At 42.1% G+C, this 144,179-nt stretch overlaps 1 protein-coding gene across 1 annotated transcript; it reads right to left on the bottom strand.

The window, feature by feature from the left end:
• Positions 1-49,428: 49,428 nt before the first annotated feature.
• Positions 49,429-143,013, bottom strand: LOC106609087 (lysine-specific demethylase 5A). The gene is made up of 29 exons (XM_045722508.1): positions 142,990-143,013; positions 140,415-140,492; positions 136,074-136,196; positions 135,678-135,848; positions 125,557-125,736; positions 117,786-117,864; positions 98,255-98,349; positions 97,840-98,007; positions 93,872-93,991; positions 90,651-90,809; positions 90,216-90,397; positions 89,319-89,481; positions 88,461-88,580; positions 85,844-86,038; positions 85,369-85,550; positions 78,781-78,905; positions 78,516-78,666; positions 78,094-78,214; positions 76,283-76,459; positions 75,986-76,164; positions 71,196-71,352; positions 65,356-65,535; positions 61,325-61,882; positions 55,472-55,630; positions 55,026-55,154; positions 54,354-54,498; positions 53,879-54,099; positions 51,992-52,450; positions 49,429-50,854 (listed from the first exon to the last, which is right to left on the bottom strand). The coding sequence occupies exons 1-29, from the start codon at positions 143,011-143,013 to the stop codon at positions 50,498-50,500; spliced, it is 5,157 nt and encodes a 1,718-aa protein (XP_045578464.1). The 3' UTR covers positions 49,429-50,497.
• Positions 143,014-144,179: the final 1,166 nt, after the last annotated feature.

Below are 144,179 nucleotides of genomic sequence, written 5' to 3'. Positions count from 1 at the left end.
CTTTACTTTGTTCAACTTTTATATTTGTTTTAATGCGTAAATGGCGCATAACCTGTAAAAGTTTAAGTTCAGCGGAGTCACTGACAAAAGAGAAAACACTAGGCCCAAGACGAGGAGCTCGAGTTCTTCAACAAGTGGGTGTAGCGGCTCCGCCCCACAGCTCGGCAAAAAAATGAACACCGAGGATTTGAAGGCCGAGATTCTTGCTGCCCTCAGAGCAAACATTTCATCTAAGAACTCAATGAGGCGCTCATTGAGGATTTTAATTTTAAGTCGGAGTTACAAGAAGTCAAGAACTCACTCACAAAGCATACTGCAATGGTTCGTACTAAACTGGACAGAAAACTCCAACATGGAACAAGGCTTGTCAACATGCTCAGACGACACGACTATGCTTCAAACCACGGTTAAGAAGCTCTAAACTTATGGGGCTAGCCTTGAGGAATGCATACATTTACAAGGTTATATGCAAGATCCAATATCAGGATCAAGGGTGTAGCTGAGGACCCGGGCTCAAGTTCTACTTCATCGGTCTCAAAAGTTATTGAAGGAAACTATCAAATAGGATAAAGAGGTCCTTGTAGACCACTCACAACGGGGCTCTCAAGCAAGAAAGCCTGGTGGAAAACATTGTGTCACTGTGGCTAAATTACACTACTGTCAGGATTGTATTGATGTTCTTCGGCGTGCCAGAGAATTTGGCCCACTTCGATGCAACGGAGCACGCATCTCTATCTTCCCAGACTACGCCCCCAGCGTTGCTCGTAAACGTGCCACTTTCAATGGTGTGGCTTTTACTGCCCGGCTCAGTATAACATACAACCGCGCCGGGAAAAAGTTCCAAGACCCCGAAAAGGCGATGGCCTTCGTAAAGGCAAATATTCTAGAGGTCAGACGAAGCAAATGGCTGAATGTTCACCTATTTGGCAATTAGGGTAATGGGCGAATGTGTGTACCACTGCAGACTTTCTTTTGTAGATACTGTATAGCATTGCCAGTGGTATCAGTTAATATTGCTATTATTAGGTGATGTTAGTGCCTTAGTTCTGGTGAGTCAATTCTACTTTTGTTTTAACGTTTTATTTTATTACCATGAAGCTGCTCATTTCTATTTATTTATGGTACCCGTATCCAGGGTAGATAAAGCACAGTTCTATTATTAGGTTACGTCATTTCTTTAAAGATGTTGCAGGTAACTTAGTGGTAATTGCTGTAAGATGTGTTTTAAAATGTTTTATACTTTCTTTTAAAAACAGCTTAGTTTTGGGTTGCAAATAAGTATTGCTTATTTATTATGCGCAACTTGTTTTAAATCCTTCACCATTTCAGCAGGGCTCTCTACTCGATGGGTTTAGTATTCCCCACTACAAGCACATTATGTGTGGCTATCTTTGCATGGGGATTAGCGGTTACCTTGTTCTATTAGGTGACCAGGGTGGGTTTTCTTTTTCAAACCAGACTTCAGAGAATTGTTTATCTGTTTTATTCTTCTTCAATGTTTTATTTGCTATATATATATATATATATATATTTTTTTTTTAAATGGATCAGTTTTGTAATCTGGCATTATCCTTTACATTGCTAGGCCTAAAATCATGAGGGACAGCTGGTTACTCAAACACTTTTGCTAGCTGGAATGTTAAATCTTTAAATCAATCAGTGAAATATAAAAAGGTTCTTTTGCATTTAAATCACCTAAAAAGTAGATATCGCCTTTCTTCAGGAGACATCGCCGCACTTTCGACCACTCTCGTTTAAAAGGAGGGTGGATCGGTCAATTATATCATTCCAATTTTCATTCTAAAACTAGAGGAGCAACCATTTTAATTAGTAAAAACAAACCGTTTGCAATGTCAAGTATAGAGGCAGACTCAGCAGGCCGTTTCATTATTGTAGTAGGAAGACTGAAAAATACACTAAATTGGGATAACAGTTCATTCTTCACAAATTTTCTCGATTACCAAATATGGACACACCACCTAATACTAGGTGGTGATATGAATTGTGCACTGTCGCCCAATCTGGATCGTAGCTCTCCTAAGGTATCATTTTCATCAAAGACAGTATCCACAATTCATCTATTTATTAAGACATATGTCATATTGGATGTGTGGCATTTCCACAATCCCACAGCTAGGGAATATTGTTTTTTCTCACTAGTTCATAGGATATTCTCACGTATAGACTACTTTTTCCTCGACAATAGATTTGTGCCACCTATCACAGTGTGTGATAATCAAGCTACAGTGGCAAGAAAAGTATGTGAACCCTTTGGAATTACCTGGATTTCTGCATAAATCCGTCATAAAATTTGATCTCATCTTCATCTAAGTCACAGCAATAGACAAACACAGTCTGCTTAAACTAATAACAAACAATTATACATTTTCATGTCTTTATTGAACACACTGTGTGAACATTTCACAGTGCAGGGTGCAAAAAGTATATGTGAACCCTTGGATTTATTAACAGGTTGACCCTCCTTTGGCAGCAATAACCTCAACCAAACGTTTTCTGTAGTTGCGGATCAGACTAGCACAGCGGTCAGGAGGAATTTTGGACCATTCCTCTTTACAAAACTGTTTCAGTTCCGCAAAATTCTTGGGATGTCTGGTGTGAACTGCTCGAGGTCATGCCACAGCATCTCAATCAGGTTGAGGTCAGGACTATGACTGGGCCTCTCCAGAAGGTGTATTTTCTTCTATTGAAGACATTGTGTTGTTGATTTACTTCTGTGTTTTGTGTCGTTGTCCTGTTGCGTCACCCAACCCAGCCTAACATTCTCCTGCAAAATGTTTGATGAACTTTTGAATTCATTTTTTCCGTCAATGATGGCAAGCTGTCCAGGCCCTGAGGCAGCAACGCAGTCCCAAACCATGATGCTCCCTCCACCATACTTTACAGATGGGATTAGGTTTTAATGTTGGTGTGCTGTGCCTTTTTTTCTCCACACAGTGTTGTGTGTTCCTACAAAACAACTCAACTTTGGTTTAATCTGTCCACAGAATATTTTGCCAGTAGTGCTATGGAACATCCAGATGCTCTTTTGCAAACTTTAGACGTGCAGCAATGTTTTTTTGGACACCAGTGGCAGCTTCTGTGGTGTCCTCCCATGAATACCATTCTTGTTTAGTGTTTTATGTATCGTAGACTCGTCAACAGAGATGTTCCAGAGATTTCTGTAAGTCTTTAGCTGACACACTAGGATTCTTCTTAACCTCATTGAGCATTCTGCGCTGTGCTCTTGCAGTCATCTTTGCAGGACAGCCACTCCTAGGGAGAGTAGCAACAGTGCTGAAATTTCTCCATTTATGGAAAATTTGTCTTACCGTGGACTGCTGAACATCAAGGCTTTTAGAGATACTTTTGTAACCCTTTCCAGCTTCATGCAAGTCAACAATTCTTAATCTTGGGTCTTCTGAGATCTCTTTTGTTTGAGGCATGGTTCACATCAGACAATGCTTCTTGTGAATAGCAAACTCTAATTTTGTGAGTGTTTTTTATAGGGCAAGGCAGCTCTAACCAACATCTCCAATCTTGTCTCATTGATTGGACTCCTGGTTAGCTGACTCCTGACTCCAAATAGCTTTTGGAGAAGTCATTAGCCTAGGGGTTCACATACTTTTTTCAACCTACACTGTGAATGTTTAAATGATGTATTCAATATAGACAAGAAAAATAAACTAATAACACACAAATTATTGTAAGTACACTGTGTTTTTCTATTGTTGTGACCTAGAAGAAGATCCAGATCAAATTTTATGACCAATTTATGCAGAAATCCAGGTAATTCCAAAGGGTTCGCATACTTTTTCTTGCCACTGCATAGTCATTTCGGATCATTCTCCTCTTACTATGAAACTATTTACACCAAATACACAGCCTAGTTATCTTACTACTGTTATCAGAAGAAACCTTTGTTGCTTTTATATCATCTCAAATTAAGCTATTTCGAGCTTAATCAAAACCCCTACAACAGTATGGGAATCTATGAAGGCTTATCTAAGGGGCCAAATTATTTCGTAAAGCGCAAGAGTAAGGAAGTGAAATATTCAACGGCTAGGGGAATTTACAAATAAAATCTTGGATTTGGATATGGCATATTCACCCTCTTCATCTGCAGATTTACTAAAAAACAACGTTTGACACTTCAGACAGAGTTTGATCTTCTTCCAACTCGACAAACTGAAAATCGAATTAGTAAATCTCTATACAATAATTATGAACATGGAGAGAAATCAGGGAAAATGCTAGCACACTAGCTGCGTCAGAGAACGGCAAATCAAACCATGCTTATGATAACTGACGAGCTGGATAACAAATGTATTGATTGAGGTCAATTCATGCTTTCCTAACTTTTACTCACAATTATACACGTCGGAATCCGCTGGTAATGTTTCCTTACTCGACACCTTCTTTGAGAACTTAGATAGCTGCTGAATTAGAAGAACAGTTCTCTGTAGAAGAGATTGTGTTGGAAATTAAATCTATGCAGTGTGGTAAATCCCCTGGACCTGCTGGATTTCCGAGCAAATACTTTAAAAAAATGATCACATCAACTCTCTCCTCTCTTGCTTTCCGTATTTGAGGAATCATTCTCCTCAAACTCTTTACCCTCAACAATGAGACAAGCATGTATTTCACATATTCTGAATTGCAATGTAAATATACTTTCGAAGATGATTGCCTGCCGTTTTGAGTCAGTCCTTTCCTCCATTATCTCTACAGATCCAACTGGTTATATTAAAAAAAGTAATACTTTTTTCAACATCAGACATCTTTATAATATACTTTATAATCCCTCTTCATCTGACACTCCAGAGATTTTGTTATCACTTAATGCTGAGAAAGCGTTTAAAATCGGGTGGAGTGGGATTATCTATTTTATACTCTCAAACATTTTGGATTCGGTCCCAATTTTATGTCCTGGATCAAAGTCCTTTACTCCTCCCCTATGGCTGCAGTGTGCACAAATAACAACCTTTCATCCTATTTCCAACTTCAATGTGGGACAAGACAGGGTTGTCCTCTATCCCCTCAGCTGTTTGCCATCGCAATACGTAATGACACCACTATCAAATGTATTCTAGGAGGGGGCTTAGAGCATAACGTTTCAATCTATGCGGATGACATGCTACTATATATGTCTGACCCTTTAACTGGTCTTCCAGAGATCCAGGTTCTACTAAAGACATTTGGTAAAATATATTGGTATAAAGTTAATCTACAAAAAGTGAATTGATGCCTATTAATCCTTCTGCTATGCAAACTTATTTTAGTCATGTGCCCTTCAGAGTGACGACACAGATATTGACATTTTTGGGAATTTGGGTCAAACGCAAATTGAAAGATCTTTAAAGCCCTTTTTCCCTCCCTTGATACGGGATCTTGAACGCTGGGATTTACTTTCTCTGTTTTGGCAGAAGAATGAACTATGTTAAAATGAATGTATTACCTAAGTTATACTTATTTCAATGTATTCCTATCTTTCTGACAATCTTTTTTTTTATTTCCATAGATACTGATATCTGCTTTTATCTGGAACAAATTGCAGAGATCTCGTCCCCAGGGTGGACCTTTCAATATTATTACTGGGCAGCTAATATAAGAATCCTATGTTGGATAACATAAATCCCTGATGGTACAGGCCCGAAATGGTTGACCTTGGAGATCTCTTATTGTGGCCCCACCTCCTTAGCTGCCTTACTCTGCTCAAAACTTGCATTAGCTGAGCCTGTTTCCAAATACACTAAAAACCCTATTGTGAAACATTCTCTGAAAATCTGTAAACAGTTCAGGCGATCATTTGGTCTCTGTGAATGTTCAACTTCTGCCCCATTATTAAAGAACCATACACTCTCTCCATTATTATTAGACCAGGTGTTCCATATCTGCTCTGGAAAAGAGATGGCATCACTGAACGACTTGTACAATGATATGGATTTAGCATGTTTTTATCAGTTGAACAAAAGTTCAATTTCCCTTGATCCCATTTCTTTAGATACAAAACTAAGCAATAGCAGGTTTTGTCATACTCTGGTCACTTACCATCACGCCCACCTACCTCCCTTCTAGATTTTATTTTTTTAAAGTGAACCCTTATATTATAAGGGGACATATCAAATCAAAAATCTAATTGTATTGGTCACATACACATGGTAAGCAGATATTAATGAGAGTGTAGCGAAATGCTTGTGCTTCTAGTTCCGACCGTGCAGTAATATCTAACAAGTAATCGAACAATTTCACAACAACTACCTTATACACCCAAGTGTAAAGGAATTAATAAGAATATGTACATATAAATATATGGATGAGCGATGGCCGAATGGCATAGGCAAGATGCAGTAGATGGTATAGAGTACAGTATATACATATGAGATGAGTAATGTAGGTTATGTAAACATTAAAGTGGCATTGTTTAAAGTGACTAGTGATACATTTATTACATCCAATTTTTTATTATTAAAGTGGCAAGAGATTTGAAACAGTATGTTGGCAGCAGCCACTCAATGTTAGTGATGGCTGCTTAACCTGTCGGGGCTAGGGGGCAGTATTTTCACAGCCGGATGAAAAACGTACCCAATTTAAACAGGTTACTACTCTGGCCCAGAAACTAGAATATGCATATTATTAGTAGATTTGGATAGAACACACTCTGAAGTTTCTTAAACAGTTTGAATGGTGTCTGTGAGTATAACAGAACTCATATGGCAGGCAAAAACCTGAGAAAAAGTCAACCAGGAAGTGGAGGATCTGAGAATTGTAGTTCTTTCTAGTCCCTTTCGAAACTACAATATCTGTGGGGTTACGTTGCACTTCCTAAGGCTTCCATTGGCTGTCAAAAGCCTTCAGAAAGTTGTTTCAGCCTTCTCCTGTTACTGGGCAGATAATTACTGAGTGGACTGCCTGTGGACAAAGGGATTGGATATGCGTGGTCACTCGAGCACGCCGTTCCTTCTTTTTCTCCTTGAATGAATACGCTATTGTCCGGTTGGAATATTATCGCAATTTTACGTACAAAATACCATAAAGATTGATTTTAAACTGCGTTTGACATGCTTCTAAGTACGGTAATGGAACATTTTGACTGTTCGTCTCTGGTACCGCGCTCGTGCGTTATGCCTTTGGCTAGTGCTCTGAACGCACAAACAAAACGGAGGTATTTGGACATAAATATGTATTATTTTGAACAAAAACAACATTTCTTGTGGAAGTAGCAGTCCTGGGAGTGCATTCTGATGAAGATCAGCAAAGGTAAGAGAATATTTCTAATTCTAATTCTGAGTTTAGGTTGCCCCGAACTTGGCGGGTGTCTGTATAGCTCTCTGTGATGGCTGAGCTATGTACTCAGAATATTGAAAAATGTGCTTTCTCCATAAAGCTATTTTAAAATCTGACAAAGCGGTTGCATCCAGGAGTAGTCTATCTATAATTCTTTAAATAATTGTTATATATTTTGTCAACGTTTATGATGAGTATTTTTGTAAATTGATGTGCATATTCACCGGGAGTTTTGGTGGGAATACATTTTCTGAACATCACGCGCCAATGTAAAATGCTGTTTTTGGATATAAATATGAACTTTATCGAACAAAACATACATGTATTGTGTAACATAATGTCCTAGGAGTGTCATCTGATGAAGATCGTCAAAGGTTAGTGCTTTATTTAGCTGTGTTTTGCGTTTTATTGACACATGTCCTTGCTTGGAAAATGACTGTGTGATTATTTTTGGCTATGTACTCTCGTAACATAATCTAATGTTTTGCTTTCGCTGTAAAGCCTTTTTGAAATCGGACAACGTGATTACATCAAGAAGAAGTGTATCTTTAAAATGGTGTAAAATAGTTGTATATTTGAGAAAGTTTTATGACATTTTGTTGTTTTTGAATTTGCCACCCTGATATTTCACTGGCTGTGTCCCGCAGGTGGGACGCTAGCGTCCCACGTAGCCCATAGAAGTTAACACTCTGATGGCCTTGAGACAGAGCTGTTTTTCAGTCTCTCGGCCCCAACTTTGATGCACCTGTAACTGACCTCACCTTCTGGATTATAGCAGGGTGAACAGGCAGTGGCTTGGGTGGTTGTTGTCCTTAGTGATCTTTTTGGACCTGTGACATCGGGGGGTGTAGGTGTCCTGGAGGGCAGGTAGTTTGCCTTCGGTGATGCGTTGTGCAGACCTCACTACCCTCTGGAGAGCCTTACGACAAGATGCTCTAGATTGTGCATCTGTAAAAGTTTGAGTGTTTTCAGTGACAAGCCCAATTTCTTCAGCCTCCTGAGGTTGAAGAGGGGCTGATGAACAGCATTCTTACATACAGTTGAAGTCGGACGTTTACATACACTTAGGTTGGAGTCATTTAAACTCATTTTTCAACTACTCCACAAATTTCTTGCTAACAAACTATAGTTTTGGCAAGTCAGTTAAGACATCTACTTTGTGCATGACACAAGTAATTTTTACGACAATTGTTTACAGACAGATTAATTCACTGTATCACAATTCCAGTGGGTCAGAAGTTTACATACACTAAGATGACTGTGCCTTTAACCTCTATGGGACCGGCGGGACGAATTCGTCCCACCTACGTAACATCCACTGCCAGCCTGTGGCGCGATTTTCAAAATCTTCAAAATCCTATTACTTCAATTTCTCAAACATATGACTATTTTACAGCCATTTAAAGATAAGACTCTCGTTAATCTAACCACACTGTCCGATTTCAAAAAGGCTTTACAACGAAAGCAAAACATTAGATTATGTCAGCAGAGTACCAAGCCAGAAATAATCAGACACCCATTTTTCAAGCCAGCATATAATGTCACCAAAACCCAGAAGACAGCTAAATGCAGCACTCACCTTTGATGATCTTCATCAGATGACAACCCTAGGACATTATGTTATACAATACATGCATGTTTTGTTCAATCAAGTTCATATTTATATCAAAAACCAGCTTTTTACATTAGCATGTGACGTTCAGAACTAGCATACCCCCGCAAACTTACGGGGAATTCGCTAACATTTTACTAAATTACTCACGATAAACGTTCACAAAAAGCATAACAATTATTTTAAGAATTATAGATACAGACCTCCTCTATGCACTCGATATGTCCGATTTTAAAATAGCTTTTTGGTGAAAGCACATTTTGCAATATTCTAAGTATATAGCCCAGGCATCACGGGCTCGCTATTTAGACACCCGGCAAGTTTAGCACTCACCATAATCATATTTACTATTATAAAAATGTCATTACCTTTTGTTGTCTTCGTCAGAATGCACACCCAGGACGTCTACTTCAATAACAAATGTTGGTTTGGTCCAAAATAATCCATCGTTATATCCGAATAGCGGCGTTTTGTTCGTGCGTTCCAGACACTATCCGAAATAGTAAAGAAGTGTCGCGCTTGGCGCAATTCCCGACAATAAAATTCAAAGTATTCAATTGCCGTACGTCGAAGCATGTCAACCGCTGTTTAAAATCAATTTTTACGTCATTTTTCTCGTAGAAAAGCGGTAAAATTCCGACAGGGAATCTCCTTTTCGGCAAACAGAGGAAAAAAATCCCAAAGGCGGGGGCGGTCGGGGTCACGCGCATAAGCTAGTGTCTCTTGATGGGCCACTTGAGAAAGGCGATAATGTGTTTCAGCCTGGGGCTGGAATGACGACATTCTCTTTTTCCCGGGCTATGAGAGCCTATGGACGACGTGGGAAGTGTCACGTTAGAGCAGAGATCCTTAGTAAATGATAGAGATGGCAAAGAAGTTCCAGAAATGGTCAGACAGGCCACTTCCTGTAAAGGAATCTCTCAGGTTTTGACCTGCCATTTGAGTTCTGTTATACTCACAGACACCATTCAAACAGTTTTAGAAAATTTAGGGTGTTTTCTATCCATATGTAATAAGTATATGCATATTCTAGTTACTGAGTAGGAGTGGTAACCAGATTAAATCGGGTATGTTTTTTATCCAGCCGTGTCAATGCTGCCCCCTAGCCCTAACAGGTTAAACAGCTTGGAAAATTCCAGAAAATGATGTCATGGCTTTAGAAGCTTCTGATAGGCTAATTGACATCATTTGAGTCAATTGGAGGTGTACCTGTGGATGTATTTCAAGGCCTACCTTCAAACTCAGTGCCTCTTTGCTTGACATCATGGGAAAATCAAAAGAAATCAGCCAAGACCAAAAATTGTAGACCTCCACAAATCTGGAACACCATTTGGAGCAATTTCCAAACGCCTGAAGGTACCACGTTCATCTGTACAAACAATAGTATGCAAGTATAAACACCATTGGGCCACACAGCTGTCGTACCGCTCAGGAAGAAGACGTGTTCTGTCTCCTAGAGATAAAAGTACTTTGGTGCGAAAAGTGCAAATCAATCCCAGAACAGCAGCAAAGGACCTTGTGAAGATGCTGGAGGAAACAGGTACAAAAGTATCTATATCCACAGTAAAACGAGTCCTATGTTGACATAACCTGAAAGACCGCTCAGCAAGGAAGAAGCCACTGCGCCAAAACTGACCCACTGGGAATGTGATGAAAGAAATAAAAGCTGAAATAAATCATTCTCTGTACTATTATTCTGACATTTCACATTCTTAAAATAAAGTGGTGATCCTAACTGACCTAAGAGAGGGAATGTTTTCTACGTTTAAATGTCAGGAATTGTTAAAAACTGAGTTTAAATGTATTTGGCTAAGGTGTATGTAAACTTCCGACTTCAACTGTAGGTATTCATGTGTTCCGGAACTCCAATTTGAGCAGCAGCAGCTGAAAAATGAGCTCCTACAAATATTGAAATTTACATGGTTTTTAGAGTGAAGTACATCGGAAAAAAGCAAAAGAAAACTGCAAGACTGAATAGGAGAAAAAACAAGCAACAAACAAAGAAGATAGGCTTTTGAAAAATAACTATTTTTCATAAAATTGTAGTTATCTTAGCTAGCTGAATTGTTTACCAGTTGCTAAGCAGTTGCTAGGGACTCTTTTGGAAGAAGCTAGCTAGCTAACGAAGAACAACAAAGAATATCTAGTTAACAGAAGAAAAGAAAGAGAAAATCAGGACAGAAGAAAAAGGATATCAAAGTGAAACAGTTCTCTAAAGACACAGGGGACAATAATACAAGAAACAACACTTCTGTAGCTTGTCAACTATGTGTCTGTCTATCCCTGTTCTCTCCTCTCTGCACAGGCCATACAAACGCTTCACACCGCGTGGCCGCTGCCACTCCAACCTGGTGGTCCCAGCGCGCACGACCCACGTGGAGTTCCAGGTCTCCGGCAGCCTCTGGAACTGCCGGTCTGCAGCCAACAAGGCTGAGTTCATCTCAGCCTATGCTACCCTCCAGTCCCTAGACTTCCTGGCGCTGACGGAAACATGGATTACCACAGATAACACTGCTACTCCTACTGCTCTCTCTTCGTCTGCCCACGTGTTCTCGCATACCCCTAGAGCATCGAGCCAGCGGGGTGGTGGCACTGGAATCCTCATCTCTCCCAAGTGGACATTCTCTCTTTCTCCCCTGACCCATCTGTCTATCTCCTCATTTGAATTCCATGCTGTCACAGTTAAGCTTAACATCCTTATCATTTATCGCCCTCCAGGTTCCCTTGGAGAGTTCATCAATGAGCTTGACGCCTTGATAAGTTCCTTTCCTGAGGATGGCTCACCTCTCACAGTTCTGGGTGACTTTAACCTCCCCACGTCTACCTTTGACTCATTCCTCTCTGCCTCCTTCTTTCCACTCCTCTCCTCTTTTGACCTCACCCTCTCACCTTCCCCCCCTACTCACAAGGCAGGCAATACGCTTGACCTCATCTTTACTAGATGCTGTTCTTCCACTAATCTCATTGCAACTCCCCTCCAAATCTCCGACCACTACCTTTTATCCTTTTCCCTCTTGCTCTCATCCAACACTTCTCACTCTGCCCCTACTCGGATGGTATTGCGCCGTCCCAACCTTCGCTCTCTCTCTCCCGCTACTCTCTCCTCTTCCATCCTATCATCTCTTCCCTCTGCTCAAACCTTCTCCAACCTATCTCCTGATTCTGCCTCCTCAACCCTCCTCTCCTCCCTTTCTGCATCCTTTGATTTTCTCTGTCCCCTATCCTCCAGGCCGGATCGGTCCTCCCCTCCTGCTCCGTGGCTCGACGACTCACTACGAGCTCACAGAACAGGGCTCCGGGCAGCTGAGCGGAAATGGAGGAAAACTCGCCTCCCTGCGGACCTGGCATCCTTTCACTCACTCCTCTCTACATTCTCCTCTTCTGTCTCTGCTGCTAAAGCCACTTTCTACCACTCTAAATTCCAAGCATCTGCCTCTAACCCTAGGAAGCTCTTTGCTACCTTCTCCTCCCTCCTGAATCCTCCTCCCCCTCCCCCCTCCTCCCTCTCTGCGGATGACTTCGTCAACCATTTTGAAAAGAAGGTTGACGATATCCGATCCTCGTTTGCTAAGTCAAACGACACCGCTGGTCCTGCTCACACTGCCCTACCCTGTGCTTTGACCTCTTTCTCCCCTCTCTCTCCAGATGAAATCTCGCGTCTTGTGACAGCCGGCCGCCCAACAACCTGCCCACTTGACCCTATCCCCTCCTCTCTTCTCCAGACCATTTCCGGAGACCTTCTCCCCTTCCTCACCTCGCTCATCAACTCATCCTTGACCGCTGGCTACGTCCCTTCCGTCTTCAAGAGAGCGAGAGTTGCACCCCTTCTGAAAAAACCTACACTCGATCCCTCCGATGTCAACAACTACAGACCAGTATCCCTTCTTTCTTTTCTCTCAAACTCTTGAACATGCCGTCCTTGGCCAGCTCTCCTGCTATCTCTCTCAGAATGACCTTCTTGATCCTAATCAGTCAGGTTTCAAGACTGGGCATTCAACTGAGACTGCTCTTCTCTGTGTCACGGAGGCTCTCCGCACTGCTAAAGCTAACTCTCTCTCCTCTGCTCTCATACTTCTAGACCTATCTGCTGCCTTTGATACTGTGAACCATCAGATCCTCCTCTCCACCCTCTCCGAGTTGGGCATCTCCGGCGCGGCCCACGCTTGGATTGCGTCCTACCTGACAGGTCGCTCCTACCAGGTGGCGTGGCGAGAATCTGTCTCCGCACCATGCGCTCTCACCACTGGTGTCCCCCAGGGCTCTGTTCTAGGCCCTCTCCTATTCTCGCTATACACCAAGTCACTTGGCTCTGTCATATCCTCACATGGTCTCTCCTATCATTGCTATGCAGACGACACACAATTAATCTTCTCCTTTCCCCCTTCTGATAACCAGGCGGCGAATCGCATCTCTGCATGTCTGTCAGACATATCAGTGTGGATGACGGATCACCAGCTCAAGCTGAACCTCGGCAAGACGGAGCTGCTCTTCCTCCTGGGGAAGGACTGCCCGTTCCATGATCTCGCCATCACGGTTGACAACTCCCTTGTGTCCTCCTCCCAGAGTGCTAAGAACCTTGGCGTGATCCTGGACAACACCCTGTCGTTCTCCACTAACATCAAGGCGGTGACCTGATCCTGTAGGTTCATGCTCTACAACATTTGCAGAGTACGACCCTGCCTCACACAGGAAGCGGCGCAGGTCCTAATCCAGGCACTTGTCATCTCCCGTCTGGATTACTGCAACTCGCTGTTGGCTGGGCTCCCTGCCTGTGCCATTAACCTGTTAGGGCTAGGGGGCAGCATTTGCACGTCTTGATAAAAAAAAATTACCCGATTTAATCTGGTTACTAATCCTACCCAGTAACTAGAATATGCATATACTTATTATATATGGATAGAAAACACTAAAGTTTCTAAAACTGTTTGAATTGTGTCTGTGAGTATAACAGAACTCATTTGGCAGGCAAAACCCTGAGACATTTTCTGACAGGAAGTGGATACCTGATGTGTTGTATTGACTTTAAACCTATCCCATTGAAAAACACAGGGGCTGAGGAATATTTTGGCACTTCCTATTGCTTCCACTAGATGTCACCAGCCTTTACAAAGTGTTTTGAGTCTTCTGGAGGGAGATCTGACCGAACAAGAGCCATGGAACGATGATGTCCCATTAGACACCTGGCGCGCGAGTTCATGTTGGGTACCCTCGTTCCAATACGTTATAAAAGAGTATGCATTCGTCCACCTTGAATATTATTCATGTTCTGGTTAAAAAGGCCCTAATGATTTATGCTATACAACGTTTGACATGTTTGAACGAACGTAAATATATTTTTTTCCCCTCGTTCATGACGAGAAGTCCGGCTGGCTTAGATCATGTGCTAACAAGACGGAGATTTTTGGACATAAATGATGAGCTTTTTTGAACAAAACTACATTCGTTATGGACCTGTGATACCTGGAAGTGACATCTGATGAAGAGAATCAAAGGTAATGGATTATTTACATAGTATTTTCGATTTTAGATCTCCCCAACATGACGTCTAGTCTGTATCGCAATGCGTATTTTTCTGGGCGCAGTGCTCAGATTATTGCAAAGTGTGATTTCCCAGTAAGGTTATTTTTAAATCTGGCAAGTTGATTGCGTTCAAGAGATGTAAATCTATAATTCTTTAAATGACAATATAATATTTTACCAATGTTTTCTAATTTTAATTATTTAATTTGTGACGCTGACTTGACTGCCGGTTATTGGAGGGAAACGATTTCCTCAACATCAATGCCATAGTAAAACGCTGTTTTTGGATATAAATATGAACTTGATAGAACTAAAAATGCATGCATTGTCTAACATAATGTCCTAGGAGTGTCATCTGATGGAGATTGTAAAAGGTTAGTGCATCATTTTAGCTGGTTTTATGGTTTTGGTGACCCTGTCTTTGACTTGACAAAACATTACACACAACTCTTGTAAATGTACTGTCCTAACATACTCTAAATTTATGCTTTCGCCGTAAAACCTTTTTGAAATCGTAAAACGTGGTTAGATTAAGGAGATGTTTATCTTTCAAAGGGTGTAAAATAGTTGTATGTTTGAAAAATTTGAATTTTGACATTTATTTGGATTCAAATTTGCCGCTCTTGAAATGCACCTGCTGTTGATGGAGTGCACCACGGGTGGCACGCTAGCGTCCCACCTAGCCCATAGAGGTTAAACCCCTACAACTCATCCAGAACGCCGCAGCCCGTCTGGTGTTCAACCTTCCCAAGTTCTCTCACGTCACCCCGCTCCTCCGCTCTCTCCACTGGCTTCCCCCTTAAAATATTTAGATGCACTATTGTAAAGTGGTTGTTCCACTGGATATCATAAGGTGAATGCACCATTTTGTAAGTCGCTCTGGATAAGAGCGTCTGCTAAATGACTTAAATGTAATGTATTCCTCTTGTCCAGATGGGTTAGGGCAGTGTGCAGTGTGATTGCGTCGTCTGTGGACCTATTGGGGTGGTAAGCAAATTAGAGTGGGTCGAGGGTGTCAGGTAGGATGGAGGTGATAGGATCCTTGACTAGTCTCTCAAAACACTTCATGACGGAAGTGAGTGCTACGGGGCTGTAGTCGTTTAGCTCAGTTACCTTAGCTTTCTTGGGAACAGGAACAATGGTGGCCCTCTTGAAGCATGTGGGAACAGCAGACTGGGATAGGGATTGATTGAATATGTCCGTAAACACACCAGCCAGCTGGTCTGCGCATGCTCTGAGGACACGACTAGGGATACCGTCTGGGCCGGCAGCCTTGTGAGGGTTAACACGTTTAAATGTTTTACTCACGTTGGCTGCGGTGAAGGAGAAGCCGCAGGTTTTGGTAGCGGGCCGTGTCAGTGGCACTGTATTGTCCTCAAAGCGAGCAAAGAAGTTGTTTAGTCTGGCTGGGAGCAAGACATCGTGGTCCGTGACGGGGCTGGTTTTCTTTTTGTAATCCGTGATTGACTGTAGACCCTGCCACATACGTCTCGTGTCTGAGCCGTTGAATTGCGACTCTACTTTGTCTCTATACTGACGCTTAGCTTGTTTGATTGCTTTGTGGAGGGAGTAGCTACACTGTTTGTATTCGGTCATGTTTCCGGTCGCTATGCCATAATTGAAAGCAGTGGTTCGCACTTTCAGTTTTGCGCGAATGCTGCCATCAATACACGGTTTCTGGTTGAGGAAGGTTGTAATAATCACTGTGGGTACAACATCATTGATGCACTTGCTAATGAACTCGCTCAACGAATCAGCGTCTACATCAATGTTGTCTGATGCTATCCGGAACATATCCCAGTCCACGTGATCGAAGCAATCTTGAAGCGTGGAATCAGATTGGTTGGATCAGCGTTGAACAGACCTGAGCACGGGCGTTTCCTGTTTTACTTTCTGTCTATAGGCTGGGAGCAACAAAATGGAGTCGTGGTCAGATTTGCAAAAGGAGGGAGAGGGAAGGCTTTGTATGCGTTGCGGAAATTAGAGTAGCAATGATCCAGAATTTTGCCAGCCCGGGTTGCGCAATCGATATGCTGATAAAATTTAGGGAGCCTTGTTTTCAGATTAGCCTTGTTAAAATCCCCAGCTACAATAAATGCAGCCTCAGGATATGTGGTTTCCAGTTTACATATTTATTTATTTAACCAGGTAGGCCAGTTGAGAACAAGTTCTCATTTACAACTGCGACCTGGCCAAGATAAAGCAAAGCAGTGCAACACAAACAACAACACAGAGTTACACATGGAATAGACAAATGTACAGTCAATAACACAATAGGAAAAAAATCTATATGCAGTGTTTGCAAATGAGGTAAGATTAGGGCGAGACAATAAATAGGCTGTAGTGGCAAAGTAATTACAATTTAGCAATTAAACACCGGAGTGATAGATGTGCAGAAAATGAATGTGCAAGTAGAGATAATGGGGTGCAAAGGAGCAAAAAAAATAACAATATGGGGATGGGCTATTTACAGATTATGGTTATGTACAGGTGCAGTGATCTGTGAGCTGCTCTGACAGCTGATACTTAAAGTTAGTGAAGGAGAAACGAGTCTCCAGCTTCAGTGATTTTTGCAATTCGTTCCGGTCATTGGCAGCAGAGAAATGGAAGGAAAGGCAGCCAAAGGAGGAATAGGCTTTGGGGGTGACCAGTGAAATATACATGCTGGAGCGCGTGCTACGGGTGGGTGCTGCTATGGTGACCAGTGAGCTGAAATAAGGTGGGGCTTTACCTAACAAAGACTTATAGATGACCTGGAGCCAGTGGGTTTGGCGACGAATATGAAGCGAGGGCCAGCCAACGAGAGGATAGAGGTCACAGTAGGGGGTAGTATATGGGGCTTTGGTGATAAAACGGATGGCACTGTGGTAGAGTGTTGAAGGCAATTTTGTAAATGACATCACCGAAGTCAAGGATCGGTAGGATAGTCAGTTTTATGAGTGTATATTTGGCAGCATGAGTGAAGGATGCTTTGTTGCAAAATAGGAAGCCGATACTAGATTTCATTTTGGATTGGAGATGCTTAATGCGAGTCTGGGAGGAGAGTTTACAGTCTAACCAGACACCTAGGTATTTGTAATTGTCCACATATTCTAAGTCAGAACCGTCCAGAGTAGTGATGCTGGACGGGTGGGCAGCGATCGGGTGAAGAGCATGCATTTAGTTTTACTTGCAGTTGGAGGCCACGGAAGGAGAGTTGTATGGCATTGAAGCTCGCCTGGATGTTAGTTAACACAGTGTCCAAAGAAGGGCCAGAAGTTTACAGAATGGTGTTGTCTGTGTAGAGCTGGATCAGAGAATCACCAGCAGCAAGAGCGACATCATTGATGTATACAGAGAAAAGAGTCGGCCCAAAAATGTAACCCTGTGGCACCCCCATTGAGACTGCCAGAGGTCCGGACAACAGGCCCTCCGATATGACTCACTGAACTCTGTCTGAGAAGTTGGTGAACAAGGCGAGGTAGTCATTTGAGAAACCAAGGCTGTTGAGTCTGCCGATAAGAATGTGGTGATTGACAGAGTCGAAAGCCTTGGCCAGGTCGATGAATACGGCTGCATAGTATTGTCTTTTATCGATGGCGGTTATGATATTGTTCAGGACCTTGAGCGTGGCTGAGGTGCACCCGTGACCAGCTTGGAAACCAGATTGCATAGCGGACAAGGTACGGTGGGATTCTAAATGGTTGGTGAGCTGTTTGTTAACTTGGCTTTCGAAGACTTTAGAAAGGCAGGGTAGGATAGATATAGGTCTGTAACTGTGTGGGTCTAGAGTGTCTCCCCCTTTGAAGAGGGGGATGACCGTGGCAGCTTTCAAATCTTTGGGGATTTCAGACAATACGAGAGGTTGAACAGGCTAGTAATAGGGGTTGCAACAATTGCGGCAGATAATTTTAGAAAGAGAGGGTCCAGATTGTCTAGCCCAGCTGATTTGTTGGGGTCCAGATTTTGCAACTCTTTCAGAACATCAGCTATCTGGATTTGGGTGAAGGAGAAATGGGGGAGGTTTGGGCAAGTTTCTGTGGGGGGTGCAGGGCTGTTGACCGGGGTAGGGGTAGCTAGGTGGAAAGCATGGCCAACCAATGAAAAATGCTTATTGAAATTCTCGATTATTGTGGATTTATCAGTGACAGTGTTTTCTAGCCTCAGTGCAGTGGGCAGCTGGGAGGAGGTGCTCTTATTCTCCATGGACTTTACAGTGTCCCAGAACATTTTGGAGTTTGTGCTACAGGATGCAAATTTCTGTTTGAAAAAGCTAGGCTTTTCTTTCCTAACTGCCTGTTTATATTGGTTCCGAACTTCCCTGAAAATGTGCATATTGCGGGGGCTATTCGATGCTAATGCAGTACGCCACAGGATGTTTTTGTGCTGGTCAAGGGCGGTCAGGTCTGAAGTGATCCAAGGGCTGTATCTGTTCCTGGTTCTACATTTTTTGAATGTGGTATGCTTATTTAAGATGGTGAGGAAAGCACTTTTAAAGAATAACCAGGCATCCTCTACTGACTGAATGAGGTCAATATCCTTCCAGGATACCCGGGCCAGGTAGATTAGAAAGGCCTGCTCGCTGAAGTGTTTTAGGGAGCGTTTGACAGTGATGAGGGGTGGTCGTTTGACAGCAGACCCATTACGGATGCAGGCAATGAGGCAGTGATCACTGAGCTCCTGGTTGAAGACAGCAGAGGTGTATTTAGATGGCAGGTTGGTCAGGATGATATCTATGAGGGTGCCCATGTTTACAGATTTGGGGTTGTACCTGGTAGGTTCATTGATAATTTGTGTGAGATTGAGGGCATCTATCTTAGATTGTAGGACGGCCGGGGTGTTAAGCATGTCCCAGTTTAGGGCACCTAACAGTACGAGTTCTGAAGATAGATGGGGTGCGATCTATTCACGTATGGTGTCCAGGGCACAGCTGGGGGCTGAAGCTGGTCTATAACAAGCGGCAACGGTGAGAGACTTGTTTCTGGAAAAGTGGATTTTTAGAAGTAGAAGCTTGAATTGTTTGGGCACAGTCCTGGATAGTATGACAGAACTCTGCAGGCCATCTCTGCAGTAGATTGCAACACCGCCCCCTTTGGCAGTTCTATCTTGTCGGAAGATGTTGTAGTTAGGGATGGAAATTTCAGGATTTTTGGTGGCCTTCCTAAGCCAAGATTCAGACACAGCTAGGACATCTGGGTTGGCAGAGTGTACTAAAGCAGTGAGTAAAACCAACTTAGGGACGAGACCTCTAATGTTAACATGCATGAAACCAAGGCTTTTACAGTTACAGAAATCAACAAATGAGAGCGCCTGGGGAATGGGAGTGGGGCTAGGCGCTGCAGGGCCTGTATTAACCTCTACATCACCAGAGGAACAGAGGAGGAGTAGGATAAGGGTACGGCTTAACCTCTATGGGCTAGGTGGGACGCTAGCGTGCCACCCGTGGTGCACTCCATCAACAGCAGGTGCATTTCAAGAGCGGCAAATTTGAATCCAAATAAATGTCAAAATTCAAATTTTTCAAACATACAACTATTTTACACCCTTTGAAAGATGAACATCTCCCTAATCTAACCACGTTTTACGATTTCAAAAAGTTTTTACGGCGAAAGCATAAATTTAGAGTATGTTAGGACAGTACATTTACAAGAGTTGTGTGTAATGTTTTGTCAAGTCAAAGACAGGGTCACCAAAACCATAAAACCAGCTAAAATGATGCACTAACCTTTTACAATCTCCATCAGATGACACTCCTAGGACATTATGTTAGACAATGCATGCATTTTTAGTTCTATCAAGTTCATATTTATATCCAAAAACAGCGTTTTACTATGGCATTGATGTTGAGGAAATCGTTTCCCTCCAATAACCGGCAGTCAAGTCAGCGTCACAAATTAAATAATTAAAATTAGAAAACATTGGTAAAATATTATATTGTCATTTAAAGAATTATAGATTTACATCTCTTGAACGCAATCAACTTGCCAGATTTAACCTCTTGGGGCTAGGTGGGACGCTAGCGTGCCACCTGTGGTGCACTCCATCAACAGCAGGTGCATTTCAAGAGCGGCAAATTTGAATCCAAATAAATGTCAAAATTCAAATTTTTCAAAAATACAACTATGTTACACCATTTGAAAGATAAACATCTCCTTAATCTAACCACGTTTTACGATTTCAAAAAGGTTTTACGGCGAAAGCATAAATTTAGAGTATGTTAGGACAGTACATTTACAAGAGTTGTGTGTAATGTTTTGTCAAGTCAAAGACAGGGTCACCAAAACCATAAAACCAGCTAAAATGATACACTAACCTTTTACAATCTCCATCAGATGACACTCCTAGGACATTATGTTAGACAATGCATGCATTTTTAGTTCTATCAAGTTCATATTTATATCCAAAAACAGCGTTTTACTATGGCATTGATGTTGAGGAAATCGTTTCCCTCCAATAACCGGCAGTCAAGTCAGCGTCACAAATTAAATAATTAAAATTAGAAAACATTGGTAAAATATTATATTGTCATTTAAAGAATTATAGATTTACATCTCTTTGAACGCAATCAACTTGCCAGATTTAAAAATAACCTTACTGGGAAATCACACTTTGCAATAATCTGAGCACTGCGCCCAGAAAAATACGCGTTGCGATACAGACTAGACGTCATGTTGGGGAGATCTAAAATCGAAAATACTATGTAAATAATCCATTACCTTTGATTCTCTTCATCAGATGTCACTTCCAGGTATCACAGGTCCATAACGAATGTAGTTTTGTTCAAAAAAGCTCATCATTTATGTCCAAAAATCTCCGTCTTGTTAGCACATGATGTAAGCCAGCCGGACTTCTCGTCATGAACGAGGGGAAAAAAATATATTTACGTTCGTTCAAACATGTCAAACGTTGTATAGCATAAATCATTAGGGCCTTTTTTAACCAGAACATGAATAATATTCAAGGTGGACGAATGCATAGTCTTTTATAACGTATTGGAACGAGGGTACCCAACATGAAGTCGCGCGCCAGGTGTCTAATGGGACATCATCGTTCCATGGCTCTTGTTCGGTCAGATCTCCCTCCAGAAGACTCAAAACACTTTGTAAAGGCTGGTGACATCTAGTGGAAGCAATAGGAAGTGCCAAAATATTCCTAAGCCCCTGTGTTTTTCAATGGGATAGGTTTAAAGTCAATACAACACATCAGGTATCCACTTCCTGTCAGAAAATGTCTCAGGGTTTTGCCTGCCAAATGAGTTCTGTTATACTCACAGACACCATTCAAACAGTTTTAGAAACTTTAGAGTGTTTTCTATCCATATATAATAAGTATATGCATATTCTAGTTACTGGGTAGGATTAGTAACCAGATTAAATCGGGTAAATTTTTTTTATCCAGACGTGCAAATGCTGCCCCCTAGCCCTAACAGGTTTTAAGGCTATAAGAACTGGTCATCTAGTGCGTTCAGAACAGAGAGTAAAAGGAACAGGTTTCTGGGCGTGGAAGAATAGATTCAAGGCATAATGTACAGACAAAGGTATGGTAAGATGTGAATACAGTGGAGGTAAACCTAGGCATTGAGTGACAATGAGAGAGGTTTTGTCTCTAGAGATGAGGCGAGGTCACCACATGTGTGGGAGGTGAAACAAAAGGGCTAGCTAAGGCATATTGAGCAGGGCTGGAGTCTCTACAGTGAAATAAGACAATAATCACTAACCAAAACAGCAATGGACAAGACATATTGACATTAGGGAGAGGCATGCGTTGCCGAGTGATCATAGGGACCAGTGGGAGGCTAGGTGAGCTGGAGACACAGCGATTCAGACAGCTAGCGGGCTGGGGCTAGCAGAAGGGCCTTAGGGAGGACGTCGCAACGGAAGAAGTCTGTTGTAGCCCCCTCGGACGGTTACATCGGCAGACCAGTCGTGTTGGATTGGCAGGGCTCCGTGTAGGCAGTAAAAGGGTCCAGGACAATTTGCAAAATAGGTATTGTAGCCCAAGAAATTGGCTGATGGTCCTCTTCAGCTAGCCGGGGGATGGGCCTAGCGTGAGGCTAGTTCCCAGGCTCACTGGTGCTTGCTTCGGGACAGAGACGTTAGCCAGGGGGTAGCCATTCGGCTAGCAGCTAGCTAGCTGCGATGATCCAGGTGAAAAGGTTCAGAGCTTGCGGTTGGAAACCGGAGATGTGGAGAAAGAGCAGTCCGGTAAGCTCTGGGTTGAAACGCGCTGTGCAGACTGGCAGGAGTTGACCAGGCTAAGGTTAGCTGATGACCGCTAGCCGTGGCTAACTGAATATTAGCTAGTTAGCTGGCTAGCTTCTGTTGGGGGTTCCGGTTCTAAAATATAGAAAATAGCATATCCATACCACATTGGGTGAGGTGGGTTCCAGGAGAGTATGTTGAAACTGAGGTTAACCTCTTGACGGTCGCCTAGGATAGGGGGCGCTACAGCGATTTTTGAAAATAATTCGTGCCCATTTTAAACGGCCTCCTACTCAAACTCAGATGCTAGGATATGCATATAATTAATACTTGTAGATAGAAAACACCCTAAAGTTTCTAAAACTGTTTGAATGGTGTCTGTGAGTATAACAGAACTCATATGGCAGTCAAAACCCCGAGACCGATCGTAACAGGATGTGGAATTCTGAATTGCGGACTCAACTTCATCACTTTGCCTATAAATCACACCGTGAGCAATGGTTCATTGAGCACTTCCTATTGCTTCCACTAGATGTCCCCAGTCTTTACAAAGTGGTTTAAGTCTCCTACTGTGAAAACTGACAGAATGAGAGGCTGCGGAAAGTGGTCACATGAGGAGGGCCATCACCATTATGACGCCGGCGCCCCTGCCTACCCTCCCCTTTCGAAACGTTTAGAAAGACAATGCAATCGTCCCCCTTGAATCTTATTGGAGCTCTGGTTGAAAAAGGCCCTAAAGATTTATATTATACAACGTTTGACATGTTTGAACGAAACTAAATTTTAAAAAAAGCATTTTATTGAAAGAGGAGTCCCGCGGCCGACGGAGCTTTTGGAGCAGTCTTCAGAACGCGCTAACAAGAACAAGCTATTGGGACGTAAAGGATTAACTTTTTCGAACGAAAATACATTTGTTGTGGACCTGGGATTCCTGGAAGTGCTTTCTGATGAAGATAATCAAAGGTAAGGGATTATTGACAATAGTATACAAGAGTAGATTTGATATGCGATTGTTCCAAGATGGCGCTGATCTGTAACGGTAGCCTATTTTTCTGAGTATCGCATCCCCTTTTATAGCAAAGTGTGATTACCCAGTAAAGTTATTTTTAAATCTGGCATTACAGGTGCTTTCAAGAGATATTCATCTATAAATCTTAGAATGACAATATTACATTTTAAAAATGTTTTCGAATAGTAATTTAGTAAATTGTAGCGCTGTTTCACCGGATGCATTTGAGGGAAAATAGTTAGTCAACGTCACGCGCCGATGTAAAATGCTGTTTTTATATATAAATATGAACTTCATGGAACAAAAGAATGCATGTATTGTGTAACACGATGTCCTATGACGATTGTCAAAGGTTAGTGCTGCATTTAGCTGTTTTTTGGTTATTTGTGATGCATGTGGTTGGTCGGAAAATGGCTATGTGGCTACTTTTACAATATACTCCTTTAACATAATCTAATGTTTTGCTTTTGCTGTAAAGCCTTTTTGAAATCGGACAACGTGGTTCGATTCAGGAGAGGTGTATCTATAAAACGATATAACATAGTCCTATATTTGAAAAAAATTTAAATAAATTGCTAATGGGGATAGGATTTTTCACTGGATGTCCGAGCCCGACCAGGGGTTAAATATTTTAAAAAAATATACGAAATATATACGAAGGAAAAAATATATATACACGGGACACGACAAGATGAAGACAAAGACGTCTGAACTGCTACGCCATCTTGGATTTTTTATATTTTTTGGGATAATCTTGGATCCAATGAAGTACTTTCAGGGCGTCTGCTTGGGGGGATATACACAGCTGTGATTATAATCGAAGAGAATTCTGTTGGTAGATAATGCGGTCGGCATTTGATTGTAAGGAATTCTAGGTCAGGTGAACAAAAGGACTTGAGTTCCTGTATGTTGTTATTTTCACACCACGACTCGTTAATCATAAGGCACACACCCCCGCCCTTCTTCTTACCAGAGAGATGTTTGTTTCGTCGGCGTGATGCGTGAAGAAATCGGGTGGCTGTACCGACTCTGATAACATATGTCGATTGAGCCATGTTTCCGTGAAACAGTGAATGTTACAATCTCTGATGTCTTTCTGGAAGGCAACCCTGGCTCGAATTTCGTCTACCTTGTTGTCAAGAGACTGGACATTGGCGAGTAGTATACTCGGGAGCGGTGAGCGATGTGTCCGTCTACGGAGCCTGACCAGAAGACCGCTCCGTCTGCCCCTTCTACGGTGCCGTTGTTTTGGGCCGCCTACTGGGATCCGATCCATTGCCCTAGGTGGTGGTCCAAACAGAGGATCCGCTTTGGGAAAGTCGTATTCCTGGTCGTAATGTTGGTAAGTTGACATTGCTCTTATATCCAATAGTTCCTCCTAGCTGTATGTAATAAGACTTAAGATTTCCTGGGGTAACAATGTAAGAAATAATACATAAAAAAACAAAATACTGCATAGTTTCCTAAGAATGCGAAGCAAGGCGACCATCTCTGTCGGCGCCATCAGTGGGGCACATCTGCAGCAGGCTACTGTGTCATGAGCATGATCTACACGTTATTAAACTCGCACAATCTGGATTCCTTGAACTCTCCTAACCAATGGGAAGAGGATTTAGGTGAACAACTTTCAGACATAACTTGGCAGCGTATGCTTTAGAGAATACCTTTTTCATCTATATTTCTAAGACATGCTGTAATTCAATTTAAAATATTTCATCAGCTGCATTAGTCAAAGAAAAAATGATCCAAGATCAGACCAGAAATATATCCCACTTGTGACCGATGTAAGCAGGCACCTGCTACTTTATTACACGTTTTGTAGTCCTATACTATTTCAAATCAAAGTTTATTTGTCATGTGCGCCGAATACAACAGGTGTAGACCTTACAGTGAAATGCTTACTTACAGGCTCTGACCAATAGTGCAAAAAAAGTATTAGATGAACAATAGGTAGGTAAAGAAATAAAACAACAGTAAAAAGACAGGCTATATACAGTAGTGAGGCTATATAAGTAGCAAGGCTACATACAGACACCGGTTAGTCAGGCTGATTGAGGTAGTATGTACATATGGTTAAAGTGACTGTGCATATATGATGAACTGAGTGTAGTAGTAGCGTAAAAGAGGGGTTGGCGGGTGGTGGGTGGGACACAATGCAGATAGCCCGGTTAGCCAATGTGCGGGAGCACTGGTTGGTCGGCCCAATTGAGGTATTACGTACATGAATGTATAGTTAAAGTGACTATGCATATATGATAAACAGAGAGTAGCAGCAGCGTAAAAAGAGGGGTTGGGGGGCACACAATGCAAATAGTCCGGGTAGCCATTTGATTACCTGTTCAGGAGTCTTATGGCTTGGGGGTAAAAACTGTTGAGAAGCCTTTTTTGTCCTAGACTTGGCACTCCGGTACCGCTTGCCATGCGGTAGTAGAGAGAACAGTCTATGACTGGGGTGGCTGGGGTCTTTGACAATTTTTAGGGCCTTCCTCTGACACCGCCTGGTGTAGAGGTCCTGGATGACAGGCAGCTTAACCCCAGTAATGTACTGGGCCGTACGCACTACACTCTGTAGTGCCTTGCGGTCAGAGGCCGAGCAATTGCCGTACCAGGCAGTGATGCAACCAGCAGGATGCTCTCGATGTTGCAGCTGTAGAACCTTTTGAGGATCTCAGGACCCATGTCAATTTTTTTTTTCGTTTCCTGAGGGGGAATAGGCTTTGCCGTGCCCTCTTCACGACTGTCTTGGTGTGTTTGGACCATTCTAGTTTGTTATTGATGTGGACACCAAGGAACTTGAAGCTCTCAACCTGCTCCACTACAGCCCTGTCGATGAGAATGGGGACGTGCTCGGTCCTCCTTTTCATGTAGTCCACAATCATCTCCTTAGTCTTGGTTACGTTGAGGGATAGGTTGTTATTCTGGCACCACCTGGCCAGGTCTCTAACCTCCTCCCTATAGGCTGTCTCGTCGTTGTCGGTGATCAGGCCTACCACTGTTGTGTCGTCTGCAAACTTAATGATGGTGTTGGAGTCGTGCCTGGCCATTCAGTCGTGGGTGAACAGGGAGTACAGGAGGGGAGACTGAGCACGCACCCCTGGGGAGCTCCAGTGTTGAGGATCTGCGTGGCAGATGTGTTGCTACCTACCCTCACCACCTGGGGGCGGCCCATCAGGAAGTCCAGGATCCAGTTGCAGAGGGAGGTGTTTAGTCCCTGGATCCTTAGCTTAGTGATGAGCTTTGAGGGTACTATGGTGTTGAACGCTGAGCTGTAGTCAATGAATAGCATTCTCACACAAGTGTTCCTTTTGTCTAGGTGGGAAAGGGCAGTGTGGAGTGCAATAGAGATTGCATCATCTGTGGATCTTTTTGGCGTATGCAAATTGGAGTTGGGTCTAGGGTTTCTGGGATAATGGTGTTGATGTGGGCCATTACCAACCTTTCAAAGCATTTTAAGTGGAAGGATCGGTTTCCTCCTACTTTTAACCATTGGATAATAGGAAGTTAAGCAACATCTCAAGCTAGAGAAAATACGCTACTCCGTTAGGGGATCTGCAATTATAAAATGTAATGTCTGACAACCTTTACCTATCCTTTGTAGAAGACAGGAACACAGGTAATTTCACAACTCCACAAACCAACATTAGAATGTATCATTATTTTATAATATCTTTGTATTTTTTTAACTATTTGATTATATTACTGATTGTATATCAAGCCTGCTTTCAGTCTGGTTTTGGGGTGGGGCTCTGTTTGAGCATGGGGGGGTTGGGGTGGGTTTGATTTGTCGAGATCGGTGTGGAAGAACTTGACTGGCCTGCACAGAGCCCTGACCTCAACCCCATCGAACACCTTTGGGATGAATTGGATCGCCAACTGCGAGCCAGGCCTAATCGCCAACATCAGTGCCCGACCTCACCAATGCTCTTGTCGCTGAACGGAAGCAAGTCCCCGCAGCCCGGCCCGCCACAAGGAGCTAGAGCTCGATGAGCCAATGAAAGTCCCACGGCCAAACCCGCCCCTAAACCGGACGACGCTGGGACAACTGTGCGCCGCCCTATGTGACACAGCCTGGGATCAAACACTCAGACAGTTGTGACAACTCAACACCGCGATGCAGTGCCTTAGACAGCTGCGCCACTCGGGAAGCTCCTGGTGTCCACATACTTTTGGTCATGCAGCGAACAACAATGTGTTATGCTGTCCTGAATCACAGTGACGAGGCTGTTAACAACTCGGAAGTCGTTTCTGTCCGCAAAATGAAAATGTCCTAGCTAATAAAACAAATCATAATCTATATTTGTTTTGTTTGAACGCAATCTTGACCAGCCACCTGGTAAGTTAGACTTCATGTCTGTCTGCATATTACAGCTAAAGAACACAATAAATAGCCCTTGAGGGTTTATCCCCAACCCAGTCCCCAGGCAGGTGTCCCCCCCTAACTAACCCATGAGGGTTAATTCCAAATTCCAGATGTGATGCCTACTGTACCTCCATCAGCATGATCAGGCCCATGAGGAAGGAGATGAAGGCCACGAAAGCCAGAAAGAGCTCTCTGCGGTTCTTACGACAGAACACCTCGGGATACATGTTCACCATGGCTGTTGTTAAGCTCATGTCAGGAGTTCACCTAGGGGTCATGATAGGGGCTGTACCAAATGTTTGATGTATTATAATAATTGATTATGCTTATGTTGTATTAATTGAAAGGGAGGGGTTATAAGACCCGCCCTCCTTACATTTATAGGGTCCTATACTACAGATTAACAACATATATATTCATTATAGAGCTTTAGTGTTGTTCCAGTTGTTTTCCAGTCTCTCTGTCACTTATAAAGAGACCCCTCTGAGAAATGTGTGACTGAGACTGTGTAGGAGATATGAGACAAGCCAGACATTCCACAATAAATCAACTTTGGGGAGTGGACATTTATTGCCTAGAATTTAGAAAACACTAGCACTATTGTATCTCTCTTGCAAGTTTATATAGCTGTGTATGCATGGGCTTGGTCTGATAAGTAGAAGGTAATGACGTATACAGTGACATCACAAGGGCTGGACTTCGGGTTTTAGAAAATAACTCGGGACCTTTTATATTTTGCGGAATTTACTCGGAAACATGAGTTATGTTCCTGTTGTCAACTTCTGTCTGCAATTGCATTAATACAGGTTTTTGAATGATTTAATTAAAGATATTGTGATAACGCTTATTTCACCAATGAGCCAATGATTGACAAGGAACAAGGAAATGTACCCCAACACTCTCTACACACACACACAAACTGGAGAGAAAGAGAGAGGTATTTTAACAAATCTCAGCTCTAGGCATGTTTGGTAACAAATAGTGAGAATTGCTGATATCATGTTAGGCTAGGTATGTTTGGTTACATAGATCGTGGTGCTCTTGGATCTCCTCTCAGTTCTCATTGTACAGAAGGGGTCCATTCTATCCTTAACCGCGACCATTTGCTTGACAGTACGTTCATAAACATTGTAAATAACTTAAGATGCCTTACTTGACTGTCGAACCCTAGTAGGATGATCATGATAAAGAAGACGGCCCATAGTGAAATGTCAGAATAATAGTAGAGAGAATGATTTATTTCAGCTTTTATTTCTTTCATCACATTCCCAGTGGATCAGAAGTTTACATACACTCAATTAGTATTTGGTATCATTGCCTTTAAATTGTTTAACTTGGGTCAAACGTTTTGGGTAGCCTTCCACAAGCTTCCCACAATAAGTTGGGTGAATTATGGCCCATTCCTCCTGACAGAGCTGGTGTAAATGAGTCAGCTTTGTAGGCCTCCTTGCTCGCACACGCTTTTTCAGTTCTGCCCACACATTTTCTTAAGGACTGAGGTGATGGCCACTCCAATACCTTGACTTTGTTGTCCTTAAGCCATTTTGCCACAACTTTGGAAGTATGCTTGGGGTCATTATCCATTTGGAAGACCCATTTGCGACCAAGCTTTAACTTCCTGACTGATGTCTTGAGATGTTGCTTCAATATATCCACATAATTTGTCTCCCTCATGGTGCCATCTATTTTGTGAAGTGCCCCAGTCCCTCCTGCAGCAGAGCACCCCACAACATGATGCTGCCACCCCCGTGCTTCACGGTTGGGGCGGTGTTCTTCGGCTTGCAAGCCTCCCCCTTTTTCCTCCAAACATAACGATTGTTATTATGGCCAAACAGTTCTATTTTTGTTTCATCAGACCAGAGGACATTTTTCCAAAAACTATGATATCTGTCCCCATGTGCAGTTGCAAACCGTAGTCTGGCTTTTAAATGGCGGTTTTGAAGCAGTGGCTTCTTCCTTGCTGAGCGGCCTTTCAGGTTATGGCTATATAGGACTCGTTTTACTGTGGATATAGATACTTTTGTACCCGTTTCCTCCAGCATCTTCACAAGGTCCTTTGCTGTTGTTCTGGGACTGATTTGCACTTTTCGCACCAAAGTATGTTCATCTCTAGGAGACAGAACGCGTCTTCTTCCTGAGCGGTATGACGGCTGCATGGTCCCATGGTGTTTATACTTTCATACTATTGTTTGTACAGATGAATGTGGTACCTTCAGATGTTTGGAAATTGCTCCCAAGGATGAACCAGACTTGTGGAGGTCTATAATTTTTTTTCTGAGGTCTTGGCTGATTTCTTTTGATTTTCCCATGATGTCAAGCAAAGAGGCACTGAGTTTGAAGGCAGGCCTTGAAATACATCCACATGTACACCTCCAATTAACTCAAATTAGCCTATCGGAAGCTTCTAAAGCATGACATCATTTTCTGGAGTTTTCCAAGCCGTTTGAAGGCACAGTGAAATTAGTGTATGTAAACTTCTGACCCACTGGAATTGTGATACAGTGAATTATAAGTTAAATAATCTTTCTGTAAACAATTGTTGGAAATATTACTTAGGACATCTACTTTGTGCATGACACAACTGACTTGCCAAAACTATAGTTTGTTGACAAGAAATGTGTGGATTGGTTGAAAAACGAGTTTTAACGACTCCAACCTAAGTGTATGTAAACTTCTGACTTCAACTGTATAATAGCGAAATAACATACTTACATTTGAACAAATTATTGAAGTTCTTAAAACCTGTTGGGGATAGGGGGCAGTATTGAGAATTTTGAAAAGAATATGTGCCCATTTTTAACTGCCTCCTACACCAACTCAGAAGCTAGGATATGCATATTATTAACAGATTTGGATAGAAAACACTCTGAATTTTCTAAAACTGTTTGAATGGTGTCTGTAAGTATAACAGAACTCATATGGCAGTCAAAACACCGAGACAATTTCTAACAGGAAGTGTGTATCTGATGTGTTGAATTACTTTTAAGCCTATGCCATTGAAACACACAGGGACATATTAATCATTGAGCACTTCCTTTGGCTTCCACTAGATGTCACCAGTCTTTACAAAGTGGTTTGAGTCTTCTACTGTGAAAACTGACCGAACAAGAGACTTGGAACGTTGGTCATAAGCGGATGGCCGATACGACTCTGGCGCGCGAGTGCATGTTTGGGTACTCTCATTCCAATACGTTTTAAAAGAGAATGCAATCGTCCGCCTTGAACATTATTGAAGTTCTGATTGAAAAAGGCCCTAATGATTTATGCTATACAACGTTTGACATGTTTGAACGAACGTAAATATTTTTTTCCCTCTTTGATGAAGACAAGTCCAGCGGGCGTCGTTCATGTTTTTGAGTAGCCTACAGGACGCGCTAACAACACGGAGCTTTTTGGACATAAATTATGAGCTTTTTCGAACAAAACTACATTTGTTATGGACCTGGGATTCCTGGAAGTGCCTTCTGATGAAGATAATCAAAGGTAAGGGATTATTTACATAGTAATTTTGATTTTAGATCTCTCCAACATGGCGCTTAGTCTGTATCGCAAAGCCTATTTTTCTGTGCGCAGTGCTCAGATTATTGCAAAGTGTGATTTCCCAGTAAAGTTATTTTTAAATCTGGCAATGCGGTTGCGTTCAAGAGATGTTAATTCTTTGAATGTCAATATAATATTTTACCAATGTTTTCGAATGGTAATTATTTAATTTGTTGTGCTGATTGACTGGCGGTATTGGAGGGAAAATATTTCCTCAACATCAACGCCATAGTAAAACGCTGTTTTTGGATATAAATATGAACTTGATAGAACAAAAAATGCATGTATTGTCTAACATAATGTCCTAGGAGTGTCATCTGATGAAGATTGTCAAAGGTTAGTGCATAATTTTAGCTGGTTTTCTGCTTTTGGTGACGCCTGTCTTTGCATTGACAAAACATTACACACAGCTATTTTCAATGTACTGTCCTAACATAATCTAACTTTATGCTTTCGCCGTAAAGCCTTTTTGAAATCGGACAACGTGGTTAGATTAAGGAGATGTTTATCTTTCAAAGGGTGTAAGATAGTTGTATATTTGAGAAATTTGAATTATGACATTTAATTGTTTTCAAATTTGGCACCCTTGATATTTCCCCTGCTGTTGATAGGGTGTACCAGGGGTGGGACGCTTGCGTCCCACGTTCCCAGACAGGTTAACAAGTAGGTCACATTAACCTGTTAGGGCTAGGGGGCAGTATTGACACGGCTGGATAAAAAACGTACCCGATTTAATCTGGTTACTACTCCTGCCCAGTAACTAGAATATGCATATAATTATTGGCTTTGGATAGAAAACACCCTAACGTTTCTAAAACTGTTTGAATGGTGTCTGTGAGTATAACAGAACTCATATGGCAGGCAAAAACCTGAGAAGATTTCATGCAGGAAGTGGCCTGTCTGACAAGGTGTCGTTCTTCTTGTCTCTGTTTATTGAAGAGTGAGGATCTTAGCTGTAACGTGACACTTCCTACGGCTGCCATAGGCTCTCAGAAGGCGGCAAAATGCTGAATCGTGGCTTTGCAGGCTCTGGCTGAAAAAATGTAGCGCGTTTGGGTAGTGGTTGGTTACAGTACTGTGAGACTCAGGCTCGTGCCCGCGTCGACCGAAAGCTTTCTTTTCCTTTGTCTGTTTAGCTAAATGGAGATTCCCGGTCGGAATATTATTGCGTTTTTTGGGGAAAAATGGCATAAAAATGGATTTTAAACAGCGGTTGACATGCTTCGAAGTACGGTAATGAAATATTTAGATTTTTTTGTCACGAATTGCGCCATGCGCACGACCCTGATTTACCATTTCGGTTAGTTTCTGGAACGCACGAACAAAACGCCGCTATTCGGATATAACGATGGATTATTTTGGACCAAACCAACATTTGTTATTGAAGTAGCAGTCCTGGGAGTGCATTCTGAGGAAGACAACAAAAGGTAATCAAACTTTTGTAATAGTAAATCTGATTTTGGTGAAGGCTAAACTTGCCGGGTGTCTAAATAGCTAGCCCGTGATGGCTGGGCTATGTACTTAGAATATTGCAAAATGTGCTTTCACCAAAAAGCTATTTTAAAATCGGACATATCGAGTGCATAGAGGAGTTCTGTATCTATAATTCTTAAAATAATTGTTATGCTTTTTGTGAACGTTTATCGTGAGTAATTTAGTAAATTGTTAGTAAATTCCCCGGAAGTATGCTAGTTCTGAACGTCACATGCTAATGTAAAAAGCTGTTTTTTGATATAAATGTGAACTTGATTGAACAAAACATGCATGTATTGTATAACATAATGTCCTAGGTGTGTCATCTGATGAAGATCATCAAAGGTTAGTGCTGCATTTAGCTGTCTTCTGGGTTTTTGTGACATTATATGCTAGCTTGAAAAATGGGTGTCTGATTATTTCTGGCTTGGTACTCTGCTGACATAATCTAATGTTTTGCTTTCGCTGTAAAGCCTTTTTGAAATCGGACAGTGTGGTTAGATAAAGGAGAGTCTTGTCTTTAAAATGCTGTGAAATAGTCATATGTTTGAGAAATTGAAGTAATAGCATTTCAAAGGTTTTGAAAATCGCGCCACAGGATTCAACTGGCTGTTACGTAGGTGGGACGAATTCGTCCCGCCGGTCCCATAGAGGTTAACATTAGAAGCCTCCTCCCTAAGTTTGTTTTATTCACTGCTTTAGCAAACTCTGCCAACCCGGATGTCCTAGCCATGTCTGAATCCTGGCTTAGGATGTCCACCAAAAACTCTGAAATCTTCATCCTTAACTACAACGTTTTCAGACAAGATAGAACGACCAAAGGGGGCGGTGTTGCAATCTACTGCAGAGATAGCCGCAGAGTTCTGTCCTAATATCCAGGTCTGTACCCAAACAATTTGAACTTCTACTTTTAAAAATCCATCTCTCTAAAAACAAGTCTCTCACCATTGCCGCCTGCTATAGACCACCCTCGGCCCCCAGCTGTGCTCTGGACACCATATGTGAACTGATTGCCCCCCATCTATCTTCAGAGCTCGTGCTACTAGGTGACCTAAACTGGGACATGCTTAACACCTGTCGTGTCTTTGGGGTACCATTAAACGGAAGATATGTTTATCAATTAGCTCCCTGTAATTATTATCACGCGATTAAACTGATTAACCTCTTGGGGCTAGGTGGGACGCTAGCGTGCCACCCGTGGTGCACTCCATCAACAGCAGGTGCATTTCAAGAGCGGCAAATTTGAATCCAAATAAATGTCAAAATTCAAATTTTTCAAAAATACAACTATTTTACACCATTTGAAAGATAAACATCTCCTTAATCTAACCACGTTTTACGATTTCAAAAAGGTTTTACGGCGAAAGCATAAATTTAGAGTATGTTAGGACAGTACATTTACAAGAGTTGTGTGTAATGTTTTGTCAAGTCAAAGACAGGGTCACCAAAACCATAAAACCAGCTAAAATGATGCACTAACCTTTTACAATCTCCATCAGATGACACTCCTAGGACATTATGTTAGACAATGCATGCATTTTTAGTTCTATCAAGTTCATATTTATATCCAAAAATAGCGTTTTACTATGGCATTGATGTTGAGGAAATCGTTTCCCTCCAATAACCGGCAGTCAAGTCAGCGTCACAAATTAAATAATTAAAATTAGAAAACATTGGTAAAATATTATATTGTCATTTAAAGAATTATAGATTTACATCTCTTGAACTCAATCAACTTGCCAGATTTAAAAATAACCTTACTGGGAAATCACACTTTGCAATAATCTGAGCACTGCGCCCAGAAAAATACGCGTTGCTATACAGACTAGACGTCATGTTGGGGAGATCTAAAATCGAAAATACTATGTAAATAATCCATTACCTTTGATTCTCTTCATCAGATGTCACTTCCAGGTATCACAGGTCCATAACGAATGTAGTTTTGTTCAAAAAAGCTCATCATTTATGTCCAAAAATCTCCGTCTCGTTAGCACATGATGTAAGCCAGCCGGACTTCTCGTCATGAACGAGGGGAAAAAATATATTTCCGTTCGTTCAAACATGTCAAACGTTGTATAGCATAAATCATTAGGGCCCTTTTTAACCAGAACATGAATAATATTCAAGGTGGACGAATGCATACTCTTTTATAACGTATTGGAACGAGGGTACCCAACATGAACTCGCGCGCCAGGTGTCTAATGGGACATCATCGTTCCATGGCTCTTGTTCGGTCAGATCTCCCTCCAGAAGACTCAAAACACTTTGTAAAGGCTGGTGACATCTAGTGGAAGCAATAGGAAGTGCCAAAATATTCCTAAGCCCCTGTGTTTTTCAATGGGATAGGTTTAAAGTCAATACAACACATCAGGTATCCACTTCCTGTCAGAAAATGTCTCAGGGTTTTGCCTGCCAAATGAGTTCTGTTATACTCACAGACACCATTCAAACAGTTTTAGAAACTTTAGAGTGTTTTCTATCCATATATAATAAGTATATGCATATTCTAGTTACTGGGTAGGATTAGTAACCAGATTAAATCGGGTACATTTTTTTTATCCAGACGTGCAAATGCTGCCCCCTAGACCCAACAGGTTAATCGTTTAATTGTAATTAACTAGGAGATCGGGGCACCAAGGAGAATATTCAGATTACAAAGCTATAATTTTCCTAATATAACTTTCCTGTACTATAATATTATATTCTATTATAGTATAGGCAGATTATCTTCTAGTTTGATTGGTGTATTTTACCTCGTCCAGTCTCATACCAAACGTCGTAAATTGTTGTATCTGCACGAACCCAGTCTTTACTAAAATCATCCATACATCAATTGTCTTAAAATCATTTATTTACTACACTAAGTAATTAACAGAAAACATACAAACAGTCATTATCGTCACAAAGGATTGGTATCGGAATGTGCCCTACTGGCTAAACAGGCAGGTCGGCCTTTTGAACAATGGATCATAAAAGGTCGGCTGAGAAGTTACACAGGGTTCATTAATATTAACAATTGAAGGCTCACTCATTCGGGAACAATTGCAATCAATATATATTTACGCTCAGTGTGTCGTTCTGATTCTTGTTGGAGAGTAGTTCTGTTGGGGAGTTTTGTACGCGTTCTCTCTCTCTCTCTCTCGGTTAGAATGGATCTTTCAGAGCGACATTCATTAATGTCGTCATCGAATGGTTGGTTCGTTGGTCTTCGCGTTCAATGATATAATTTACTTAGCTGCAGACTAATAATTAATATCAAAGACTTGTTCTTATTCTGTCAGTATCGATAGTCTAAAAGTTAACCACGTGGTATGGTTCACTTTCAGTAGAGGAATTGGAAAGTAAAACCTATTAGCCAACGGAGTGTAGGCCTGGTCTCTAGAAATGTAAATCCGGGGGTGTTTTATAGTGCCCATAGAACAGCTTGTCAAATGACGCCTGGTCCTGTATGGGTCCCTGGGGGCGTGCCTATGACTGAGTTAGATTTGGTTACAGAAATACAATTCTATCACATTACATCAGTACATAGCATCTCAATGTCTTACAAAAGCTTTATCCTTATTAATACATTCCATACACCCATATGATGCTTAAACTGAGTCTATTATATAAACAGTTTTATGGTAATATGGCTATATTGTCTCTTCTGAGTATCACAAAATGGTACCAAGCGGATCAGTTCGTAGCTGGATTCTTCACCAATCTTCCATACCTTCTCCAGAACACAAAATGTCGCTTGGCTCTCCAATTCTATGAGTTGGAAGAATTTCCTGTGTCTCTCTATGGGCCATGTGGCCAGAGACTCTCCTGGAATTTTAGAGTTTTTACGACCCTTTACACACAGGGTGGATTGTGTGCAAAAGGGAGGGGTAAACTGTCCTCCCTGTACCAAAAGAGGCCAACGTCATGACACACCCCAGCCATCCTACAATCCAAGCTTGATGCCCTCAATCTCACACAAATTATTAATGAACCCACCAGGTACCACCCCAAAGCCGTAAACACTGGCACCCTCATAGATATCATCCTAACCAATTTGCCCTCTAAATACACCTCTGCTGTTTTCAACCAAGATCTCAGCGATCACTGTCTCATTGCCTGCATCCGTAATGGGTCTACGGTCAAACGACCTCCACTCATCACTGTCAAACGCTCCCTGAAACATTTCAGTGAGCAGGCCTTTCTAATCGACCTGGCCCTGGTATCCTGGAATGATATTGACCTCATCCCGTCAGTTGAGGATGCCTGGTTATTTTTTTTAAATGCCTTCCTCACCATCTTAAATAAGCATGCCCCATTCAAGAAATTTTGAACCAGGAACAGATATAGCCCTTGGTTCTCCCCAGACCTGACTGCCCTTAACCAACACAAAAACATCCTATGGCGTTCTGCATTAGCATCAAACAGCCCCCGTGATATGCAACTTTTCAGGGAAGTTAGAAACCAATATACACAGGCAGTTAGAAAAGCTAAGGCTAGCTTTTTCAAGCAGAAATTTGCTTCCTGCAACACAAATTCAAAAAAGTTCTGGGACATTGTAAAGTCCATGGAGAATAAGAACACCTCCTCCCAACTGCCCACTGCACTGAGGATAGGAAACTCTGTCACCACCGATAAACCCACTATAATTGAGAATTTCAATAAGCATTTTTCTACGGCTGGCCATGCTTTCCACCTGGCTACCCCTACTGCAGTCAACAGCACTGCACCCCCCACAGCTACTCGCCCAAGCCTTCCCCATTTCTCCTTCTCCCAAATCCATTCAGCTGATGTTCTGAAAGAGCTGCAAAATCTGGACCCCTACAAATCAGCCGGGCTAGACAATCTGGACCCTTTCTTTCTAAAATGATCTGCCGAAATTATTTTAACCCCTATTACTAGCCTGTTCAACCTCTCTTTCATGTCGTCTGAGATTCCCATAGATTGAAAAGCAGCTGCTGTCATCCCCCTCTTCAAAGGAGGGGACACTCTTGACCCAAATTGCTATAGACCTATATCCATCCTACCCTGCCTTTCTAAGGTCTTCGAAAGCCAAGTCACCAAACAGATTACCGACCATTTTGAATCCCACTGCACCTTCTCTGCTATGCAATCTGGTTTCAGAGCTGGTCATGGGTGCACCTCAGCCACGCTCAAGGTCCTAAACGATATCGTAACCGCCATCGATAAGAAACAATACTGTGCTGCCATTTTCATTGACCTGGCCAAAGCTTTCGACTCTGTCAATCATCACATCCTCATCGGCAGACTCAATAGCCTTGGTTTCTCTAATGATTGCATCGCCTGGTTCACCAACTACTTCTCTGATAGAGTTCAGTGTGTCAAATCGGAGGGCCTGTTGTCCGGACCTCTGGCAGTCTCTATGGGGGTGCCACAGGGTTCAATTCTTGGGCCAACTCTTTTCTCTGTATACATCAATGATGTCGCTCTTGCTGCTGGTGAGTCTCTGATCCACCTCTACGCAGATGACACCATTCTGTATACTTCTGGCCCTTCTTTGGACACTGTGTTAAACCTCTCTAGGCTAGGCGGGACGAATTCCTCCCACCTACGTAACAGCCACTGCTATCCTGTGGCGCGATTTTCAAAACCTTAAAAATCCTATTACTTCAATTTTTCAAACATATGACTATTTTACAGCCATTTAAAGACAAGACTCTCGTTAATCTAACCACACTGTCCGATTTCAAAAAGGCTTTACAACGAAAGCAAAACATTAGATTATGTCAGCAGAGTACCAAGCCAGAAATAATCAGACACCCATTTTTCAAGCCAGCATATAATGTCACCAAAACCCAGAAGACAGCTAAATGCAGCACTCACCTTTGATGATCTTCATCAGATGACAACCCTAGGACATTATGTTATACAATACATGCATGTTTTGTTCAATCAAGTTCATATTTATATCAAAAACCAGCTTTTTACATTAGCATGTGACGTTCAGAACTAGCAAACTTCCGGGGAATTCGCTAACATTTTACTAAATTACTCACGATAAACGTTCACAAAAAGCATAACAATTATTTTAAGAATTATAGATACAGACCTCCTCTATGCACTCGATATGTCCGATTTTAAAATAGCTTTTTGGTGAAAGCACATTTTGCAATATTCTAAGTACATAGCCCAGGCATCACGGGCTCGCTATTTAGACACCCAGCAAGTTTAGCACTCACCATAATCATATTTACTATTATAAAAGTTTCATTACCTTATGTTGTCTTCGTCAGAATACACACCCAGGACTGCTACTTCAATAACAAATGTTGGTTTGGTCCAAAATAATCCATCGTTATATCCGAATAGCGGCGTTTTGTTCGTGCGTTCCAGACACTATCCGAAATGGTAAAGAAGGGTCGTGCGCATGGCGCAATTCGTGACAAAAAAAATTCTAAATATTCCATTACCGTACTTCGAAGCATGTCAACCGCTGTTTAAAATCAATTTTTATGCCATTTTTCTCGTAGAAAAGCGATAATATTCCGACCGGGAATCTCCTTTTCGGCAAACAGAGGAAAAAATCCCAAAGGCGGGGGCGGTCGGGGTCACCCGACCGTGTCTCTTGATCGGCCACTTGAGAAAGGCGATAATGTGTTTCAGCCTGGGGCTGGAATGACGACATTCTGTTTTTTCCCGGGCTCTGAGCGCCTATGGACGACGTGGGAAGTGTCACGTTAGAGCAGAGATCCTTAGTAAATGATAGAGATGGAAAAGAAGTTCAACAAATGGTCAGACAGGCCACTTCCTGTAAAGGAATCTCTCAGGTTTTGACCTGCCATTTGAGTTCTGTTATACTCACAGACACCATTCAAACAGTTTTAGAAAATTTAGGGTGTTTTCTATCCATATGTAATAAGTATATGCATATTCTAGTTACTGGGTAGGAGTGGTAACCAGATTAAATCGGGTATGTTTTTTATCCAGCCGTGTCAATGCTGCCCCCTAGCCCTAACAGGTTAACAACCCTCCAGACGAGCTTCAATGCCATACAACTCTACTTCCGTGGCCTCCAACTGCTCCTAAATACAAGTAAAACTAAATGCATGCTCTTCAACTGATCGCTGCCTGCACCTGCCCGCCTGTCCTGCATCACTACTCTGGACGGTTCTGACTTAGAATATGTAGACAACTACAAATACCTAGGTGTCTGGTTAGACTGTAAACTCTCCTTCCAGACTCACATCAAACATCTCCAATCCAAAGTTAAATCAAGAATTGGCTTCCTATTTCGCAACAAAGCATGCTGCCAAACATACCCCCGTAAAACTGACCATCCTACCGATCCTCGACTTCGGCGATGTCATTTACAAAATAGCCTCCAATACCCTACTCAATAAACTGGATGCAGTCTATCACAGTGCCATCCGTTTTGTCACCAAAGCCCCATATACTACCCACCACTGCGAGCTGTACGCTCTCGTTGGCTGGCCTTCGCTTCATAGTCGTCGCCAAACCCACTGGCTCCAGGTCATCTACAAGACGCTGCCTTTACCTCCCTTGTCTCACCTCATTTGCTCACATTGTACATAGACTTATTTTTGTACTGTATTATTGACTGTATATTTGTGTTACTCCACGTGTTGTTGTATGTTGTCGAACTGCTTTGCTTTATCTTGGCCAGGTCGCAATTGTAAATGAGAACTTGTTCTCAACTTGCCTACCTGGTTAAATAAAGGTGAAATAAAAAATAAAAAATAAAAAAAATATTACAGTGATATATGGAAAAAGTGTTAAAAGCTCAGACAAACCCTTATTGTCTGATTCTCTACCTCTAACCCTATTACAGGGGCTGAGTCACTGGCTTATTGGTGTTCTTCCATGCCGTCCCTAGGAGGGGTGCATCACTTGAGTGGGTTGAGTCACTGACGTGGTCTTCCTGTCTGGGTTGGCGACCCCCCCCCTTGGGTTCTGCCGTGGTGGAGATCTTTGTGGGCTATACTCGGCCTTCTCTCAGGATGGTAAGTTGGTGGTAGAAGGTATCCCTCCAGTGGTGTGGGGGCTGTGCTTTGGCAAAGTGGGTGGGGTTATATCCTTCCTGTTTGGCCCTGTCCGGGGGTATCTTCGGCCACAGTGTCTCCTGACCCCTCCTGTCTCAGCCTCCAGTGTTTATGTGTCGGGGGGCTAGGGTCAGTCTGTTATATCTGGAGTATTTCTCCTGTCTTATCCGGTGTCCTGTGTGAATTTAAGTATGCTCACTCTAATTCTCTCTCTCTGAGGACCTAAGCCCTAGGACCATGCCTCAGGACTACCTGGCATGATGACTCCTTGCTGTCCCCAGTCCACCTGGCCGTGCTGCTGCTCCAGTTTCAACTGTTCTGCCTGTGGTTATGGAACCCTGACCTGTTCACAGGACATGCTACCTGTCCCAGACCTGCTGTTTTCAACTCTCTAGAGACAGCAGGAGCGGTAGAGATACTCTCAATGATCGGCTATGAAAAGCCAACTGACATTTACTCGAGGTGCTGACTTGTTGCACCCTCGACAACTACTGTGATTATTATTATTTGACCATGCTGGTCATTTATGAACATCTTGGCCATGTTCTGTTATAATCTCCACCTGGCATAGCCAGAAGAGGACTGGCCACCTCTCATAGCCTGGTTCTGCTCTAGGTTTCTTCCTAGGTTTTGGCCTTTCTAGGGAGTTTTTCCTAGCCACTGTGCTTCTACACCGGCACTGCTTGCTGTTTGGGGTTTTAGGCTGGGTTCCTGTACAGCACTTTGAGATATCAGCTGATGTAAGAAGGGCTATATAAATAAATTTGATTTGATATTGTATAGCATAAAACTTTCCTTACAGTATAATGCCTAAAAAAGAAGATATACTTCCTTAAGAAAGAGCAGGTTACCTTCAAACAGTGGACTGATTTTTCTCCATCAGGTGATGCCTCCCTCACTGGTGTACTGGCCCATTCAGTCTCCAGGAAGAACACAGGTATGCCACAAGTGAACAGGAAGGTAATGAGAAACGCACCTGGGGGACAGGAAATGGAATCATACAAAAAAATACACTGAGTGTACAAAATATTGCTCTTTCCATGAAAGCCTGACCAGGTGAATCCAAGTAAAAGCTATGATCCCCTATTGATGTCACCTGTTAAATCAATTTCAAATCAGTGTAGATGAAGGAGAGGAGACCAGTTAAACAAGTATTTTTAAGCCTCGAGACAATTGAGACATGGATTGTGTGTGTGTGCCATTCAGAGAGTGAATGTGCAAGACAAAAGATTCAAGTGCCTTTGAACGGGTTATGGTAGTAAGTGCCAGGAGCACCAGTTTGAGTGTGTCAGGAAGTGCAACGCTGCTGGGCTTTTTACACTCAACAGTTTCCTGTGTGTATCAAGAATGGTCCACCACCCAAAAGGACATCCAGCCAATGGAAAGAGGACAAAGGAGGTTGACATGAATTGTGCAGTATAACAGACAGGCTATAGTTAGTCAACTAACAGTCCAGTACAACATCGGTGCCCAAAGACCCATAAAATAATGCACAAGTTGTCGTACGTTGACACGAATGGGGTATGGCAGCCGACGACTTTACATAGTTCCACTTCTTTCAGCAAAAAGCAAGAAACTGCGGTTGCAGTGGGCTAAGGAACGAAAACACTAGATACTGGAGAATTGTAAAAACATAGCCTGGTCTGATGAATCCCAGTTCTTGCCGTTTCACGCTGATGGAAGGACTAGGGTATGGAGAAAACTATGAGTACATGGCACACTTTTGGCCACTTGCGCCATAAAATGGCGCAATGTTTAAATGCCACAGGATATCTAAACATCATTGCCAAATTAGGTGCATCCCTTCATGGCAGCAGTGTATCCATCTGCAAATATATTTTTCAGCAGGATAATGCCCCATGCCACAAGGCTAGGATTGTCCAGTTATGGTTCCACGAACATGACAGTGAATTCAGTTTACTGCAGTGGCCTGCCCAGTCACCAGATCTCAATTAAATTGAGCATCTGTGGGATCAAAACAAATCTAAGGCTATATTTCATTTATTTAACTAGGCAAGTCAGTTAAATTCTTATTTACAATGACGGCCTAGCTTGGCCAAACCCTCCCTTAACCCAGACGACGCTGGGCCAATTGTGCGCCGCCCTATGGGACTCCCGATCACGGCCAGTTGTGATATAGCCCGGTATCAAACCAGGGTCTGTATTGATGCCTCTAGCACTGCGATGCTGTGCCTTAAACCGCTGCGCCACTCGGGAGCCCTATAACAGGGGCTACATGTACTGAGTCAATGCGCGCGGGCACTATTTATTTTAGGTCATATGTACATGTAGGTAGGGGTAAAGTGACTATGCATAGATAATAAACAGAGAGTAGCAGCAGTGTATAAACAAATAGTCCAGGTTGCCATTTGATTAATTGTTCAGCAGTCTTATGGCTTTGGGGTAGAAGCTGTTAAAACCTCTTTAAGCTTGGTGTGCCGCTAGCGACCCACCTCGACAACATCCGGTGAAATTGCAGAGCGCGAAATTCTAAATACAAAAATCGTAATATTAAACATTCATGAAAATACAAGTGTCTTTCATGGTTTAAAAGCTAAACTTCTTGTTAATCCAACCGCTTTGTCATTTTTCAAAAAGGCTCTACGGCAAAAGCATACCATGCGATTATCTGAGGACAGCGCCCCGCATACACCAGCATTAAAAACATTTTCCAAACCAGCAGAGGCATCACAAAAATCAGAAATAGCAATAGAATAAATCACTTACCTTTGAAGATCTTCCTCTGTTTGCAATCCCAAGGGTCCCAGTTACACAACAAATGGTCATTTTGTTCGATAAAGTCCTTCTTTATATCCCAAAAAAGTCAATTAATTGGCGCGTTTGATTCATTTATCCACCCGTTCCACATGCAGACAAAGGAATCTGAAAAGTTACCAATAAACTTCATCCAAACAAGTCAAACAACGTTTCTAATCAATCCTCAGGTGCCCTAATATATAAATAAACGATAACATTTAAGACAGAATGTAGTATGTTCAATACCGTAGATAAATAATGAAGTGCGCGCCCTCATCCACGCGCGCCACAAAACTACAGTCAAAATGAGAGCCACCTTGAAAAACTACAACTACTAACTCATTTTTCAAATAACAAGCCTGAAACCCTTTCTAAAGACTTGACATCTAGTGGAAGCCATAGGAACTGCAATCTGGGAAGAATCCCTTTGAATATCCCATAGACAAGCATTTGAATGGACTTTGACCCCCAAAAAATAACACTTTCGCCTGCCATATAAGTTCTGTTATACTCACAGACATTTTAACAGTTTTAGAAACTTCAGAGTGTTTTCTATCCAATGCTACCAAATTATATGCATATGCAGGCTTCTGGGCCTGAGTAACAGGCAGTTTACGTTGGGCACGTCAGTCATCCGAACTTCCGAATACTGCCCCCTAGCCTTAAGGAGACTTTTGGACCTAGACTCCGGTAACGCTTGCCGTGCAAAGCAGAGACAACAGTCTTCGGTGATTGGAGTCTCACAATTTTTTGGGCCTTCCTCTGACACCGCCTAGTATATAGGTCCTGGAGTATTTGACCCCCTCTCAATCAGAAAGATTTCTGTCTCCCAGGTGTCTTTTATACAGGTAACAAGCTGAGATTAGGAGCACACTCTTAAAGGGAGTGCTCCTAACCGCAGCTTGTTACCTGTAAAAAAGACACCTGTCCACAGAAGCAATCAATCAGATTCCAAACTCTCCACCATGGCCAAGACCAAAGAGCTCTCCAAGGATGTCAGGGACAAGATTGTAGACCTACACAAGGCTGGAATGGGCTACAAGAACATCGCCAAGCAGCTTGGTGAGAAGGTGACAACATTTGGTGCGATTATTCGCAAATGGAAGAAACACAAAAGAACTGTCAATATCCCTCGGCCTTGGGCTCCATGCAAGATCTCACCTCGTGGGTTTGCAATGATCATGAGAACGGTGAGGAATCAGCCCAGAACTACACGGGAGGATCTTGTCAATGATCTCAAGGCAGCTGGGACCATAGTCACCAAGAAAACAATTAGTAACACACTACGCCATGAAGGACTGAAATCCTGCAGCGCCCGCAAGGTCCCCCTGCTCAAGAATACATATACATGCCCGTCTAGAGTTTGCCAATGAACATCTGAATGATTCAGAGGACAACTGGTGAAAGTGTTGTGGTCAGATGAGACCAAAATGGAGCTCTTTGACATCAACTCAACTCGCCGTGTTTGGAGGAGGAGGAGAAATGCTGCCTATGACCCCAAGAACACCATCTCCACCGTCAAACATGGAGGTGGAAACTTTATGCTTTGGGGGTGTTTTTCTGCTAAGGGGACAGGACAACTTCACCGCATCAAATGGACGATGGACGGGGCCATGTACCGTCAAATCTTGGGTGAGAACCTCCTTCCCTCAGCCAGGGCATTGAAAATGGGTCATGGATGGGTATTCCAGCATGACAATGACCCAAAACACACGTCCAAGGCAACAAAGGAGTGGCTCAAGAAGAAGCACATTAAGGTCCTGGAGTGGCCTAGCCAGTCTCCAGACCTTAATCCAATAGAAAATCTGTGGAGGGAGCTGAAGGTTCGAGTTGCCAAACGTCAGCCTCGAAACCTTAATGACTTGGAGAAGATCTGCAAAGAGGAGTGGGACAAAATCCCTCCTGAGATGTGTGCAAACCTGGTGGCCAACTACAAGAAACATCTGACCTCTGTGATTGCCAACAAGGGTTTTGTCACCAAGTACTAAGTCATGTTTTGCAGAGGGGTCAAATACTTATTTCCCTCATTAAAATGCAAATCATTTTATAACATTTTTGACATGTGTTTTTCTGGATTTTGTTGTTGTTATTCTGTCTCTCACTGTTCAAATAAACCTACTATTAAAATTATAGACTGATCATTTCTTTGTAAGTGGGCAAACGTACAAAATCAGCAGGGGATCATATACTTTTTTCTCCCACTGTAAGTACCCACCCCTGAGAGGCCACCGTGTTGAGGATCAGCGTGGCAGATGTGTTGTTGCCTACCCTTACCACCTGGGGGCGGCCCATCAGGAAGTCCAGGATCCAGTTGCAGAGGGAGGTGTTAAGTCCCAGGGTACGTAGTTCAGTGATGAGCTGAGGGCACTATGGTGTTGAACAATAAGCTGATGTCAATGAACAACATTCTCACATACAGTTGAAGTTGGAAGTTTATATACACCTTAGCCAAATACATTTAAAGTCAGTTTTTTCACAATTCCTGACATTTAATCCAAGTAAAAATTCCCTGTTTTATGTCAGTTAGGATCATCACTTTATTTTAAGAATGTGACATGTCTGAATAATAGTAGAGAGAATGATTTTTCAGCTTTTATTTCTTTCATCACATTCCCAGTGGGTCAGAAGTTTACATACTAAATGAGTGTATTTGGTAGCATTGCCTTTAAATTGTTTAACTTGGGTCAAACTTTTCAGGTAGCCTTCCACAAGCTTCCCACAATAAGTTGGGTGAATTATGGCCCATTCCTCCTGACAGAGCTGGTGTAAATGAGTCAGGTTTGTAGGCCTCCTTGCTCGCACACGCTTTTTCAGTTCTGCCCACACATTTTCTTAAGGACTGAGGTCAGGGCTTTGTGATGGCCACTCCAATACCTTGACTTTGTTGTCCTTAAGCCATTTTGCCACAACTTTGGAAGTATGCTTGGGGTCATTGTCCATTTGGAAAACCCATTTGCGACCAAGCTTCAACTTCCTGACTGATGTCTTGAGATGTTGCTTCAATATATCCACATCATTTTCCTACCTCATGATGCCATCTGTTTTGTGAAGTGCACCAGTCCCTCCTGCAGCAAAGCACCCCCACAACATGATGCTGCCACCCCGTGCTTCACGGTTGGGATGGTGTTCTTCGGCTTGCAAGCTTCCCCCTTTTTCCTCCAAACATTACGATGGTCATTATGGCCAAACAGTTCTATTTTTGTTTCATCAGACCAGAGGACATTTCTCCAAAAAGTACAATCTTTGTCCCCATGTGCAGTTGCAAACCGTAGTGTGGCTTTTTTATGGCGGTTTTGGAGCAGTGGCTTCTTCCTTGCTGAGCGGCCTTTCAGGTTATGTTGATATAGGTATTTGACAGCAACCTTTTTCAACTATACACAAACTAATTCAGAGCAGAACATTACATTTCCAGAGTACGGCTGACCATTTTTACAAATATTTGATCAATCTTTGTGTGAAATGGAACAGTATGTATGTACATATTTAATAATGAATTTAGTGTATTTTAAAGATTTGCCTGTTTTTACATGTAGATTGGCTGTCCAATGCATGTTCTGTCACTGAACTAGCCGGAACTTCTCACTGCTAAATTAACTCTTATTTTAGAAGCAGAGACAATTAAAACGTCTGCGACCTACTCTGGTCCCATCCTTACAACTCACCTCCTCCGTTCTTGTAGCAGAGGTAAGGAAAGCGCCACGTTACCCAGGCCGATGATGGGTCCCATCACAGACGGGATGAACTCTAGTTTGTTGCCGCATTGGCCCCTCTCTTGCATCTTCTCCTCTGACTGGAGCTGAGGGACAGGGACCAGGTCCTTCAACATGCTGCTGTTCCTGCCATTTGAGAGTGCCGCTTTAACTATTTCAAGCAATAAAAACATTTTGGCTATTTTCAAGACAAGTAGCTACATGTAGTGATCCAAGTACGTTATGCATATATACATGTATTTATTTTAAAATGTATAGTAACATATAAGTAGTCTGGGTACCTGTCCGTTTGAGTTATTATTCCACTCCATGTCATGCCACGTTTGCCAAGGAGTGGAAAGTTAGCAAAACAGGTTCTTGAGTTGTAAGTAAGTATATGCCAAGTACATTGATACTGCACCATATTATCTTTTGCCTAATGACTCCTCAAAAAAAAAAAGTTGTGGCTCTCTCAAACTGCCATCTGAAGAACTTAAATGTACTCGAAAACAGGCAGAGCTTTACACAATCAAGTTCAGGCCTACCTAAAATTGATTAACATATTGCATTAATCATGTCCCATTATGTCATGTACATACTGTACTGACATTGACCATGAATAGGTGGGAAAGGCAACAGCCCTGAGACAGCATGCTTTCAGAATTGATTAGTTCTTAACAAATGGTTTACATTGAAAATCTCAATCTGGGGAAACAGCCCAGGATGATTCCACACTAAACCTTAGATCTCACGTCATTAAAATATGCCCAGAGGTGAAGTCATCTTACAATTTATTTGATACAAAATCAAGAAGCCTTAGAAAGACATGATGTACCATGTTCTAACCTTAGAATTCAAATATTAGTTAAGTACGCACCATTCATTTCTTGGGGTGTCTCAAGTTTGGCTCTCTGTCAGTGAATATTGATCTGTAGATGTTCACATTTCAGTATTTAACATGAGTGAATAGGGGGTGGGAGGTTGTAATCCTAAATTTAGGCTCAGCCTCCAATCCACTCTGCCCATATGACCCCTCCTCTCCCAATTTAGATACTCACACTTATTGAGTCAGTTGATTATAATTATTTAAATAGTCATATACTCTAGGCATATGGGACCATGAAGTGAATATTGACATGCCAACAAATTAATCAAAGATTAATTATACAATTTGTTTTGGTTAATGATCCAGTGTCCAACTGCGATCACCTATGTCCTGTCTCGTGCTTTCCGTTTGTCTCTCTGGTTAGCTTTTGTCTCTTTAAGAGGTGAGTGGGTCAAATGGACCTGAGGAAGCAGCGAAGGTCAGGACTAGATTTTACTTGGCTTTGCTTCCATTGGTTGGTGGTTTCCCCTACATACAGTAGCTGAAGCAAAGGTGTTCAGAATCACATTACATGCAATTAATGCACCTTTACTGCATTCCCCTTCACAAGTACAAATAGAATACTAATATGAATTTAAATCCTGTGATTAGATATTTGCATGATTAAACACATCACCAAGCCAAAACAATGAATGAGAGGGCAAACACAGAAAATGTAACAAGTTGTTGCATTGTTTCAAGAAAATAGTCAACTGATTGCCAATATTACATTTTTAAACTCTTAATGAACCTTTCATTCTCCTTTGACAACTCCTACAGACTAAGACATACATAGGGGGTACAGTATGAGCTACACGTTGATCTGGGATTGGGAGTGAGACGAAAATATGTCAAAAACATGGGAACCCACGTGTGGCCAGGGAGATCCTGGGTTTAATGACTACCAGAAGTTTAGACAGGCCTGAATCCATAGATCCCACATTCAAAACCCATGGCTCCTAAAACAGTCAGGCCTTCTGATGACTCACCCCAAACTCAAATCTATCTAAGAGGTAGTTGGGAGTTTAGACATCTGATGCCAGACATTGGTTTTGACATTAAATGACATATCAAATCATCTCAAACAGGAAATTGTATATAATGATATTGAACATAAAACAAAAAATGCTGCTCCTTACTCATTTGACTAGGAATTGTTTATTAAAGGTGAGAAAACAAAAACAGACACATTCAATCACTTTATTGCTTAAAACCTATTTACACATTATAAATATGTATCACTACATACAACCATTGTTCCTTGTCCTACATGGAGCTGGCATTTATTGTTTGGATAAAGGCAGAGAGAAGATGACACTGAATGTGCATCCCAAATCTTCACATTTACATTTTTGTCATTATCCAGATCGACTTACAGGAGCAATTAGGGTTAAGTACCTTAACCAAGAGCACATCGATACATTTTTCACCTAGTCAGCCCAGGGGGTTTCGAACCAGAGACTTTTCGGTTACTGGCCCAACACTTAAAAAAGTTAGGCTACCTGCCGACTCAGTACAGTTATCATGAATATGTGGAGGTGTAACACCGCATCCCAAATGGTACCCTATTCCCTTTATAGTGCACTACTTTTTACCAGATCCCATGTAGTGCACTACATATAGAATAGGGTGCCATTTGGGACACATAATTAACCCTCCACAGATTCATAATGACTGTACTGAAGTTTCTGACTGTGGCACCAAATAATTTTCAGACGGGGGTACAGGATGTTGCAGACCCAAAACTCAAGAAACAGACGAAACGGCCCATGGTCATTCCAAGTCGTGCAGTAAAAACCGCTCTGTGCACAGTGTTCTCTGGATTATAAGGCCTTCTTTAACAGTTCTGAATTAGAGAGAAACAAATCCTCATCAACAATTGGTTCCCATGAGGAGAGAGAAGAGGAAGGAGAGCGGGAAAAAAGGTAATCTGGAGTTTGTCTGTGATGCAGAAAATACATCTCTTTCCTCCTCAAAGGAGCTGATGGTCTCATTTCTTTGTAGTATTATTCTCAAGGGAGTATCATCATCCAGTCTTGAGGACAACCCTTAATTTGAAGCTCCTCTACCATTAAGTCAAGAGGGAAATATGTCAGTCAGAACAAGTCGGGGTCTTCCAGACTCAAATGGTCTGATGCGAGCTTACCGGCTGGATGGATTTGTGTGTGGTGGCCGACTGTGCATGTGCGTCTCTGTCCTGGGTCTGCGCTAGCTGCTCTCTAGAGTGTCCGGCTGCTGCTGTTGCTGCTGCTGGGGGAGGGAGGTAGAGGGGGGCATCATTTGGGTCTGGGAGGGGGGCATAATGATCTGGCTCAGCCCGCTGTAGACTGGCGCTTCCAGCACCACTGGCTCCTCACAAACACACTCCAACTTCACCACTGCTGTCACCCCTCCTCCTCCTATGCTTCTGCCCAAACTTCCAACTACGCCCCCACTCAAGATAGATGACTTGCGGGTGCAGTCGATGCAGATGTAGTCCTCGTTCTCGGCCATCTCGCAGGTCACACCCACACACACCTGGTGGAACCACTTGTCACACCCGCCGTCGCACTGAACCCAGTCCACCTGACAGAGGGAAGAGAGACATATACATACAGGCGATCACACCTTCTGCTTAAATAAGGATATAATATCATCAGCTAGTGCTCAGAAAAGGTCATTGCCCTTCAGATTCACAAGAGTCATACTTGTAGATAGTTTGTGTTTTTAAAAGGAATATACCATTACGTACTTGATGTATAATAAGCATGATATTTATGTTGCATTTTATTATAGTGCATTTAAGCCTAATCCAATCCAGTCCCCCTTCAAGTTCTGTAAAGCTGGAGGATATCCCCATGTCTCTGTTGTGCTCTGAGAGCACATGGCTGGGAAGGACTGGGTGGGTGGTTAGGCTACTCATTGACTTAGTTAGTGTCTGTCTAATTTACAGTCACTTCAACAGCACATAGTTTGTCCTGTTAATAGTTGTGTAACTCTAAGGTGTTCCAGTGCTGTTATCAGCTGTTGATATTCAATTGTTCCATGATGCTCACTTCCAAAGATGTTTGCTTCACAGTGTTCAATATTAACTCGGCATACTTAGCTCTGCATCATAGTCAGCAAACAAAAATACAAAGTGAGACATTCAGTTTTTGCTCCGAAGAGCTAATATCATTAAACCTCCTAAAAGGAAAGTATTCAAACACCACAAAATTGAAATTTTGCCTACACATCTCTACTTGTACTTGGGTCAAATCCTGACTTGTGTTTTTGATAGGGCTCGCCCTCTCAGGCCACACACTGAACCCATCTCAGCCCCTCACTGACCTCTGTTGCACCGTTAACCAATAAACCCTCACACCTATCAATCATCTATGGAAATCGTCTGTCAGAATGATTCTGAGTCGCTACATCCTCTCTCAAATGAGCCCCTCTCCCCTGATCCAAAAATGCTCCTTTTTATTCAAGGTCTGATGACCTCTGCTGGCAAATTAATGGTCTCAATCAGTCAGTCTGGAATACCAGGGCAGAAGTCAATCCCTAGGCTGAGGTCGTATCCATAGACACAATAATAGCCCCACCTAGGTTTTCTGACCATATTCCTTACACCCCTCCAGTAATTTTGAAATGTGCATCAAGTAGTGTATACTGGAGAGAGGGTTGATTTTGGACTAAATACACACACACTATAACTGTACATGCTTCTCGTGTCGCTCTCACCTTCTCCTTGCAGGGTCTCATACAGTTCTTGGATGCACAGACAGCGTTCTCATCATTGGAGTCCTCAGCTCCAGACCAGTCGTATTTCGACGGTATATCCAGAATCTTCTTCTCTTTCCTCTTGTCCAGACCCTCCCTGACAGCCTCAGCCTTGACCACAGCCTTATCCTTCCTCTTCCTCTCCTTATCCTCTTTAGCCAGGCGCTTGGCCAGCTGTTTCAGTTCACGGTTCTTATCTGGGTTCAGCTTCAGCTTCTTCTTCTTCTTGGGTTTCCCCAGCGGGTCTAAGAGGCTCCGTTTCGGATCCTTTGAGGACTTGGGGGACCTCATCATGTCTCCGACCCCGGAGACAGCTGCCATGAGAAGCTGGTGCTCCGCCCTCTCCAGCTTCCTCTTCCTCTTCTTCTCAGAGTCCTTCATCTTGATCTTCATCGGCTTCTCAAACTGAGAATCCTCATGCTGGGAAGGGAAGACAGTAAAGAGGGATGGACACACAATTACTCAATTAATAATCCCTACTGAAAGTGCTTTTAAGTTCATTAAGTAGACTTAATCAGGATGCAGGAAACCAGCCTTAGTATCACCCATGTTCAGTTCAGATCATATGTGTGTTTTCAGCCAGTGACTGTGTATTTTTTACTGGAGCTGCCCTCTTGTCTACCTTGACCTCAATGGGTCAACCTGGTTAAATAAAATAAAATGCGATGAACAAAAATATAAAATGCTACATGCAAAAATGTCAAATATTTTACTGAGTTAATTCATTCAAGGAAATCAGTCAATTGAAATAAATTAATTAGGCCTTAATCTACAGATTTCACATGACTGAGAATACAGATATGCAAAGGGTTGTGATTCAGAAAACCAGTCAGTATCTGGTGTGACCACCATTTGCCTCATGGTTGCAGCGTGACATCGCCTTCACATAGTGTGGATCAGGCTGTTGATTGTGACCTGTGGAATGTTGTCCCACTCATCTTCAATGGCTGTGCAAAGTCGCTGGATATTGGTGGGAACTGGAACACGCAATCATATACGTCAATCCAGAGCATTCCAAACATGCTCAATGGGAGACATGTCAGGTGAGTATGCAGGCCATGGAAGATCTGGGACGTTTTCAGCTTCTAGGATGTGGACAGATCCTTGCAACATGGGGCCGTGCATTATCATGCTGAAGCATGAGGTGATGGTGGCGGATGAATTGTACGTCAATGGGCCTAAGGATCTCGTCAGTGTCTCCGTGCATTCAAATTGCCATTGATAAAATGCAATTGTGTTCATTGTCCGTAGCTTATGCCTGCCAATACCATAACCCCATCGCCACTATGGGGCACTCTGTTCACAATGTTGACATCAGCTAACCGCTCACCCACACGACACCATATTGTCATCTGCCTGGTACAGTTGAAACCGGGATACATCAGTGAAAAGCACACTTCTCCAGCATGCAAGTGGCATTCGAAGGTGAGCATTTGCCCACTGAAGTTGGTTACGACGCCAAACTGCAGTCAAATCAAGACCCCTTGTGAGGACGACAAGCATGCAGATGAGCTTCACTGAGACGGTTTCTGACAGTTTATGCAGAAATTCTTTGGTTGTGGTAAAGAAATGAACATTAAATTCTCTGGCACAGCTCTGGTGGACAGTCCTGCAGACATCATGCCAATTGCACACTCCCTCAAAACTTGAGACATCTGTGGCATTGTGTTGTGTGACAAAACTGCACATTATAGTGGCCTTTTATTGTCCCCAGCACTAGGTGCACCTGTGTAATGATCATGCTTTTTAAATCAGCTTCTTGATATGCCACACCTGTCACTTTACAAGTTGCATTTATATTTTTGTTCAGTATAAAAATAAGTATATAAACCAATGCCTCTCTCCTACCTCCATGACCTGTAGGAACCTCTCCTCAGAGGGAGGGTGTGTGGCCTCCAGGATCCTCCAGATGTGCTGGGTCTCATCCAGGGACACCTCCAGCAGGTCCCCCACCATCATCAGCTCCTCCAACTGGGCCTTGGCCGGGGGGGACAGCTCCAGCACAGGGGGCTCCAGGGAGCGAGGCACCAGGGGCGTCTTCCTGGGCTGCATCCTGGGGGTGCTCTGGTCTGGAGGTTAGAGGGGGAGAAGGATTCATCAATCAACCAATGAAAACACACATTTACCCTCTCAATATCTACATATATAGTTGAATGTAAGGATAAGTAACTTGAGATTCTCATTTCTAAATAAGGTCTCAAAGACAATACACATAAGGAAAGATGAGCTTCATAAAATGAATGACACATTTATAAGTTACTATTTTTAAGTATAACAGGGAGAGAGAGTTTGCGTAGCCATAGATTATAATGCCATGTCTTACTCTGAGGGCAGGACTTGGATGCAGAGGAGTAGGCGTGTTCAGCGCATAAAGAGGGTGTGGTGGGCCACATGTGACTGACTACTTCCTCTGACTTGACAGGGATCTCATCATCACAAAACAGGTACGGCTTCACCTCACCTGGGTCCTGACACACACACACACACACACACACACACACACACACACACACACACACACACACACACACAGGAGAGGCAGAGAGCATGAGTGACAGCGAGAAAGTGGGGCAGGTGAGAACACAATGCTAGAAAAGCAGGATTTGCTAAGTGCTGTGTCTTTGCATGAGATAAATTGAATAGCAATGTTTTACTGGCTTTGTTAACACTCCTGCTGAAACATTGCCTATAGAATACTACTATACAGTAGTATTTGGTTTTATTTTAATTGATTCAACAGGTATTTTTGATATTTAAAAAAACTTGGATGCTTGAGAAAACTCTCCATAGGCCATGTTAAGTTCATGTTTGAAGTATCCCTATATTTCTATTACGGGCTATCACTCTGTTATTAGTGCGCCTGCGCAGGAGTCTCGGGGTTGATGAACCTGGCCTGAGTGCAATGGCGACCATGTAGTGTGCAAATACGGTTTAGTAAATGCTGTTAAACTGGAACCTTGTCGTTGTGGCATTTCGAGTTAACACACCACAGTACCTTCATGTCGTAGCCATATGTTTCCCTGATGTCCTCGTCAGAGTCCGTCTCCTCGTCATCGTAGTCGACAGACTGGCGTGGCGACGCTGCCCTGCTGAACCCTGCCTGCTGGAACGTCTGGATGTGACCCTATGGGGAGAACAGACGTCACAGTCATTCTGTTACTTCTCATCAGTAGTAATAACACTATCTTGGAACCAATCTCTGTTTTTCGCTCTCTAATGCACTGAACAAATAAGGAAGAGGAGAGGACCTGGAAAAAAAACACTTTAGTCTGTCCATCTCATGACTTACCTTATCCCTGAGCATCTTGTTTAGAGGATTGACTGGCCATGAGCGCCATATAGAGAGATAACGGCCAACTTTTACACTGGACGCCATGTTAGCGCCTACAAACTCTCTTTATACATGGCTCTTAGTAGCATATGGCAGCAGTAATCTCTTACCTGCAGGTCAGGGTTTGCGGCAGCCTTCTGCAGCTCAGCGTTGATGATCTTCTCGGTCTTCTCCCGGGCAGCCTGTTCTACCATCCTCTGACTGAGGACCGACAGCTTGGCCAGGACCAAGGACAGCTCGTTTGTAGCCAGAGCCTGCCTGGCGCGGTCCTGCAAGTAGAGAGGAGTTAGATTAATCGATTCCATTAATGAATAGAGAGGAGTTTAAATAAACAAGATTTTTGTTTGACTCAGAATATGTGGCTTTTCACCCTTGCACATAAATCAAATTTTGCAAAACATAGCGAGGGCCGAGGACTGCTCGTTTGTAGCTGTCCTAGCAACCATCAAATAATTGATTCTGAAAAGTAGGGATGTGTTCAACACAAGTTAAGTAAAAATACTTTAAAGTACACTTTAGTTGTTTGGGGTATCTTTACTATTTATATTTTGGAGAACTTTTACTTCACTACATTCCTAAAGCAAATAATGAACTTTTTACTCCATATATTTTCCTGACACCCAAAATAACTTGTTTCATGTTGAATGATTAGCAGGACAGGAAAATTGTCCAATTCACACACTTATCAAGAGAACATCCCTTGTCATCCCTACCGCCTCTGATCTGGCAGACTCACTAAACACAAATGCTTTGTTTGTAAATGAGTTGGAGTATGCCCCTGGCTATCGGTAAATAACCCCCCAAAAAATTACGAAAATGGTGCCATCTGGTTTGCTTAATATAAGGAAAGTGAAATAATGTATACTTTTTTTCTTTACATAGTTGAATGTGCTGACAACAAAATCACACAAAAATAATCAATGGAAATCCAATTTATCAACCCATGGAGGTCTGGATTTGGAGTCACACTCAAAATTAAAGTGGAAAACCACACTACAGGCTGATACAACTTTGATGTAATGTCCTTAAAACAAGTCAAAATGAGGCTCAGTAGTGTGTGTGGCCTCCACGTGCCTGTATGACCTCCCTACAATGCCTGGGCATGCTCCTGATGAGGTGGCAGATGGTCTCCTGAGGGATCTCCTCCCAGACCTGGACTAAAGCATCCGCCAACTCCTGGACAGTCTGTGGTGCAACGTGGCGTTGGTGGATGGAGCGAGACATGATGTCCCAGATGTGCTCAATTGGATTCAGGTCTGGGGAATGGGCGGGCCAGTCCATAGCATCAATGCCTTCCTCTTGCAGGAACTGCTGACACACTCCAGCCACATGAGGTGTAGCATTGTCTTGCATTAGGAGGAACCCAGGGCCAACCGCACCAGCATATGGTCTCACAAGGGGTCTGAGGATCTCATCTCGGTACCTAATGGCAGTCAGGCTACCTCTGGCGAGCACATGGAGGGCTGTGCGGCCCCCCAAAGAAATGCCACCCCACACCATGACTGACCCACCGCCAAACAGGTCATGCTGGAGGATGTTGCAGGCAGCAGAACGTTCTCCACGGGCGTCTCCAGACTCTGTCACGTCTGTCACGTGCTCAGTGTGAACCTGCTTTCATCTGTGAAGAGCACAGGGCGCCAGTGGCAAATTTGCCAATCTTGGTGTTCTCTGACAAATGCCAAACGTCCTGCACGGTGTTGGGCTGTAAGCACAACCCCCACCTGTGGACGTCGGGCCCTCATACCACCCTCATGGAGTCTGTTTCTGACCGTTTGAGCAGACACATGCACATTTGTGGCCTGCTGGAGGTCATTTTGCAGGGCTCTGGCAGTGCTTCTCCTGCTCCTCCTTGCACAAAGGCAGAGGTAGCGGTCCTGCTGCTGGGTTGTTGCCCTCCTACGGCCTCCTCCACGTCTCCTGATGTACTGGCCTGTCTCCTGGTAGCGCCTCCATGCTCTGGACACTACGCTGACAGACACAGCAAACCTTCTTGCCACAGCTCGCATTGATGTGCCATCCTGGATGAGCTGCACTACCTGAACCACTTGTGTGGGTTGTAGACTCCGTCTCATGCTACCACTAGAGTGAAAGCACCGCCAGCATTGAAAAGTGACCAAAACATCAGCCAGGAAGCATAGGAACTGAGAAGTGGTCTGTGGTCCCCACCTGCAGAACCACTCCTTTATTGGGGGTGTCTTGCTAATTGCCTATAATTTCCATCTGTTGTCTATACCATTTGCACAACAGCATGTGAAATTTATTGTCAATCAGTGTTGCTTCCAAAGTGGACAGTTTGATTTCACAGAAGTGTGATTAACTTGGAGTTACATTGTGTTGTTTAAGTGTTCCCTTTATTTTTTTGAGCAGTGTATATATATATATATATATATATATATATATATATATATATACTCATATATATATACTTCAAATAGCCACACTTTGCCTTGATGACAGCTTTGCACACTCTTGGCATTCTCTCAACCAGCTTCAACTGGAATTATTTTCCAACAGTCTTGAAGGAGGTCCCACATATGCTGAGCACTTGTTGGCTGCTTTTCCTTCACTCTGCGGTCCAACTCATCCTAAATCATCTCAATTGGGTTGAAGTCGGGTGATTGTGGAGGCCAGGTCATCTGATGCAGCACTCCATCACACTCCTTCTTGGTCAAATAGCCTTTCAACAGCCTGGAAGTGTGTTGGGTCATTAAAAAAATAAATGACAGTCCCACAAAGCGCAAACCAGATGGGACCCAGCAGAACGCTGTGGTAGCCATGCTGGTTAAGTGTGCCTTGAATTCTAAATAAATCCGAGTGTCACCAGCAAAGCACCCCCACACCATAACACCTCCTCCTAAATGCTTCACGTGGGAAATACACATTCAGAGATCATCCTTTCACCCACATCGCGTCTCACAAAGACACGGCGGTTGGAACCAAAAATCTCCAATTTGGACTGCAGACCAAAGGACAGATTTCCACTGGTCGAATGTCCATTGCTTGTGTTTCTTGGCCCAAGCAAGTCTCTTCTTATTGGTGTCCTTTAGTAGTGCTTTCATTGCAGCAATTCAACCACCAAGGCCTGATTCACAGTCTCCTCGGAACTGTTGATGTGTCTGTTACTTGAACTCTGAAGCATTTATTTAGGCTGCAATTTCTGAGGCTGGTAACTCTAATGAACTTGTCCTCTGCAGCAGAAGTCTTCCATTCCTGTGGCGGTCCTCATGAGAGCCAGTTTCATCATAGTGCTTGATGGTTTTTGCAACTGCACTTGAAGAAACTTTCAAAGTTCATTAAATTTTCCACATGGACTGAGCTTCTTGTCTTCAAGTAATGGACTGTAATTTCTCTTTGCTTATTTGAGCTGTTCTTGCCATAAGGACATTGTATTTTACCAAATAGGGCCATCTTCTGTATACCCCCCTACCTTGTCACAACACAACTGATTGGCTCAAACGCATTAACTTCACTAGGGTAGGGGGCACTATTTTCACCTCTGGATGATAAGTGTGCCCAAAGTAAACTGCCTGCTACTCAGGCCCAGAAGCTAGGATATGCATATAATTGGTAGATTTGGATAGAAAACACTCTACAGTTTCTAAAACTGTTAAAATAATGTCTATGAGTACAACAGAACTGATATGGCAGGCGAAAACCTGAGGAAAATCCATCCAGGAAGTGGGATTTATTTATTTTTGTAGTTTTCTATTGAATGCCATTACAGTACCCATCGACTTAGGACTCAAATTGCACTTCCTATGGCTTCCACTAGATGTCAACAGTCTTTAGAACAGTCTTTTGTTTCAGGCTTGTATTCTGAAACATGAGGGAGTAAGACCAGTCTGAATGAGTGGACACTGAGGTTTTTCATGTGCGCGACCGAGAGCACGCCTTTCTTGTTTTCCTTTTATATTGTCCGGTTGAAATGTTATTGATTATTATGACTAAAAACAACCTGAGGATTGATTATAAACATCGTTTGACATGTTTCTACGAACTTTACTGATACTTTCGGATTTTTCGTCTGTTGTGACTGCCTTTGAGCCAGTGGATTACTGAACAAAACGCACAAACAAAACGGAGGTTTGTGGATATAAAGAGGGACTTTATCGAACAAAACAAAACATTTTGGAGTAAATGGGAGTCTTGTGAGTGCAACCATATGAAGATCATCAAAGGTAAGTGATTAATTTTATCACCATTTCTAACTTGTGTAACTCCTCTACTTGGCTGGTAACTGTTTGTAATAATTTGTCTGCTGGTCGCTGTTCTCAGATAATCGCATGGTATGTAAAGCCTTTTTGAAATCTGACACCGTGGTTGGATTAACCTCTATGGGCTAGGTGGGACGCTTGCATCCCACCTACTCAACAGCCAGTGTAATCCCGTGGCGCGATATTCAAATACCTCAAAAATGCAAAAACTTCAATTTTTCAAACATATGACTATTTTACACCATTTTAAAAGACAAGACTCTCGTTAATCTAACCACACTGTCCGATTTCAAAAAGGCTTTACAACGAAAGCAAAACATTAGATTATGTCAGCAGAGTACCCAGCCAGAAATAATCAGACACCCATTTTTCAAGCTAGCATATAATGTCACATAAACCCAAACCACAGCTAAATGCAGCACTAACCTTTGATGATCTTCATCAGATGACAACCCTAGGACATTATGTTATACAATACATGCATGTTTTGTTCAATCAAGTTCATATTTATATCAAAAAACAGCTTTTTACATTAGCATGTGACTAGCATGTGACTAGCATTCCACCGAACACTGCCGGTGAATTTACTAAATTACTCACGATAAACGTTCACAAAAAACATAACAATTATTTTAAGAATTATAGATACAGAACTCCTCTATACACTCGCTATGTCCGATTTTAAAATAGCTTTTCGGTGAAAGCACATTTTGCAATATTCTCAGTAGATAGCCCGGCATCACAGGGCTAGCTATTTAGACACCCAGCAAGTTTAGCATTCACCAAAGTCAGATTTACTATAAGAAAAATTGTATTACCTTTGCTGTCTTCGTCAGAATGCACTCCCAGGACTTCTACTTCAATAACAAATGTTGGTTTGGTCCCAAATAATCCATTGTTATATCCAAATAGCGGCGTTTTGTTCGTGCGTTCAAGACACTATCCGAAAGGGTAACGAAGGGTTACGAGCATGGCGCATTTCGTGACAAAAAAATTCTAAATATTCCTTTACCGTACTTCGAAGCATGTCAACCGCTGTTTAAAATAAATTTTTATGCCATTTTTCTTGTAAAAAAGCGATAATATTCCGACCGGGAAATCGTTTTTTTATTACAAAGAGAGTGAAAGTAAAAGCATGCTATCCCCTCATGCACGAGCCTCAGTCTAATGGCCCTCTGATAGAGCACTTGCCAAACGCGCTAATGTGTTTCAGCCTGGGGATGGAATTACATCGTTCAGCTTTTTCCCGCCTTCTGAGAGCCCATGGGAGCCGTAGGAAGTGTCACGTCATGCCAGAGATCCCCTGTATTTGTTAGAGATGATCAAGGAGGGCAAGAAATTGTCAGACAGGCCACTTCCTGTAAGGAATCTTCTCAGGTTTTGGCCTGCCAAATGAGTTCTGTTATACTCACAGACACCATTCAAACAGTTTTAGAAACTTTAGGGTGTTTTCTATCCAAATCAAACAATTATATGCATATTCTAGTTACTGGGCAGGAGTAGTAACCAGATTAAATCGGGTACGTTTTTTATCCGGCCGTGCAAATACTGCCCCCTAGCCCCAACAGGTTAACAAGAAGTTAATCTTTAAACCGATGTATAACACTTGTACGTTTTATGAATTTTTATAATGAGTATTTCTGTTTTTGAATTTGGCACTCTGCAATTTCACTGGATGTTGGCCAGGTGGGACGGTAGCGTCCCTCCTAGAGAGGTTAAGGCATCTTTACTTTTACCACAACTGCCTACCTGCCAGCCCATGGCCCTCTCCGTCAGGCACTGTAGGGCCTCCCCCTCAGGCAGACGCACCGGCAGCTTCTGGAGGGACACCAGGAGAGACAGGATGGTCTCCAGACGCGGGCGACGCGAGCGCTGGCATAACGGGCACAGGAATTTGGCCTCCTTGCTGTTGCTCTGGCACCCGGCCGAGCCCATGAGCTTCTTCTGCGAGCCCGCTTTCGGTAACGGCACACAGGCTCCGTGGAACCAGTCCTTGCACAGTTCACACTGCAGCATAAACCCGCTGGCAGTCTTACGACACAGACAGAACTTGACCTCCTCGATGCGGTCAGACATGGCCATCTTAGCCAGGTTGGCAGCTCGGAGAGAGTGTATGGCCTCAACTTCTTTCTGCTCCTTGGATTTGAATGCCGCTACGACGATGGCCGGGTCACAGGCATCTTCATAACGCTCGTCAAGGTCGCTGAGACCCTCCAGGTCCAGACCTCTCTCCTTCTCAAGGAGCTCCTTGACTCGTTTGCGTTTGCTGTTGCCGTAGATACCAATATCCACACGTGGACTAAGGACCTAAGAGAGACAACAAACAGAGAATAGAGATTAGCTCACATGTTCTCTAACTACTAGTCCTATGATAATATTGGTCCTATTCTACCTACAGTATAGACAGATGGAATTCACAACAATCTGCGTATGGTGGTCCACCAACTTCTGCACCATTCTACATAGCTTACGCAAATATATAATATTGCACTCTGGGGTCAGCATTAGAGGTCGACCGATTAATCGGAATGGGCGATTAATTAGGGCCGATTTCAAGTTTTCATAACAATCGGTAATCGGTATTTCTGGACACCGATTAAATTATTTTACATTTACATTTAAGTCATTTAGCAGACGCTCTTATCCAGAGCGACTTACAAATTGGTGCATTCACCTTATAATATCCAGTGGAACAACCACTTTACAATAGTGCATCTAAATCTTTTAAGGAGGGGTTAGAAGGATTACTTTATCCTATTTAAAGAGGTGGGGTTTCAGGTGTCTCCGGAAGGTGGTGATTGACTCCGCTGTCCTGTATTTTTTTACACCTTTATTTAACTAGGCAAGTCAGTTAAGAACACATTCTTATTTTCAATGACGGCCTAGGAACGGTGGGTTAACTGCCTTGTTCAGGGGCAGAACAACAGATTTTTACCTTGTCAGCTCGAGGATTCAATCTTGCAACCTTACGGTTAACTAGTCCAACGCTCTAACCACCTGCTTTACATTGCACTCCACGAGGAGCCTGCCTGTGACGTGAATGCAGTAAGAAGCCAAGGTAAGTTGCTAGCTAGCATTAACCTGTTTGGGATAGGGGGCAGTATTTGCACGGCCGGATAAAAAAACGTACCCGATTTAATCTGGTTACTACTCCTGCCCAGAAACTAGAACATGCATATAATTAGTAGATTTGGATAGAAAACACAAAAGTTTATAAAACTGTTTGAATGGTGTCTGTGAGTATAACAGAACTCATATGGCAGGCCAAAACCTGAGAAGTCTCTGCTGTCTCTGGGCGAATAACAGCAGGAGAATGTGTGAGTGGTCAGCCTGGGGACAGTGAGAGAGGCACGTTCACAAGAATTTTCAATTTTTTTCTTTCAGCCTTTGAATGAATACAACGTCGCCCGGTTGGAATATTATCGCTATTTTACGAGAAAAATAGCATAAAAATTGATTTTAAACAGCGTTTGACATGCTTCGAAGTACGGTAATGGAATATTTAGAAGTTTTTGGTCCCGAAATGCGCTCGCGCGTCTTCGGATAGTGACCTGAAAGCACGAACAAAAGGGAGCTATTTGAATATAACTATGGATTATTTGGAACCAAAACAACATTTGTTGTTGAAGTAGAAGTCCTGGGAGTGCATTCTGACGAAGAACAGCAAAGGTAATCCAATTTTTCTAATAGTAATTCTTAGTTTAGGTTGTCCCAAACTTGGTGGGTGTCAAAATAGCTAGCCGTGATGGCCGGGCTATGTACTCAGAATATTGCAAAATGTGCTTTCGCCGAAAAGCTATTTTAAAATCGGACATAGCGATTGCATAAAGGAGTTCTGTATATATAATTATTAAAATAATTGTTATGTATTTTGTGAACGTTTATCGTGAGTAATTTAGTAAATTCACCGGAAGTTTGATGGGTATGCTAGTTCTTAACATCACATGCTAATGTAAAAGCTGGTTTTTGATATAAATCATCTGATGAAGATGAAAATGGCCGTGTGGTTTTTTGTGTCTATGTACTCTCCTAACATAATCTAATGTTTTGCTTTCGCTGTAAAGCCTTTTGGAAATCGGACAACGTGGTTCGATTCAGGAGAAGTGTATCTGTAAAATAGTCCTATGTTTGAGAACTTTGAATTATGACATTTTGTGATTTTAAATTTGGCGCTCTGATTTGTCACTGGCTGTTGAATAGTGTGGGACGATTTCATCCCACCTCCCCTAGAGAGGTTAAACTTATCTTATAAAAATCAATCAATCAATCATAATCACTAGTTAACTACACATGGTTGATGATATTACTAGTTTATCTAGCCTGTCCTGCGTTGCATATAATCGATGCGGTGCGCATTCGCGAAAAAGGACTGTCATTGCTCCAACGTGTACCTAACCATAAACATCAATGTCTTTCTTAAAATCAATACACAAGTATATATTTTTAAACCTGCATATTTAGCTAAAAGAAATCCAGGTTCGCAGGCAATATTAACCAAGTGAAATTGTGTCACTTCTCTTGCGTTCATTGCATGCAGAGTCAGGGTATATGCAACCGTTTGGGCCGCCTGGCTCGTTGCTAACTAATTTGCCAGAATTGTATGTAATTATGACATACATTGAAGGTTGTGCAATGTAACAGGAATATTTAGACTTAGGGATGCCACCCGTTAGATAAAATACGGAACGGTTCCGTATTTCACTGAAAGAATAAACGTTTTGTTTTCGAGATGATAGTTTCCGGATTCGACCATATTAATGACCTAAGGCTCGTATTTCTGTGTGTTTATTATATTATAATTAAGTTTATGATTAGATAGAGCAGTCTGACTGAGTGGTGGTAGGCACCAGCAGGCTCGTAAGCATTCATTCAAACAGCACCTTCGTGCGTTTTGCCAGCAGCTCTTCGCAGTGCTTCAAGCATTGCGCTGTTTATGACTTCAAGCCTATCAACTCCCAAGATTAGGCTGGTGTAACCGATGTGAAATGGCTAGCTAGTTAGCGGGGTGTGCGCTAATAGCGTTTAAAATGTCACTCGCTCTGAGACTTGGAGTAGTTGTTCCCCTTGCTCTGCATGGGTAACGCTGCTTCGAGGGTGGCTGTTGTCGATGTGTTTCTGGTTCGAGCCCAGGTAGGAGCGAGGAGAGGGACGGAAGCTATACTGGCAATACTAAAGTGCCTATAAGAACATCCAAAGGTATATGAAATACAAATCGTATAGAGAAAAATAGTCCTGTTATTCCTATAATAACTACAACCTAAAACTTCTTACCTGGGAATATTGAAGACTCATGTTAAAAGGAACCATCAGCTTTTATATTATCTCATGTTCTGAGCAAGGAACTTAAAAGTTAGCTTTCTTACATGGCACATATTGCACTTTTACTTTCTTCTCCAACACTTTGTTTTTGCATTATTTAAACCAAATTGAACATGTTTCATTATTTATTTGAGGCTAAATTTATTTTATTGATGTATTATATTAAAGTTAAAATAAGTGTTCATTCAGTATTGTTGTAATTGTCATTATTACAAATAAAATGTTAAAAAAGAAAGAAAAAAAATATATAAGAAATCGTCCGATTAAATCGGTATCGGCTTTTTTGGTCCTCCAATAATCGGTATTGGCGTTGAAAAAGCATAATCGGTCGACCTCTTGTCAGCATAGTCTGAAAAGGGCTGCTTGATTAGATAAATCCATTAAACCCCCATCTCAGCGACATACTCATCCATGATTTCCCAATGCCTAGGTACAGCCCAACCTAGGGTATTATGTCTTACCTGTAGCAGGGTGTAGGTGGAGTTCTTCTTGAGGAATGTGCGTGCGGTCCGCTCCCTCCAGGCGCGGGCTGAGGCCACCTGGGATTCGACCTGGGGCAGGGGGTCCAGCCGGATGGGGATGGAGCGACCCCTCGCCAGCAGGCTCTCCAGCTGCTCCAGGTATGCATAGTTACTGCCACACTGAAGGTAGTGAGACATATGGGGGAAACATACAAGGAAATTAATCATCATTATCAATTAAAAAAATATATAATAATAATGCATCGCACAGTATGCACATGTATCATTCATGTTCTGACAATAAGATAAATTACAAACTTAACAATAACCATGTTTCCAACCAACTATTTATATGCAAGTCAATTTCCAGTCAGAAAAAAATAAAACTCATGACAGGCCTGATGGAAACAGTACAATTGCCTGTAAACTTTCCAAATGTCGACAGAACAAAAATACACTTGACGGGATAATTGTTTTGTCGGTAAAATAGATAAATAGGACAAATGCAGCGGAAACGCTTTGATGCGGATAACCATCATGTCACAGTAAATAATATGGTTGTGTGGTCCTCCCACTATGACTTGGAAAAGCATGCACACTGCACAGTTTATTATTCTACATATTACATAAATTATGAACTTTAGAGGGTGGTGAATGTGCACAGTGATGAGCTTGATGCTTCTTTCCAATAAATATTGAGGGTCTTAATTTTATGCTGGTGGCATGATCTGTGCTTGGCTGTCAATAAATAAAAATGATCTCACTCTTATCCATAACCTCATCATAAAGCCTACCCAGTGCTCTGTATCTGCGAGCTGTTGACAAGAGAGCACGTGCCAAAAACCAGATTGGGCACATTTGCTGTTTCTCTCAGACTTTGTGGCAAACCATCGACAGAGTTAAAAATTGGGATGGAAACACGTCGCACGTCTGTTTTTTTATTAGGTACAGTTGAAGTAGGAAGTTTACATACACTTTGGTTGGATTCATTAAAACTCGTTTTTCAACCACTCCACAAATTTCTTGTTAAACTATAGTTTTGGCAAGTCGGTTAGGACATCTACTTTGTGCATGACACGTCATTTTTCCAACAATTGTTTACAGACAGATTATTTCACTTATAATTCACTGTATCCCAATTCCAGTGGGTCAGAAGTTTATATGCACTACGTTGACTGTGCATTTAAACAGCTTGGAAAATTCCAGAAAATGTTGTCATGGCTTTAGAAGCTAATAGGCTAATTGACATAATTTGAGTCAATTTGAGGTGTACCTGTGGATGTATTTCAAGGCCTAAACCGAGTGCCTCTTTGCTTGACATCATGGGAAAATAAAAAAAAATCAGCCAAGACCTCAGAAAACAAATTGTAGACCACCACAAGTCTGGTTCATCCTTGGGAGCAATTTCCAAACATCTTAAGGTACCACTTTCATCTGTACAAACAATAGTACGCAAGCATAAACACCATGGGACAACAGCGGCAAAGGACCTTGTGAAGATGCTGGAGGTACAGAAGTATCTATATCCACAGTAAAATGAGTCCTATTTCAACATAACCTGAAAGGCCGCTCAGCAAGGAAGCCGCCACTGCTCCAAAAACGCCATAAAAAAAGCCAGACTACGGTTTGCAGCTGCACATGGGGACAAAGATCGTAATTTCTGGAGAAATGTCCTCTGGTCTGATGAAACAAAAATAGAACTGTTTGGCCATAATGACTATCATTATGTTTGGAGGTTAAAGGGGGATGCTTGCAAGCCGAAGAACACCATCCCAACCGTGACGCACAGGGGTGGCAGCATCATGTTGTGGGGGTGCTTTGCTGCAGGAGGGACTGGTGCACTTCACAAAATAGATGGCATCATGAGGTAGGAAAATGATGTGGATATAGTGAAGCTACATCTCAAGACATCAGCCAGGAAGTTAAAGCTTGGTCGTAAATGGGTCTTCCAAATGGACAATGACCCCAAGTGTACTTCCAAAATGGCTTAAGGACAACAAAGTCAAGGTATTGGAGTGGCCATCACTAAGCCTTGATCTCAATCCTATTGAAAATTTGTGGGCAGAACTGAAAAAGCGTGTGCGAGGAAGGAGGCCTACAAACCTGACTCAGTTACACCAGCTCTGTCAGGAGGAATGGACCAAAATTCACCCAACTTATTGTGGGAAGCTTGTGGAAGGCAACCCGAAACGTTTGACACACCAAATACTAATTGAGTGCATGTAAACTTCTGACCCACTGGGAATGTGATGAAAGAAATAAAATCTGAAATAAAATCACTCTACACTATCATTTCACATTCTTAAAATAAAGTGGTGATCCTAACTGACCTAAGAAAGGGAATTGTTACTAGGATTAAATGTTAGGAATTGTGAAAAAAATGAGTTTAAATATATTTGGCTAAGGTGTATGTAAACTTCCAACTTCAACTGTAAATGAAAAGTTGTGCTTTTTATTTGCACTACGTCATTAACTTCTATGGGCTAGGTGGGAGGGTGGCGTCCCACCTGCGGGACACAGCCAGTGAAATATCAAGGCGGCAAATTCAAAAACAACAAAATGTCATAATTCTACTTTCTCAAACATACGACTATTTTACACCATTTTAAAGATACACGTCTCCTTGATGTAACCACACCGTCTGATTTCAAAAAGGCGAAAGTAAAACATTAGATTATGTTAGGAGAGTACATAGACAAAAATAATCACACAGCCATTTTACAAGCAAGGACACGTGTCAATAAAACCCAAAACACAGCAAAATGAAGCACTAACCTTTGACGATCTTCATCAGATGACACTCCTAGGACATTATGTTACACAATACATGTATGTTTTGTTCGATAACGTTCATATTTATATCCAAAAACAGCATTTTACATTGGTGCGTGACGTTCAGAAAATATTTTGCCTCCAATACTTCCGGTGAATCAGCACAACAATTTACAAAAATACTCATCATAAACGTTGATAAAATATTAAACTTATTCAAAGAATTATAGATGAACATCTCCTTTATGCAACCGCTGTGACAGATTTCAAAAAAGCTTCACGAGGAAAGCACACTTTGCAATAATCTGAGTACGGCGCTCAGAAAAATACACCAGGCAATACAGATACCCGCCATTTTGGAGTCATCTAAAATCATAAATAGCATTCGAAATATTCACTTACCTTTGATGATCTTCATCAGAAGGCACTTCCAGGAATCCAACAATAAATTTTGTTTTGTTCGATAAAGTCCATAATTTATGTCCAAATAACTCCTTGTTGTTTGCGCATTCAGTAAGCTACTCCAAATGTAGGAAGCGCGCCGAAAATTTCACGACAAAAAGTTATATTTACGTTCGTTGAAACATGTCAAACGTTGTAAAACATCATTCTTTAGGGCCTTTTTAACGTAAAACTTCAGTAATATTCCAACAGGACGATTCCAATGTCTTGAAAAACGTTATGGAACACAGCTACCTCCTCACGTGAACGCGCGTAATTGTGCCCTGTCATTCTCTCGGTCATCAGACTCCAGGAGGTCTTGTTCGCTCTCTGTTGACTGCAAAAGCCTGAAACACGTTCTAAAGACTGTTGACATCTAGTGGAAGCCTTAGGAAATGCAAATTGAACCCTAAGTCACTGTATAATCAATAGGCCCAGTCTTGAAAAAACTACAATCCACTTCCTGGTTGGATTTTTTCTCAGGTTTTTGCCTGCCATATGAGTTCTGTTATACTCACAAACACCATTCAAACAGTTTTAGAAACTTTAGAGTGTTTTCTATCCAAATCTACTATAATATGCATATTCTAGTTTCTGAGCCAGAGTAGTAACCTGTACGTTTTTCATCCGGCTGTGAAAATACTGCCCCCTAGCCCAGACAGGTTAACCTCACTAGGGTAGGGGGCAGCATTTGGAATTTTGGATGAAAAGCCTGCCCAAAGTAAACTGCCAGCTACTCAGGTCCAGAAGCTAAGATATGCATATAAATTGGTAGATTTGGATAGAAAACACTTTAAAGTTTCCAAAACTGTAAAAATAATGTGTGTGAGTATAACAGAACTGATATGGCAGGCAAAAACCTGAGGAAAATCCATCCTGGAAGTGCCTTTATTTTGAAATGCCTGTTTCTCCATTGAAAGCCTATCCACCATACAAAGACCTATGACGCAGTTCACGATCCCTATGGCTTCCACTACATGTGGCCAGTCTTGAGGCATTGTTTCAGGCTTTTACTCTAAAAAATGAGGGAGGAACACCACTTTCAATGAGAGGACAGTGGAAATTTCCAGACATGAATTCTATTGACGAAGCTATTGTCCGGTTGAAATATGATCGATTATTTATGACAAAAACAACCTGAGGATTGATTATAAACATCGTTTGACATGTTTCTACAAACTTTTATGGTACTTTTCTGATTTTTCGTCTGCATGCGGTGACCGCGCTTTGTTCCAAAGGATTACTGAACAAAACGCACAAACAAAACAGAGGTTTTTAGATATAAAGAGGGAATTTATCGAACAAAACAAACATTTATTGTGTAACATGGAGTCCTGGGAGTGCTACCATATGAAGATCATCAAAGGTAAGTGATCAATTTTATCGCTATTTCTGACTTTGTTACTCCTCTTCTTGGCTGCTAACTGTTTGTAATGATTTGTCTGCTGGGCGCTGTTCTCAGATAATCGCATGGTTTGCTTTCGCCGTAAAGCCTTTTTGAAATCTGACACAGCTGTTGGATTAACAAGAAGTTTATCTTTAAGCTGGTGTATAACATTTGTATCTTTTATGTATGTTTATTATGAGAATTTCTGTTTTGTTGAGTTTCACGCTCTGCAATTTCACCGGATGTTGTTTGAGACAGTGGATTACTGAACAAAAACTGAGGTTTTTGGATATAAAGAGGGACTTGATCGAACAAAACTAAAATGTATTGGGTAACTGGGAGACTTGTGAGTGTAACCATATGAAGATCAAAGGTAAGTGATTCATTTTATCGCTATTTCTGACTTTTGTTACTCGTCTACTTGGCTGGTTACTGTTTGTAATGATTTGTCTGCTGGGCGCTGTTCTGAGAAAAATCGCATGGTTTGCTTTCGCGCATAGTCTTTTTGAAATCTGACACCGTGGTTGGATTAACAAGAAGTTAATCTTTAAACCGATGTATAACACTTGTATGTTTCATGAATTTTTATAATGAGTATTTCTGTTTTTGAATTTGGCGCTCTGCAATTTTACTGGATGTTGGCCAGGTGGGACAGTAGCGTCCCACACCCCCTAGAGAGGTTAAGCACAGCTTTTGACTCGCAAGAAGACAGTTTGCTGGAAACAGACCTTTGCTGGTAGAATGTGCATATTTTTTGGTGTTCCAAAATTAGAATATTAGTCGACGTCCCCCAATTCCGTGATATCCAATTGGTAGTTACAGTTTTGTCTCATCGCTGCAACTCCCGTACGATGTGACCAAAGCCGGTCGCTAGAGTGCGATGGGACAAGGAAATCCCGGCCAGCCAAACCCGACGACACTGGGCCAATTGTGTGCCGCCTCATGGTTCTCCCGGTCACGGCCAGCTGTGACGCAGCCTAGGATCGAACCCGGGGCTGTAGTGAGGCCTCAAGAACTGCAATCCAGTTCCTGAGACTGCAATGCCACTCGGGATGCCCCCGCTTGAAAATCTTTCGACAAATTGATGGAAACATAGCTAATGTAAGCTCCTAACAAATGATCAGGCCATTCCGTTGCGTATAAACAGAGCCGAGCGCATCAAAGACAAATAGAGAGATGCCCGTCTATCCTGTAGCTACATCTATATACATCACAAATTGAATCTATACTTAGTCATTACCGTGCGACGCGACACTACCTGAATGGCATCCACCTTGGCACTCCACTCTTTGGCCTTGTGCAGAGCCTCTCGGAGGGCCAGGACGTTGGGTAGGTAGGCCGGTATGTTCCTGGCCTCTATCATGATGCTCTCCAGGGCTAGCATGCTGTGCCGAGGCCTGGGGGAGGAAAGCGACAAGAAATAATAGATTTAGAGAAATTCATCATCTCACAGTTACAGGCATCCTTTGATGCAATACAGGAATTGGGTCACGTTCAGAAAGGATAAAACCGAGTGGTACTACCTGAACTTGTCCAGTAAGAAGACCGATTTGCCAAACATTTTTGCGAAGGTGTACGCTATTGAACACGACCCAAGCACGACACCAAAGCTTTAGGCATATGCTTGGGTCGAGAGAGGGCAGCTTCACTTCAAATCCTTAAGAAACTGCGCAGTATTTTGTTTTTATATGTATTATTTCTTACATCGTTAGCCCAGAAAGTGTTGTGTTCTTACATACAGCCGGGAAGAACTTTTGGATATCAGAGACGTCAACTTACCAGCACTACGACCAGGAATACGACTTCCCCAAATCAGAGCCTTTGTCTGCACCTCCCAGGGCATTTCAACTGAATCCAGAGGCCGACCGAAAACAACGCAGACGGAGGAGAGGGTGCCGGAGCAGTCTTCTAGTGCGGCTTCGGTTACTCGCACACCACCCACCGCTTCAGAGTATATTACTCGCTAATGTCCCGTCCCTAGTTAACAAAGTCGACGAAATTAGGGCAAGAGTTACTTTCCAAAGAGATATCCGGGATTGTAACACTCTGTTTCACAGAGACATGGCTAGCTGGAGACGTGCTGTCGGAGTCCGTACAGCCAACAGGATTTTCAGTGCATCGCACCGACAGGAACAAACATCTCTCTGGTAAGAAGGGCGGGTGTGTATGGTTCATGATTAACGACTCATGGTGTAATTGTAACAACATACAGGAATTCAAGTCCTTTTGTTCACCTAACCTCGAAATCCTCACAATCAAATGCCGACCATATTATCTCCCAAGAGAAATCCTTGGTTATCGTACTACCAAAATTCTATCAGCATATCGATTGCAGTACACAAGTGAGTAACATACTCGACCACCGCTACACTAACTTCCGCGATACATACAAGGCCCTCCCCTGCCCTCTTTTTGGCAAATCCGACCATGACTCCATCTTGTTGCTCCCCTCCTATCGGCAAAACTAAAACAGGAAGCACCCGTGCTTAGGTCTATCCAACGCTGGTCTGACCAATCGGATTCCATGCTTCAAGATTGCTTTAATCACATGGACTGGGATACGTTCCGGGTAGCCTCAGATAACAACATTGACGTATACGCTGACTCGGTGAGCGAGTTTATAGGGAAGTGTATAGGAGATGATGTACCCACTGTGACTATTAAAACCTTCCCTAACCAGAAACCGTGGATTGATGGCAGCATTCGCGCAAAACTGAATGCACTTACCGCATTTAATCATGGCAAGGCGACTAGAAAAATGGCTGAATACAAACAGTGTAGTTATTCCCTGCGTAAGGCAATAAAACAAGCAAAGAGTCAGTATAGAGACAAAGTGGAGTCGCAATTCAACGCCTCAAACACGAGACGTATGTGGCAGGGTTCACAATCACGGATACCAAAATAAAAACAAGCCCCGTCGCGGACATCGACCACACTACAATTTGCTTACCACCCCAATAGGTCCACAGACAATGCAATCGCCATCACACTGAACACTGCCCGATCCCATCTGGACAAGAAGAATACCCATGTAAGAATGCTGTTCATTGACCATAGCTCAGCACTCAACTCCACAGTTCCCTCCAAACTCATCATTAAGCTCGAGACCCTGGGTCTCTACCCCGCCCTGTGCAACTGGGTCCTGGACTTCCTGATAGTCTGCCCCCAGGTGGTGAAGGTAGGAAATATCTCCACTCCGCTGATCCTCAACACTGGGGCACCACAAGGGTGTATTCTCAGCCCTCTCCTGTACTCCCTGTTCACCCACGACTGCGTGGCGAAGCATGCCTCCAACTGAATCATCAAGTTTGCAGACGACTCTACAGTGGTAGACTTGATTACCAACAATGACGAGACAGCCTACAGGAAGGTGGTGAGGGCACTTGGAGTGCGGTGTGAGGAAAATAACCTCTCACTCAACGTCAACAAAACAAAGGAGATGATCGTGGACTTCAGGAAACAGCAGAGGGAGCATCCCCCCCTATCCACATTGACGGGACAGTAGTGGAGGAAGAAAGTTTTAAGTTCCTCGGCGTACACATCACGGAGAACCTGAAATAGCCCCACGCACACAGTCAGTGTGGTGAAAGCGGCGCAACAGCGCCTCTTCAACCTCAAGAGGCTGAATTTATTTTGCTTGTCACCCAAAACCCTGACAAACTTTTACAGATGCACAATCGAGGGCGTCCTGTCGGGCTGTATCACAGCCTGGTACGGCAACTGCACCGCCCACAACAGCAAGGCTCTTCAGAGGGTAGTGCGAGTCTGCACAACGCATCTCCGGGGACAAACTACCTGCCCTCCCGGACACCAAAAACACATGATATCACCGGAAGGTAAAAAAGATTATAAAGGACAAAAACCACCCGAGCCACTACCTGTTCACCCCGCTTCCATTCAGAAGGCAAGGTCAGTACAGGTGCAAAGCTGGGACAGAGCAATAAAAGCTGTTTTTCAATCTCAAGGCCATCAGATTGTTAAACAGCCAGACCTAGCACAGAGGCGGCTGCCAACCTACAGACTTAATATCATTGGCCACTTTAATAAATGGAACAATAGTCACTTTAATAATGCCATTTTAAGAATGTTTACATATCTCACATTACTCATCTCATATGTACACTACTGTTCAAAAGTTTGGGGTCACTTAGAAATGTCTGTTTTTGAAAGAAAAGCACATTTTTTTTACCATTAAACTATCAAATTGATCAGAAATTCAGTGTAGACATTGTTAATGTTGTACATGACTATTGTAGCTGGAAACACATTTTTTTATGGAATATCTACATAGGCGTACAGAGGCCCATTATCAGCAACCATCACTCCTGTGTTCCAATGGCACGTTGTATTAGCTAATTCAAGTTTATCATTTTAAAAGACTAATTGATCATTAGAAAACCCTTTTGCAATTATGTTAGCACAGCTGAAAACTGTTGTCCTGATTAAAGAAGAAATAAAACTGGCCTTCTTTAAACTAGTTGAGTATCTGGAGCATCAGCATTTGGGGTTTCGATTACAGGCTCAAAATGCCCAGAAACAAAGACCTTTAATCTGAAACGCATCTGTCTATTCTTGTTCTGAGAAATGGCTTTTCCATGCGAGAAATTGCCAAGAAACTGAAGATCTAGTACAACGCTGTGTACTACTCCCTTCACAGAACAGCTCAAACTGGCTCTAACCAGAATAGAAAGAGCGGGAGGCCCGGTGCACAACTGAGCAAGAGGGCAAGTACATTAGAGTGTCTCGTTTGAGAAACAGACGGCTCACAAGTCCTCAACTGGCGGCTTCATTAAATAGTTCCCGTAAAACACCAGTCTCAACGTCAACAGTGAAGAGGCGACTCCGGGATGCTGGCCTTCTAGGCAGAGTTGCAAAGAAAAAGCCATATCTCAGACTGGCCAATAAAAAGAAAAGATTAAGATGGGCATAATAACACAGACACTGGACAGAGCTAGATAGGAAAAAAGTGTCATGGTCTGACGAATCAAAGTTGAGGTGTTTGGATCACAAAGTAGAACATTCGTGAGACGCAGAAAAAAGGAACAGATGCTAGAGGAGTGCTTGACGCCATCTGTCAAGCATGGTGGAGGCATTGTGATGTTTGGGGGTGCTTTGGTGTTGGTAAAGTGGGAGATTTGTACAGGGTAAACGGGATCTTGAAGAAGGAAGGCTATCACTCCATTTTGCAACGCCATGCTATACCCTGTGGATGGCGCTTAATTGGAGCCAATTTCCTCCTACTACAGGACAACAGCTCCAAACTACACAATAACTATTTAGGGAAGAAGCAGTCAGCTGGTATTCTGTCTATTGGCCAGAACAGTCACCGGATCTCAACCCTATTGAGCTGTGGTGGGAGCAGCTTAACCGTATGGTACGTAAGAATTGTCCATCAAGCTTATCCAACTTGTGGGAGGTACTTCAGGGGGCATGGGGTGAAATCTCTTCAGATTACCTCAACAAATTGACAACTAGAATGCCAAAGGTCTGCAAGGCTGTAATTGCTACAAACGGAGGATTCTTTGACGAAAGCAAAGTTTGAAGGACACTATTTCAATTAAAAATCATTATTTATAATGTTGTCAACGTGTTGACTATTTCCAACTCATTTCATGTAGGTTTTCATGGAAAACAAGGACATTTCTAAGTGAACCCAAACTTTTGAACAGTAGTGTATATACTGTATCATTCACTAGCTATTCTTTATTTTCTATTATATCTTAGCTGCTCTGTCACTGCTTATCCATATATGTTATATTTATATATATATTCTCATCCCATTCCTTTACTAGATTGTGTGTATTAGGTTTTGTTGTGGAATTGTTAGATATTTCCTGTTAGATACTGCTGCATAAGCTAGAAGCATAAGCATTTCCCTACAATCGCAATAACATCTGCTAACCATGTGTATGTGACCAATAGAATCTGATTTGAGGTGACTTAAGAAAAGCATTGTGATATTCTCATTTACCTGGCCTGTAGGCAAATGAGAGAACTGTTCCATAGGTGTGTAATGTGTATCTTCATTACCTGGCCTGTAGGCATGCGCGGGCCTTGTCCTCCCATCTCTCTGACACAGTGAGTATCTCCTGCAACTCAGCCATGGCCTTCTCCACAGCATGGTGTGGTGCCAGCCCCACCCCAGAGTCTATCAGCCGCTTCATCAGCTCCAGGGTCACCCGGTGGGGCTCTACCAGCGTCACCCGCACCTAATGATAACAAAATGTTTCAATTAAATATTTTTCCTCTCCCATAGACTGCTGAAGAAAGCACAAACAAATGAGGTAAAACACTACGCTAATGTACAATAATATCATCAGTCATCACCTCATCCAGCCAGCGGGCCTGCTGCAGCTCCTGTTTGAGCCTGGGAAGCTCAGGTAGTTCCACATCCAGACCTCCACCCAGGTCTAGCAGGGCCTGCAGCTTGGAGGAGTCAGGCAGCTCGTCAGCCAGGGCTACCTGGGCTCTCTCATGGAAGTCCTCCACGTTCTCTAGTAACTCCTGTGGAGGGAGGGAGAGCGGGATGAAGGGATGAGGGATATGGTGTTAAATACTAACAATCAATACTAATCAACTAATACTGGTTTGGGGACAGGTCAACTTCAGTGATATAATACAAATAGAGTAGGATGTCAGAGGAGGAGAATTACTGTACATCTCTTAACCTGTTGGGGCTAGGGGGCAGTATTTTCACGGCTGGATAAAAAAACGTACCCGATTTAATCTGGTTACTAATCCTACCCAGTAACTAGAATATGCATATACTTATTATATATGGATAGAAAACACCCAAAGTTTCTAAAACTGTTTGAATGGTGTCTGTGAGTATAACAGAACTCATTTGGCAGGCAAAACCCTGAGACATTTTCTGACAGGAAGTGGATACCTGATGTGTTGAATTACCTTTAAGCCTATGCCATTGAAACACACAGGGGTTGACTAATGTTTTGGCACTTCCTATTGCTTCCACTAGATGTCACCAGCCTTTACAAAGTGTTTTGAGTCTTTTACTGTGAGATCTGACCGAACAAGAGCCTTGGAACGGTGATGGCCGATTAGACTCTGGCGCGCGAGTTCATGTTGGGTACCCTCGTTCCAATACGTTATAAAAGAGAATGCATTCGTCCACCTTGAATATTATTCATGTTCTGGTTAAAAGAGGCACTAATGATTTATGCTATACAACGTTTGACATGTTTGAACGAACGTAAATATATTTTTTCCCCTCGTTCATGACGAGAAGTCCGGCTGGCTTAGATCATGTGCTAACAACACGGAGCTTTTTGGACATAAATGATGAGCTTTTTTGAACAAAACTACATTCGTTATGGACCTGGGATTCCTGGAAGTGACATCTGATGAAGAGAATCAAAGGTAATGGATTATTTACATAGTATTTTCGATTTTAGATCTCTCCAACATGGCCGTTTGTCTGTATAGCAAAGCGTATTTTTCTGGGCGCAGTGCTCAGATTATTGCAAAGTGTGATTTCCCAGTAAGGTTATTTTTAAATCTGGCAAGTTGATTGCGTTCAAGAGATGTAAATCTCTAATTCTTTAAATGACAATATAATATTTTACCAATGTTTTCTAATTTTAATTATTTAATTTGTGGTGCTGACTTGACTGCCGGTTATTGGAGGGAAACGATTTCCTGAACATCAACGCCATAGTAAACCGCTGTTTTTGGATATAAATATGAACTTCATAGAACTAAAAATGCATTTATTGTCTAACATAATGTCCTAGGAGTGTCATCTGATGGAGATTGTTAAAGGTTAGTGCATCATTTTAGCTGGTTTTATGGTTTTGGTGACGCCTGTCTTTGAATTGACAAAACATTACACACAGCTATTGTCAATGTACTCTCCTAACATAATCTAACTTTATGCTTTCGCCGTAAAACCTTTTTGAAATCGGACAACGTGGTTAGATTAAGGAGATGTTTATCTTTCAAAGGGTGTAAGATAGTTGTATGTTTGAAAAATTTGAATTTTGACATTTATTTGGTTTCAAATTTGCCGCTCTTGAAATGCACCTGCTGTTGATAGGGTGCACCACGGGTGGCACGCTAGCGTCCCACATAGCCCCAAGAAGTTAAGAAGGGCCAGTGACTGTATTAGGTTTGGGACTTACATTGACCTGTCGAGCCTGTCCGATGACACAGGGCAGTTTGAACAGCTGCTCTACAAAGACTTTCAGCTCCTCCACTGTCAGCTTGTTACGATTCCTGCTGCTCTCTGGATGCTGCCTGGTACTGGAATACAGAGACATATACTTTGAGTTGATGTATTACTCACAGGTAGAGGTATACATGTTAAATGGTACTTCAGGTTATGTCCCGATTTGCTACCCTTCTCCCAAAAGTGTGCACTAGCACACTCTCCCTCACAGATTCTATGGTGTAAAAACAATAAAGGAGAATGCTGGCACCAACCCAATGCTTTTAATTCCCTGGTGTGGAGTGTGCAAGTGCACAATTCGGGAGAAGGGTAGAGAACAGGGATTTAAACTTTATTGTGACATGACAGCAGTGTGTGTATCTGTACTCTACTGACCTGTGTCTCTGCCTGCGGCTGAGCAGTACCTGGGCCACAGAAGAGCAGGTTTCGGCCTCCTTCACCATCTCTCTGAGCCGACGGAACAGACTGTTCTCTGGATACTTCCTGTCCTCTGCATCCTCCAGAAGAACCTTCAACTCTATCAGGTCTGACAAAGGGAGATTGACAGAGACACAGACAGGAAAGAAAGACATGAGGCATGCGGTATCATAGTACATTGTGCAGAGTATTTCCACCTTTACAGTACAGATAGTCCTCCTACCTTTCTTGTTCTTGTGGTCAGCAGCCAAGGCCTCAGTGATCCGCTTGGCCCAGGTGTCATAGGACTGGGCTCTGGACTTCACCCCATACAGCATGGAGGGAAACTCCTCCAGATCATACCGGTAGCTGGAATAAAAAGAGACAGAGGAGCGTCAGAATCTATTTAATATTGATTGCTATACGTGGTCAAATTGACCCATTTTAACCCTATTCATCCATTAACCTGTTGGGGATAGGGGGCAGTATTTGCACGGCCGGATAAAAAACGTACCCGATTTAATCTGGTTACTACTCCTGCCCAGTAACTAGAATATGCATATAATTGTTTGATTTGGATAGAAAATAGAAAATACCCTAAAGTTTCTAAAACTGTTTGAATGGTGTCTGTGAGTATAACAGAACTCATTTGGCAGGCCAAAACCTGAGAAGATTCCAAACTGGAAGCGCTCTCTCTGACCATTTCATGGCCTTCTTGATCATCTCTAACCAAAACAGGGGATCTCTGGCATGACGTGACATTTTCTAACGCTCCCATAGGCTCTCAGAAGGCGCCAGAAAGATGAATGGTGGCTTTGCAGGCCCTGGCTGAAAAACATTAGCGCATTTTGTAAGTGGTCGATCTGAGAACAATGAGACTGGAGGCGCGTGCACGAGCCGACACCATGTTTACTTTCTCTCTCTTTGAACGAAAACAATGACTTCCGGTCGGAATATTATCGCTTTTTTACGAGAAAAATAGCATAAAAATTGATTTTAAACAGCGGTTGACATTCTTCGAAGTACGGTAATGGAATATTTTGAAATTTGTCGTCACGAAACGCGTCGGGCTCGTCACCCTTCTTTACCCATCGGATAGTGTCTTGAACGCACGAACAAAACGCCGCTATTTGGATATAACTATGGATTATTTGGAACCAAACCAACATTTGTTATTGAAGTAGAAGTCCTGGGAGTGCATTCTGACGAAGACGGCAAAGGTAATCAAACTTTTCTAATAGTAAATCGGAGTTTGATGAGTACCACACTTGGTGGGTGTCAAAATAGCTAGCCTGTGATGGCCGGGCTATCTACTCAGAATATTGCAAAATGTGCTTTCACCGAAAAGCTATTTTAAAATCGGACATAGCGAGTGGAGTTCTGTATCTATAATTCTTAAAATAATTGTTATGTTTTTTGTGAACGTTTATCGTGAGTAATTTAGTAAATTCACCGGAAGTGTTCGGTGGGAATGCTAGTCACATGCTAATGTAAAAAGCTGGTTTTTGATATAAATATGAACTTGATTGAACAAAACATGCATGTATTGTATAACATAATGTCCTAGGATTGTCATCTGATGAAGATCATCAAAGGTTAGTGCTGCATTTAGCTGTGGTTTGGGTTTATGTGACATTATAGGTGGGACGCAAGCGTCCCACCTAGCCCATAGAGGTTAAAAAGCAACTTTCAATGGAGATTAGATTTATTTTGGGTCAGTGAAACTACATCCAAGTCGTCACTGATGCCTTGACAGGTAAAACAACTATCATTAATCAGGGGGCTCTTACGGGGGCTTCTGAGCAGTACAGAGTTCATAACTCCTCTACTTCATTCAGCCATCCATCCATTTCTTCTCACCAGAGACACTTGTAACTCCCCTAAATGTATTTATTCACTCACCCACCCCTCTCTCCTCAGTAGAGCTGCCCTCCCACCCCAACAACCACCCCTCTCCTTAGTAGAGCTGGGAGGATAAGAAAGATTTTATCGACGCTGACCATACCAATGATGATGACGCCGGAGGGGAGGGCTGCGGTCATATCGGCTCTAAACCAACCATGATATTTTGTTTGTTTTTTCACGTTGTTCGTAACTTGTTTTGTACATAATGATGCTGTTACCGTCTCTTATGACCAAAAAGAGCTTCTGGACATCAGAACTGGAATTGCTCACCTCAAATTGAATGAGGAGTTCTTCTTCAATGAGTCAGACGCGAGGGATATACTACAGACACCCAACCAGGCCCAGATCCCTGTGATTCGCTGGAAAAGGAAACAGAGCTTTCGCGGAAAGAGATCAGGGTGCCTTGTGACGATCAGGCGACGAGTGGTTAATCTGCCCTTGCCTTCCGTTCTGCTAGCTAATGTTCAATCGCTGGAAAATAAATGGGATGGACTGAAAGCATGTATATCATACCACCGGGACATTAAAAACTGTAATATGTTAGGTTTCACCGAATCGTGGCTGAAGAATAAGAATATACAGCTGGCGGGTTATACACTCCATTAGCAGGACAGAATAGCAGCCTCTGGTAAGACACGGGCGGGGGCCTAAGCATATTTGTAAACAATAGCTGGTACACGATATTTAAGAAAGTCTCAAGGTTTTACTCACCTGAGGTAGAGTATCTCATGATAAGCTGTAGACCACACTATCTACCTAGAGAGTTTTCATCTGTATTTTTCGTAGCTGTCTACATACCACAGACCGAAGCTGGCACTAAAACCTCACTCAATGAGCTGTATACCGCCATAAGCAAACAGGAGAACGCGAGGCGGCGCCCCTAGTGGTCGGGGATTTAAATGAAGGGAAACTTAAATCAGTTTCACTTAATTTCTACCACCTTTACTCCACACACAGAGAAGCGTGCAAAGCTCTCCCTCGCAAAGCTCTCGCCTCCTGATTCCTGCTTACAAGCAACAATTAAAGCAGGAAGCACCAGTGACTCGGTGTATAAAAAAGTGGTCAGATGAAGCAGATGCTAAACTACAGGACTATTTTGCTAGCACAGAGTGCAATATGTTCTGGGATTCTTCCGATGGCATTGATGAGTACACCACATCAGTCACTGGCTTTATCAATAAGTGCACAGTGACTGTATGTACATACCCCAACCAGAAGCCATGGACTACAGGCAACATTCACACTGAGCTAAAGGGTAGAGCTGCCGCTTTCAAGGAGCGGGACTCTAACCCGGAAGCTTATAAGAAATCCCGCTATGCCCTCCGACGAACCATCAAACAGGCAAAGCAACAATACAGGACTAAGATCGAATCGTACTGCACCGACGCTCGTCGGATGTGGCAAGACTTGCAAACAATTAGACTACAAAGGGAAGCACAGCCGAGAGCTGCCCAGTGACATGAGCCTAACAGATGAGCTAAATAACTTCTAAGCTCGCGTCGAGGCAAGTAACACTGAAACATGCATGAGAGTATCAGCTGTTCCGGACGACTGTGTGATCACGCTCTCCTGCAGCTGATGTGAGTAAGACCTTTAAACAGGTCAACATTCACAAGGTCGCTGGGCCAGACGGATTACCGGGACGTGTACTCCGAGCATGCACTGACCATCTGGCAAGTGTCTTCACTGACATTTTCAACCTCTCCCTGTCTGAGTCTAATACCAGCATGTTTCAAGCAGACCACCATAGTCCCTGTGCCCAAGAACACTAAGGTAACCTGCCTAAATGACTACCGACCCATAGCACTCACATCTGTAGCCATGAAATGCTTTGAAATGCTGGTCATGGCTCACATCAACACCATTATCCCAGAAACCCTACACCCACTACAATTTGCATACCGCACCAACAGATCCACAGATGATGCAATCTCTAATGCACTCCACACTGCCGTTTCCCACTTGGACAAAAGGAACACCTATGTGAGAATGCTATTCATTGACTACAGCTCAGCATTCAACACCATATTGCCCTCAAAGCTCATCACTAAGCTAAGGACCCTGGGACTAAACACCTCCCTCTGCAACTGGATCCGGGACGGGCCGCCCCCAGGTGGTAAGGGTAGGTAACAATACATCCGCCACGCTGACCCTCAACACGGGTGCCCCTCAGCGGTGCGTGCTCAGCCACCTCCTGTACTCCCTGTTCTCTCATGACTGCACAGCTAGGCACGACTCCAACAACGTCATCATTAAGTTTGCTGATGACAAAAGTGGTAGGCTTGATCACCAACAACGAGACAGCCTATAGGGAGGAGGTCAGAGACCTGACCGTGTGGTGCAAGGATAACAACCTCTCCCTCAACGTGATCAAGACAAAGGAGATGATTATGGACTACAGGAAAAGGAGGACCGAGCACACCCCCATTCTCATCAACGGGGCTGAAGTGGAGCAGGCTGAACGCTTCAAGTTCCTTGGCGTCCACCTCACCAACAAACTAACATGGTCCAAGCACACCATGAAAGTCGTGAAGATGGCACGACAAAACCTATTCCCCCTCAGGAGCCTGAAAAGATTTGGCATGGGTCCTCAGATTCTCAAAAGGTTTTACAGCTGCACCATCGAGAGCATCCTGACGGGTTGCATCACTACCTGGTATGGCAACTGCTCGGCCTCTGACCGTAAGGCACTACAGAGGGTAGTGCATACGGCCCAGTACATCACCGGGGCCAAGCTCCCTGCCATCCAGGACCTCTTTACCAGGCGGTGTCAGAGGAAGGCCCCAAAAATGGTCAAAGACTCCAGCCACCCTAGTCATAGACTGTTCTCTCTGCTACAGCACGGCAAGCGGTACCAGAGCGCCAAATCTAGGTCCAAGAGGCTTCGAAAACAGCTTCTACACCATAAGACTCCTGAACAGCTAATCAAAAGGCTACCCAGACTACTTGTATTGCCCCCCCCCCACGATGCTGCTCCTCTCCGTTTTCATCTATGCATAGCCACTTTAATAACGCTACCTACATGTACATAATTACCTCGACACCGGTACCCCACACATTGACTCTGTACCGGTACCCCTTGTATATAGCCCTGCTATTGTTATTTACTGAAGCTCTAATTATTTGATATTCTTACCCCTTTTTTTGTTGGTGGTATTTTCTTAAAACTGCATTGTTGGTTAAGGGCTTGTAAATAAGCAATTCACTGTAAGGCCCACACCTGTTGATTTCACGCATGTGATATATCCAATTTTATTTGATTTTGATTTGACCAATCACATTACGATAAGTAGCCTATTTTACATAAATGTGAAGTTTGAAATGAAATAAGTTTGTTAACCTGTTAGGGCTAGGGGGCAGCATTTGCACGTCTGGATAAAAAAAATGTACCCGATTTAATCTGGTTACTAATCCTACCCAGTAACTAGAATATGCATATACTTATTATATATGGATAGAAAACACTCTAAAGTTTCTAAAACTGTTTGAATGGTGTCTGTGAGTATAACAGAACTCATTTGGCAGGCAAAACCCTGAGACATTTTCTGACAGGAAGTGGATACCTGATGTGTTGTATTACCTTTAAACCTATCCCATTGAAAAACACAGGGGCTGAGGAATATTTTGGCACTTCCTATTACTTCCACTAGATGTCACCAGCCTTTACAAAGTGTTTTGAGTCTTCTGGAGGGAGATCTGACCGAACAAGAGCCATGGAACGATGATGTCCCATTAGACACCTGGCGCGCGAGTTCATGTTGGGTACCCTCGTTCCAATACGTTATAAAAGAGTATGCATTCGTCCACCTTGAATATTATTCATGTTCTGGTTAAAAAAGGCCCTAATGATTTATGCTATACAACGTTTGACATGTTTGAACGAACGGAAATATATTTTTTCCCCTCGTTCATGACGAGAAGTCCGGCTGGCTTAGATCATGTGCTAACAAGACGGAGATTTTTGGACATAAATGATGAGCTTTTTTGAACAAAACTACATTTGTTATGGACCTGTGATACCTGGAAGTGACATCTGATGAAGAGAATCAAAGGTAATGGATTATTTACATAGTATTTTCGATTTTAGATCTCCCCAACATGACGTCTAGTCTGTATCGCAACGCGTATTTTTCTGGGCGCAGTGCTCAGATTATTGCAAAGTGTGATTTCCCAGTAAGGTTATTTTTAAATCTGGCAAGTTGATTGCGTTCAAGAGATGTAAATCTATAATTCTTTAAATGACAATATAATATTTTACCAATGTTTTCTAATTTTAATTATTTAATTTGTGACGCTGACTTGACTGCCGGTTATTGGAGGGAAACGATTTCCTCAACATCAATGCCATAGTAAAACGCTGTTTTTGGATATAAATATGAACTTGATAGAACTAAAAATGCATGCATTGTCTAACATAATGTCCTAGGAGTGTCATCTGATGGAGATTGTAAAAGGTTAGTGCATCATTTTAGCTGGTTTTATGGTTTTCGTGACCCTGTCTTTGACTTGACAAAACGTTACACACAACTCTTGTAAATGTACTGTCCTAACATACTCTAAATTTATGCTTTCGCCGTAAAACCTTTTTGAAATCGTAAAACGTGGTTAGATTAAGGAGATGTTTATCTTTCAAAGGGTGTAAAATAGTTGTATGTTTGAAAAATTTGAATTTTGACATTTATTTGGATTCAAATTTGCCGCTCTTGAAATGCACCTGCTGTTGATGGAGTGCACCACGGGTGGCACGCTAGCGTCCCACCTAGCCCATAGAGGTTAACATGGGTGATTGTTAATAGGACAATTGATAGCTACAACCATTAAACTAGTAATAGTTTAAAGGATAATAAATTAAAAACTGGTGCACATTGTTATGAAGTTATTGTTCCAAATTGACTTTTGTCCATATCATACAGCTGTGGTAACTTACCGTAGACACTTGATTCCCAGGGGACAGTCACATAGCTCCTTGGCGTGGTGCAGACAAACGAGACGCTCTGGGCTGCAGGGACACGTCAGAGCTGACAGGAAACAGGTGGTCTTACACTTCTGACACTGCCGTTCGTCATCAGGGACCAGCTCAAACACCTCCTGCTCCGAGGACAGCACACCCTGCAGACACAGAGGGAAAATCGCAACCAGAAAACAATCCACTTCAACTAGACTGGAAGGACGAATGTGAAATTACATAATTGATTCACTTTTGTGGTGATAGGAAATAATTTGAAACATATCTTTGGGATTGCGCGATGTCAACATATTGTTAGACAGTGTATCATCATAATGTATTCCAAGTAAACCCCGCTTGCATTTCTTCACCCTCTCTGTCCTGGCCCTCGTGTCAAGTTCTCCTAAAGTGACAAAAAGTTGTTTATATAGAAATCCCCCTGGGCCCTGTCCCTCACCATCTCCTGCAAGGCCTGTCTGAGCCGTGTCTCTTCCTCCATCATCTCTCCCATCTCTCTGAAGACTGCAGCAGCCAGCTCCACGTCCAGGCTCTCGGGGTCGGCAGCCATCTTGCAGAGCAGCTCCTCGTGGGAGAAGACACAGTAGCGGTGGAGCCGCCGGTAGTGGGCCACACACTGACGACCCATCGGGATCTGGAAAGGGATGGACACACAGAGACAGTAAAAAGTCTTTAACCTCTTGGCGTTCCCCTAGGATAGGGGGCGCTAAAGCGATTTTTGAAAAAAATTCGTGCCCATTTTAAACGGCCTCCTACTCAAACTCAGAAGCTAGGATATGCATATAATTAATACTTGTGGATAGAAAACACCCTAAAGTTTCTAAAACTGTTTGAATGGTGTCTGTGAGTATAACAGAACTCATATGGCAGTCAAAACCCCGAGACAGATGGAAACAGGAAGTGGAATTCTGAATTGCGAACTCAACTTCATCACGTTGCCTATTAATCACACCGTGAGCTATGGTTCATTGAGCACTTCCTATTGCTTCCACTAGATGTCCCCAGTCTTCACAAATTGGTTTGAGCCTTCTACTGTTAAAACTGAATGAATGAGACGCTGTGGAACGTAGTCACACGGAGAGGGCCATCACCATTATGACGCCCCTGGTTACCCTCCCCTTTCGAAACGTTTTGAAACACAATGCAATCGTCCCCCTCGAATCTTATTGGCTCTCTTGTTGAAAAACGCCCTGAAGATTTATGTTATACAACGTTTGACATGTTTGAACGAACCTAAATGGGAAAAAAAAGCTTTTTCTCGAAATGGCTGTCCCGTGGCCGACAAAGCATTTGGATCAGCCTTCCGACGCGCTAACAAGAACAAGCTCTTGGAACATAAAGGAGTCATTTTTTCGAACGAAAATACATTTGTTGTGGACCCGGGATTCCTGGAAGTGCTTTCTGATGAAGACAACCAAAGGTAAGGGATTATTGACAATAGTATACAAGACTAGATGTGATATGCGATTGTTCCAAGATGGCTAGCCTATTGCTAGCCTATTGTTCTGAGTATCGCATCCCCTTTTATCGCAAAGTGTGATTACCCAGTAAAGTTATTTTTAAATCTGGCATTACAGGTGCTTTCAAGAGATATTCATCTATAAATCTTAGAATGACAATATTACATTTTAAAAATGTTTTCGAGTAGTAATTTAGTAAATTGTAGCTCTGTTTCATCGGATGCATTTGAGGGAAAATAGTCAACGTTACGCACCGATGTAAAATGCTGTTTTTATATATAAATATGAACTTTATCGAACAAAAGAATGCATGTATTGTGTAACATGATGTCCTAGGTGTGTCATCTGATGAAGATTGTCAAAGGTTAGTGCTGCATTTAGCTGTTTTTTGGTTATTTGTGATGCATGTGGTTGGTTGGAAAATGGCTATGTGGCTACTTTTACGATATACTCCTCTAACATAATCTAATGTTTTGCTTTTGCTGTAAAGCCTTTTTGAAATCTGACAACGTGGTTCGATTCAGGAGAGGTGTATCTATAAAACGACATAATTTGAAAAAAAAAATGAAAAAAAAAAAATTCTTACATTTTGTTATGCTAATGGAGATATGATTTTTCGCTGGATGGATCTTTTCTCCTCAAAACATCAAGGAGAAGCAAAGAAAGCAATGGAACGGGAATATCTAAGATGACTGATTCACCAAGACAGTAATGCGGACAGTAAGAAGGGTATAAAATACTTTAGAAAATTATTTTAAGCTCCCAACTAGGCTTGGGCGGTATATCGGGGCATTTGGAAATGGCCACGGGATGGTTTGCCAATAGTATTTAAACTATTTATTTGATGTTTTTTTTAATGAATTTGAATATCTGTAGCTACTCAAGTAAATAGCTGCAGTCAACTTGTGCAGTTGACTCAAGTTGACTTTCCATTTCACCAGTAACATAATTTTTCATTATAAAGCTTAACGGTAGTCCCCAGTCACGTTGTTTTTGTTTACAAGCACAGAACTACCGACACCACAGCCTTGTGTGTCACTCACAGTTGTGCAGCATGCGCCAGGTGATCTAGTTACAGTATGGAATTCACAACTAAATGTTTGCCAGCTAGATATCTTATAACTAAGTAAGTGTCTAAAATGCGGTAAATGCTCTGAAGTTCTGCATTTGGTTTGCTAATTTAGTAGTTAGTTAGCTAAGTGGTTAGCTTCTTCCAAAATCAATCATTCAGATAATCCCCTCCTGGATCCAAAGCCTTACTGTCTAATATTTGTTTTGTGCATGCAGCATTTTAGTTACTTGTATAGTTTAGGTCAGAGACTTTAAAATATTCACAATGCGCTTGTTAGCATTTAGTTAGCACTCACTATGGGATTTTACATGTTCTTGTTAACAATGATAACCTTTCGATTACAGATTATCAATTGGGTTTGAAAACAGTGCCGGTATTACCGAATATTCCGTTATGGCACAAAGTCGGTATGAAGGTATGATAATCTTGATGCCGCCCAAACCTACTCCCAATTTCAAAATTCCAATTCAACATTCTGGTGATATTTGTTTACACACAAACACTTGCTAAAACTTTAAACTCACCCAGTCTGCGGTACAGAAGTTGACAGCCTCAGCAAAGTTGTATCCCTGGTTGAAGCCACTGTGGTAGGCTCTGGGAAAGGTCACCACAAACTCCCCCGCACACTGGTTGGTGCGGAAAACCTGAGTGGCACAAACACACACCAGTAAAAGACACGATGCAGAATTGGTCTCGTAAAAGCAGCGGTGGGAAAAGTACCCAATTTTCATACTTGAGTAAAAGTAAAGATGCCTTCATAGAAAATGACTTGTGTCACCCAGTAAAATACTACTTCAATAAAAGTCTAAAAGTAAAAATTATTTCAAATTGCTTGTATTAAGGAAACCATGTGGCAGTTTTCTTGTTTTTTTAATTTATGGATAGCCAGGGGCACACTCCAACACACGGACATCATTTACATATGAAGCATGCGTTTACTGAGTCCGTCAGATCAGAGGCAATAGGGTAGACCAGGGATGTTGTCTTGATAAGTTTGTGAATTGGACCATTTTCCTGTCCTGCTAAGCATTCAAAATGTAACGGGTACTTTTGGGTGTCAGTGAAAATGTCTGGCGTATGTAGTGAAGTAAAATTTGTCTAAAATATAAACAGTAAAGTTCAGTATAGATACCTCAAAAAACTACTCAAGTAGTACTTTAAAGTATTTTTACTTAAGTACTTCACACCACTGCGTAAAAGAGGCCAGGGGCCGTATGTATCAAGCGTCTCAGAGGCAGAGTTCTGATCGAGGGTCAGATCCCCACCCTTGTCCATATAAACTTATTCATTGTGATCCAACAGGCAAAACTGTTCCTAGATCAGCACTCCTTCTATGAAACAGTTGATACATACGGCTACTGATGGAAACACACACTACATACGGGCACTCCATGCTCCATGAGGACGTTGGGATTCATGATGGTGACAAGCTGGTGCAACAGGTCAGGCTGAGAGTCAAACAGCTCTGGGGCCAGCTTCTTCATCACTGACTCCAGCTGCTCTGCCGCGTGGGCTGGGACACCATACCACGTTTTAGGCTCCCCCCTGGAGAGACAGGCAGAGAGAGAAGACGGTTAACCAGTCAGACGAATGAAGATGGGGAGTACAATTGTATCTACGACCCAATGTAATGGGAATTTTAATGTTGGTGCTTTTCTTATAACTAATTTGTGTGTTCTATTCTTGTGCTGTTCTATAAACCAATGTTTGTGTTCATGCAAGTGACTGTACAAATCCTCACTTATCAGTAGCTGCAATTTGGCAGTACGCCCAGACGTTGTTTTGAGAACGAACAAAATATCTCAGTTTCAAGGTCTCAGCTCAGAGGAGAAGAAGCCTCGTGAGGTGTTGGTCTGTCACATGTTATGAAACAGTATTGGTCAGTCACACGAATGAAACAAAACAGTAATTATTTATTAATCATGCAAATATAACTTGTCTGTGTATAGCCGTATATAAGACAACTGCTGGGACTGCCCAGGGAGAGCTCCTGATTGACACGTGTACTATGGTGTATTGAGTTGGTTGGAACCTCTCCAGCGCGCTGACAATAAACAAAAAAATCATTTAAGATTGACTTTCCCCGTGTAAGAATGTCTCCACAACAGCAACATTGTATACGGTTTACATTGTTTTGTACGTGCATTTGTCTGTCTCTTCCCATTGAGGACTGTTAAAAATACATTTTATTTGTGTCCTTTGGACCAAAAAATATAGTATTACTAAATATTTGGGTAAGCGGCTGATTTAGGACAAGGAATTCCTGTTTGTTACTTTACCAGTGCAGGAAGTTGATGGAGTAGCTCCAGTGGTCCTCGATGTGCCAGCAGAAGGAGGAGAAGCACATGCCCACATAGAGCCAGGGCACCTTCATGCCAGAGATATCCACGTTTATGTGGGTAAGGACCGACTGCTCCAGGACTGGCATGTTGTTCAGGTTCCAGCCTGAATTGGCATACTCCTACAGAAGAACAAGACAGAGGAGATGGAAGTTACTTATTGTTCATAAATAACAAAAGCAAGCCGTTAAGGGCATGGATTTCATACTGGGGCTCTTTCTTAATTAATAATTCCACGATTCCTTGTGTCCTCTCTCTATTCCATAAAAGGTCCGAATGTAGGAACAGATCTTAACCTCCAATGCGTTTTGAAAAGGTGGCGAAAGACTAACGAGAAAGAGTCGGGGTCCTTTGTCCCAGTTGGTGCATAGTTACCTCTTCATCTCCCAGTAGCCGTCTCTTGCCATCCCTGACGGGGAAGCCGCTGCCCACCTCCTTAGAGCTGATGTCAGCTCCGTACTCCACAATGACATCCTCCTCGATGGAGCTCACCAGACGCCAGAACTCCTTCTCCACTAGCTCTGTAGGCACCATCTGGGGGTGCAGAGAAAGGAGAACACACACATGCATTGTTTAGATGTGATTGTGCATTAGTGGGAGAGAAAGGTTAGGTGTTCAACTTCAAAAAATGCATGTCAAAAATGTTATTCAATGATTTGCATTTTAATGAGGGAAATAAGTATTTGACCCCTCTGCAAAAGATGACTTAGTACTTGGTGACAAAACCCTTGTTGGCAATCACAGAGGTCAGACGTTTCTTGTAGTTGGCCACCAGGTTTGCACACATCTCAGGAGGGATTTTGTCCCACTCCTCTTTGCAGATCTTCTCCAAGTCATTAAGGCTTCGAGGCTGACGTTTGGCAACTCGAACCTTCAGCTCCCTCCACAGATTTTCTATGGGATTAAGGTCTGGAGACCGGCTAGGCCACTCCAGGACCAACCTCTTGGGGCTAGGGGGCAGTATTGACAATTTTGAAAAGAATATGTGCCCATTTTTAACTGCCTCCTACACCAACTCAGAAGCTAGGATATGCATAGTATTAACATATTTGGATAGAAAACACTCTGAATTTTCTAAAACTGTTTGAATGGTGTCTGTAAGTATAACAGAACTCATATGGCAGTCAAAACCCTGAGACAAATTCTAACAGGAAGTGGATATCTGATGTGTTGAATTACTTTTAAGGCTATGCCATTGAAACACACAGGGATTATTAATCATTGAGCACTTCCTACACCATCCACTAGATGTCACCAGTCTTAAAAAAGTGGTTTGAGTCTTCTACTGTGAAAACTGACCGAACGAGAGGCTTGGAATGTTGGTCATAAGCGGATGGCCTATACTACTCTGGCGCGCGAGTGCATGTTTGGGTACTCTCGTTCCAATACGTTTTAAAAGAGAATGCAATCGTCCGCCTTGAATATTATTGAAGTTCTGATTGAAAAAGGCCCTAATGATTTATGCTATACAACGTTTGACATGTTTGAACGAACGTAAATATTTTTTTCCCCCCTCTATGGTTAAGACAAGTCCGGCGGGCGTCGTTCATGTTTTTGAGTAGCCAACAGGACGCGCTAACAACACGGAGCTTTTTGGACATAAATTATGAGCTTTTTCTAACAAAACTACATTTGTTATGGACCTGGGATTCCTGGAAGTGCCTTCTGATGAAGATAATCAAAGGTAAGGGAATATTTACATAGTATTTTTGATTTTAGATCTCTCCAACATGGCGCCTAGTCTGTATCGCCAAGCCTATTTTTCTGAGCGCAGTACTCAGATTATTGCAAAGTGTGATATCCCAGTAAAGTTATTTTTAAATCTGGCAATGCGGTTGCGTTCACAAGGTTGTTAATTTATAATTCTCTGAATCACAATATAATATTTTACCAATGGTTTCGAATAGTAATTATTTAATTTGTTGTGCTGATTGACTGGCGGTATTGGAGGGAAAATATTCTCTCAACATCAACGCCATTGTAAAATGCTGTTTTTGGATATAAATATGAACTTGACAGACAATACATGCATTTTTTTGTTCTAACATAATGTCCTAGGAGTGTCATCTGATGAAGATTGTCAAAGGTTAGTGCATAATTTTAGCTGATTTTCTGCTTTTGGTGACGCCTGTCTTTGCATGAGAAACAATACACAGGTATTTTCAATGTACTGTCCTAACATAATCTAATTTTATGCTTTCGCAGTAAAGCCTTTTTGAAATCGGACAACGTGGTTAGATTAAGGAGATGTTTATCTTTCAAAGGGTGTAAGATAGTTGTATGTTTGAGAAATTTGAATTATGACATTTAATTGTTTTCAAATTTGTCGCCCTTGATATTTCACCTGCTGTTGATAGGGTGTACCAGGGGTGGGACCTAGCCCATAGAAGTTAACGTGCTTCTTCTTGAGCCACTCCTTTGTTGCCTTGGCCGTGTGTTTTGGGTCATTGTCATGCTGGAATACCCATCCACGACCGATTTTCAATGCCCTGGCTGAGGGAAGGTTCTCACCCAAGATTTGACAGTACATGGCCCCGTCAAATGATGCGGTGAAGTTGTCCTGTCCCCTTAGCAGAAAAACACCCCCAAAGCATAATGTTTCCACCTCCATGTTTGACGATGGTGTTCTTGGGGTCATAGGCAGCATTCCTCCTCCTCCTCCAAACACGTTGAGTTGATGTCAAAGAGCTCCATTTTGGTCTCATCTGACCACAACACTTTCACCAGTTGTCCTCTGAATCATTCAGATGTTCATTGGCAAACTTCAGACGGGCATGTATATGTATTCTTGAGCAGGGGGACCTTGCGGGCGCTGCTGGATTTCAGTCCTTCATGGCGTAGTGTGTTACCAATTGTTTTCTTGGTGACTATGGTCCCAGCTGCCTTGAGATCATTGACAAGATCCTCCCGTGTAGTTCTGGGCTGATTCCTCACCGTTCTCATGATCATTGCAACTCCACGCGGTGAGATCTTGCATGGAGCCCCAGGCCGAGGGATATTGACAGTTCTTTTGTGTTTCTTCCATTTGCGAATAATCGCACCAAATGTTGTCACCTTCTCACCAAGCTGCTTGGCGATGGTCTTGTAGCCCATTCCAGCCTTGTGTAGGTCTAAAATCTTGTCCCGGACATCCTTGGAGAGCTCTTTGGTCTTGACCATGGTGGAGAGTTTGGAATCTGATTGATTGATTGCTTCTGTGGACAGGTGTCTTTTTTACAGGTAACAAGCTGAGGTTAGGAGCACTCCCTTTAAGAGTGTGCTCCTAATCTCAGCTCGTTACCTGTATAAAAGACACCTGGGAGCCAGAAATCTTTCTGATTGAGAGGGGGTCAAATACTTATTTCCCTCATTAAAATGCAAATCAATTTATAACATTTTTGACATGCGTTTTTCTGGATATTTTTCTTGTTATTCTGTCTCTCACTGTTCAAATAAACCTACTATTAAAATTATAGACTGATAATTTCTTTGTAAGTGGGCAAACCGAACAAAATCAGCAGGGGACCAAATACTCCCCCCCCACTGTATTCCAAAATAATTGTTTTCTTTAGATTCCTGCCTATTACTCAAGGTGACCGTTTGATTTTGATACGTACGTGCACGGGCATGTTGAAGTAGTCTGACTTGAAGTGGTCAGCCATCTCTCCAAAGCTCTGGAGCGTGTACTCCCTCACGGCTTGCTCAAAGCCAAACGCCTCCCGCGGCTTACTGCACTCCTGTAGGGTGAGACAGGGTGAGACAGCCCGTGAGAAAACATCATCCTATCCCATTGTCCTGAACAAGATATGTACAGTACCAGTCAAAAGTTGACACCTACTCAATCAAGGGTTTTATTTTTACTATTTTCTACAATGTAGAATAATAGTGAAGACATTTCATAACATATGGAATCATGTAGTAACCAAAAAAAAAGTGTTTAACAAATCAAAATATATTTTATATTTGAGATTCTTCAAAGTAGACACCATTTGCCTTGACAACTTTGCACACTCTTGGCATTCTCTCAACCAGCTTCACCTGGAATGCTTTTCCAACAGTCTTGAAGGAGTTCCCACATATGCTAAGCACTTATTGGCTGCATTTCCTTCACTCTGCGGTCCAACTCAATTGGGTTGAGGTCGGGTGATTGCGGAGGCCAGGTCATCTGATGCAGCACTCCATCACACACCCTCTTGGTCAAAGAGCCCTTACACAGCCTGGAGGTGTGTTTGGTCATCGGCCTGTTGAAAACAAATGATAGTCCCACTAAGCGCAAAGCAGATGGGACGGCATATCGCTGCAGAATGCTGTGGTAGCCATTCTGGTTAAATAGAGAACCACACATGCGGAGATTATCCGCTCACCTACTCTGCGTCTGAAAGACACGGCAGTTGGAACTACAAATATGAAATTTGGACTCAGACCAAAAGGACAGTTTTCCACCGGTCGATTGTCCATTGCTCGTATTTCTTGGCCCAAGCAAGTCTCTTCTTCTTCTTATTGGTGTCCTTTAGTAGTAGTTTCTTTGCAGCAATTCGACCCTGAAGGCCTGATTCACGCAGCCTCCTCTGAACAGTTGATGTTGAGATGTGTCTGTTACTTGAAGCATTCCAGGTGACTACCTCAAGAAGCTGGGTGAGAGAACGCCAAAAGTGTGCAAAGCTGTCATCAAGACAAAGGGTGGCAATTTGAAGAATCTCAAATATATGTTGATTTGTTTAACACTTTTTTGGTTAGTACATGATTCCATGTGTTATTTCATAATTTTGATGTCTTCACCATTACACTACAATGTAGAAAATAGTAAAAATATAGAAAAACCCTTGAATGAGTAGGTGTGTCAAAACTTGACTGGTTCTGTATATCATCACAGCTTAACAAACACTACAACCTATTCATACGGAGCCAAAATTATAACACGTGGTAGGCAGGTGTGAACTGCATGCACATGTCTTGTTGTAATAGTCCTTGTGATTTACTTTGTTGTATGTATTTATGCACTATATGTGATGTGTGCTGTTTGAGATACACTTTCCGAAAGCGCACAAAAAATCTATTATAATTCACAACTTCTGCAAAAATCTTCCATTGATATAGAATACATGCATGACTGGCATGAAAATTCAAGTTAGCTGTCGTGGGTTTCTTAACCTCTTACATCTAGACGTTCCGCTAGCGGAACACCTGCTCCAATATCCAATGATAGGCGTGGCGCGAATTACAAATTCCTCAAAAATACAAAAACTTTCTTTTTTAAACATATGACTATTTCACAGCATTTTAAAGACAAGACTCCTTTATCTAACCACACTGTCCGATTTCAAAAAGGCTTTACAGCGAAAGCAAAACATTAGATTATGTCAGCAGAGTACCAAGCCAGAAATAATCAGACACCCATTTTTCAAGCTAGCATATAATGTCACAAAAACCCAGAAGACAGCTAAATGCAGCACTAACCTTTGATGATCTTCATCAGATGACACACCTAGGACATTATGTTATACAATACATGCATGTTTTGTTCAATCAAGTTCATATTTATATAAAAAAAACAGCTTTTTACATTAGCATGTGACGTTCAGAACTAGCATACCCCCCCGCAAACTTCTGGAGGAATTTGCTAACAATTTACTAAATTACTCACGATAAACGTTCACAAAAAGCATAACAATTATTTTAAGAATTATAGATACAGACCTCCTCTATGCACTCGATATGTCCGATTTTAAAATAGCTTTTTGGTGAAAGCACATTTTGCAATATTCTAAGTACATAGCCCGGCATCACAGGGCTAGCTATTTAGACACCCGGCAAGTTTAGCACTCACCAATATCAGATTTACTATTATAAAAGTTTGATTACCTTTTGTTGTCTTCGTCAGAATGCACTCCCAGGACTGCTACTTCAATAACAAATGTTGGTTTGGTCCAAAATAATCCATCGTTATATCCGAATAGCGGCGTTTTGTTCGTGCGTCCCAGACACTATCTGAAATGGTAAATCAGGGTCGCGCGCATGGCGCAATTCGTGACAAAAAAAATCTAAATATTCCATTACCGTACTTCGAAGCATGTCAACCGCTGTTTAAAATCCATTTTTATGCCATTTTTCTCGTAAAAAAGCGATAATATTCCGACCGGGAATGTCCATTTAGCTAAACAGAGGAAAGTAAAAGCTTTCGGTCGACGCGGGCACGAGCCTGAGTCTCACAGTACTGTAACCAGCCACTACCCAAACGCGCTACATTTTTTCAGCCAGAGCCTGCAAAGCCACGATTCAGCTTTTTACCGCCTTCTGAGACCCTATGGCAGCCGTAGGAAGTGTCACGGGACAGCTAAGATCCTCACTCTTCAATAAACAGAGACAAGAAGAACGACACCTTGTCAGACAGGCCACTTCCTGCATGAAATGTTCTCAGGTTTTTGCCTGCCATATGAGTTCTGTTATACTCAGGCACACCATTCAAACAGTTTTAGAAACGTTGGAGTGTTTTCTATCCAAAGCCAATAATTATATGCATATTCTAGTTACTGGGCAGGAGTAGTAACCAGATTAAATCGGGTACGTTTTTTATCCAGCCGTGAAAATACTGCCCCCTAGCCATAACAGGTTAACCTCACTAGGGTAGGGGGCACGATTTTCATCCGTAGGGGGCACCATTTTCACCTCCGGATGAAAATCGTGCCCAAAGTAAACTGCCTGCTACTCAGGCCCAGAAGCTAGGATATGCATATAATTCGTAGATTTGGATAGAAAACACTAAAGTTTCAAAAAATGTTAAAATAATGTCTGAGTATAACAGAACTGAAATGGCAGGCATAAACCTGAGGAAAATCCATCCAGGAAGTGAAAAATTAGGGCGAATGACAACATTGAGTGAGTGGACCCTGGGATGTCCTCAGAGCTGGTTACTGCGAGCAACCGAGAGCGCGCCTTTCTTGTTTTGTTTTTTTATTGACGAAGCTATTGTCCGGTTGAAATATTATCGATTATTAAGGCTAAAAACAACCTGAGGATTGATTATAAACATCGTTTGACATGTTTCTACGAACTTTACGTATACTATTTGGAATTTTCGTCTGCCTCTTGTGACCGCATTTGAGCCATTGGATTACTGAACAAAACGCGGCAACAAAACTGAGGTTTTTGGATATAAAGAGGGACTTTATCGAACAAAACGAACATTTATTGTGTACATGGAGTCTTGTGAGTGCAACCTTATGAAGATGAAAGGTAAGTGATTCATTTTATTGCTATTTCTGACTTTCGTGACTAATCTACTTGGCTGTTAACTGTACGTAATGGTGTGTGTGCTGAGTGCTGTCCTCAGATAATCGCATGGTTTGCTTTCGCCGGAAAGCCTTTTTTAAATCTGACACGGCGGCTGGATTAACAAGAAGTTAAGCTTTATTTTGATGTATAACACATATATTCAAGAATGTTAAATATTTGAATTGAGTATTTTTTAATTTCCCGCTCTGCAATTTCACTGGATGTTGGCCAGGTGCGACGCACACCCCCTAGAGAAGTTAAGTGAGGAATCAGCTTCGGATTGGGTAGTGGCAGGGTCACCAGAGTTCCATACCTCAGCAACACACTTGGGGCATCGCCAGTCCCCCTTAGGGACATCCTGTAGGGGCGGAATCAGACAGAAGGTGTGGTAGCTGTCATCACAGCCATCACACAGCAGGAGGCGGTCCTCCTCATTGCCCCGCCCACACATCAGGCACATGTACAGGTCAATCTGGGGGATCTAGGACAGGAAATACAGAAAAATAATAAATCAAATGATTACATTCAAAAAGTGGTCCATGAAACTAAAAACATGTTTTGAGCTGTTGTCCACTAGTGATTCATTTGTTTCTAAGCACTCTAGTGAGTGAGAACAGGACAACACAGACAGTGAAGAAAAGTTGAAATCAACTCATACCTACAAAAATCTAGATTTATTATAGAATATTAGACCGACACAAATGAGGTAGTTAACTGGTGATACTCACAAAGTTGACCTCCAGGGTTTCTTTGCGTGGTCGCATCTTAATGGCGAAGGCCTGTGCCTTCAGGTGACGCTGCTTCTTATTGAACCCATCATCTTCTCATGTAACACAAGAGAACAGAATTGCTCCAATACTGAGGTGAGGGAATTGACATTCCACAACATGCATTTTCCCCCAAAATACAGAAAGAACATTGCTCACTAATTATGCTCCAAAACATTTAATGGGTATAGCAACCAACATTTCGGCACACAGTGCCTTCTTCAGGAAGTAGACAAACAGTGCAATTAGTTCAGCCAAGGAACACAGTGAGGAGAGTATCATTGTAATTAAGGTAATGAGGGGCAAAAAATTGGAACTGTTAAAAAACTAAGATTTTACAGCATGTCAAGATGTAAATAATTGCCCCATGTATTCAACATCTTATGTAAACATGATTAGATATAATTGAAAATCTTGGTCGACCGAGAGTAGTCTTATCCTTCAACCTTTTTAAACTGTGTACTTTTACGTGTATAGACACTCCCTGTATTTGAATGAAATCCACATATGCACTGAGCTTCTCTGGTGCTTTAAGCACTGCTGAAATACTTAAATAAATAAAAATAAAAAAATCAATCTACACACAATACCCCAAAATGAAAAAACAGGTTTTGGAATGACTATATTTATAAAAAAAACTAAAAAAAACGAATACCTTATTTATGTAAGTATTCAGACCCTTTGCTATGAGAAATTGAGCTCAGGTGCATCCTGTTTCCATTGATCATGCTTGAGATGTTTCTACAACTTGATTGGAGTCCACCTGTGGTAAATTCAATTGATTGGACATGATTTGGAAATGCACATACCTTTCTATATAAAAAGGTCCCACAGTTGACAGTGCATGTCAGAGAAAAAAACCAAGCCATAAGGTCGAAGGAATTGCCCGTAGAGCTCCGAGACATGATTGTGTTGAGGCACAGATCTGGGGAAGGGTACCAAAACATTTCTGCAGCATTGAAGGTCCCCAAGAACACAGTGGCCTCAATCATTCTTAAATGGAATAAGTTTGGAACCACCAAGACTCCTCCTAGAGCTGGCCACCTGGCCAAACTGAGCAATCAGGGAGAAGGGCCTTGGTCAGGGAGGTGACCAAGAACCCAATGGTCAATGACAGAGCTCCTCTGTGGAGATGGGAGAACCTTCCAGAAGGACAACCATCTCTGCAGTACTCACCAATCAGGCCTTTATGGTAGAGTGGCCAGACAGAAGCCACCTGACAGCCCGCTTGGAGTTTGCCAAAAGGCACCTAAAGACTCTCAGATCATGAGAAACGAGATTCTCTTGTCTAATGAAAACAAGATTGAACTCCTTGGCCTGAATGCCAAGCATCACGTCTGGAGGAAACCTGGATCTATCCCTACGGTGAAGCATGGTGGCAGCATCATGCTGTGGGGATGTTTTTCAGTGGCAGGGGCTGGGTGACTAGTCAGGATTAAGGCAAAGTACAGAGTTTCTTAGAAACCTGCTTCAAAGAGCTCAAGACCTCAGACTGGGGCGAAGGTTCACCTTCCAACAGGACAACGACCCTAAGCACACAGCCAAAAGAAACGTCACTTTTTCAGGACCCTGTCTTTCGAAGATAATTCATAAAAATCCAAATAACTTCACAGATCTTCAATGTGAAGGGTGTAAACACCGTTTCCCATGCTTGTTCAATGAACATGCACCTGTGGAACGGTCGTTAAGACACTAGCAGCTGACAGACGGTAGGCAATTAAGGTCACAGTTATGGAGACTTAGGACACTAAAGAGGCCTTTCTACTGACTCTGGAAAACATTAAAAGAAAGATGCCCAGGGTCCTTGCTCATCTGCGTGAATGTGCCTTAGGCATGCTGCAAGGAGGCATGAGGACTGTAGATGTGACCAGGGCAATAGATTGCAATGCCTGTACATACTAGAGGTCGACCGATTATGATTTTTCAACGACGATACCGATTATTGGTGGACCAGAAAGCCGATACCGATTAATTGGACGATTGTTTAAAATGTATTTATAATAATGACAATTACAACAATAGTGAATGAAGACTTTTATTTTTACTTAATATAATACATCAATAAAATCAATTTAGCCTCAAATAAATAATCAAATATGTTCAATTAGGTTTAATAATGCCAACAAAAAAAAAGTGTTGGAGAAGTAAAAATGCAATATGTGCAAGTTTCTTGCTCAGAACATGAGAACATAAAAAAGCTGGTGGTTCCTTTTAACATGAGTCTTCAATATTCCCATGTAAGAAGTTATAGGTTGTAGTTATTATAGTTATTCTCTCTATACCATTTGTATTTCAGATACCTTTGACTATTGGATGTTCTTATAGGCACTTTAGTATTGCCAGTGTAACAATATAGCTTCCGTCCCTCTCCTCGGCCCTACCTGGGCTTGAACCAGGAACACATCGACAACAGCTACCCTTGAAGCATCGTTACCCATCGCTCCACAAAATCCGCGGCCCTTGCAGAGCAAGGGGAACAACTACTTCAAGTCCTCAGAGCGAGTGAGTCACCGATTGAAACGCTATTAGCGCACACCCCACTAACTAGGTCGGGAGTTGATAGGCTTGAAGCACAGCGAAGAGCTGCTGGCAAACGCACGAAAGTGCTGTTTGAATGAATGCTTACGAGCCTGCTGCTGCCTACCACCGCTCAGTCAGACTGCTCTATCAAAACATAGACTTAAATAACACACAAATACGAGCCTTAGGTCATTAATATGGTCAAATACGGAAACTATCATTTCGAAAACAAAACATTTATTCTTTGTGAAATACGGAACCTTTCCGTATTTTATCTAACGGGTGGCATCCATAAGTCTAAATATTCCTGTTACATTGCACAACCTTCAATGTTATGTCATAATTACGTAAGATTCTGGCAAATTAGTTCACAACAAGCCAGGCGGCCAAAAACTGTTGCATATACCGACACTGCGTGCAATGAACGCAAGAGAAGTGACACAATTACCCTAGTTTAATATTGCCCGCTAACTTTGTATTGCCCACTTAATATTGTCTCAATATCTGTCAGACATATCAGTGTGGATGACGGATCACCACCTCAAGCTGAACCTCGGCAAGACGGAGCTGCTCTTCCTCCCGGGGAAGGACTGCCCGTTCCATGATCTCGCCATCACGGTTGACAACTCCCTTGTGTCCTCCTCCCAGAGTGCTAAGAACCTTGGCGTGATCCTGGACAACACCCTGTCGTTCTCCACTAACATCAAGGCGGTGACCCGATCCTGTAGGTTCATGCTCTACAACATTCGCAGAGTACGACCCTGCCTCACACAGGAAGCGGCGCAGGTCCTAATCCAGGCACTTGTCATCTCCCGTCTGGATTAATGCAACTCGCTGTTGGCTGGGCTCCCTGCCTGTGCCATTAAACCCCTACAACTCATCCAGAACGCCGCAGCCCGTCTGGTGTTCAACCTTCCCAAGTTCTCTCACGTCACCCCGCTCCTCCGCTCTCTCCACTGGCTTCCAGTTGAAGCTCGCATTCGCTACAAGACCATGGTGATTGCCTACGGAGCTGTGAAGGGAACGGCACCTCCATACCTTCAGGCTCTGATCAGGCCCTACACCCAAACAAGGGCACTGCGTTCATCCACCTCTGGCCTGCTGGCCCCCCTACCTCTGAGGAAGCACAGTTCCCGCTCAGTCCAGTCAAAACTGTTCGCTGCTCTGGCACCCCAATGGTGGAACAAGCTCCCTCACGACGCCAGGACAGCGGAGTCAATCACCACCTTCCGGAGACACCTGAAACCCCACCTCTTTAAGGAATACCTAGGATAGGATAAAGTAATCCTTCTAACCCCCCCCCTTAAAAGATTTAGATGCACTATTCTAAAGTGGTTGTTCCGCTGGATATCATAAGGTGAATGCACCAATTTGTAAGTCGCTCTGGATAAGAGCGTCTGCTAAATGACTTAAATGTAAATGTAAATATTGCCCGCTTTCTTTCAACTAAATATGCAGGTTTAATAAAATATACTTCTGTGTATGGATTTTAAGAAAGGCATTGATGTTTATGGTTAGGTACATTCGTGCAACAATTGTGCTTTTTTCACAAATGCGCTTTTGTTAAATCATCCCCTGTTTGGTGAAGTTGGCTGTATGTTAGGAAGAAATAGTCTTCACACAGTTCGCAACGAGCCAGGCGGCCCAAACTGCTGCATATACCCTGACTCTGTTGCACAGAACGCAAGAGAAGTGACACAATTTCCCTGGTTAAAAGAAATTCATGTTAGCAGGCAATATTAACTAAATCCGCAGGTTTAAAAATATATACTTGTGTATTGATTTAAGAAAGGCGTTGATGTTTATGGTTAGGTACACATTGGTGCAACGACAGTGCTTTTTTTGCGAATGCACTTGTCAAACCACCCGTTTGGCAAAGTAGGCTATGATTCAAGGATAAATTAACAGGCACCACATCGATTATATGCAAAGCAGGACAAGCTTGGTAAACTAGTAATATCAACCATGTGAACGTTTAATGCTAGCTAGCACCTTACCTTGGCTCCTTGCTGCACTCGCAAAACAGGTCAGCCGGCCACGCAGTCTCCTCGAAGAGTGCAATGTAATCGGCCGTGATCGGTGTCCAAAAATGCCGATTTCCGATTGTATTGAAAACTTGAAATTGTACCTCATTAAATCGGCCATTCCGATTAACCTGTTGTGGTATAGGGGGCAGTATTTTCACGGCCGGATAAAAAACGTATCTGGTTACTACTCTTGCCAAGAAACTAGAATATGCATATAATTTGTAGATTTGGATAGAAAACACTCTAAAGTTTCTAAAACTGTTTGAATAGTGTCTGTGTGTATAACAGAACTCATATGGCAGGCCAAAACCTGAGAAGATTCCATACAGGAAGTGCCCTGTCTGACAATTTGTAGTCCTTCTGTTGCATCTCTATCAAAAATACAGCATCTGTGCTGTAACGTGACACTTTCTAAGGCTTCCATTGGCTCTCTAAAGCCGCCAGAAAGTGGAATGGGGTGTCTGCTGTCTCTGGGGACAGTGAGACAGATGCGCAATCACGAGACTTCTCCATGTTTTTCTTTCTCTCTCTGAATGAATACAACGTTGCCCGGTTGGAATATTATCGCTATTTTACGAGCATAAAAAAAAACTGATTTTAACCTGTTAGGGCTAGGGGGCAGTATTGACACGGCTGGATAAAAAACATACCCGATTTAATCTGGTTACCACTCCTACCCAGTAACTAGAATATGCATATACTTATTACATATGGATAGAAAACACCCTAAAGTTTCTAAAACTGTTTGAATGGTGTCTGTGAGTATAACAGAACTCAAATGGCAGGTCAAAACCTGAGAGATTCCTTTACAGGAAGTGGCCTGTCTGACCATTTCTGGAACTTCTTTGCCATCTCTATCTTTTACTAAGGATCTCTGCTCTAACGTGACACTTCCTACGTCGTCCATAGGCGCTCAGAGCCCGGGAAAAAACAGAATGTCGTCATCCCAGCCCCAGGCTGAAACACATTATCGCGTTCTCAAGTGGCCGATCAAGGGACTCTGGGCTTAGGCGCGTGACCCGACCGCCCCCGCCTTTGTGATTTTTTCCTCTGTTTGCCGAAAAGGAGATTCCCTGTCGGAATATTATCGCTTTTCTACGAGAAAAATGGCATAAAAATTGATTTTAAACAGCGGTTGACATGCTTCGAAGTACGGTAATGGAATATTTAGAATTTTTTTTGTCACGAATTGCGCCATGCGCACGACCCTTCTTTACCATTTCGGATAGTGTCTGGAACGCACGAACAAAACGCCGCTATTCGGATATAACGATGGATTATTTTGGACCAAACCAACATTTGTTATTGAAGTAGCAGTCCTGGGAGTGCATTCTAACGAAGACAACAAAAGGTAATCAAACTTTTATAATAGTAAATATGATTATGGTGAGTGCTAAACTTGCCGGGTGTCTAAATAGCTAGCCCGTGATGCCTGGGCTATGTACTCAGAATATTGCAAAATGTGCTTTCACCAAAAAGCTATTTTAAAATTGGACATATCGAGTGCATAGAGGAGGTCTGTATCTATAATTCTTAAAATAATTGTTGTGCTTTTTGTGAACGTTTATCGTGAGTAATTTAGTAAAATGTTAGCGAATTCCCCGGAAGTTTGCGGGGGGTATGCTAGTTCTGAACGTCACATGCTAATGTAAAAAGCTGGTTTTTGATATAAATATGAACTTGATTGAACAAAACATGCATGTATTGTATAACATAATGTCCTAGGGTTGTCATCTGATGAAGATCATCAAAGGTGAGTGCTGCATTTAGCTGTCTTCTGGGTTTTGGTGACATTATATGCTAGCTTGAAAAATGGGTGTCTGATTATTTCTGGCTTGGTACTCTGCTGACATAATCTAATGTTTTGCTTTCGTTGTAAAGCCTTTTTGAAATCGGACAGTGTGGTTAGATTAACCTGTTAGGGCTAGGGGGCAGTATTTGCACGGCTGGATAAAAAAATGTACCCGATTTAATCTGGTTACTAATCCTACCCAGTAACTAGAATATGCATATACTTATTACATATGGATAGAAAACACCCTAAAGTTTCTAAAACTGTATGAATGGTGTCTGTGAGTATAACAGAACTCATTTGGCAGGCAAAACCCTGAGACATTTTCTGACAGGAAGTGGATACCTGATGTGTTGTATTACCTTTAAACCTATGCCATTGAAAAACACAGGGGCTGAGGAATATTTTGGCACTTCCTATTGCTTCCACTAGATGTCACCAGCCTTTACAAAGTGTTTTGAGTCTTCTGGAGGGAGATCTGACCGAACAAGAGCCATGGAACGATGATGGCCCATTAGACACCTGGCGCGAGTTCATGTTGGGTACCCTCGTTCCAATACGTTATAAAAGAGTATGCATTCGTCCACCTTGAATATTATTCATGTTCTGGTTAAAAAAGGCCCTAATGATTTATGCTATACAACGTTTGACATGTTTGAACGAACGTAAATATATTTTTTCCCCTCGTTCATGAAGTGAAGTCCGGCGGGCTTAGATCATGTGCTAACAAGACGGAGATTTTTGGACATAAATGATGAGCTTTTTTGAACAAAACTACATTCGTTATGGACCTGTGATACCTGGAAGTGACATCTGATGAAGAGAATCAAAGGTAATGGATTATTTACATAGTATTTTCGATTTTAGATCTCCCCAACATGACGGCTAGTCTGTATCGCAACGCGTATTTTTCTGGGCGCAGTGCTCAGATTATTGCAAAGTGTGATTTCCCAGTAAGGTTATTTTTAAATCTGGCAAGTTGACTACGTTCAAGAGATGTAAATCTATAATTCTTTAAATGACAATATAATATTTTACCAATGTTTTCTAATTTTAATTATTTAATTTGTGGTGCTGACTTGACTGCCGGTTATTGGAGGGAAACGATTTCCTCAACATCAATGCCATAGTAAAACGCTGTTTTTGGATATAAATATGAACTTGATAGAACTAAAAATGCATGCATTGTCTAACATAATGTCCTAGGAGTGTCATCTGATGGAGATTGTAAAAGGTTAGTGCATCATTTTAGCTGGTTTTATGGTTTTGGTGACCCTGTCTTTGAATTGACAAAACATTACACACAACTCTTGTAAATGTACTGTCCTAACATACTCTAAATTTATGCTTTCGCCGTAAAACCTTTTTGAAATCGTAAAACGTGGTTAGATTAAGGAGATGTTTATCTTTCAAAGGGTGTAAAATAGTTGTATGTTTGAAAAATGTGAATTTTGACATTTATTTGGATTCAAATTTGCCGCTCTTGAAATGCACCTGCTGTTGATGGAGTGCACCACGGGTGGGACGCTAGCCCATAGAGGTTAACGAGAGTCTTGTCTTTAAATAGCTGTAAAATAGTCATATGTTTGAGAAATTGAAGTAATAGGATTTTTAAGGTTTTGAAAATCGCGCCACAGGCTTCAAGTGGCTGTTACGTAGGTGGGACGAATTCGTCCCGCCTAGCCCATAGAGGTTAAACAGCGTTTGACATGCTTCTAAGTACGGTAATGGAATATTTTGAAATGTTTTGTCACGAAATGCGCTCGCGCGTTACCCTTCAGATATTGACCTGTACACACAAACAAAACGGCGGTATTTGGATATAACTATGGATTATTTGGAACCAAAACAAGATTTGTTGTTGAAGTAGAAGTCCTGGGAGTGCATTCTGACGAAGAACAGCAAAGGTAATCCAATTTTTCTAATAGTAATTCTGAGTTTAGGTTGTCCCAAACTTGGTGGGTGTCAAATTAGCTAGCTGTGATGGCCAAGCTATGTACTCAGAATATTGCAAAATGTGCTTTCGCCGAAAAGCTATTTAAAAATCGGACATAGCGATTGCATAAATGAGTTCTGTATCTATAATTCTTAAAATAATTGTTATGTATTTTGTCAACGTTTATCGTGAGTAATTTAGTAAATTCACCGGAAGTTTTCAGTGGGTATGCTAGTTCTGAACATCACATGCTAATGTAAAAAGCTGGTTTTTGATATAAATATGAACTTGATTGAACAAAACATGCATGTATTGTATAACATAATGTCCTAGGAGTGTCATCTGATGAAGATCATCAAAGGTTTGTGCTGTATTTAGCTGCGTTTTGGGTATTTGTGATGCATGCTAGTTGCTTGGAAATGGCTGTGTGGTTTTTTGTGTCTATGTACTCTCCTAACATAATCTAATGTTTTGCTTTCGCTGTAAAGCCTTTTGGAAATCGGACAACGTGGTTCGATTCAGGAGAAGTGTATCTATAAAATGGTGTAAAATAATCCTGTTTGAGAACTTTGAATGATGACATTTTGTGGTTTTAAATTTGGCGCTCTGATTTGTCACTGGCTGTTGAATAGTGTGGGACGACTTCGTCTCACCTCCCCTAGAGAGGTTAATCGGTCGACCTCTAGTACATACATGCACACAGTTGAAGTCAGAAGATTACATACACAAATACATTTAAACTCAGTTTCACAATTCCTGACATTTAATTCTTGTATAAATTCCCTGTCTTCGGTCAGTCAGGATAACCACTATTTTAACGTGAAATGTCAGAATAATAGTAGAGAATGATTTACTTCAGCTTTTATTTCTTTCATTACATTCCCAGTGGGTCAGAAGTTTACATACACTCAATTAGTATTTGGTAGCATTGCCTTTAAATTGTTTAACTTGGGTCAAATGTTTTGGGTAGCCTTCCACAAGCTTCCCACAATAAGTTGGGTGAAACTGAGTCAGGTTTGTAGGCCTCCTTGCTCACACACGCTTTTTCAGTTCTGCCCACAAATTTTCTATAGAATTGAGGTCAGGGCTTTGTGATGGCCACTCCAATACCTTGACTTTGTTGTCCTAAAGCCATTTTGCAACAACTTCGTAAGTACGCTTGTGGTCATTGTTCATTTGGAAGACCCATTTGCGACCAAGCTTTAACTTCCTGACTGATGTCTTGAGATGTTGCTTCAATATATCCACATCATTTCTCTCCCTCATGATGCCATCTATTTTGTGAAGTGCACCAGTCCCTCCTGCAGCAAAGCAACCCCACAACATGATGTTGCCACCCCTGTGCTTCATGGATGTATGGTGTTCTTCGAATTGCAAGCGTCCCCCCCCCCCCCCTTCTTCCTCCAAACATAACGATGGTCATTATGGCCAAACAGTTCTATTTTTTTTTCATCAGACCAGAGGACATTTCTCCAAAAAGTACGATATTTGTCCCCATGTGCAGTTGCAAACCATAGTCTGGCTTTTTTTATGGAGGTTTTGGAGCAGTGGCTTCTTCATTCCTAAGCGGCCATTAAATTGTCGATATTGGATTTGTCTTACTGTGGATATAGATACTTTTGTACCCGTTTCCTCCAGCATCTTCACAAGGTCCTTTACTGCTGTTCTGGGATTGATTTGCACTTTTTGTACCAAGTACGTTCATCTCTAGGAGACAGAACGCGTCTCCTTCCTGAGCGGTATGACAGCTGTGTGGACCCATGGTGTTCATACTTGCGTACTAACAAACAGCTCAACGACCATTTCGAATCCCACCGTACCTTCTCCGCAATGCAATCTTGTTTCCGAGCTGGTCATGGGTGCACCTCAGCCACGCTCAAGGTCCTAAACGATATACCTGTCATCGATAAAAGACAATACTGTGCATCCGTATTCATTGACCTGGCCAAGGCTTTCGACTCTGTCAATCACCACATTCTAATCGGCAGACTCAACAGCCTTGGTTTCTCAAATGACTGCCTCACCTTGTTCACCAACTACTTCTCAGATAGAGTTCAGTGTGTCAAATCGGTGGGCCTGTTGTCCGGACCTCTGGCAGTCTCCATGGGGGTGCCACAGGGTTCTATTCTCGGGCCGACTCTTTTCTCTGTATACATCAATGATGTCGCTCTTGCTGCTGGAGATTCTCTGATCCACCTCTACACAGATGACACCATTCTGTATAATTCTGGCCCGTCTTTGGACACTGTGTTAACCTGTTGGGTCTAGGGGGCAGCATTTGCACGTCTGGATAAAAAATTTTTACCCGATTTAATCTGGTTACTAATCCTACCCAGTAACTAGAATATGCATATACTTATTATATATGGATAGAAAACACTCTAAAGTTTCCAAAACTGTTTGAATGGTGTCTGTGAGTATAACAGAACTCATTTGGCAGGCAAAACCCTGAGACATTTTCTGACAGGAAGTGGATACCTGATGTGTTGTATTGACTTTAAACCTATCCCATTGAAAAACACAGGGGTTTAGGAATATTTTGGCACTTCCTATTGCTTCCACTAGATGTCACCAGCCTTTACAAAGTGTTTTGAGTCTTCTGGAGGGAGATCTGACCGAACAAGAGCCATGGAACGGTGATGTCCCATTAGACACCTGGCGCGCTACTTCATGTTGGGTACCCTCGTTCCAATACGTTATAAAAGACTATGCATTCGTCCACCTTGAATATTATTCATGTTCTGGTTAAAAAAGGCCCTAATGATTTATGCTATACAACGTTTGACATGTTTGAACGAACGGAAATATATTTTTTCCCCTCGTTCATGACGAGAAGTCCGGCTGGCTTACATCATGTGCTAACGAGACGGAGATTTTTGGACATAAATGATGAGCTTTTTTGAACAAAACTACATTCGTTATGGACCTGTGATACCTGGAAGTGACATCTGATGAAGAGAATCAAAGGTAATGGATTATTTACATAGTATTTTCGATTTTAGATCTCCCCAACATGACGTCTAGTCTGTATCGCAACGCGTATTTTTCTGGGCACAGTGCTCAGATTATTGCAAAGTGTGATTTCCCAGTAAGGTTATTTTTAAATCTGGCAAGTTGATTGCGTTCAAAAGATGTAAATCTATAATTCTTTAAATGACAATATAATATTTTACCAATGTTTTCTAATTTTAATTATTTAATTTGTGACGCTGACTTGACTGCCGGTTATTGGAGGGAAACGATTTCCTCAACATCAATGCCATAGTAAAACGCTGTTTTTGTATATAAATATCAACTTGATAGAACTAAAAATGCATGCATTGTCTAACATAATGTCCTAGGAGTGTCATCTGATGGAGATTGTAAAAGGTTAGTGCATCATTTTAGCTGGTTTTATGGTTTTGGTGACCCTGTCTTTGACTTGACAAAACATTACACACAACTCTTGTAAATGTACTGTCCTAACATACTCTAAATTTATGCTTTCGCCGTAAAACCTTTTTGAAATCGTAAAACGTGGTTAGATTAAGGAGATGTTTATCTTTCAAATGGTGTAACATAGTTGTATTTTTGAAAAATTAGAATTTTGACATTTATTTGGATTCAAATTTGCCGCTCTTGAAATGCACCTGCTGTTGATGGAGTGCACCACGGGTGGCACGCTAGCGTCCCACCTAGCCCCAAGAGGTTAACTAACCTCCAGATGAGCTTCAATGCCATACAACTCTCCTTCCGTGGCCTCCAACTGCTCTTAAATGCAAGTAAAACTAAATACATGCTCTTCAACCGATCGCTGCCCACACCTGCCCGCTTCTGACTAAGACTATGTGGACAACTACAAATACCTAGGTGTCTGGTTAGACTGTAAACTCTCCTTCCAGACTCACATTATGCATCTGCAATCCAAAATTAAATCTACAATCGGCTTCCAATTTTGCAACAAAACATCCTTCACTCATGCTGCCAAACATACCCTCGTAAAACTGACTATCCTACCGATCCTTGACTTCGGCGATGTCATTTACAAAATAGCCTCCAACACTCTACTCAGAAAATTGGATGCAGTCTTTCACGATGCCATCCGTTTTATCACCAAAGCCCCATATACTACCCACCACTGCGACCTGTATGCTCTCGTTGGCTGGCCCTTGCTTCATATTTGTCGCCAAACCCACTGGCTCCAGGTCATCCATAAATCTTTGCTTGGTAAAGCCCGCCTTATCTCAGCTCACTGATCACCATAGCAGCACCCACCCGTAGCACGCGCTCCAGCAGCTATATTTTACTGGTCAACCCAAAAGCCAATTCCTCCTTTGGCCACCTTTCCTTCCAGTTCTCTGCTGCCAATGACTGGAACGAATTGCAAAAATCAGTGAAGCTGGAGTCTTATACCTCCCTCAGTAACTTTAAGCATCTGATGTCAGAGCAGCTTACAGATCATTGCACCTGTACATAGCCCATCCAGCTACCTCATCCCCATATTGTTATTGGTTTGTTTTGCTCCTTTGCACCCAAGTATCTCTACTTGCACATTCATCTTCTGCACATCTATCACTCCGGTGTTTAATTGCTAAATTGAAATTACTTAGCCACTACGACCTATTTATTGCCTTATCTCCCTAATCTTCCCTCATTTGCACACACTGTATATACACTTTTCTATTGTATTATTAACTGTACGTTTGTTTATTCCATGTGTAACTGTTGTTGTTTGTGATGCACTGCTTTGCTTTATCTTGGCCAGGTCACAGTTGTAATTGAGAACTTGTTCTCAACTGGCCTACCTGGTTAAACAAAGGTGATTTTTTAAAAATTATTATTAAATAAATCTGATGCAGCACTCCATCACTCTCCTTGGTCAAATAGCCCTTACACAGCCTGGAGGTGTGTTTGGTCATTGTCCTGTTGAAAACAAATGATAGTGGGACTAAGCACAAACCAGATGGGATGGCGTATCGCTGCAGAATGCTGTGGTAGCCATGCTGAATGTGTGCCTAGAATTCTAAATAAATCACAGACCGTGTAACCAGCACAGCACCCTCACACCATCACCCCTCCTCCTCCATGCTTCACGATGGGAAACACACATGCAGAGCTCATCTGTTCACCTACTCTGGTCTCACAAAGACATGGCGGTTTGAACCAAAAATCTCCAATTTGGACTCAGACCAAAGGACAGATTTCCACCGGTCTAATGTCCATTTCCTGTGCTTCTTGGCACAAGCAAGTCTGCTCTTCTTATTGGTGTCCTTCAGTAGTGCTTTCATTGCAGCAATTCAACTATTAAGGCCTGATTCACGCAGTCTCCTCTGAACAGTTGATGTTGAGATGTGTCTGTTACTTTTTCTCTGTGAAGCATATATTTGGGCTGAATTTTCTGAGGCAAGTAACTCTAACCTCTATGGGCTAGGCGGGACGAATTCGTCCCACCTACGTAACAGCCACTTGAAGCCTGTGGCGCGATTTTCAAAACCTTAAAAATCCTATTACTTCAATTTCTCAAACATATGACTATTTTACAGCTATTTAAAGACAAGACTCTCGTTAATCTAACCACACTGTCCGATTTCAAAAAGGCTTTACAACGAAAGCAAAACATTAGATTATGTCAGCAGAGTACCAAGCCAGAAATAATCAGACACCCATTTTTCAAGCTAGCATATAATATCACAAAAACCCAGAAGACAGCTAAATGCAACACTAACCTTTGATGATCTTCATCAGATGACAACCCTAGGACATTATGTTATACAATACATGCATGTTTTGTTCAATCAAGTTAATATTTATATCAAAAACCAGCTTTTTACATTAGCATGTGACGTTCAGAACTAGCATACCCCCCGCAAACTTCCGGGGAATTCGCTAACATTTTACTAAATTACTCACGATAAACGTTCACAAAAAGCATAACAATTATTTTAAGAATTATAGATACAGACCTCCTCTATGCACTCGATATGTCCGATTTTAAAATAGCTTTTGGTGAAAGCACATTTTGCAATATTCTAAGTACATAGCCCAGGCATCACGGGCTAGCTATTTAGACACCCGGCAAGTTTAGCACTCACCATAATCATATTTACTATTATAAAAGTTTGATTACCTTTTGTTGTCTTCGTCAGAATGCACTCCCAGGACTGCTACTTCAATAACAAATGTTGGTTTGGTCCAAAATAATCCATCGTTATATCCGAATAGCGGCGTTTTGTTCGTGCGTTCCAGACACTATCCGAAATGGTAAAGAAGGGTCGCGCGCATGGCGCAATTCGTGACAAAAAAAATTCTAAATATTCCATTACCGTACTTCGAAGCATGTCAACCGCTGTTTAAAATCAATTTTTACGACATTTTTCTCGTAGAAAAGCGATAATATTCCGACAGGGAATCTCCTTTTCGGCAAACAGAGGAAAAAATCCCAAAGGCGGGGGCGGTCGCGGTCACGCGCATAAGCTAGTGTCTCTTGATCGGCCACTTGAGAAAGGCGATAATGTGTTTCAGCCTGGGGCTGGAATGACGACATTCTGTTTTTTCCCGGGCTCTGAGCGCCTATGGACGACGTGGGAAGTGTCACGTTAGAGCAGAGATCCTTAGTAAATGATAGAGATGGAAAAGAAGTTCAACAAATGGTCAGACAGGCCACTTCCTGTAAAGGAATCTCTCAGGTTTTGACCTGCCATTTGAGTTCTGTTATACTCACAGACACCATTCAAACAGTTTTAGAAAATTTAGGGTGTTTTCTATCCATATGTAATAAGTATATGCATATTCTAGTTACTGAGTAGGAGTGGTAACCAGATTAAATCGGGTATGTTTTTTATCCAGCCGTGTCAATGCTGCCCCCTAGCCCTAACAGGTTAAAGTAATGATGGACTGTCATTTCTCTTTGTTTATTTGAGCTGTTCTTACCATAATATGGACTTGGTCTTTTACCTAATAGGGCCATCTTCTGTATACCACCCCTACCTTGTCACAATAACTGATTGGCTCAAACGCATTAAGAATTGAAAAGAAATCCCACAAATTAACAAGGCACACCTGTTAATTGAAAAGCATTCCAGTTGACTACCTCATGAAGCTGGTTCAGAGAATGCCAAGAGTGTGCAAAGCTGTCAAGGCTATTTGAAGAAAAATATGTTGATTTGTTTAACACTTTTTTGGTTACTACATGATTCCATGTGTTATTTTATAGTTTTGATATCTTCACTACTATTCTACAATGTAGAAAATAGTAAAAACAAAGAAAAACCCAGGAATAAGTAGGTGTCCAAACTTTTGAGCACACAGCCATGCAATCTCCATAGACAAATATTGGTAGTAGAATGGCCTTACTGAAGTGTTCAGTGACTTTCAACATGGCACAGTCTTAGGATGACACCTCTTCAACAAGTTAGTCAAATTTCTGCCCTGCTAAGTTGCCCCGGTCAACTGTAAGTGCTGGTATTGTGAAGTGGAAACGTCTAGGAGCAACAACGGCTCAGCCGCGAAGTGGTAGGCCCAACAAGCTCACAGAAAGGGACTGCCGAGTGCAGAACATCGTAGCACGTTAAAAAAAAAAAACTTCTGTCCTCGGTTGCAACACTCACTAGAGTTTCAAACTGCATCTGGAAGCAACGTCAGCAAAGTAACTGTTTGTCGGGAGCTTCACGAAATGGGTTTCCATGCCCGAGCAGCCGCACAAGGTACCCTTTTGCAGTTTTAAAGTTAATTTTCTGCAATTCTACACATTTTGCCATGGAGCTGAAAGGAAATGCTGCAGTTTTAAAGATAATTTGGGGTCTCTGGCTGGGCCACTTAACCTGTTAGGGCTAGGGGGCAGCATTTGCACGTCTGGATAAAAAAAATGTACCCGATTTAATCTGGTTACTAATCCTACCCAGTAACTAGAATATGCATATACTTATAATATATGGATAGAAAACACTCTAAAGTTTCTAAAACTGTTTGAATGGTGTCTGTGAGTATAACAGAACTCATTTGGCAGGCAAAACCCTGAGACATTTTCTGACAGGAAGTGGATACCTGATGTGTTGTATTGACTTTAAACCTATCCCATTGAAAAACACAGGGGCTGAGGAATATTTTGGCACTTCCTATTGCTTCCACTAGATGTCACCAGCCTTTACAAAGTGTTTTGAGTCTTCTGGAGGGAGATCTGACCGAACAAGAGCCATGGAACGATGATGTCCCATTAGACACCTGGCGCGCGAGTTCATGTTGGGTACCCTCGTTCCAATACGTTATAAAAGAGTATGCATTCGTCCACCTTGAATATTATTCATGTTCTGGTTAAAAAGGCCCTAATGATTTATGCTATACAACGTTTGACATGTTTGAACGAACGTAAATATATTTTTTCCCCTCGTTCATGACGAGAAGTCCGGCTGGCTTAGATCATGTGCTAACAAGACGGAGATTTTTGGACATAAATGATGAGCTTTTTTGAACAAAACTACATTCGTTATGGACCTGTGATACCTGGAAGTGACATCTGATGAAGAGAATCAAAGGTAATGGATTATTTACATAGTATTTTCGATTTTAGATCTCCCCAACATGACGTCTAGTCTGTATCGCAACGCGTATTTTTCTGGGCGCAGTGCTCAGATTATTGCAAAGTGTGATTTCCCAGTAAGGTTATTTTTAAATCTGGCAAGTTGATTGCGTTCAAGAGATGTAAATCTATAATTCTTTAAATGACAATATAATATTTTACCAATGTTTTCTAATTTTAATTATTTAATTTGTGACGCTGACTTGACTGCCGGTTATTGGAGGGAAACGATTTCCTCAACATCAATGCCATAGTAAAACGCTGTTTTTGGATATAAATATGAACTTGATAGAACTAAAAATGCATGCATTGTCTAACATAATGTCCTAGGAGTGTCATCTGATGGAGATTGTAAAAGGTTAGTGCATCATTTTAGCTGGTTTTATGGTTTTGGTGACCCTGTCTTTGACTTGACAAAACATTACACACAACTCTTGTAAATGTACTGTCCTAACATACTCCTAATTTATGCTTTCGCCGTAAAACCTTTTTGAAATCGTAAAACGTGGTTAGATTAAGGAGATGTTTATCTTTCAAAGGGTGTAAAATAGTTGTATGTTTGAAAAATTTGAATTTTGACATTTATTTGGATTCAAATTTGCCGCTCTTGAAATGCACCTGCTGTTGATGGAGTGCACCACGGGTGGCACGCTAGCGTCCCACCTAGCCCATAGAGGTTAAGAATATTCAGAGACTTGTCCCGAAGCCACTCCTGCATTGTCTTGGCTGTGTGCTTCAGGTCGTTGTCCTGTTGGAAGGTGAACCGTCGCACCAGTCTGAGGTCTAGAGCAGGTTGTCAGGAAACGCTGTACATTGCTCCGTTCAGCTTTCCCTCAATCCAGACTGGTCGACTAGTCCCTGCCCCTGAAATACATCCCCTAAGCATGACGCTGCCACCACCATGCTTCACCGTAGGAATGGTATCAAATCAAACTTTGTCACATGCGGCGAATTCAACAAGTGTAGACCTTACCATGAAATGCTTAGTTACAAGCCCTTAACCAACAATGGAGTTCAAGACGAGTTAAGAAAATATTTACCAAATAGACTAAAGTAAAACAAATGATAAAAAAGAAAGAAGAACAACTAGGCCATATACAGGGGGTACCGGTACAGAGTCAGTGTGCGGGGTACAGGTTAGTTGAGGTAATTTGTACATGTAGGTAGGGGTGAACTGACTATGCATAGATAATAAACAGTGAGTAGCAGCAGTGTACAAAAGAGGAAGGGGTAGAAGCTCTTGAGGAGCCTTTTGGTCCTAGACTTGACACTCAGGTACCACTTGCCGTGCGGTAGCAGGGAGAACAGTCTATTACTAGGGTGGCTGGAGACTGACAATTTTATGGGCTTTCCACAAGGAAGCTTGGCCTCAGTGATGTACTGGGCTGTACACACTACCCTCTGTAGCGCCTTATGGTCAGATGCCGAGCATTTGCCATACTAGGCGGTGATGCAACCGGTCAGGATGCTCTCGATGGTGCAGCTGTAGAACTTTGAGGATATGGGGACACATGCCAAATCTTTTCAGTCTCCTGAGGGGGAATAGGTTTTGTCGTGCCCTGTTCACAACTGTCTTGGTATGTTTGGACCATGATAGTTGGCTGGTGATGTGGACACCAAGGAACTTGAAACTCTCGACCCGCTCCACTACTGCCCCGTCAATGCTAATGGCGGACTGTTCGGCCCGCTTTTTCCTGTAGTCCACAATCAGCTCCTTTGTCTTGCTCACATTGAGGGAGAGGTTATCCTGGCACCACACCGCCAGTTCTCTGACCTCCCTATAGGCCATCTCATCGTTGTCGGTGTTCAGGCCTACCACTGTTGATGGTGTTGGGAGTCGTGTATGGCTACGCAGTCGTGGGTGAACAGGGAGTACAGGACGGGACTAAGTACACATCCCTGAGGGGCCCCAGTATTGGCTTGGTGATGTGCGGTGCCTGGTTTCCTCCAGATGTGACGCTTGGCATTCAGGCCAAAGAGTTCAATCTTGGTTTCTTCAGACCAGAGAATCTTGTTTCTCATGGTCTAAGAGTCCTTTAGATGTCTTTTAGCAAATTCCAAGCGGGCTGTTGTGTGCCTTTTACTGAGGAGTGGCTTACGTCTGTCCACTCCACCAATCAGTCCTTTATGATAGAGTGCTGCAGAGCTGGTTGGCTTCTGGACAGTTCTCCCATCTCCACAGAGTAACTCTGGAGCTCTGTCAGAGTGACCATTGGGTTCATGGTCACCTCCCTGTCCAAGGCCCTTTACCACTTGGTGGTTCCAAACTTCTTCAATGTAATAATGATGGAGGGCAGTGTTCTTGGGTACCTTCAAAGCTGCAGAAATGTTTAGGCACCCTTCCACAGATCAGTAAAAAAAAAAGTGAAGGTTCTGAATACATTCTAAATGCACTGTATAGGGCATGTATCTTTCCGACATACTTTATATCTGGTTTAAGTTATTTAAAAACACAAAAACGTTTTAACATGCGAAAATGTATATATACATTTTTATTTTTTTAAATATGAAAAAAATATATAGCTTGGAATTAGGTGTCCCGATAAACTGCTTAGGCGGCCTGCACTAGAGTGTCTATCGTCGAAAAATCCATGAACACACTTGTCGTTGCAGCATCTGCTCTGGATAAGTGAAGTCAAATAAATACTTGCTAAGTTCCTTACCAGCCGGTACAATCTCTAAACCAACCATCTTGGGACCACTGCCAAAGAGCTGCATGGTCTTGGGCTCTTTGTTTTCCCGCTAGGAGAGGAGACAAAAACATAATACAACATCAGGGAACGTTCCTGGGATGAGTCCAAAATGTTACCCTTTTCTCTATATAGTGCACTACTTCTGACCAGAGCATTATGCAGGCCCCAAAGTAGTGTACTATATAGAGAATAGGGTCTATTTCAGATGCAGAGTCCTGGAGAGATGTCCAGGAAACAGTTAGATCCTGTTGGAATGACAAACATCAACCACTGACCCCGTGGAGAGTTCTACTGACTACAGCTGGGGGATCTAGGACATGATGAAGAGGCAGAAGCTGGGTCGCTGTTCAATTAAAAAGGTAGCCAACAACAGTAATGTGATATTGGGCCTGGATAATCAATGAATCCATGGTGATACTTCTGTAGGCTTTTTGTTTGTTGCTGTATATTGCATGTAATTTGGATGTCTTTATGCCAAAATACACAAAACAATTGCCATACAGTAAGTTCACTGGACTATCTCTAGCAGGGTTTCCGTTAACCTGTAATAGCAGGCTTCTGGCAGATAAAAAAAATGTAAAAGCCGATAAAATTGGCGCTGGCAAATTTCCGGGGGAATAATAAAACATTTTTAAAAATCATTGCGAAATAATGCTCGTCGGTCTATAGGTTTATTGGCATACTGTTGTGGAATGAAAATTAGCACGTGTACAGTATATTCGTTATGCATCTTATCCATCACATGCGTACAGATTAGAGGTCGACCGATTAATCGGAATGGCCGATTAATTGGGGCCGATTTCAAGTTTTCATAACAATCGGTAATCGGCATTTTTGGCCACCGATCATGGCCGATTACACTGCACTCCGCGAGGGGACTGCGTGGCAGGCTGACTACCTGTTATGCGAGTGCAGCAAGGAGCCAAGGTAAGGTGCTAGCTAGCATTAAACGTATCTTATAAAAAACAATCAATCTTAACATAACTAGTAACTACACATGGTTGATATTACTAGTTTATCTAGCTTGTCCTGTGTTGCATACAATCGATGCGGTGCATATTAATTTATCATCGAATCATAGCCTACTTCGCCAAACGGGTGATGATTTAACAAGCTGATAAGAGAATTATCTAATGAAGGTAAATTAATCAATAATCCATTATGAATTAGTAGTTATGTAGCATGGATAAAAAAACGGAGTCAATGTACTGAACGTTAGTCCCATCAAGTCTAGACATGGGTGTGTGAGATACCGGGAGGAGCTTTCAAGGTTCTCCTAATCTATGGGGAAAGGAACAGGCAGTGCTGGAACAGTGGTAGCAGGTCAAGGAAGAGATACTGTTCACCTACTGTCTGTGCGTATGTGTGTCCATAGGTTATCTACTTTTGGGTGTGGATGTGTGTGCGTAAGCGGAGAGAGGATAAAATGAACATCTTTGTGTATGTTGGGCAGAACATTCTCTGAATAAACTGTACAAGACCTTTTGCAGAAAGCTGAGTCCTTGCCTAATTATTAACCCAGTGTCTTACAAACCCTGGGGATTAGTCAAGGCTTATTGATTGCTAATTATTATCATTAAGATATAAAATTCCGTTAACAAATTGGTCCTTCGAGCTCAGGAACTCAATATCTGCTCCTGTCGGTCCAGGGAGACACCGAAACCGGGCACGGGCGGATGAAATATCTGTAGATTAACCTCTTACATCTAGACGTTCCGCTAGCGGAACACCTGCTCCAATATCCAATGATAGGCGTGGCGCGAAATACAAACTCCTCGAAAATCCGAAAACATCAATTTTACAAACATATGACTATTTTACACCATTTTAAAGACAAGACTCTCCTTTATCTAACCACACTGTCCGATTTCAAAAAGGCTTTACAGCGAAAGCAAAACATTAGATTATGTCAGCAGAGTACTCAGCCAGAAATAATCAGACACCCATTTTTCAAGCTAGCATATAATGTCACAAAAAACAAAACCACAGCTAAATGCAGCACTAACCTTTGATGATCTTCATCAGATGACACTCCTAGGACATTATGTTATACAATACATGTTTTGTTCAATCAAGTTCATATTTATATCAAAAAACAGCTTTTTACATTAGCATGTGACGTTCAGAACTAGCATTCCCACCGAACACTTCCGGTGAATTTACTAAATTACTCACGATAAACCTTCACAAAAAACATACATTATTTAAAGAATTATAGATACAGAACTCCTTTATGCAATTGCGGTGTCCGATTTTAAAATAGCTTTTCGGTGAAAGCACATTTTGCAATATTCTGAGTAGATAGCCCAGCCATCATGGCTAGCTATTTTGACACCCACCAAGTTTGGTACTCACCAAACTCAGATTTACTATAAGAAAAATTGGATTACCTTTGCTGTTCTTCGTCAGAATGCACGCCCAGGACTTCTACTTCAATAACAAATGTTGGTTTGGTTCCAAATAATCCATAGTTATATACAAATAGCGGCGTTTTGTTGTGCGTTCAAGACACTATCCGAAGGGTAAAGAAGGTTGACGCGCCCGGCGCGTTTCGTGACAAAGATTTCAAAATATTCCATTACTGTACTTCGAAGCATGTCAAACGCTGTTTAAAATCAATTTTTATGCGATTTTTCTCGTAAAAAAGCGATAATATTCCGACCGGGAGTCGTTGTTTTCGTTCAAAGACTGAAAATAAAAACATTGTCTCGTGCACGCGCGCACCAGTCTCATTGTTCTCAGATCGACCACTTACCAAATGCTCTACTGTTTTTCAGCCATGGCCTGCAAAGTCATCATTCAACGTTCTGGTGCCTTCTGAGAGCCTATGGGAGCGTTAGAAAATGTCACGTTACAGCAGAGATCCCCTGTTTTGGATAGAGATGATCATGAAGGCCAAGAAATAGTCAGAGGGCGCTTCCTGTTTGGAATCTTCTCAGGTTTTGGCCTGCCAAATGAGTTCTGTTATACTCACAGACACCATTCAAACAGTTTTAGAAACTTTGGAGTGTTTTCTATCCAAAGCTAATAATTATATGCATATTCTAGTTTCTGGGCAGGAGTAATAATCAGATTAAATCGGGTACGTTTTTTATCCGGCCGTGAAAATACGGCCCCCTATCCATAACAAGTTAAAGACCTGGCCTCTTTCTGTGGGTTCTTTACAGGCCAGTGGCAAACTGGTATGCGACAGAAGCGGTGACGAGATCCAACCTACATTGAATTCTCAGCTGCAAGATAAGGTCAGTAATCTTTATTCATTAGTTTGGGGTTAAATTCTAAACTTACTAAAAATGTACTTAGAATGTACTGGATTAAATTCCTATTAAGCATTGGTCAAGATAAATGTGAGGGAGGATTTTAACTGTAAAACTAACAAAAAGTAAGATTTGTATCGGGTAAACCGTCCATATAATCTAATGTAGAGAAAGTTTAAGACAAAAGTATCTATGCTAGTGTTGGCGGCACTGGGTCACAGATCTAAGTAAGACCTAAATGTAAAACTGCTTGCAGTAAGACCTAAATGTAAAACTGGTTGCAGTAAGACCTAAATGTAAAACTGGTTGCAGTAAGACCTAAATGTAAAACTGGTTGCAGTAAGACCTAAATGTAAAACTGGTTGCAGTAAGACCTAAATGTAAAACTGGTTGAAGTACAGTATTTAACAGTAAGACCTAACAGTAAAACTGGTCGAAGTACAGTAGCCGGAAAACGTAATGTAAAAGGCGAAATAAAGATAGTCCTAGACTAACGTAACTTACCTAACAGGAGTAAGTGAGAAAACAGTAGAGCACACACATAGATTGTGAAATTTAAGTATAATAACAGAATTATAGAAGCACACATAGATTGTGAGAATTGGAGCTAATATTGAGACCTAAACGATAACTGGTCAATAATATATTAGGCGGAAAACATAATATGGAAGGCGAAATATAATAACATTTATAAGATCGAAGGTCAGGGGTATAATTTGTATGAATATAGATCGCCTGTCAAAATACATTTTAGAGGGGATAATCGAGGTCTACCGGAGGCGCGCAAAATAGGTCTGATTATTCCAAACAGGAGGAAGGAGGTTACACCCATAGAAAGTGAGAATACATATTAGAAAATAAATGTAGTAATTGAGTAAGTACACACATATTGTGAGAATAAGCATAACAGTAATTGAACAAACATGGGTGGTAAATCCTCAAAGGAGAGAAAGATATGAACACGAACAGAGAGAGCAAGCCATAGCCAGGGAGAGGAAAGAAGAGCCAGAACCAAGAGAGTCTAACCTTTAAAAGCGACTGGCACCATATAATAAGCCAGGGCTGAGGGAGGTTCAATCAGATTGGGAGGAGGATCAGTGTCCTCTCATAGAGCTTCCTAATCCTAGGGCAGGCGAAGCTGATCAATCAGATACCATACAAGTGTATCGACCCTGGACTCAGAGAGATGTAGCAAGAGCAGTTGAGGGAATAGGACATCCAAAAACAGAAATAGAAGGGTTTAGGAGAGATATGGAGGGATTGACCGAGAGTTTTAAACTAAATACAGGAGAACTGGAAAGGGCTGTCCGACAGATAGTGGGGAAAGACTGGGCAGCAGTGAAGGGAGCCTGGGTTCCAGGGCAAGGAGGAGAACCGGTTTTACCATGGGCAGGAGATGGAGATTATGCAGACAAATTGACACAGCTCTGTAATAATCTTAGGGACTATTACCATAGACATGCAGACTTTTCAAAGATACATGAGTGTAAACAAGGGGATGGGGAAACAGTAAGCCAGTATTTAGAGAGACGTATTCAATGCTAATAGTGGACTGGTAGATCCTAGACAGGGAGACGACGGACCTTACCACCAACAGTTAAAAATAACCTTCTTGAGTGGTATGAAGCCTGAAATTTGCCAAATCATAAAAGAGACTGATAGGGTGGGGAATAGCCACATTGGCCGAAGTAAAGAGGTATGCTATACACCATGAGCATAATGGCAAGGAAAAGAAAGTAAGAAAGAACAGACAGGGGTAGAAAATTTGATCGCCACTCTTGGGGAAATTGCAGGAAAAAGCAGGAAAGATTTTAAAAAGAAAGGGTGGTATGACTTTTGACTTCTATGGTGGCTTCCCTGTGTGGTCTGATCAGCCACATTGAGAAGCCATTTGGAGAGTGAATTTAAGGTCATTTCTACAGCACTTGTAATAAGAAATAGGCTGTTCTGAATTACACAAGAGGAAAAGATCATTCCATTACATTAACCATGTGACCCCATGACACAGGGTGATGAGCAGATTTGACAAGAGAGATCTCTGTTGATGTTAAGGGCAGACACAGTACACGCAAGGCTAAGGCTCTCTGCCTATTGAGGATGTAGCTAACGCATCCAGAGCCAGCAAACAGGCTGCAAAGGCCCTCTTGCTAATGAGAACCTATCTCCATTAAATGCATTTCCAGTGCATTAAGTCCACAAACAAGTCAACCTCTCTTGGGTAGGGGGCAGTATTTTGACGTCCGGATGTAAAGCGTGCCCATAGTAAACTGCCTGCTACTCAGGCGCAGAAGGTAGGATATGCATATTATTAGTAGATTTGGATAGAAAACACACTACAGTTTCTAAAACTGTTTGAATGATGTCTGTGAGTATAACAGAACTCATGGCAGGCAAAAACCTGAGACAAAATCCAACCAGGACGTGTGGAAATCTGAGGTTTGTAGTTTTTCAAGTGATTCCCTATCCAATATACAGTGTCTGTGGGGTCATTTTGCACATCCTAAGGCTTCCACTAGATGTCAACAGTCTTTAGAACATTGTTTCATGCTTCTACTGTGAATGGGGTGAGAATAAGAGGTCTTGAAATCAGATGACTGAGAAAATGACATGAGCTCAGTGGCGCGCACTCCCGTGAGAGTTAGCTGTGTTCCTTTTCTTTTTTGAAGACAAAGGAATCGTCCAGTTGGAATATTATGGAATATTTATGATAAAAACATCCTAAAGATTGATTCTATACATCGTTTGACATGTTTCTACGAACTGTAATATAACTTTTTTGACTTTGTCTGAACTTACTGCGCGAGCACAGTGCATTTGGGTTACTCGACTTAAAGCGAACAAAAAGGAGGTATTTGGACATAAATATGGACTTTATCGAAACAAATGAACATTTATTGTGGAACTGGTATTCCTGGGAGTGCATTCTGATGAAAATCAAAGGTAAGTGAGTATTTATTATGCTATTTCTGAGTTTTGTTGACTCCACAAATTGGTGGGTTTGGTTTTGTGACTGAGCGCTGTACTCAGATTGCAAAGACTGCTTTCGCTGTAAAGCTTTTTTGAAACCTGACACAGCAGTTGCATTAACCTGTTATGGCTAGGGGGCAGTATTTTCACGGCTGGATAAAAAACATACCCGATTTAATCTGGTTACCACTCCTACCCAGTAACTAGAATATGCATATACTTATTACATATGGATAGAAAACACTCCAAAGTTTCTAAAACTGTTTGAATGGTGTCTGTGAGTATAACAGAACTCATTTGGCAGGCAAAAACCTGACAAGGTTTCAGGCAGGAAGTGGCCTGTCTGACAAGGTGTCGTTCTTCTTGTCTCTGTTTATTGAAGAGTGAGGATCTTAGCTGTCCCGTGACACTTCCTACGGCTGCCATAGGGTCTCAGAAGGCGGTAAAAAGCTGAATCGTGGCTTAGCAGGCTCTGGCTGAAACAAAGTAGCGCGTTTGGGTAGTGGCTGGTTACAGTACTGTGAGACTCAGGCTCGTGCCCGCGTCGACCGAAAGCTTTGTTTACTTTCCTCAGTTTAGCTAAAAGGAGATTCCCGGTCGGAATATTATCGCTTTTTTACGAGAAAGATGGCATAAAAATGGATTTTAAACAGCGGTTGACATGCTTCGAAGTACGGTAATGGAATATTTAGATTTTTTTTGTCACGAATTGCGCCATGCGCACGACCCTGATTTACCATTTCAGATAGTGTCTGGGACGCACGAACAAAACGCCGCTATTCGGATATAACGATGGATTATTTTGGACCAAACCAACATTTGTTATTGAAGTAGCAGTCCTGGGAGTGCATTCTGACGAAGACAACAAAAGGTAATCAAACTCTATAATTCTTAAAATAATTGTTATGCTTTTTGTGAGTAATTTAGTAAAATGTTAGCGAATTCCCCGGAAGTTTGCGGGGGGTATGCTAGTTCTGAACGTCACATGCTAATGTAAAAAGCTGGTTTTTGATATAAATATGAACTTGATTGAACAAAACATGCATGTATTGTATAACATAATGTCCTAGGGTTGTCATCTGATGAAGATCATCAAAGGTTAGTGTTGCATTTAGCTGTCTTCTGGGTTTTTGTGACATTATATGCTAGCTTGAAAAATGGGTGTCTGATTATTTCTGGCTTGGTACTCTGCTGACATAATCTAATGTTTTGCTTTCGTTGTAAAGCCTTTTTGAAATCGGACAGTGTGGTTAGATAAAGGAGAGTCTTATCTTTAAAATGCTGTGAAATAGTCATATGTTTGAAAAATTGAAGTTTTTGTATTTTAGAGGAGTTTGTATTTCGCGCCACCCCCATCATTGGATATTGGAGCAGGTGTTCCGCTAGCGGAACGTCTAGATGTAAGAGGTTAAGCAAAAAAGCGAAGTTTAAAAATGCAGATAATTTTTTGTAAATCACCATGTGAAATCAAAATGAATGTGATAAAATAAAATATAAAAACAGTCTCCAGTGATCACCTCATCACCGACCTCGGACTTCAGACGGCGGGAGCGTTGCTCAGGGAGCGGGCAGTCCTTGTTCTGAGTCCCGTCACTCAGGCTGTCCCTCTCTCGGTTCTCTTCATCCTCATCCTCTTCCCCCATGCCCTCATCCTGCACCTCTCCGTCATCTCCCTCCTCGTACAGATGGTGGATACTCTGAGGGGGAGAGAGAGGGTAGGGAGCAGAGTTAAAAGTCAGCAACAGAGGAAGGAGAAGGCCTACTTACCCACTTCAAAACAACGTGGTGGTAAGGTAGGTGTTACTGTGGCAGATGTAAGATGTTGGTTGATAGATTCTTGGAGAGTGGTTGAATAGAGCAGGGAGTAGTAACATTTCAAATCAAATTGTATTTGTCACATGCGCCGAATGGGGTATATAGGTCCTGGATGGCAGGAAGTTTGGCCCCAGTGATGTACTGGGCCGTTCGCACCACCCTCTGTACATTTACATTTACATTTAAGTCATTTAGCAGACGCTCTTATCCAGAGCGACTTACAAATTGGTGCATTCACCTTATAATATCCAGTGGAACAACCACTTTACAATAGTGCATCTAAATCTTTTAAGGGGGGGGGTTAGAAGGATTACTTTATCCTATCCCAGGTATTCCTTGAAGAGGTGGGGTTTCAGGTGTCTCCGGAAGGTGGTGATTGACTCCGCTGTCCTGGCGTCGTGAGGGAGCTTGTTCCACCATTGGGGTGCCAGAGCAGCGAACAGTTTTGACTGGGCTGAGCTGGAACTGTGCTTCCTCAGAGGTAGGGAGGCGAGCAGGCCAGAGGTGGATGAACGGAGTGCCCTTGTTTGGGTGTAGGGCCTGATCAGAGCCTGAAGGTACGGAGGTGCCGTTCCCCTCACAGCTCCGTAGGCCTTGTGGTCGAAGGCCAAGCAGTTGCCAAGCAGTTGCCATACCAGGCAGTGATGCAACCCATCAGGATGCTCTCAATGGTGCAGCTGTAGAACCTTTTGAGGATCTGAGTGGGAATAGGTTTTGTCATGCCCTCACGACGGAATTGGTGTGCTTGGACCATGTTAGTTTGTTGGTGATGTGGACGCCAAGGAACTTGAAGCTGCTCGGTCATCCTTTTCCTGTAGTCCACAATCATGTCCTTTGTCTTTATTATGTTGAGGGAGAGGTTGCTGTCCTGGCACCACAAGGTGTCGTCGTTTGTTGGTGATCAGGCCTACCACTGTTTTGTCATCGGCAAACTTAATGGTGTTGGAGTCATGCCCTGCCATACAGTCATGAGTGAACAGGGAGTACGGGAGGGAACTGAGCACAAACCACTGAGGGGCCACCCCGTGTTGAGGATCAGCATGAGGGATGTGTTGTTTCCTACCCTTACCACCTGGGGGCAGTCCTCCAGGAAGTTCAGTTGCAGAGGGATGTGTTTAGTCCAAGGGTATTTAGCTTAGTGATGAGCTTTGAGGGCACTATGATGTTGAACACTGAGATGTAGTCAATGAATAGAATTCTCACATAAGTGTTCCTTTTGTTCAGGTGTGAAAGGGCAGTGTGGAGTGCAATAGAGATAGCGTCATCAGTGGATCTGTTGGTGCGGTATGCAAATTGGAGTGGGTCTAGGGTTTCTGGGATAATGGTGTTGTGAGCCATGACCAGCCTTTTAAAGCACTTTATGGCTACAGATGTGAGTGCTACGGGTTGGTAGTCATTTAGGCAGGTTACCTTAGTGTTCTTGGGCACAGGGACTATGGTGGTCTGCTTGAAACATGTTGGTATTACAGACTCAGACAGGGAAAGGATGAAAATGTCAGTGAAGACACTTGCCAGTTGGTCAGCGCATGCTCGAGGTACACGTCCTGGTAATCCGTCTGGCCCTGCGAATGTTGACCTGTTTAACCTGTTAGGGCTAGGGGGCAGTATTAACACGGCTGGATAAAAAAACGTACCCGATTTAATCTGGTTACTACTCCTGCCCAGTAACTAGAATATGCATATAATTATTGGCTTTGGATAGAAAACACCCTAAAGTTTCTAAAACTGTTTGAATGGTGTCTGTGAGTATAACAGAACTCCTATGGCAGGCCAAAACCTGAGAAGATTTCAAGCAGGAAGTGGCCTGTCTGAGAAGTAGTGTTTCATCTTGGCTCTTTTTATTGAAGACTCAGGATCTGTGCAATAACGTGACACTTCCTACGTCTTCCATAGGGTCTCAGAGCCCGGGAAAAAGTTGAACGATATCGAGGCAGGCTCTGGCTGAAACACTTTATCGCTTTTGGCAAGTGGCCACTCAGAGTACTATGGGCTTAGGCGCGTGCCCGCTTCGACCGAATGCTTTGTTTGTTTATCTAAACTCAGATTCCCGGTCGGAATATTATCGCTTTTTTATGAGAAAAATGGCATAAAAATTGATTTTAAACAGCGGTTGACATGCTTCGAAGTACGGTAATGGAATATTTAGAATTCTTTTGTCACGAATTGCGCCATGCTCGTCACCCTTATTTAGCCTTTAGGATAGCGTCTAGAACGCACGAACAAAACGCCGCTGTTTGGATATAACGATGGATTATTTTGGACCAAACCAACATTTGTTATTGAAGTAGAAGTCCTGGGAGTGCATTCTGATGAAGACAACAAAGGTAAGAACATTTTTCTTATAGTAAATCTGACTTTGATGAGTGCTAAACCTGCTGGGTGTCTAAATAGCTAGCCCTGTGATGCCGGCCTATCTACTGAGAATATTGCAAAATGTGCTTTCACCGAAAAGCTATTTTAAAATCGGACATATCGAGTGCATAGAGGAGTTCTGTATCTATAATTCTTAAAATAATTGTTATGCTTTTTGTGAACGTTTATCGTGAGTAATTTAGTAAATTCACCGGCAGTGTTCGGTGGGAATGCTTGTCACATGCTAGTCACATGCTAATGTAAAAAGCTGGTTTTTGATATAAATATGAACTTGATTGAACAAAACATGCATGTATTGTATAACATAATGTCCTAGGGTTGTCATCTGATGAAGATCATCAAAGGTTAGTGCTACATTTAGCTGTGGTTTGGGTTTATGTGACATTATATGCTAGCTTGAAAAATGGGTGTCTGGTTATTTCTGGCTCGGTACTCTGCTGACATAATCTAATGTTTTGCTTTCGTTGTAAAGGCTTTTTGAAATCGGACAGTGTGGTTAGATTAACGAGAGTCTTATCTTTAAAATGGTGTAAAATAGTCATATTTTTGAAAAATTGAAGTAATAGCATATCTAAGGATTTGAATAACGCGCCACAGGATTCAACTGGCTGTTGAGTCCATAGAGGTTAAAGGTCTTACATCGGCTATGGAGTGAGATCAGACAATCGTCTGGAACAGCTGATGCTCTCATGCATGTTTCAGTTTTACTTGCCTCAAAGCGAGCATAGAAGTAATTTAGCTCGTCTGGTAGGCTCATGTCACTGGGCAGTTCTTGGCTGTGCTGCCCTTTGTAGTCTGTAATAGTTTGCAAGCCCTGCCACATCCGACGAGCATCGGAGCCGGTGTAGTACGATTCGATCTTAGTCCTGTATTGACGCTTTGCCTGTTTGACTGTTTGGAGGGCATAGCATGATTTCTTATAAGCTTCCGGGTTAGAGTCCCGCTCCTTGTAAGCGGCAGCTCTACCCTTTAGCTCAGTGCAGATGTGGCCTGTAATCCATGGCTTGTGGTTGGGGTACGTACAGTCACTGTGGGGACGACGTCCTCAATGCACTTATTGATAAAGCCAGTGAATGATGTGGTGTACTCCTCAAAGCCATCGGAAGAATCCCAGAACATATTCCAGTCTGTGCTAGCAAAACAGTCCTGTAGCTTAGCATCTGCTTCATCTGACCAGTTTTTTTTTTTTGTAATTGACCGAGTCACTCGTACTTCCTGCTTTAGTTTTTGCTTGTAAGCAGGAGGATAGAATTATAGTCAGATTTGCCAAATGGAAAGCTTTGTACGCATCTCTGTGTGGAGTAACGGTGGTAAAGATTCATTTTCCCCCCTCTGGTTGGACAATTAACATGCTGGTATAAATGAGGTAAAACGGATTTTAGTTTCCTTAATAACCTGTTAGGGCTAGGGGGCAGTATTGACACGGCTGGATAAAAAACATACCCGATTTAATCTGGTTACCACTCCTACCCAGTAACTAGAATATGCATATACTTATTACATATGGATAGAAAACACCCTATATTTTCTAAAACTGTTTGAATGGTGTCTGTGAGTATAACAGAACTCAAATGGCAGGTCAAAACCTGAGAGATTCCTTTACAGGAAGTGGCCTGTCTGACCATTTCTTGAACTTCTTTTCCATCTCTATCATTTACTAAGGATCTCTGCTCTAACGTGACACTTCCCATGTCGTCCATAGGCGCTCAGAGCCCGGGAAAAAACAGAATGTCGTCATTCCAGCCCCAGGCTGAAACACATTATCGCCTTTCTCAAGTGGCCGATCAAGGGACACTGGGCTTAGGCGCGTGACCCGACCGCCCCCGCCTTTGGGATTTTTTCCTCTGTTTGCCGAAAAGGAGATTCCCTGTCGGAATATTATCGCTTTTCTACGAGAAAAATGGCGTAAAAATTGATTTTAAACAGCGGTTGACATGCTTCGAAGTACGGTAATAGAATATTTAGAATTTTATTGTCACGAATTGCGCCATGCGCGCGACACTTCTTTACTATTTCGGATAGTGTCTGGAACGCATACGAACAAAACGCCGCTATTCGGATATAACGATGGATTATTTTGGACCAAACCAACATTTGTTATTGAAGTAGCAGTCCTGGGTGTGCATTCTGACGAAGACAACAAAAGGTAATCAAACTTTTATAATAGTAAATATGATTATGGTGAGTGCTAAACTTGCCGGGTGTCTAAATAGCGAGCCCGTGATGCCTGGGCTATGTACTTAGAATATTGCAAAATGTGCTTTCACCAAAAAGCTATTTTAAAATCGGACATATCGAGTGCATAGAGGAGGTCTGTATCTATAATTCTTAAAATAATTGTTATGCTTTTTGTGAACGTTTATCGTGAGTAATTTAGTAAAATGTTAGCGAATTCCCCGGAAGTTTGCGGGGGTATGCTAGTTCTGAACGTCACATGCTAATGTAAAAAGCTGGTTTTTTATATAAATATGAACTTGATTGAACAAAACATGCATGTATTGTATAACATAATGTCCTAGGATTGTCATCTGATGAAGATCATCAAAGGTGAGTGCTGCATTTAGCTGTCTTCTGGGTTTTGGTGACATTATATGCTGGCTTGAAAAATGGGTGTCTGATTATTTCTGGCTTGGTACTCTGCTGACATAATCTAATGTTTTGCTTTCGTTGTAAAGCCTTTTTGAAATCGGACAGTGTGGTTAGATTAACGAGAGTCTTGTCTTTAAATAGCTGTAAAATAGTCATATGTTTGAGAAATTGAAGTAATAGGATTTTTAAGGTTTTGAAAATCGCGCCACAGGCTGCGTGGCTGTTACGTAGGCTAGCCCATAGAGGTTAAATTAAAGCCCATGGCCACTTGGATGAGTGTTTTCCTGTTTGCTTATAGCCGTATACAACTCATTGAACGTGATCTTAGCGCCAGCATCAGTTTGCGGTGGTAAATAGACAGCTACGAAGAACATAGTTGAAAACTATGATACATTTATACCATGGCATTGTCGAATACACGTTTCTGATTGGCATTCTAGAGTGTGCATTTTTAAGTGATAATGCCCTCAGCCGGTGTTTGGAGGATATATTGGCACGGTTTGCCGGCCCTCGACATTGTCTCTGGCCTAACACCCGTGCCAATATATCCTCCAAACACTGGCTGAGGGCATAATCACTTTCACAGGTTACCAACGTATTCAAATAATAGACATATTTTCATTAAGTTTATTTTGATTCATTTATTCATACTATTTCATCCTTCCACAAGATATAGTCCCGACACAAATCTAGGGTTCCTACCCAAGCTGGCTGGTCGTTCCTTTTATCGGTTCGGTTGCTAGAGACGCAACCCAGTCGTTCAGTATCTATGGACGCGACCCAGTCGTTCGTACTAAACGTTCCATTGCCATGACTTACCCTCCTACAGTGGGGGGGAAAAAGTATTTGATCCCCTGCTGATTTTGTATGTTTGCCCACTTACAAAGAAATGATCAGTCTATAATTTTAATGTTAGGTTTATTTGAACAGTGAGAGACAGAATAACAATAGAGAAAAACGCATGTCAAAAATGTTAGAAATTTATTTGCATTTTAATGAGGGAAATAAGTATTTGACCCCCTCTCAATCAGAAAGATTTCTGACTCCTAGGTGTCTTTTATACAGGTTACGAGCTGAGATTAGGAGCACACTCTTAAAGGGAGTGCTCCTAACCACAGCTTGTTACCTGTATAAGAGACACCTGTCCACATAAGCAATCAATCAATCAGATTCCAAACTCTCCACCATGGCCAAGACCAAAGAGCTCTCCAAGGATGTCAGGGACAAGATTTTAGACCTACACAAGGCTGGAATGGGCTACAAGACCATCGCCAAGCAGCTTGGTGAGAAGGTGACAACATTTGGTGCGATTATTCGCAAATGGAAGAAACACAAAAGAACTGTCAACATCCCTCGGCCTGGGGCTCCATGCAAGATCTCACCTCGTGGAGTTGCAATGATCATGAGAACGGTGAGGAATCAGCCCAGAACTACATGGGAGGATCTTGTCAATGATCTCAAGGCAGCTGGGACCAGAGTCACCAAGAAAACAATTGGTAACACACTATGCCGTGAAGGACTGAAATCCTGCAGCGGCCGCAAGGCCCTGCTGAAGAATACATATACATGCCCATCTGAAGTTTGCCAATGAACATCTGAATGATTCAGAGGACAACTGGTGAAAGTGTTGTGGTCAGATGAGACCAAAATGGAGCTCTTTGGCATCAACTCAACTCACCGTGTTTGGAGGAGGAGGAATGCTGCCTATGACCCCAAGAACACCATCTCCACCGTCAAACATGGAGGTGGAAACATTATGCTTTGGGAGTATTTTTCTGCTAAGGGGACAGGACAACTTCACCGCATCATTTGACGGGGCCATGTACTGTCAAATCTTGGGTGAGAACCTCCTTCCCTCTGCCAGGGCATTGAAAATGGGTCGTGGATGGGTATTCCAGCATGACGATGACCCAAAACACACAGCCAAGGCAACAAAGGAGTGGCTCAAGAAGAAGCACATTAAGGTCCTGGAGTGACCTAGCCGGTCTCCAGACCTTAATCCCATAGAAAATCTGTAGAGGGAGCTTAAGGTTCGAGTTGCCAAACGTCAGCCTCGAAAACTTAATGACTTGGAGAAGATCTGCAAAGGAGTGGGACTAAATCCCTCCTGAGATGTGTGCAAACCTGGTGGCCAACTACAAGAAACTTCTGACCTCTGTGATTGCCAACAAGGGTTTTGCCACCAAGTACTAAGTCATGTTTTGCAGAGGGGTCAAATACTTATTTCCCTCATTAAAATGCAAATCATTTTATAACATTTTTGACATGCGTTCTTCTGGATTTTTGTTGTTGTTATTCTGTCTCTCACTGTTCAAATAAACCTACTATTAAAATTATAGACTGATCATTTCTTTGTAAGTGGGCAAACGTACAAAATCAGCAGGGGATCAAATACTTTTCCCCCCCACTGTATATGGAGATCAAAGGTGCCAGCTAATCAAAGGTTTCAAGACACCCCTCTCCTGGGGGAGTTGGCCAGTTTTATGATGGTCGTAAATACCTTGCAGGAATTTTCTCTCCCTTGCCATGCAGTATTGAGGGGAAAGAACCCTTTTTGTTACAAAGACTTTCTTCCCGCCAAAACTCCAACATCCAAAAGTGGATAATGAAACAATATTTCTAACACAAAAAATGTGGAAAATGGTCGGGAGGAACTTAAAAGAACAACCACGTTAGATAATTTATTGTTTTGTGACATTAAAGACGTTATAACGGAAACATTGTAACTTTAAGAGCTTCCACAATGTTTGACAGAGTTAAATCTAAATGTTGTACAACTTATATGATTAAATATGAAACTATTTGTGAGAAGACGAAATGTGATTTCAGCTTTCTAAATGAGATAATTGTTTTTCATATAAAGTTCTCCCAGTCAGTAACCATGCCTACGTGAGTACAGACATTATGCCAAAAGGATGGAACGCCCCTTTTGCCAGAGTGCTTATAAAGAACTCCTAAAGAATTAACATATTAGACCAAAACATGCCAGGTTGCTGCCGGTGTGGAAAGTGGGCCTAGCTGTACCCTGAATAATCAACCATTGAGACCAGAAAACGCTGAGTGGTGGCTACACGTTGAAATGGTTGCAATTTAAATATAGACCAAGCAGGCAGACGGTGTTGATCCAGACGTCACCAATGGTTAGACTCTACCAGACCAGAAAATGGTCAGACCCTCTGAAACTCGACAAGTGAAGAAAGATGAAGACTATACCAAACATTCTCATTCTGCAGCTGGATAATATAAAGTAGTCTAGAACTTTGACCAAAGACACAAGGAAGATCTCAGAAAACAACCATTGTGTACCTTTGATGTTTCCATTCTAACAAAACACTTCCAGAACAAAGAAAGCCTACTACTACAAAGGACATTGTGACCTCTGGTGGACAAACCTGAGACTTCTGTTAAACAACCTAACAACCTAATGAGTGGTTGTTAGGGTGCTGAAATATCCATATTTACAATGAGCGTATGTTCCACATGTACGTATAATGGGTTCCCTCTGTCTCTCCCGCTCTTTCTTTCCCCACCCCTTTCACTGTGTAACAAGCCGTCATATCGGGTTAGTCCACTAGGGACTTTTCATTGCATTATGTGAGTAATCAACATATAATCTATCATGTGTGTGATTTAGTTAGTAAATAAATAATTAAGCCAATTTGTGTATCGATGAATCACATTTAGACTAGGGTTTGTGCAGACTTGAAGTTAACAACGTTCAGAATGAGACTGATGAGGTAACAATAATAATTCATGGATGACTGGTAGGATAACGATATATTCTGATATATTCTTGAGTTCATTCGGGAAATGTTAACTCATTAAACAAACTTTTTCTGTGGGGCCCGAAGATTGCTAATGAGTTAATTGTTACATGATTAATTTAAATCACGTAATAATTAAACATAGTTACTTGATTTGATAAAATAACCGTCATCACATTAACCTCTCTAGGGGATGTGGGACAAAATCGTCCCACACTATTCAACAGCGCCAAATTTAAAACCACAAAATGTCATAATTCAAAGTTCTCAAACATAGGACTATTTTACACCATTTTATAGATACACTTCTCCTGAATCGAACCACGTTGTCCGATTTTAATGGCTATAGGTCATTCTTACAAGTTCTGTGTTTGAGCTGCTTTTGAAAGCAAAATTCTAACTAAAAACATATTTTCATAATAGCAAGCTAGGACAGATGGTTTGGTTAGCTAAACTAACAAGTCTGTTTGGTTACCAAGGCAACTACTGTAGCTATCTAGTAAACTTGCTAGCTATTAAAGCAGTAAAGGTGTTAAATTATAACCATGGTATAAAAGGGATAATCAACTCGAGGCTCTATCTTTCTCTGAAAAATAATGCAACTCCGTGGAAGGTTAGTTCCAATCCACTAGCACGTTGTGGAACACACCTTCCACGTAGTTCATTATTTTCCATAGAACGCATAGCCCCTCGTTAATTATCCCTTACATGTTGTGATACAGAACCAGAAGAGGCTGGTGAGAGGAGCTATATGAGGACGGGCTCATTGTAATGGCTGGATTGATTCTGTCCTAGCCATTACAATGAGCCCGTCCTACTATAGGTCTTCCCACCAGCCTCCTCTGTACAGAACACTGTTACAAATGTGAATGTAGCATGGCAAAGCACAAAAGGAAAGAACTACATGACAGGGTATTGACATGAGTTGTAAGAATGTAGAAGTGTGAATACATAGCACAAACCTATGACGACCCATACCTAACATTTGCCAATAGAGGGCTGATGCAATTTACTACCTCTATTGACATCACAAAATCATTTCTCACACTCCAGAGCCTACATGTTCTTGTGTGCATGTGTCGACCAATAGCACTTACAGTGAGCGTGGCTCCAGACTGGAAGAGCTCATAGGGGTAGAGGATCCTCTCAAAGTGGGACCGCAGCAGAGAGCCCATACCTTTCCCTGGGGGGAAACCCATCCTGCTGCCCACCTTGGACCATCTCTTCTCCTTACACACTGTCTCAAAGCCACCCTCGGAGGAGACAATCTGAAATACAATGTTTTTTAGTAAGACTCACACACAAAAAGCATATTTTCAGAATACATTCAAATGTACACCAGCACTTAGCACCTCTGCTGTCCTAAAACAAAATCCAAAACAAACGCTACTTACTCCTAAGATATAAATAAATCATAGCATACTGACACAAACACACCACATGTTTCTAAAAACAGTTTCCTGTTCAGGTGAATGGTCTGACTCCGGTCTTACCTTGCTGAGCTGGTATAGATCGAGGCTCTTCCTCTCCACATGAGGGAAGCGCAGCCTGGACCCCTGCAGCTCCCAGAACTTGGCAATCTGATCCAGGAAGTTGAGCTTGACTCGAGTGAGGGCCTGAAAGCAATGGGAGAGGTGAGGGAACGGTACAAACACATGAAAGTCAATTCAAGTGAAAAATCTGGCATGCTCAACTCTAAACAGGAATATAAAAGAGGTGCCTTTGTGTGCTGTAGCCTTGGAGAAATCAAAGTAAAGACAGCCTACAAAAGCCAGTGACTGATTTCCTTTACACTCTTAATCTAGGCTAAGCTACAACTTTTCTGACCCTAAAAACCCTTCCTAAAGTAGACCTAGGCCTACCACCCATTCAGGCCAGTGCTGTTAACTCAGTCATTGTATTCAAGAGTGCTGCCCCCAAAATGTGACAGCAGCTGCAGTCAATGCACATAAGGTATGCACTGTCAAGCCACACCAAAGTATAGGCTACCTCACAAAAAAACATGTTTATTCATAGACTAGCAAGACATAATAACATACATACATCAGTGAATGACTGACAAAACTCATTCGAATAACTAGCTTATTTGACTACTTACTTAAGCAATAACTATATTTTAACTAGGCAAGTCAGTTAACCTGTTATGGATAGGGGGCAGTATTTTCACAGCCGGATAAAAAACGTACCCGATTTAATCTGATTATTACTCCTGCCCAGAAACTAGAATATGCATATAATTATTAGCTTTGGATAGAAAACACTCCAAAGTTTCTAAAACTGTTTGAATGGTGTCTGTGAGAATAACAGAACTCATTTGGCAGGCCAAAACCTGAGAAGATTCTGTACAGGAAGAACCCTGTCTGACCATTTCTTGGCCTTCTTTGCCATCTCTATCCATTACAAAGGATCTCTGCTGTTACGTGACACTTCCTACGGCTCCAATGGGCTCTCAGAAGGCGGCAAAAAGCTGAATCGTGGCTTTGCAGGCTCTGGTTGAAACAAAGTAGCGCGTTTGGGTAGTGGCTGGTTACAGTACTGTGAGACTCAGGCGCGTGCCCGCGTCGACCGAATGCTTTGTTTTCTTTCCTCTTTTTACCTAAACGTTTACGAGAATTCTCCATTTTTTTCTTTCAGCCTTTGAATGAATACAACGTTGCCCGGTTGGAATGTTATCGCTTTTTTGCGAGAAAAATGGCATAAAAATTGATTTTAACCTCTCTGGGCTAGGCGGGACGAATTTGTCCCACCTACGTAACAGCCAGTTGAATCCTGTGGCGCGATTTTCAAAACATTTGAAATGCTATTACTTCAATTTCTCAAACATATGACTATTTTACAGCTATTTAAAGACAAGACTCTCGTTAATCTAACCACACTGTCCGATTTCAAAAAGGCTTTACAACGAAAGCAAAACATTAGATTATGTCAGCAGAGTACCCAGCCAGAAATAATCAGACACCCATTTTTCAAGCTAGCATATAATGTCACAAAACCCAGAAGACAGCTAAATGCAGCACTAACCTTTGATGATCTTCATCAGATGACAACCCTAGGACATTATGTTATACAATACATGCATGTTTTGTTCAATCAAGTTCATATTTATATCAAAAACCAGCTTTTTACATTAGCATGTGATGTTCAGAACTAGCATACCCACCGCAAACTTCCGGTGAATTTACTAAATTACTCATGATAAACGTTCACAAAATACATAACAATTATTTTAAGAATTATAGATACAGAACTCCTTTATGCAATCGCGGTGTCAGATTTTAAAATAGCTTTTCGGCGAAAGCACATTTTGCAATATTCTGAGTACATAGCCCGGCCATCACGGCTAGCTATTTTGACACCCACCAAGTTTGGGGCTCATCAAACTCAGAATTAATATTAGAAAAATTGGATTACCTTTGCTGTTCTTTGTCAGAATGCACTCCCAGGACTTCTACTTCAACAACAAATGTTGTTTTGGTTCCAAGTAATCCATAGTTATATTCAAATAGCTCTGTTTTGTTCGTGCGTTCAGGTCACTATCTGAAGGGTGACGTGCGAGCGCATTTCGTGACAAAAAAAAATCTAAATATTCCATTACTGTACTTCGAAGCATGTCAAACGATGTTTAAAATCAATTTTTATGCTATTTTTCTCGTAAAATAGCGATAATATTCCAACTGGGCAACGTTGTATTCATTCAAAGGCTGAAAGAAAAAAATGGAGAATTGTCGTAAACGTGCCTCTTAGTCTCACTGTCCCCAGGCTGACCACTCACAAATTCTCCTGCTGTTCTTTGCCCAGAGACAGCAGACACCCCATTCCACTTTCTGGCGCCTTCTGAGAGCCAATGGAAGCCTTAGAAAATGTCACGTTACAGCAGAGATGCTGGATTTCATAGAGATGCAACAGAAGGACAACAAATTGTCAGATAGGGCACTTCCTGCATGGAATCTTCTCAGGTTTTGTCCTGCCATATGAGTTCTGTTATACTCACAGACACCATTCAAACAGTTTTAGAAACTTTAGAGTGTTTTCTATCCAAATCTACTAATTATATGCATATTCTCGTTTCTGGGCAAGAGTAGTAACCAGTTTAAATCGGGTACGATTTTTATCCGGCCGTGCAAATACTGCCCCCTAGCCCCAACAGGTTGAACAAATTCTTATTTACAATGATGGCCTATACCTTATAACGACTACATACAGGCTACATAACTGCATTTCCAACATAGCCTTCACAGTGTTGTAACTAGGTACATTATATACTGCTCAAAAAAATAAAGGGAACACTAAAATAACACATCCTAGATCTGAATGAATGAAATAATCTTATTAAATACTTTTTTCTTTACATAGTTGAATGTGCTGACAACAAAATCACACAAAAAGAATCAATGGAAATCCAATTTATCAACCCATGGAGGTCTGGATTTGGAGTCACACTCAAAATTAAAGTGGAAAACCACACTACAGGCTGATACAACTTTGATGTAATGTCCTTAAAACAAGTCAAAATGAGGCTCAGTAGTGTGGGTGGCCTCCACGTGCCTGTATGACCTCCCTACAATGCCTGGGCATGCTCCTGATGAGGTGGCAGATGGTCTCCTGAGGGATCTCCTCCCTGACCTGGACTAAAGCATCCGCCAACTCCTGGACAGTCTGTGGTGCAACGTGGCGTTGGTGGATGGAGCGAGACATGATGTCCCAGATGTGCTCAATTGGATTCAGGTCTGGGGAACGGCCGGGCCAGTCCATAGCATCAATGCCTTCCTCTTGCAGGAACTGCTGACACACTCCAGCCACATGAGGTGTAGCATTGTCTTGCATTAGGAGGAACCCAGGGCCAACCGCACCAGCATATGGTCTCACAAGGGGTCTGAGGATCCTAATGGCAGTCAGGCTACCTCTGGCGAGCACATGGAGGGCTGTGCGGCCCCCCAAAGAAATGCCACCCCACACCATGAATGACCCACCGACAAACAGGTCATGCTGGAGGATGTTGCAGGCAGCAGAACGTTCTCCACGGCGTCTCCAGACTCTGTCATGTCTGTCACGTGCTCAGTGTGAACCTGCTTTCATCTGTGAAGAGCACAGGGCGCCAGTGGCGAATTTGCCAATCTTGGTGTTCTCTGACAAATGCCAAACGTCCTGCACGGTGTTGGGCTGTAAGCACAACCCCCACCTGTGGACGTCGGGCCCTCATACCACCCTCATGGAGTCTGTTTCTGACCGTTTGAGCAGACACATGCACATTTGTGGCCTGCTGGAGGTCATTTTGCAGGGCTCTGGCAGTGCTTCTCCTGCTCCTTCTTGCACAAAGGCAGAGGTAGCGGTCCTGCTGCTGGGTTGTTGCCCTCCTACGGCCTCCTCCACGTCTCCTGATGTACTGGCCTGTCTCCTGGTAGCGCCTCCATGCTCTGGATACTACGCTGACAGACACAGCAAACCTTCTTACCACAGCTCGCATTGATGTGCCATCCTGGATGAGCTGCACTACCTGAGCCACTTGTGTGGGTTATAGACTCCGTCTCATGCTACCACTAGAGTGAAAGCACTGCCAGCATTCAAAAGTGACCAAAACATCACCAAGGAAGCATAAGAACTGAGAAGTGGTCTGTGGTCACCACCTGACGAACCACTCCTTTATTGGGGGTGTCTTGCTAATTGCCTATAATTTCCACCTGTTGTCTATTCCATTTGCACAACAGCATGTGAAATGTATTGTCAATCAGTGTTGCTTCCTAAGTGGACAGTTTGATTTCACAGAAGTGTGATTAACTTGGAGTTACATTGTGTTGTTTAAGTGTTCCCTTTATTTTTTTGAGCAGTGTACTTACCTCCAATTCATTGAGTCTCTGGACTCTGGGAGTAAAGCGGAAGTTGCGTACGTCGCAGGCAAAAGGAGGTGTCCAGTCCTAAGACAGAAGAGAACAATGGAAACCAAATGAACAACTGGTTCAGATTTTCACACGACTAAGTAATGTGGAAGTAAAAGCAACAACAAAAATAGAAAATACTTGTCAAAATAAACATTACATAATACTATTCAAATACCCTTTTCACATAAATAATATAGGGATGTGTGGATACAGATTGGGAAATCGTCGGCCCAGGAAATTGGATGTAAAAATAAAAATGCTTAAATCCACCCAAAAATACCAGAATACTGAATATGATACAAATAATAAGTTAAGTCCCTGTAGTCTAATTGCTTTAAAATGGGCACAGACTTATCCCCAAACGACAAATAATACTGGAGCACAGTGCAATAAAAGAAAAACTTGACAATTACTTCTGGGAGGTTGGGTGCAAAATATACCAAATTAAAAGGGTTAGCCTAATCACCCAAATGTTCCATGTGGGAAATGGGAATAAAAGAGAGAAAGGCCAATATTAGACATACATTTGATTTGCACAAGGCCAAATAATAAAACATGAAAAGTTGAGCATTTGGGTACGAATTTCACTTCCTGCTACTGTAGGCCTATCCCAAACCATGAAAAAAAATATATATATATAAAAAAACTCTTCACAGCCACATACATGGATATTGCTCATATTGTAGTCATGATGTAGCAAAGACTTGGAAATCTAGGCCATCAAATGAAAAGCAACTAGGAATTGATATATCAAATTGTTAATAGTTCAAAAAAATGGATCTAGACATCTAATTCGTGGGACGTTACTTGATATCCCGAATGTAACAGTTGCGATCTGTCCAGAAAACACACAAAAAAAAAAAAAAGAGTCCGATGGGAGTCTGGAATAGAGGCCGCTATTTTAAATGACGACTTTACTTTAACTGTTTGGCTAAATATAAACATCCAAAATCATTGTTCAAATAAACTGAGAAACAGACAAGAAATTTGACTCAAAAATTAAACGAGAAATGTCGTTACTCAGCTAAAAATGTGCGTGGGCTAGGCCGAAAATACCATAAATAGATGACAAAAAGGGCACAAACCAATGCAGCCGTAAATCTTAAAATGGAAGCAATGTGTTATATTCCAAAAGCATAAACAGTGAGGTTACCTCGGGCGGTCGAATTTTGCAGATGCCAGTTCTCTCTGCAATAGGTCGAATCTTGTTAATAAATCCTAGTGGATCCGAAAAATCTTCCCAACTCGGCTCAAAAACTGGGCACTCGGGAGGGGGTACGAATTCAGCAAAATCAGACATGACGAAATCACAACTTATATTTTCTTTAAAAAGCCAATAGTACTTGTGTTTAAAATCTATTGTGTTGACATCTGTGAGTGACATCAGTCCATGATTAGGTTGTCTTTCAATTAGCACACATATTGTTGCTTCGGGAACTTCTCCTTCATGTTCATGATTGTTTTAGTCTCAAGAAAAATCATTTCATTGAAGACAATTTCTTGATTTACCAACAGCTGGGCGACATGACAATATTGTTGAGTTGACTCTCAAAGACAAAACTGTAAAAGATCAAAAATACATTTCCAGTCCTATTCCATTAGGCAATTGCTGGGCCAAGCCGGGCGGAGTCCCATCCCCCCCCCAATCCCCCACCCACCACTCCTGTACAGCAACGTTAACTGAAAGCCTGAGAACTACCTGGGGCGCAGGACAACATCAGTCAAAAGCGCCATCACTGCCCTTTAAAATGTGGACATATGATCCCGCAACAAAATAAAAAACGGGCCAAAAAAAAAAGTAATGTATGTAATGTAATGTAACTATTCTAAGCTCCATATTAACCCAATAAATATTTAACAAATATTTCACTTTTGAATATCCATTGGTAGTGACATCTTTATGTACCAGGAAAAGGCATTATTTCATCCGGATTTCGCAATTTTATCCATTTAAAGTTGCGCCTTAGTGGTCATCCAATCTAAATATGACGTTCTACAGTAGTTTTCCAGGCTAAATGAGTGCGACCCTGTTCATCCGACGAGTAGCTCGTGACAATCAACATTGAGCAGTTAGCGCACATTGTTGATCAAACCACGTCCATTCAATTGAAGGAGAACGTTAGCTAGCTCGTCGCCACAACAGGCGGGGGGTTCCGTGGAGGTGATGGGTCGACATTCCCGATGCAGCAACATACGTTATTTGCTCCACAATAAACCAGACAACGAGCTAATTTAAACCATTCTCATGCACACGGTTCTCTTGCTTCGTGTCACCCGAGCACTTTTCTAGCTGCTGTTGTCATTAAAAACGACGATACTTCCTAGTTAGCTTAGCTAATTTAGCCGAGCCACACTGTGCTGTGACTGCTTGCTAGTTGCTGGCGAATAACTATCTTTCTTTAGTTTGCTCGCACAGTTCTGGAACAATATACATTTTTCAGGATAAACATTTCGTCTAAAATTGTTCAGTAGATGCCTATGTTGCTCGACGCTATGAACTTTCAAATATTGTATATATAGATATATTTCCCACCTTTCTTTTAATAGCAACGACCATGTCACTACCATGTAACAACAATATACCAATCCTCCACTTCCGCCTCCACATCCGCTTCAAGAAAACTAGAACCATGGTTTTACTTACTATTTCCCTCTATACAAAATCATATGCCTCCAGATATGTACATCAGCATTTATGGTAAATTAGTTGTAGTTTTGTAAGTAACTACTACGTTCATAACCAAGTGGGGGGAAAAAATCCATCGTCTCTAGTGGTGCTTTCAAGACCACTGGGATTCGGGAAAAAACGAGGTCAAATCGTGACGTCGGTGATATTCAAATCGGAGAAGTCTAGGATGATCCCAGAGTTTCCGAGTTGGATGACTGTTCAAAACATTTTTCCCGGATTGCCAGTTGTATTGAACACACTGATGTTGGAGATTGTTGGAGATTTCCGATTTCCCAGTTGTATGCAACGCGGCATGAACTCCGAATTCTCCCCATGATGAACTCATATCACTTAAGGAAATTATCTCCACAACATAATTTTTGTCAGTTAAGTGTAACAATTAAACGTTATTTATAAAAAGCAATCTATTATGTTTAACATTATATTTTGTTTACACGCATGATTGAAAGCTGTAGTTTTAGTTTATGGTTGATCAGCTTGATGGCCATTTGCCAATCGGCGTTTCAACGAGTTCAAAGCATGTGGGAATGCATCTAAATTGTATTTACGACTTCACAGCTCGTAATTGCCACCTTTCCATTTGGTTGTGCAGCGTTCCTGTGCTCGCCGGAGCTTCCTATTTGATTTTGAAAATACGACTTTGTTTTATTCATGTGCTTTTTGGTATGAACAATTCTTAAAACAACGTTGCTGATAAATATTTAGCTAGTTTGCTAAACATTGACAATATGGTAAAACTATCTACATTACCCATAGACCTATTGTAGCTGTCAAAAACGGATTTGTTATTTTGGTTGAAAAGTTAAGGTTATGGTAAAACGTCACAACTCGCACATTTTCCTGGTTGTTTCACACTTGTAGGCAAATTCCGACTTGTATGCAGGTAAAGAACAATGAGGGTTAGCTAAAAAAAAAAAAAATCGTTCATGTGAAACTTCCCAGTAGGAACTAACTTCCGATAACTCCGAAAGGACATATACAGCATTTGTGTGTAATGATAATAGAAAAGGTAACCCCATACAAATACAGTCCAA

The sequence above is a fragment of the Salmo salar genome, chromosome ssa07 (assembly GCF_905237065.1).
Source record: "Salmo salar chromosome ssa07, Ssal_v3.1, whole genome shotgun sequence".
Taxonomy (NCBI): Eukaryota; Metazoa; Chordata; class Actinopteri; order Salmoniformes; family Salmonidae; genus Salmo; species Salmo salar.
This window is presented reverse-complemented; position numbering and strand designations above follow the sequence as displayed.

What these genes read in the sequence shown, in the direction of transcription:
- LOC106609087 (XM_045722508.1), bottom strand. Translation starts at nt 143,013, where the DNA reads ATGGTCGTTGCTATTAAAAGAAAG. An exon ending in AGTCTGGAGCCACGCTCACT is followed by an intron (nt 125,737 to 135,677) that starts GTAAGTGCTATT and finishes TCTCCCCCTCAG; the next exon opens with AGTATCCACCATCTGTACGA. An exon ending in AGGCCCGCTGGCTGGATGAG is followed by an intron (nt 76,165 to 76,282) that starts GTGATGACTGAT and finishes TGTTATCATTAG; the next exon opens with GTGCGGGTGACGCTGGTAGA.